The sequence below is a fragment of the Puntigrus tetrazona genome, chromosome 25 (assembly GCF_018831695.1).
Source record: "Puntigrus tetrazona isolate hp1 chromosome 25, ASM1883169v1, whole genome shotgun sequence".
NCBI classification, from domain to species: Eukaryota; Metazoa; Chordata; class Actinopteri; order Cypriniformes; family Cyprinidae; genus Puntigrus; species Puntigrus tetrazona.
Genome location: NC_056723.1, coordinates 16,596,144 through 16,701,094, shown reverse-complemented (window position 1 = coordinate 16,701,094; position 104,951 = coordinate 16,596,144). Strand labels below are relative to the sequence as shown.

The following is a 104,951-nucleotide window of genomic DNA, read 5'->3' as shown; positions in this document are numbered from 1 at the left end:
TTCTTTTTGTTTTTTATTTCTCGTAATAACCAAAAAAAATGTAAGTGTAAATGAATACAGAAAGCATCGAGCGCCCTCTTCAGGCGCCAAATCAAACTGCTACTGTTGATCTAAAAGTCCCCGAACACAAGACTGAGAGTTAAATGGCTAAGACTGCTCTCTCAAGGTCTTCTATAAGGGGAAGACGCTTGATTAATTGCATGAATAAATCATTAGCCCCCTATAGCTTGAGTAATAGCTCAGCTATCCTGGTAATTTGGCCTGTTTATCATCCTCACATTAATCTGTCTACATCAAACTGCAAGATTAAGCTAAATTAGCCAACAAGCTTAACCTAGACAGTTTAGTTTGAGGCCATATGCTGGGTTATGGCCGTCGCTGCATGTCGCCAGGGCTATCCAGTAATCTCCTCAGAGGGGCGGATTTAAGCGGGCTATTTTCTGCCAGCTCTTAGTGGGACACGCTGGCTTAAACCGAGTTTGTGGGCCATACAGACCTGGTTGGTGTCTGTACTGTAAGATAGTCAGTTGGGGCTTTAACTACTCTTTAAGATTAGATTAAGATAACAAACCTCAGCGATTTGCAAAGGCGTTTGTGAAGGTACTGAAGCCTCGTTTACGCAGGATCCTTTCGCACATTTTTATTCTTAAAAATAATATTGGCAGTTATCATGATTTTTTTTCAAAATTTATGCTGTATGAAATGTCAGTTGGATCTAGATTTAGGAAGTCATATTTTTTACCCTGAAAATCTGAATAATGAAACATGAAATATCACTTTATTTATTTAATGGAAAATGACTTTATATTTAATGTTTGACATATTTTTATGTATTTTATATTTCTATATCCATCTATATATATATATATATATATATATATATATATATATATATATATATATATATATATATATATATGTGTGTGTAAATATATATTGTTTTTAGATTAAGATTGTTTTTTGCAAAATAGCATGATTATTGAATTTATCAACTTCTCTACTGCAAAAAAATCTCTCATCTATCATATACTGTAAAATATATATATATATATATATATATTAACTTTTTATTTATTTTGTTAATTAGTCAGCTTTGTTTGAAGTGAAATGGGACCTGTTTTCACGAGGTTTGCCCTCCTTCTATCTAAATAGCTTACTAGTTTCTGAAAAACGTACCTTCAGCGTCCGACAGGAAGCAGGTAAGCAGGTGAGGACACACTTCCTCCAGCACGGAGCAGAAGGCGTTGAAAGCGCACGGGCCCTTCTGGGACAGCTGATCCAGGAAGAGCTCGGCTCGTTTCTTGTTGGAGTCTTGGCCCAGTATCTCCTTGTATTCCCCGAGAGAAAACACTTTATCGTACACCAGGTACGGCAGCACCTTGTTGACATCCAGTTCCTTCAAGATCATCTCCCTGTGCTGCTTCAGGACTTTAGCGACCCATTTCTTTCTCCTCCTGTTGACGGGCTTCCTTCCTTTAGTCCTCTGTCTCTTATTCTTCTTGATAAACCACTTCTTAGTACCACTTCCGAACATCTTCACACCGAGGATTCCCGCTAGGACGTCTTGAACGGTTCCATCGAAGAAAGGAAAGTGCATATTTTTCTTAACAACTAATACGTGACCATGTTCTGCCTGTATTTGTTTTGACACCCGAAGTGTCTGGGACAGCGGGACAATCTGGACAGAGATAAAGTACATGCTTGGTACTTACAGATGGTAATAGGATTAACTTTGTGTTAAACAGACTACGGTTAGGGGGATCTGTCTATTGCTAGAGTGGGATTCATAGCCTGTGTATTTGAAATCTGAGGGTTGAACACATCTTTGGTATGAATAAATAAATAAAAATGATTTAAATGATTGTTAATTGCATTACTCTGGATTTCAAATATGTAAAATAAAAATACATATATAATAAAATACAAAAACACACAGTAAAATTCATTTAATAGACACTTTAATTTTTCATTAATTCAAAAGCATAATTATTACATTTTCACATTTAGGCCTACTGTATATACACACTATCTAGTGTGACTGCAGACACTAGAGGGAAGCACATTTACAGTCTTAAATGTGTTTGTACTCTGCAAAGTTATTTTAGTATCACTGAGATCATTTTAGTGGTATTTATCACTATTTACCGTAACATATCAACTTTTTTTAGTGGTTACGTAAATGCATAATGCATTTAATCAAGTATTAATAAATACTTCTAGGAACTTTTAGGAATTTTAAATAACTAATATAGCTGTAGAAGTACAACTAATCCGGTTCTTTTCCAATCAGTGTCAATAAGCACTGTGAGCATTTGCTCCATATGATTGCATGCTAACTTTGTTTTTCTGTTCAAAGACGGTGAAAAAGGGCTTTTGTAATAATCAGGATCTATAATATCTGCATGTACAGAAACGGACCCCCAGACTCTTTTGAGGGATATTAAAATCTGACAGACAATCCAAAGTTCAACAGCAGGAAACGTACAGCAGGCTATCTACAGGTCACGAGGTAAACATTTTCCAAAATAGTTAAAAATAGCAAAACGCTAAAACCAGCGACCTGGTCTCCACCGTTAAACAACCTACAGTTCAGGTCACTGATTTTCCCAGAGCTTTCCAGCGTGAACACGGTTTGGCACCAGAGATCGATGTCATCCGTCCTGTTCCTGACAGCAGACACTTTAAACGTCTCGTACGGAGGAATCAGCACCTCGTCCTCGTCGGGAAACTTCGAATAATTCGCCACCTCGGCACCTTCACAAGTGTAGATCTCGAAACAAAACACCCCCCCGAACCCTTCCGCCACCGAACGATTAAGAGACGAAGACGCAAACGAGCCGAAACGCACCTCGGTGTTCAGAACCTGGCTATCGAATTCAACATCTGTACCACGGTAGGTCGACTTGCAACCTTTCTGCGTTCTCTTCAGACGCTGCAGCGCCTCGGTTAGCAAAAAGTGGAGCGAGTACCACGGGTACGTCATGTTTTTGTAGTTTTCTTTCTCTCTGCGAACGGCGCTATTGAAGTCACGGTACACTTCTTTGTCGGTGTACACGTAAATGGCGATCAAATGGTTCTTCGTTAAGCCGTCTTCCGGCACCGAAACATTGCTTTCAGCTTCTTGCCAAGCCGCTTTAAATTGAGCCGAGTTGTTGAGCTCCTTCTCTAGGTATTCTGTCATCACCAGGTGAGCCATTTCTTCTGTACAGCCGTCGTACTGGTCATCCACTGAATCCAGTGCCATGTTGAATGGATAGATGAGTCCTTCAGCAGCTGCTCTGCGATCCTGTTGGGAATCACGAAGATCATCAGTGTTCATATCTGCGATATTTATACGAAGGCGATGCTTACCTGTTCAAGAGCAGGTGAAATGAGAAGAAGAGCTTTAATGATCAACAGCATCTTTATATTTAGTCAAATCCTCAGGTACGCTAAAAAGATTTAATGTCGTGCAGGAGCTGAAAAACAAGAAACACAACAGGGTTTCGTAAAAAACCAAAACAAATCTACGACTCCGGCGGAAATCGGGCACAATAAAATGCTTCAACAACTTCAACGTTACATAATACAGTTTTACGCATCTCAGTATAAATCAAAAGAGATAAAGAAGAAGACTGGCAAAATAGAGTTGCTATGCATCTGAGATTTTGGGCTTTTCATAAATTGTTAGTATTATTATTTTAAATCTTTGAAAGAAAACCCCAAAGTGAACTTTTATAGCACTTTATCTATTTGTGTAACAACTGTATCTTTTTTTTTTTTTTTAAAGGGTCTGTTCAAATTTTTCTTTTGGATTTTATGCAACATTTTATTCTTAAAAAAATGGTGGGAATTATTTATTTGTTTCTGAACCTGCCTTCATCCAGTGTTCAAATATTAATGACACAAATGTAAGCATATTTAATGACTCATTCGCATATTTAAACGTAACACAAAAACTTGTATTACACACGTTTGCAACTGTTAATGTAATATCTATAACCTGATATTTGTACCCTATTCACCTGGGGTTTCCCGCCTTTATGCAGCAAATGAATCTGACACAGTCCCACAAGATGCAAAAAACATAAAAATGTTAATGAGATTGCCAACTCAACGTGTTCATTATTAAAACTTGATTATCTTATTTTCCTAAGATAAACACTAAAGGTATGTCCATAAAACATCACCTCACATTAGTATAAACACCATAACAATGCCGGCAGAAATGTAAATGATCCTAAAACACCAATAAAACAAAACAGACAGTCATTTTTTCCTTCTGAAGCATTGACTGATATTCTACTTACGTTTGGAACAACTTGTTTCTTGGACGTTTCTGCTGCTCTCAGTCCCAAAGTTCAAAAAGACCTTCTGCATAAACATATATTTTAACTCCTCATACTATTCTCATTTATTCTCCTCATATCCTCATTCATTCTTTTTTTCAAAGAGGACAATGAATGCGTTTGTGGAGTCTCACACGTTTTTTTCAGCACAACCTCCTCTTCCAGGACAATGACAACATTGAACACGCTGGAAAGCAATGTGAACAATTTGCATTTGCAATTTACTTGACGCCCCCCCGAGACTGTACCCTGTAAAATAGCATAAAATATCAACAGTGATACTCTTTATCTATAACATGAATAAAGTCAGTAGACTCAATATCCTAACCGCCCATGTTCTCATTATTTACTAACTAAAAAAATCCTACTTTTTAATTCCTCCTTCTTAATTTATGCAAATAAGGTTCTGTTACAACGGTTTCATATTTAATTCAATTTAGAGAATCCTATAAATAGTTTTTTCCACTTTTCTTAAAATAAAAACAATGTATATATCTTACAGGCTTAGTTGGGGCTTTTTTAAGCACTAAATCAAAAGCTATGATATCAAATGTGCAGATATATGCCAACATTTTCAGAAGTTCACGCCATCGCTTTATAGCATCTAGACTGTTAAACATTAAATATACAAAAATAGCAGCAATTAAGTGGTGCGATGTGATGCAGTTATGGGGATCTGTTGTTGTTATTTACACCACATTGATTACAGCGTGAAGTTATCCTTTGTTTTTTGTTTTTTTAGCACAAAAATTATGAACTGAAGAGTTGCTGTCACATCTGACCAGCAGATAGCAGCATCGCCCAACGAAAACGTTTCAGACCAGCGAAATAAGGAGACAGGTAAAAAAAAAGTGCAGCTTCATGAAGTTGTATTGATTGAATGACAGGCTTCAAATTTCCAGTTTGCAACATCAGAAAATCAGGATAGTTTTATCATTATTATTATTATTATTTTTATTTACTTTTTTAAAAAAAATCAAAATAAGAATCAAACTATTTTGATTTCTGCATGATTATACATCATTTCTGAATGAAAGAATAATGGCACACAATGTTTTAGTTAAGGAAAATGAATGCAGGGTATAATAGCCAGTGTTGGGTTATTCATTACATGAAACGTCATTACGTAATTTAATTACTAAATAAATGTAACTGTAATCTGTTACAGTTACTAAAACGAAATATGTATTCAAAAGTCAAGCGAATGAGTCGGTGCCCGAGATTTGATGCCAAATAAAGGCTGTTTAAATGTTATGTGATCTTTCCCAATGATTCTAGTACAGTGGTACTAGTGGTTTAAAATAATTAAAGTTATCAACGTTACTGACATTCAAAACGAACACACAACTGCTGTGTTAAAGAAACTCTGCGAACACCAACTCTTTCTTAAAACAGAAAAGTGCAGGTTTCATCTCCCCTCTGTTCAGTTCCTTGGATACGTCATCGATTCAAAGGGCGTGCAGACGGATGAAAAGAAAGTGGAAGCAATTACCTCCTGGCTAGAACAAACAATGGTAAAGAAACTCCAAAGATTTCTAGGGTTTGCTCATTTCTATTGTTCTTTCATAAATAATTTCAGCATTACCACCAGCCCTCTAACCTCCCAGTCCAGTGTTTTTGACCTTGTGGGATGATTAGTAGAAGATTTGTTTATTTTCTGTAATATTCTGAGATGCATTTGGATTCACGAAACATGACAGTATCCAACATCGGGGAAAAAAGCAAGCAAACACTGCTCATAGTTTTGAAATTTAAATCAATTTAATCACAAAAGGGCAAGAGAGAAACCTAAATCCCAAACAACTTAGTTCACTTTTAAAACAGCTTTAGAAAGAACAAACCTGTTCAGCATCTAACCTGAAACATTATATTGTAGGTGTGTAGTGGTTTGTACTATAAAGGCCTTTTAAGTACATTATTCAGTAATGGCAGCTGGCTTTTGGTGAGGGAAGGGGTCTGGATTAATTTTGTTCAGCTCCTCGATGACGGCATCATACTGTGCTTGCCATTCCTCTGGTGACAGTGAAGACGGGTTGATCTCCAAGAACTGATACGCGTCCTTAGTCTGCAAACTAAAGATGTTCTTGGCATACAGACAGCATTCACCAAATCTCTTCCATTGCTGAAAGAATTAAGGTCAAACGTGAATCGTAACACAGTCGAGCGATCGATGTGAAATGAACTCAGAATCTGAACGCTTGCTGTTACCTCTGTAGCTGAATCAATGGATGACAGAAAGATATCCTTCAGGTCAGGGTCCTCAATGAAGTCTTCATTAGCAACGCCACATCTTTAAGAGACTCCAGCAGTACCCCTACTGATTCCCAGAACTTCTGAAGCCGAATCAAAATGTCTTGAATTCGGGAAAGGCACATCTGGACCTCTTTCAGGTGGACAGGGTTGGGTATTGAACCTTCAGAAACAATATAAGGTAGAGATCACTCTGAGGCTTCTGTGTGTAAAGTGTGTCATTCTGTTATCTATAAAAAAGTATGTGAAAGACTCTTACCTTGTTCAATTTTCATGCTTGCCAACTTCAACTGCATATCAGTTAGTCTGACTTGGATGTCCCACTCCTTTTTTCTCAGTTCGGACTTCTCCAATTGGAATTGAGATAACTCTTCATTAAGAGCCTGCGCGTTTTGCAGTCACATCAGGTTAGTTACAGCATGATGAATGGATTTAACAATGGCTCCAACGAATGGTACAATGGCTGCCATGACACTCAGACCACTACTTATACTAGAAGTATCTTTGATATGTTTCTGCAGCTCTTGTTTTTTCCCTTCAATCTTTGCATCCCATTTCCGTAATGTTTTTCTTCAGTTCCTCCTCTATCTCTTTCACCACCTTATCCAGAGCCTCTATACTCTGAGACATTTGTTGTTGTTTTTTGTCTGTCTCATCCTTTTCAGTAATCACATCACTGGTGCATGAAGCCACACTGAGGTTCTGTTTCATATATCTGATGATGACAGATTTCAGATAAACCATCAGCTTAATCACAGTAAACTTTGGAGATTTGGTGATGTTCTGTTGCCAAACATTAAATGGGCTTTTGGCAGTGGCTATATTAACGGTAGCTCATATGTTAAATTCAAACAATCCTATTAGACATTAGACGTTACCTCTCTACCATCTGTTGCACTCTGTTAATAATGTCATTGATCCAAGCTCTTGCTTTTTCCAGGGACTTCACAGCCAAAACAATTTTATTCTGTTCAACGGCAACCTTCAGCGCAGGCAACAAAGTGGAAACCAGGTTTTGACTCGTGGCAGCGCACTTCAAAAAATCAAAGAGATAAGTTGTTAAAATCAGTCAAAAATAAAACAAAAATAAAAGCATCATAAAAAACAGCCAGGGGAAGCGAAATAACTGCAGTTAGTAGTGGTTTGGACATTTTTTTTGTTTGTAGTATTTGCGGAGAAATTTCTGAAAATTCAGGTTAGCTATTCCAGAAAAAAAACAATAAATGTTACATATGATCATAGAAAACAGTTCTAGTGCACTGTAATATTTCCCAGTATTACTGTACAAATAAATCACTTGTACATCCACAGTTCTAACTATGCATTCACGCCATATCGTAAATACTATTATTATGCGATACCAACTTGTATTTTATACAATACAATTATAGCTTGTGACCTGGGAGCTATGATTTTTACCACATATCCTCAAAAGTGAAGCCCCCCCCCAAAAACATCAAGCCTTCTCTATGTAATTTAACAAGCTAAATGTTAAAATTACACCCAAATACTTTCCTTCAAAGATGGTTTCCATCATTTGTGATGCTTATATCGAATAGGTTCGAAAAGGTTTGCTTTTACGTAGTTCTTTGATGCCGTACAAACGTCTTGAACATTTTTTGACTAGTTGATGTCTTAGTAGGGAAGATAGCCAGTCAATCATAGTCAGATACTCAATGGAAATAAGCACAATAATCAAGATATTTTGCTCAACTTACTTCATGATCATTAAAATAGTGCTCTTTGCATAAATATAAAGACGTCGAAGGTTTCTCTTGACAGTAAATAGATGCTAGTGCTATTCTGCATAATGATGCACAAACCTTACCTTGAGAAGAAGAGCCTCAGACGACCCAAAGAGAAGCTGGGTTTCGACGGCGCGCTCTCTGAGAGCCCTCTCCAACTTGGGGAAATTAGCCAAGCACAGGTAAGAGAGGTGGTAGAGCAAAGCGGTTCGCTGAGCAGACGGAAGAAGCTCCTGAACAAAGTCAGGGCTACTTGCCATCACGACTTCTGAGGAATTACAATTGTGTCAACTCTTAACATTATACACGAGAACGTACGATTTTATCATTGAAATTTTATCATTTTATCATTTTTGCTGAAACATTTACACACCTTTGCTGTCTGCCATTTTCCGTCTAAAGCAGTGACTCCGAAGTACCTAAAAACACTGAAAGACGAGAACAAAACACTTAACTGAGACAAGAATCATGACGTTTAGTGTGAATGGGAGAGGTAAGTACGATTTACCTGTAAGTGGAATAAACCTCTAAAGCAATGTAGCTGACAGGTTCAACACTGGGAACTTATCCTCTTTGCCGCCCCCGTGAAATCGATTGGCCAAGATACCGGACACATATTTGCAGATAACATTTTCCACGGAACGGGATTGTATTTTTCTTTAGAAGGAAGTGATTGAAGTGACCAGCCCTTGATGCAGTAAATGATTGCTCAGACAGACGTAAAGCAGCGAATTACTTCTTTTTTTTCGTTTTGTTTTTTACCGTTAAACTCAAAGACATTATAGTGTTAAACATTAGACATTAACAAATTTAAAGTGTTTGATATGTAGCAAGATGTATCTTTGTAAAACACTGCATACATGCATTTTGTCTGAAACTGCTAATCTGTTCAATCGTTCACTAACAGTGTTGGACTAGTTACTCAAAAAAGGTATATATGACTATTTGCTCACTTATTACTTTCTGACAACGGTAATTAGTTACACTAGACTTTTTTCCACATCCCACACAAATTGTAATCAGTGGCGATTAATAGTACCATTTAAGTAAAAATATTGTATCTCATTAATTTTCCTGTTGGCCTACTTTTAATAAAATTAAAAAGTAAAATACACAAACATTTCTGATTAAATAAAGCAGTAACTAATGTCCTAAAATCATGAGTGTATTTTGATTTAAAGGTCAGACGATATAGCCTATAAAAAAAAATTTTAAAAATCACAAACATGACACTTTGATGAAATAACTTTATGTACACTAATTTCTTTCATTAATGTGTAATATTTGTTTTAAAATAGTAATGGTTATCCCACTGGTGTCTGTGAGTTACCATGACAACCGAGCACATCAGCTACATTATACCAAAAAAGTTCAACAAATAACAGTATCTACAGTCTACTTTAAGTACTTTTGTTAATATTTATACGTCTGATTATGGTATTTTTCTTTATTCATCTGAAATGTCTGCTAAAAAGCATATCTGTTTATAATGATGCTGACCACCGAACATCTTTAATGCTTTCATTCATATTTCACTGTATATCCTTTATATTAATAATTTGATGTTCATATTTGTGTGTTTTTCTAAATTCAACTGAATTCATTTCTCGTCTGTATTCATCATGCACGACACGACATCTCTTAAAAAATCTTTATTACTTCCAGGTGAATTCTCCCTTTACATGAATTTATTACCGTCTGGAAGTGATAACCTTTTACACCTTTTACGCCTTCACTTTTTATGTTTTTCTCACATGATGCAGCACTGATCTTCTCGCTGCAGAGGAAGTGAATCAGTCAGATAACATTCCACTAAATGATATCCTAGACTGTGTGCACGACCGTCCTGGCTGATCCTGCGACCCTAGAACAGCATTGTCATTAACCAATCAGATTTGAAGAACCTGTTCAAGTGTAGGCTTGCAATCAGTGTCTGGTCATTCATCTGTCATTTCCTCTGATTTTAGGGATTGCTCATGCATGAGTAAGGCAAGGTTGAGGTGCATGTGATCTGGTCAAGATCAAAGTTTTGGATTAAAATGTTCCTGTGTCAACAGAATATGTATAAACGGTTTCGGTAAAGACAAATATAAGTATACTATATTTTACTTTGGGCTATATAAATGTCCAGTTGAAACAAATTAAAGTGAGACTGAAGCCCTCTCTCATTAAACGAGAATCCAAATTATTCCATATTCCTCGAATACTGGATATCGCATTTTCGGCCTATAAAACATCATTCATAACAGGCTACAGATTTTATTGACATTTACGCGTTTCAGTATTTTAATTAAGAGAGCCAAAAAACTACATTTAATAGTTTTTAATAATAATAATAATAATGTTATAGTGACAGAGGTGTGAATCAAAACAGTCCCTCTGACCTTAAGTCTCTTCGATCTATTGGGTCACCAAAATCTATTTTTAAATGCTTTTTGTACTAATACATAACATGCATTTTATCTCTACATTAATAATTATCTTGGGGGGGGGGATGTTTTTCCCCACTAGGTAAATTTATGATTATTCTTCAAAATCATATCATCCCCCCATTAATCACTCTCCTTATTAAAAATAATGAACTGGTCCTTATGTGACATCATTGAAAGGAAGTGACACCATATAACTCTTCTGAACAACATTATGAGCAGAAAAAGGCAACTTACCCCTTCTTTTAAACCTATAACTTTTACAGTTGTGATACTGTGATTCTCGAGCTTAATGACTCAACTCTGTTACATCAAATAAAGATTGAAAACTATTACTTGTGAAAATGATTTATGTAGTTTTAACAATATACATGATTTTTAACATACTGTACTCTCCTCTTATTTACTACATGTAGAGCAGGGGACATTTTTAGAAAAAAAATTAATTTAAAAAAATCAACCCTGTTACTTATTTGACCATAACAGGGTTGAGAGATTGTGCTTTTTTGTGTTCTGAAGTAATTTAAATGAATCAATATATTTGATCAAGAGTCTGTTAAATGTAGGAATATCCATGTTGTGTGTTTTGCCTAGATTTATTCCACTTCTAAGTGTTGAATAAATTCTACAAACAATTACCCTATAAAGACAACATGAAAGAAGTACGTTTAAAAAGTTAAGCAAATTATTGAGTGTGATGCTACAAGCTATTTTTGGTGTAGTTTCTCTCAAGCTCCGGCAAGGCTGGATGTGGAGCGTTGGAGACGATCAAGCCCGGCTCTGGTGGGCCACTCAAGCACATTCACAGAGTCGTACCGTAGTCACTCCTGTTATCTTGGCCGTGCGATCAGCGCTGTTATCCTGTTGAAAGACGAACCTCCTGCCCACTGTGAGGTCCTGAATCATCAATAACGCCATCTCGATATTTTAGTGAACTTTGAAATTGAGCTTTTCTTCTACTTTGAAGAGTCCCTGTCGCTGAAAAACAGCCCACGGCATGAGACTGCTGTCAGCTCACTTTAATTTTGAGATGTTACTTCGCAGGTGATGAGCAGAATCAGATAACACTGTCTCTCAGCTTCTTGGTCACCACTCTAACCAGGGACCTTCTCCATCAGTTGCTCAGTCTGGCAGGAGGCCAGCTCTAGGAAGAGTCCTGGTTGTTTCGGTCTTCTCCCATCAATGCTAACAGAGACCGCGTGCTTCTGTGAGCCTTCAATGCAGCAGAAATGTTTCCTTACCTACTTTCCGGTTTGTCTCTGACACGCACCCTTACCTGTGGGACCTTATATAGACCGCCGTGTGCCTTTCCAAGGTGGACTCCAATCAAGATGTAGAAACACCACAAGGATGATCAGGACACACCTGGATACATCCACTGCCTCCAGCGGAAATCCATGCGTAGTGTTTTGCATCACACTTGCTTCTGTGTTTATCCCCTGGAAGTTTAACTTGTTTCATCAAACTTTATATTTAGCCGCCAAAAGGAGGTGACAGAGTGCTGCCGCCGTTTATGTGTAATTTATGTTCTCGATAGGAGAATACAGGCTCAAACTACACGTTCAGTAGACGCAACTATAATGGTAACTTCATAAAAGCAAGAAGGCTCATCCAAACTGTGGTTCTCAGTTCATTAAAGAAGTGATAAAATGACAGAACAAAGCCGAACGGGCAAGCATACGATCTACGCGTGTATAAAATAAGCAGCAAAACAATAGACATAATGAACAGACGAGCGGAAAACAGACAGATCTACAAGCGAACAAAAGGATAGAATGAACAATAGATAGAAGTGATCAAGTGAGTTTAACAGAAAGAACATGCAAAGGAAGGAAGGACAGATCAATAATAAAACAAACAATAGATAAAATGATTAAAAATGATGGAACAAACTATAGTTGAAAGACAGAACAAATAAAGGCAAACTTACAGCAAAAAATGCTTTTCTAGACTAGATTTGCAGCCAAGATATCTCACCATTCTCAAACCAAGAAGGATCTTGTAGACAAGTCAAAAATATAATCTTGTTTTAGAAATAAGTCAAAATTGAGTGATTTCTTTTTTGCTTAAAGCAAGCTAAATAATCTGCCAACGGGTAAAACAATCTTGATTTCTGTTTGAAACGAGATTTTTTTAAGCTTGTTTCAAGTAAACACTACTTTAATTTTGGCTTGGGTTTTTTCTGAAAACAAAACTACAATTGTGTCTTGTCTCGAGCATCCTTCACGATTTAAGAATATTTTGATTTCTGTATCATTTAAAGTAAATCAGTAACTGGAGACGTTTAAGATCCCGGTTCAACCCAAACACGTGCGTCTTGCAGTAGGGAAAACGCTTTCGTTGATAAAGCGCATTACCTTTCACAGGCAAGTTCAACTCTGGCGTCTCCGTCGTTTGTGAGCATGTTAAAAAGATCATCTGTTTACCATCTTGACCGCAAAAGAACGTTTTCACTGTCGTTTTTTTAATTTATTACTTGCTAAAGTTAGAGAAAGCGTGCTCCCACGGCGCTGAGACGAACACAGGAAACGGCGGAACTAGCGCCCTCTCCCGGCGGGAGATAGTAGTAGCGTTAAAAACCGAAAGAAGCCTTTAACCTGACTGACTGTGATCGTCATTTAATGTGAGGACATTTTTGTGGCTAAATAACGAATTATGCAGTTATTATGCATTTTTTTTATTTTAAACTGGAGGGACTGAACACGGATGAGTTTGGGATCTGTCCGTTGTGGTTTACACCGCATCTGTTCGAGCTTCAAATGTTATTTTAGCACAAAAATGATGAACTGAAAATTAATTGCTGTCATATATATGACCAGCAGGTGGCGCCATCGTCCAATGAGAAAGTTATGTACAAACCTTAGTTGCACATATCAACAAAAATTGCTTCGATTGACGAAATTATATATATATATATATATATATATATATATATATATATATATATATATATATATATATATATATATATATATTTATAATGTATTATACATGGCCAAATAAAAGCATAATGGCACACAACAGTTTCGGTTCAAGGAATAACAAGGACAATAAACCCAATGTGATCAATGTAATGGTAGTCTACAGTAAAAATCCACCTTTTTCAGATTTAAATGCAAGCATCAGACCAACTGCAAAAATCACTAAACAGATATTAGGAGATAATATTATGCAAATGTGCTAACAAAATCATAACTGCAACCGCCCCAGACAGCACATGAACATCTAGGAGACGTCTATTATATATTACATCTGCAAGCCGTATTATTTAGGGTGTTTGCTTGTCTTCAATAAATCTATAGGAGTTCTCTTTTAGGTGTCAAATACACGTCTATTAGATGTCTACCATAACCTCAAGAACAGAAGAGGAAGAAGAAGAAGGATGATTTGGGTTTAGAGCTCAGCAAGTTAACATTTTGTGTGAAAAAAACACATTACAACGCATTTGATTGGCCATTGCTTTCAGCAGCGATGCCTGTGATTGGCTCCAACACTCGATGCTTGAAAAAGCTGGCAGGTTTGGACGGCTGATTATTTTCGAACAGGTTTCCCAACAAAAAACTCTCTTGCAATTGGTCATCAAATATCGAATCCCAAACCAAATAAAAGAAATATCATATTCACAAACTCGTCTGTATTGTTATAAAATTTGAATTCAAACAGGTTTCATAAAAAAATCAACAACACTGGTAAACATAACTCTCACAACGGCATCATAACTCTTACAATATCATGACATGCTGTTACTGTATTATTTCGATCCTCCCTTCATGCTGATAAAAATATATTCTCACATAACTTAATGGTATAAAAATAACACCTGAACGTGTTAACCCCGGACAGACTCAACGTTCAGCAGGCTGCTTGTCACACGTTACAAAAGTGGCATTACGTTACCATGATAATGAGTTTTTATAACACTGATTACAAGATTGCAATCACATGATCTGCACTGGACTGGAAGTGAATGAGCAAGATAATATTCCACTGGGTAATGTTCCCGGATGCGTACGTGACCGATCCAACCCTCACTTATCATTTACACACAATCTTAATCAAGGAGTTACATTAAAGTGTTTGATTCTCAGTAAATACGCCTCCTTTATTACAGCATGCTTCAGCTGCTCAACATTATATTATTGCCAATTTTAACAAAAATGAACTATTTACTCAAAAGTCCCGACTTATAACCAGTGCTTGAATAGATTGTTTAAATGTCTTGAAAATTAAACAAAAAAATTATATATATATATATATATATATATATATAGCAAGGATGAAGTGACAGTGAAGACATTTAAATTGTAAAAAAAAATTATATTTTGAAAAAATGCTGTTATTTTCAATAATTTCAATTTTATGTTCATGGGACAATAAAATAAGAGTTTGCGAAAACATCTGTAAAATAAAAATATTTGTATTCCAAAGATGAATGAAGGTATTATTATTGATTCGATCGCTTCCAAAAAAAAATACATGCGTGTGTGCTATGCATATTTATTATGTATATATAAATACACACGCATACCGTATATTTTTTTAGAAAATATTTACATGTATATATTTATATTCGTATCATTTGTTTTGCATATAAATATATTCAATTTATATGTGCGTTTATGCAAATATGACATGCTGCGTTCACGGCAGGTCTGAAAAAGACGTGGGGCTACTTCTGAAAAGGAAGTTGACATGAAGTTTATCATTCTCCTAACATTTGGGACCGATGGAATGAGTAATAGCTCAATCTAATATAAGCTTTATCTTTATCTTTTGTTTAAATTTCATATCTGTGGTAACAATGGTTGGTAACTCGTGCATTGCTGCACACTTCCTCTTCCACTAAACTGAGTTTTTTATGGAAATGATTCACAAATTTGTTTTAAGAATATGTCACGTTAATATATAATAAAACAGCAATATAACAGACAATTCAGGTTAACTGTGGGATTTTTCCAGTCATCTCAAGTAACCTGAATTTATTACAGTATTCAAAGCGTGGATTCTTGTTAAATCAGATCATAAAATTATAATCCAAAAACATTTAACGAAGAATAAACGACTAGATCATCCGGAGTCTGTTTGTGACTGTATTTTGGCAAATTAATAATTAAAAAAATATGCTACAAAACTAATTTTCAATCTTCAAATGCTAATAATTATTTAGAAATAATATCTTTAATCTGATAATATTTCTGCCAAGCCTGTCATATCTGAATAATTGTGAAAAGTCATTATACGGCTGTGAAAACAGTTAAAAATTTTATTCTTTAATCACACTTCTCAACCGTTTTCATCTGCAACGGAAAAAGATATTAATATATTAGGCTATTATCCTGATATTCCTTTTAATATGATATAATTCGCACATATATCAGAACAGTGTATTTATTGTAAACTAAAACAATAAAAAATATTTTTAGTGAATTAAAATGAGCCTGAAATAAATCAGCAAAAATCTAAATGTATTGTAAGCATGCTTTTACTGTATTATGATTGGTGAGCTGAAACATTATGAAATCTGGGGCAGTGATTCTGACCTGTTTATTACAGCACTTTATCGTTTGGAGAAGATAACGAAAGTGGCTTTTGAACGATACAAACACCTCGAAGCGGAGAAGGGAAAAACCACCAGAAAGTGAAACTGAAAAGGATAGTTGCGTTTCGGCCTTCTGCAAGCGGAAAAAGGGCTTGTTTAAATACAAACAAAACCAAAATTCAAACTTCATCGCGTCCAAAACAAAACAAAAAAGAATGTATGACAGAATATAAAGTTAAAAATACATTTGTTTTTCAATATAGTTGTATATTTAGTATTAGTGTGTATGCATGAAGCAGGAAATCACGTGTTTTTACGAAGGGTTGCCAGATCTTAACAGGAAATCGCGTTCACGTTCCAATTACCGCCGCGTTTATTGCATGGTACTGAGATAAGCAGTGGGTATCCAGCGTTGAAAGATGTTTTGATGGAAAACTATTATCATACTGACATGCAGCTGTTAAATTAATAAGAGGCATCATCAAAATAATCAAGTTCGATCAAAAAATCTGATGCTTTTAGTGACATAAACAAATGACAATTACAGAAGAAATGTAATAACACTTGTTTTATTCATCATTTGTTACATACAGTGTAGATCATTTAGTACTTCATACAGATCAAAGAGAGAAACACAGAAAAGTGTATAGGAACTAAAAACACACTAAAAATGATTCATTTAGAATAACTCTAAAAGCATTAATCGGTATCTTTGCACTAAAGTAACTCCTAATGTGTTTAGTTTTAATTTAGCACAAAATTTCATACAACCTCCACTTTAAAAGCTAATAACGGCAACTCGTGAATAATGGCGAATAACGACGATTCAGTGATTTGTTGTTAAGTGTTTCTAGAAATTCTCATAGTGGTGAACAAAATGTGCCTGGTCGCGTTTGTTCATTTGCTGGCAGGCCTTCTCAACGTTCTTGGTCAGACCGGGAGGACCACAGCTAAACACGCCGATCTTCTCCACCTTTAACAAAGAAAAGACCATTCACTGTCACAATGATCTAATTAAAATGACTTCGACTTAAATTTACTCCTTTCACAAGATGAATCACAGATATTTAGTAATACACGAAGACTGAAAAAAATGCAACAGTACATGCCCTACAACTGTAAAGATAGCTCTATCTAAAAGGGTAACGATAAAGGTAACTTGAACAATAATAACAACAAGAGATGCAGCAAAATTTCAGGTGTCGAAAATTAATTTAAAATCACGTCAAACCACGCAACGACAAGGACAGGTCGCACCTTATTATTATTCAATAAAATAATAATTACAAAGCCTTTTTACGTTTCGATTTTGGTTTTCAGCCTATGACATCCAGAATTTTCGTTTTCAGCCCAGAATTTTAAAATATAACTTTAACGACAACCATAAGTACAACAATAACTACAATGATAACCAAAACAAAAAAAAGATAAGTGATAAATATAAGGATAACTGTACTCATAAAGATACATTTAATAAGAAATATAACAATAACTACAATAATAACTATAATACTAAAGCGATTATTAAAAACGTAATCATTGTAGCTATTGTCCTTGTTGGAGTTTAACAGTAAAGCTCCAGTGGCTCCAATTATTGACTTCTGACCTCTGGATGAACTTCCTGTAGCGAACTGAGAAAAGCCAAAAAGGGTGGGCGGCCGAAGTGTGTGACGGAGCGCAAGCCGGTGAACAGACTCCTGTTCCACACCTTCTGAAAGTGCCGCTCGCAGACATACTTGGGAAAGAGAAAGAGATGTTTGTAGACCCGACCACAACTTCATATCAGTTGACCTGCTTTTAATTACGTCACAGTACTTCGGTGGAACTTACAGTAACCAAGAAACCAATAAAAAACTCATCACTCTCAAATAAACAATGGACTTACCAGCATGGTGGTGCGGAGATCGAATTTCTCGGCGAGCTGTGTGATGTAGATGTGCACAGACACCAGCTCCTGAGCGTCCATGTCCTCCACCTCCCTTATGATGTCAGACACCCACTCGAACTGACGCTGTGTCCGTGTCACCCACATGAAGTACACCTAGAGCCACCGTGTTAAGAGCCGTTAAAAACATAATCATTTATTGCAAGACAACGGAAACCGGCACGTTGTTGCGTACTTTTTTGCAGTGAAATTTGAACTTGACTGACGATTTGAACACCAGGTCTTTTAGGATGGAAGCGAAGGGTGTGACTCCGATCCCAGCACCCACCAACACTGACACCCCATAGTCTGTCCACTCCTGATGACCCTCCCCGAACGGCCCATCCAGATACAGCTGTGGAGATACAGCCATTAATATCAACATCTACCACATCAGGGGGTTCCCTGTACAGTATGGTCATCGGTAAATATCGGTTATCATAAATATCGGTTATCGGTGTCGTGAATGTAATATCGGTACATCTCATATATATTGGAATAATCTAATGCATTAAGGTTTATCTACATCTATATGAACCAAAGACAAACTGGGTATCCTTGCCTTTGGATATCCTCCAAACTCCTGGAGATTCTCAGGGGTGTAGGCCTCTCTCAGTTTGCTGGTCCAGGGTCCCACTGCACGGATATGAAGGCTGAGGGTCTCCTCATGCGGTGCGGAGGTCAGGGTGAAAGGATGGTACTCATCTGTGCCCAGCGCCAGGCATGCAATACGTACCCACTGTCCCGAGCGGTAGACAAAACCTTGCGGACGCTTAAACTGCAGGTAAGTTACACCTGGTAGTTCAAAGAAACAGGATCAGAGAATCAGGTCTGTTATCAGTGCTTGTTATCAGTGCTACTTCAGAAATTCTAGTTACCTTACATAACTTTGCCAGCACGTGTCAACTTTCATTTGAGTTTCAGTAGACTGTTAATTTTCACATTAGTTTCAGTTCACATGTACAAGCAAAGTTACTTATAGTCAGTGTAACTAACACACATTATGTAATCAGATTACTTTTTCTAAGTAATTACATTACTTTTAAATTTATAAGAAAATATCTGTTGCTTTTTCAAAAACTTATTCATTTCACTTTTAATGTGACAACATGTCAAAAACATAACACTTGGCGTTGTTGTTATTAATTATTTTTTAAAGTTTCCAAATATTAATAAAAAAACAATGTCATTTATTACAGTTTTCTATTAACAGTTTATTAAACAGGGCAACCTAGTGTGAGAGCACAATTCCAAGAAAATTAAGGTTTGCATGAAGTTTATATGGCTTGGCAAACGATAAGAAATCAAACAAAATGTGTTCTCCTGGCATTCAAAATAAATGAACATATGTAAAAAAAAAACACATTTTCTGTACAGTAATTGCAGGCATTTCCAGTGCAAAACAGTTTAAGTCATGTTTTTTTGGGGCATTAAATAATGGCGCAAATACCAGTGAAAATACGTGTTTTGTAATTTCAGTACTCTCCTCCCATAACTTTTGTGTCTGAATGGGAAACTTACAAATGCTAGTTGACATAGTTGCAAAGTTATAGCTAGTAGAATGTCTAAAGTGGACTAGAAATGAAATGAAATGAAGTGCTACACAACTGGTGATTTTAAACATATTGTCAAAATATTTAAAATCATGTTGTGTAAAACCAATAAAATGAGTCCTGAATTTGACTCAAGGTTTCCTGTTCTGAGATGCCGTATGATTTCACAGCCAGAGCAATTACAAAGCGCTATGTGCTCGGGCCCTTGGAGACTCTGAGATAAAAGAGCTTTGTGCTGGAACTGCTGAGTGTATTGGCTACCTGATGGCAGCAGCTCGACTTTCACCACTGGGATCTCCACCTTCTTCCGGTTGAGGCTGATGAGCTTGTCCAGGAGGAAGAGGAGGCCAGGGGGGATCAGGTAGATGTGGAAGCGGGGCTCCTGGAGGAGGGCGTAGCTGCCGTGGATCACAGTCTGCCAAATCGGATGAGAGAGAAAAAGAGTGTTCACAGTTCCTGTGTCAACTATATTTCAACTATTTTTCTTAGCACACAATACTGAAGATCTAACACTCTATTAAATCTCATAAATAGATAGGTGTTTTTTTCTTTACCAGGACATAGACGAGCACATATAGATGGTGTGTGATCCAGAATCCTCTAAAGCTGATACGTCTGAAATAGTGCGAGGCGAAGACGTACATAAAGGCGAAAATCAACAGCAAAAGAACCCCAGTGAGACCTGAAAGAAAAACAAAACCGTGTTACGATAAATAGACATCTAAAAAATAATGAGCTGTCTCTATAAATTTAATAGTGTATATTTGAAAACAACATTGAATGCGCAGCTATACCAGGAACTGTCTTGAAAAACCAGAAGGTCCATTTCATTGGAAGCTCAGACCTGAAAATCAACGACACACAGAATTTTGGGCACGGCTCCCAGTTTCCCAAAGATAAATATGTTCTAAGAATATTGAAAGATCCCTTTTCCATGCTAACATTCCAGAGAACATTCTATTTAATCAAACATTATTGGAACATTACTTTTGAATGTTCTCAGAACAACCTAAATCAGTAGTAATATTTAAAAAATGTAAACTAAAACCTTTATATCAATGAAGCTGAACATGAATTACCCATTGTTGGAGAACACTCTAGGAAACAGGCAGGAAAGAATGCTGAGGTCACTGATGCAGAAAATGTAAACGTTGACCAAATGACCCAAACTGTGAACAACTGGCACAAAAAAAAAAACATTAAATAAAAATAAAGAAAATATTATATGATCACATGTATTAAAGGGGTTATATGGTGTTGCTAAAAAGAACATTATTTTGTGTATTTGGTGTAATGCAACATGTTATTGCGGGTTTAAGTAATAGTGCATTGTGATTGGCCGAATACCTCAAGCATGGCGGAAATGTTACGGCGCTTACTATAACATGGTGTTGTGTCCCAGCGCTATGGCACAAAAACAATAAAATATGTTAAAGAATGTTGCATTCAGTAGGGACATAATTACAGATTTTAATGACTTAGTACTGTCTTTTTATGCATTGTAAACATTACCAAGTCTGTATTTTTAAACAGAGAAACGACAAATAACAAGCACTACCCTTCACTGCTGAAAACTTATGTTTAGTGAGTAAATAGTAGGTTATTTTAAGTACAAATACAAATAAGAAGACATAATTTATTAAAAATTGTGAGTCAGAAGCGGCAGACTGTCCTTGCAGAGGTAGAATTTCCTCACTTTATTGTCTGTGCCAGCCGCTCTGCAGGTTTTAGGAATCATTTCTCCGTAAATGCGCTGAACACACTCTAATATTAGAGCTGAACTGTTCTGGAACAGTTGCAAATACAACTTAACCACTGATTTATAGTTATGTCTTCTTTTGGAAGCACAAAGAAAGTAGTTCTCTGCAACATTAATTAACTAATTTTGACAGTGTTATAAAATATCTCTTTGGTTTTTAAATTTTAGTCTTTGTAACTGTAGCTTTGCAACAGCTTGTAACACTGAAATCGCATCATATGACGCCTTTAAGATAACTGACGTATGGTACATCACTTTGAGGAAATGTTACATTATCTAATGGAAGTTTGAACCTTGGTAATTAAATGCACGAATTGTGATTCACTTATGCTGTAAACTGCAAAAATATGTCGTGACACACAAAGAGTTAAATCCTAATTATAGTTATGTGACTTCTGCTGAATCATATCTGTGGTGAAATTCATTTGAAAGGGCACTTAAAGAAGTTTAAATATTAAATGATGCACGTAAAGGGAACTTTTCTCTTCTGACCTGAGAGGACCACAGCAGCTATAGCCATGTGACGGTGAAGGTCGATGGCCGCGTCGAATGGGATGTATCTGTTAAGAAAAGTCTCCCTGCACATGGTTATCAGGTTACGGCACACAGTGAGGAGCATGTAGGGAAACAGGAAAGAGATGGCGGCCGCAGAACCCCGAGACACGAGCACACCCACCATTGAGGACTCTGGGATGCCGCTGGCGTGGGCCTGTAAACCATAATCTACAAACATTGCTATTGGTTTGCAAACGTTAGTGTGCGGATCTCCAGTGGCACAAATTAGGAAAGGTTCAACACGATCAAAATAAATAATGTTAGGGCTTCAATATGTATAATTCAACATTCAGTGATATAAAAAGAGAGAATATAAAGGGAGACTTACAGTAGCATCTTTCCAGTGCTAGTCCAACTGTGATCCCGTACATGATGAGTATGCAAATGATATGCCTTCTGTAGTTTTCTATGAAGCGTTTGAACTGCTGGATCCATTGCTGCACTGGCTTTCTGTTGTAGAGTTCTCTCTGAGGCCTCACATACACCTTTGGGTTGCTTGCATCAATTCTAACAAGGAAAATGAATTGTATTAGGTTTGAAACAGCATGGATTGACAAATACAACACACCTTTATTGCTTAATCTTGGGTTGGGTTTCAAAACGCTACACTGTCGCTGTCCTTCAGAGTCTTTCAGTCCGCTCTGATTTAGGTGACTGTCACAATTTTTTTATGTATCTGTCTGCCTACCTACATTTATCTATCTAGTTAGTCTTCCTATCTACATAGATGTCTTATAACTACTGTAACTAATTGGATAGACAGCCAGATGGTTAATTTCAGGCAGATACATAACCAATTACACAAAGAGGTTGATAACTAAACCAGATAGAAAGACAAGCTAAAAATCTCTAAATATTTAGACAGTCAGACAACTGAAAAAATAAATAACTAGACAGAAAGACACTGAGTTATATAACTAATTAGATAAATTGACAGGAGGATAAATAACTACAACACAGAAAGACAGTTATATAACTAATTGACTACTAAATAAGTAAAAAGCTGACGGGTGACTAAAGAACTAGATAGAAAAACAGCTAACTAACAGCCAGAGAGAAACCATAATCTTTCTGCACTCATTATGTCTTCAGCACAAACTCCAGCATCGGCGAGGAGTGAAAGGAAGAGATCAGTCTGTGTCAGCTTCTCTGTAGTGCTGGATTTACTGTTTCTCATCTTGCTCTTGGAAATATCCCGTAGATCACAAACGGGGTTCGGGTCAGGTGTGTTGTCTGGCCGGTCAAGCACAGTAATATCATGGTTGGTGGAGCACTTGCAGCGGTCTGGTCACTGTGAGCAGGTGCTAAAGTCCTGCTGGAAGGACGTCAGTTTCTCCATAAAACTTGATGGCAGATGGAAGCATAAAGTGCTCCAAAATCAGCTGATAGACGGCTGCATTGACTTTGGACTTGATAAAACACAATGGACAAACACCAGAAGACTCTGACTTCAGAAACTTCACACTGGATTCAAGCATCTTGGGTTCTGTGCCTCTCCAGTCTTCCTCCTGATTTTATATCTTGATTTCCAAATAAAATGCAGTGATTTTGCTCCTAGGTAAGATGACGCCTGGTAGCTCTTTTCCTGAAGACTCTCGATGCACTGAATCCAGCTTCAGTCCACTCCGTGTGAAGCTCTCTGAGTGTCTGAATCAACTTTTCTTGACAGTACTGCAGTCATCCCTGTTGCTTGTGAACCTTTTCCTACTCTATTTCTATATTCCAGTCAATTTTGTATTTAATATGCTTTGATACAGCACTCTGTGAACAGCTGGCCCTTTCAGCAATGACCTTCTGTGATATACAACGTCTTAGTTATTAGTCTGCTTGCCTTTTTCGTTAGTTAACTACCTGCAATTGCATAGTAACATCCTCCCAAACGCCTACAGCTAAAAATTGTGGTGACTATTGTGCAGGTCATCTCCACTCACATTGTCTCCATAATATGTGAAAAATCAAGTTATTTCAGCTACTGGATTAGCCTGTAACTGAAGATTATGACTTTCAAAGCGAAACCTGACCAATATTACGTCACAGAATGGCATCACTTCCCACAAATACTGATTGCCACATTTCTTAATAGCCAACAGATGACGGGTTTCACAAAGGATTAAATCTAACACCTAGCTGAGCTCCTAATGACTATACACATGTCAGAACAAGTTACATAATGCAGCACATGCTCTAAAATTACCACGGCAGAGATATTATACGTTAACGTCTCACTTCTTGATCTGTCTTTGACGGTTCCTGGTCTTGCTCCCCTCAGGCCTTTGAGTAAGCTCTTCCACTGCTGAAGAACTACAAAGGAAATAAAAACTGTTATTACTGTGTACTTGTTTTGAATATGTTTCATGTTCAAATTTTCTTTACCTGTTTTTCTTAATGAAAGATACTCGCTGTTGTCTGGATAGTTTTTCTTACTAAGTACTTCCATGCCTGGCAATACACAACGAACAGTAAAATGCCTCTGTGTTGAACAAAGAAATATGACATATGGGCCGTAAGGAAAATGCATCTTAACCTTTAATATTGAGCTGAGCTGAATGGTCTCGCAGCAGAAAGTGAAAGTCCTCCCAGGAGAAGGAATCTTTGTTGTGAAGACCTGCTGTCTGAAGCATAGCTGCTATACCATCATCAGCCTGACTCTTAGATAAAGCACTTCCAGAGATATCAATAAAAGACCTGCAAAAGACAAAACCGACTAGAAGAAATCCTTCAGAGGACTTACTGACGTGTAAAACTATAATCTGAATCTCAAATTTCAGGTTATTTTCAAAAAATCTTTGCAAAAAAAACCACTTTTGTTCTCGACAAGACTCGAAAACAAACATCAGAACAGACCAGAGTAAGGAAGTGAACTTTTCCTTGGACAAGAAGCCATCTTCTTTGACGTCATGCATTGAAAACAGAAGCCTAGACTTGTCCTCGGGTGTACCTGGGTTTGAAATCCAAAAACAGCAAACACTGTAACACTCTTAGCAACACAGCGCAGTTAAACCATAACACTGTAAAACGGTAACATTCTAACATAACAACATTTTAATGCAGCGGAAGTGGAACATCCTAACAACACAGCAAGGTGATTTTGTAACATTACAATATTGTAATGTTGTAACATCATAGCACTATAACATTGAAAATCTGTCATGTAGCACTGTAACTTGTGTAACATTGTAACATCATAAACACTGTAAAATGTAAAACTGTAATATCGCTACATAGTATTGTGACATTGTAATGTTGTAACTGAAAAACTCTAAAAGTGTAACATCCTAATAATGTAACGAAGTAGCATTGTAATATTGTAAAACTGTAACATTCTAACACTAACATTAGCTTTGTTCGGACTGACTGCCAAAAGGGCATATCCAAATGGAATCTGATTTGAATAAATGACTGTGTCCACACAGTTTATTGCAACTGTTTTTATCTGATTTATGCGTTCAGAAGCACTCAGTTTTATGGAATGTTCGTTGGTTTCTATGGCAATGTTTTTGCTTTTGATTTCCAGGAATACAATTCAAATACAGTTATTTTTGGACTGTCAGTCTGAACAAGGCTATTGTAAAATTGTAACAATGTCAATTTGTAGTATAGTAATTTCCTAACATTGTAACACTGTAAACGCGTAAAATATCCTAATGACATAAAAAGGTAACTTTGTAGCATTGTAATACTGTTACATTGTAACATCACTAACAAGGTGACAACAAGGTAACTTTGTAGCATTGTAACATCGCATTTAACACTAACTTCGCAGTATTTGTAAATGATGATATTGTAACAAAATATAACGAAACAATGCACTACAAATCAAAAGATTTGAACAACCTCACCTGTCATGAAAATGACAATAACTTCGAGGAACTCCTGAAACGAAAGGTATCCGTTACATTCCTTGTCAGCCAGTGTGAACATGGACTCTACAAAGAGCGAGTCAGGCTTCAGACCAAGCACGCTGGCGAATTCAACTCGTGTGAGCTCACACTGTAAAGCTTCTCTGGTTCTTTTGCTCAGGTCTCCTGCATCACTTTTATCAATGTCCAAGACCTGCAATCAAAAAACACATGCTCCTTGACGTCTTAAACCTAGTAGCCACACAGTAAGAAGAGACAACAGGAACACTTACCTTTGAAAAAGCATGCTTGAAGAACGTCTCCACAATCTTTTCCCTCTGTGCTCTGGTCACTGCATCTCTGAGGATCTCTTTCTCACTCATTTCCTTCACAGTTAGACTCTGATTTCTGCCCCTCCAGCTCAGAGCGCAGGTGACCCAGGAACTCTGACCTCTGACCAACGTCCTCAAATAACAATACCTTTTGGACAGAAATCCAACATCTTAGTGAGCATTAGCTGAATGATGGCAACAGACTGCACTAGCAAATTCTTACCAGATCATATTCTTTGGGGATCTTCAAGAGTAGAGCACGATGCTGATGGTCATTGGATATTAACACATTGTGGTGGTCTTGATTGCCCAAACTGTGAGAACTGAGAAGAGACCCATTCTCATCAAAGGTCTGGAGCACTGTCTTCTCGTTGAAAGCAAGTGCGACTTGTCGGGGTGCTGTATTGTGCCCCAACCACTCTTTGGCTGAACAAAAAAGTAAAATGCAATGACAGAAGTGAAAAAAAGCCATCTTTTTTGGAATATCAGACCAATGTAAGGCACATGTGATATTACTTACCAACAGTTTCATGTGCAGGTTTCTTATCTGAGGTGGAACCTCTGAGCTTCTTTTGGAATCGTTTGTATCTGGCTGTCCGGACCCGAGCGACTAAACAAGCTACTATGTAGCTTACTGTCAAGAGATTGTATTTAGTCATTTTAATGAAAAAATGTTACATAATTATAGTTATATAGAAATGCTATTATTTATAATTAATGCTGTATAAAAATACTATTAATAAAAAAAAAAAACAATTTCATATTAGATATGTATGTGTGTGTGCATGTGTATAATATACAGCATAACATTCCAAATATTTTTAAACAGTGTAAAAAGTGTAAAAAATAATGGAAATACATAAATATTATCTAAAAATACTATTATGTGTTTATATGTCTGTGTACTATGTTTATTTATTACTATGTATATATAAATACACACATATTTTGAAATTATATACATACATACATATATATATATATATATATATATATATTATATATAACAATATTTAATATATAAACAAACATATTTTTCTTAAATATATGCATGCATGTGTTTGTCTTTATATATACATAATAAATATACACAGCACAGACACATTTTTTATATTAGAATTAAAAAAACAAAACTACTATTTAAAATGTTAACACATATTACTATTTTTAGAGTTCACACAAACATGTAATAGTTAATGCATTACTTAAACATTTAGAATTCTAGAGTAAATGTAGTTGTCTTTAAATATCATTTTTTACAGCACACACAAAACATTCTGAATGACACTGACCAACAGGAAACAGGAAAAGTACTAAAACCGTTACACCAAAACCAGCCTTGCTGCTGTTGTCAAAGTAACTCATAGAGGACGCCTTTGTACAGGGGTGAAGATCAGAGGATGTGATTGGCTGAGGCTGGGGACAGGGATCACCTGCGCAAAATAAATGTAAACACATGACGGCTTTATAGTACGATTTTGTCATGGAATATGTTGCATGTGGTTAGCTCATTACCGTTCACCCAGAAGAACACGTTCTTTTGAATGTCGCCCTCCTCTGCACTGGTGACGTCCAGAAGGACATCATGAAAGGTGGTGCTACGTATGGCTTGGATCTCCTCGTCAGTAAACAACCTGAGAGGAAAAAATATATTACAGTATTTATTGTGCTCATATGAACAAACTGATACGGACGTTTTTTTAAAAGGAGTAATAAACTGAGAAACCAAAAATCCTTTTGACGCATACGAGGTCATTGTACTTTAGACCCATTTCTGTTTAATACCCCCTCACCTACACTTTCACCTTATACCTTGAAACAGAGTGTCAAGAGGTAGTCCCCTAAGAAATGGGACATTATTACTATACCATGCCCTGCTTTACTAACACACACACACACACACACACACACACACACACACACACACACACACACACACTGAGATCGTGCAGCTCACACATCAAGGAGCAACTAAAAATGGCTGAAAGCATTCTGACAAAACAACAACGTTCGGAATGTGTAACTTTACGATGTAACAGTGATAAGCACCGCCTCCTCAGAAGAAGATCAACGCCTGCTTCTACATCGCTGCCTGTTTAGCTTCGCCCACTTATTCACGCATGTAGTATGTATTTTTCAAGAGAGACAAGCGCAACATGTTTACACAAAAACCAAATGATAAAGATGGCTCTAAAGACAGCAAGACCAGGTTGTGGAAAAGCGCCTTTTGCATTGCTTTCCTTTTAATCCCAACGTTAAGAAAGAGTGGATGAATCTATTTTTATGAAAATCCGGTCGCAGATTCGTTTATAAACAAGGCCCTATTCGACAAAACATTTTCAAAAGAAGCATTGCAGCTCTAAATTAGTATTTTAAGCGGACCTCACTAGTTCGTGACCCTTTAAGTAATCATTCAAAGAAAATGTCCCACCCATTTTGTTTGTTCTCAAACCAGAAGCGGTCAGCGTTCCTAATGCGTTCGAACTGGTCCAGGATGATGGTGGAAAACACTGGACCTGGCCCCTCTTGTGACTCTAGTAGGCCGCCCACGAACAGATCTAGTCTGGAGGTATCGTTCTCATATAACTCTGCCAGCTCCTTGAACAACTGAAAATCAATGAAAAGACTTTAGTGTTTGGGTAATGGGCGTTCTGGGTATTTGTTATTGAGGGATTCTTACTGATCAGGCCGTACCTGTGTATTATTCAGTTTAGGGTTGATCTCGTCCCAGCTGTTGACCGGTCGCATGTTAAGGCTCTCTCTGATCTGGTTGTAACTGGGCAGCCCAAAATCACGCCCCCTCTGGATGGTCAAAGCCACAGCATCAGAGCGTGAGAAGCGCATGGGCCCGTACATGAAGTCTAATGGAGAAGAGGAATAGAGAGGATGTGTGGTGACCAGTAGATCTTCGTATTGTCATTAAATATGGACAACAGAAAAAACGAACCTCTCAAGTCCTCCACAATGATGTTATCCTCTCGCTCAGCGATCTGAGAAGCCATGCCCATTATTAGCTCATCTACATCCTGACTGGACTCCAGGTTTGGATTCTAAAACACGATGATATAGACATGTAAATGTTTTTTTCATTTCTTATTATAATTGTATAACGGGTACGTATATATATATATATATATATATATATATATATATATATATATATGTGTGTGTGTGTGTGTGTATTTATATATGCAATGTATAAAGCCACCATGTTTAAATTTGTAATAATATTGTTGCAAACCAATCCTCGTTTATCATGACTCACATTTCGGTTCCAGAAGGTGTTGCATAAGCGCAGGCCATTGTTCACAGCACTTCTGTAGTGACACGTCCTGTTTCTGAATCCCCAACATCACAGTTCAGCACAATTTTAGATACATTTTGCCCAATAGATACAGTTTGTTCATTGTACAAATATGTATTCGTTTATTTAAAGGAATTGCTTTTACTTTTATTGGCCAGTCAAATTGCATTAAAACATTTCTATTTCAAATAAATGCTGTTCTCTCCATTCATCAAGCAATCCAGTGAGATGTATCGTGGTTTCCGCGAAAATATGAAGCAGCACAACTGATCTGAAAATTCAGCTTTACATGATAGAAATAAAATACATTTACATTACATTCAAATAAAACTGCTTTTTTATTTATTTATTTTTATTTTTACAATATTTTACAAGTTTTTGCTGTATTTTTTATGTAAAAAAAAATAGCCTTGGTGAGCACAAACGTCTTCCTACCAACCTTTAAACGGTCGTGCAAGTCTAAAATTATTGTATTTTAATATAATTAAATGTTACCACGATAGCAGCGCATTGCAATGATTTAAATGATCTTTTTCTTTCAACTGATGCCTTTTTACAAAAGTGGTTTGAGAAGCGTACCTTTTATATACACCGGGTGGTGCAAGAGTCAGTCCGAACCTCACCGCAGCGGCTTCGAACTCAGCAGAGATCCCAGGATCGACGTATTTCTGGTAACCTGCAGGAAGACGCTGCTGTGTGATCCAGCTCATAATATATAAATCCCATTATTAGCTCCTATTATTCACTAATCTCTGTGAACTGTACTGCCCTCAGCAGAAATGACACACTTGACATCCGTTAAGCTGTAATGACGTAGGTGCCAACGACATGCCGTCAGCTGCCAAGCAAGCTGCGTCTTACACAAACCATGAGAGAGATTTTAACAGACCACAGGTTAATCTCTAGCAGCCAAATTTTTTGGACTTGTGGCATACAGTTGACACTTTGCAACATCTACAGATGGCTGACCTTCAGACGGTCAGTGAACGGACTGTGGTCAGTAGGTGTGTCGTCTGAGACTTAGACAAACCACAGACTACTGCAGCATGCACACACACACACACACACACACACATCTCACCTGGATAGGAAGTCACTGGTGTTTCCAGATAGGCCGGCAGCCACTCATAGAACGCTATATTCTGACGAAAGATCGATGGTCAAGTCAGAAATAAGACTGATTTAAATATATTTAAACGGCAGCGTTGAAAGGAGATGTTAAGTGAAGGAAACTGCGTAACGCCTCTCTAAATTGGCACATGTTACATGAATGAGTCAGTAATAGAGGATCTGCTCTACCTGAAATGTGGCAATAACCCTCTTTCGAGCATTTTGGAAAAGCTCTTCGTCTGACCAAGAGGGGTGTTGCTTGTGCAGTTCGGAGGCCAGGTAATTGTGGTAACGAAACCAAATAATTCCCTCAGTGACTGTAAAGATGTTCTCATTGGCCCAGGCGTTCCCGAACTCTGAGGACACACAAGAGCAGCAGCTGAAAACCACAGCTTGCAACATTTCCACAAACACTTTGCGTGCGAAACCAGTACTAAACGCATACAAAGTGAAAAGTTACTCTGCATGGTGTCACGTCCTCTTGTACTTTATTCCTTTATTTCTTTGCTAGCTACGGAGCCTGCTACAAAAGGTTAATGTATATAGATGAAAGATTATTTATTAAAAAATACAGTCTATGTCGCATATGAGTGAAACAAAAGCTGTGGTTTATTTATAGTGTTTCACGTGCCATACCTCATATTGCTTTTATGCAATTTTTTTTACAGCAACATACCAGCCGCATGTTGTTATGGGTTTTAGCAGATACCTTACAAAAAAATTTACCACGATAACCGTAGTGACTGCTAAAATATGATAATTAGTTACAGTTGCAACTACCAATTCTGTATGCATATGCATATATATATATATATATATATATATATATATATATATATGTAATAACTTATTACAATTTATAATTTTAGAATTAATTTACTATATTTATTATTAATATTATTACTGTTTTTGTTATTTTTGGTATTATTATTATTATTATCATTGTTTAATTCATTACCTTATTAACTATTTTCTTTTGTATTTATGTGAATTTTTTAAACTCATGTGTTATTTATACATTCATCCATAAATAAATAAATAAACACAAAAACACTAAAGCTACTAATAGTGATGATGATGACAATAATAATTATAACAACAACTATTATTATTATAAATTTAAACTATTCGTTATAAACTATTTATTTATTTATGTCTATATATTTACTTAACACTAATAATACATGTTTAATGTACTTGTCCAAAACTAAATAAATGGACAAATGTTTAAAAGTAAAAATTGTTATACATTAAGAAATCCATTATTTATAAACAATCAAACGATGATATAAATTAATAAAAGTTTCTCAGTGTTTGCTGAAAGTTTTACATATAATTTAGAATCTAAATGAAAAATGATATATAAATGTATGATTGATAGCGGTTAAAATATTTGCAGTTACCACAGTACTTAAAAAAAAAATTGATGGATACCATGGTATAATTTTTTTAGGGATCTTGCAAGAATGCATGATCGCAAAATATTCCTACCAGACATGAATACCCTGATTATCCATGTGACTGCTGGTCATGTGATGATAAATGAATGAATGCACTGCAACTTAAAGCAGCCGCTCCGTATGTTACCGTAGAGCTCCTGCGTGCCGGCGCTGGTGCTGGGGTCCGGCGCGCTCCACATCAGGTAACCGCTGCTGCTGCGCCGGGGCATGTCCTGCGAGGAGCCTGACGCCAGCAGACCTCTGGAAAATGCCCTCAAGGCATCGCACCACGAGCCGGACGACCCATAGATGGAGCTGCCGTCTATCCACGCAGTCACGTGATTCACCTGAAATGAATTATGCGTAAATTAAAAACTCAGCAGATCTGTTCTAAATCACATACATTTTCTATATACACACCTGTGTGCGAGGATTATTGGGACTGTTGCCTGTGCTCGGATCCCACTCTGCTCTCTGGAACTGGAGCAGGACCGCTTGAGAAGAGTTAGAGCCAAAGACGGGATCTTCTTTAGGGACTTTAATATGCATGAACTCAGGTGGGCAACCAGGTCTTCGGGATTCTGAGATCTCAGACCACACGTGGTAACCTGATGCGGTAATAAAGAGCGTGAGGAATCAAACTCTCCCTTGATCCTTTACAAAAACATCAGGAAAACCTTCACTGATATCACTGAAGAGCTCTAAAAGGGTTAGTTGGAAACCAGTAAAACCTTCGTTCATCTTCGATTAAATCAAAGAGCTTTCTGACCCACCATAGATAGCAACACAACTGAAACGATTCAGCTACATTTTTTATCAAAAATATCTTAATTTGTGTCCTTAAGATGAAGGCAGGTTTTAGAACAACACGAGGGTGAGTAAATAATGACAGAATTGTCTTTTTGAGGTGAACTATCCATTTAATCACTTACCCCCATGTCATCCAAAGCACTGTAAAAGCTTTGTTTGTCTTCGGAGCACAATTTTAGATATTTTGGATAAATATAGTTTTGTGAGTGTCCCATTGACTTCCAAGTAATGAACACAGTCCAGTTCCAGAAAAGTATGAAAGGCATCGTTAAAATAGTCCATCGGCCATCGGTAGCTTAAAAGTAGTATACCAAGCAACGAGAATAGTTTATGTACACAAAGAAAATAAAAATAAAGGCTTCAGTCAATAATCGACTCCAAAATAGTGCTACGGTGACACAGAGAGACAGGGTTATTAATTTTGTGTTCCCTGATTTGTGTCTTTGACTCTCAAAATGATGGTAGCCACTGACTTCATCGGTGCCTCGGTTTTAGATATCTTTATAAAGCCATTTTTTCCTAAAAGTATCCATTTTCTTTTAAATACTGATATTAAAACCGCCAGTGGGTTGATTCGTTCAGAAACGAATCACTGTTCTGTTGCTCAGAGATGCAGAATAATGCTGTGGTTGTGCTTGGAATTAGTTTTTGTTCATCGAAAAAAACATTATTGTGTCTAAAACGTAAGTCTCTTAACTTATTGTTTGCTAAGCTGCTGTAAAAAAAATCACTCTTCACTCTCCGTGTCAAACTAGGCTATATGAAATGATATAAATATACACATTTTCTGCCCCCATTGTCTTGAAATTCAATTCAGCGAAGCGCTCAATCGAGTAAGTTGAGCTTGAGACAAACGAAATTCCAATCAAAAGGAAAAATAAAGCGAGTGAACACTCATTTCTCAATCATATTCATGAAATGAGTGCTATTCCAATCGACAGGCCATTTTGTGAATGAATCATTTTCATGACATTTCACTGAAATATCTGACTTTAGTCTTTGCTTATTTGCTCTTCAATGCAGTAACATGGAAATTTCCCCATTGTTGGACGAATAGAGGTTTATCTAATCTAATTTAATCTAATTTAAAAGGAAGAACGACTCCTTAACTAGACATCACTACTCCTCTCTTGTACCGCACTAAACAGTCTTAGGAGAATCAGGGTGGATTAATAAGTCTGACTCAACCCGTAAGATAATAATTCACTTAAAGACTAATTTTATAGTGCTTTTGCGTCCGGTTTGAAGCTTGAATGTTCCAGTCCCTACTCGTTGCAATTAAACAGAGTTACTAGCAATTTTGGGGGTTTTTATACACGAAAGAAAGAACTGCAGCAGCACGAGGAAAACGAATAAATAAAATATGCATTGGGTGAGCTATCCCTTTAAGATAAATTACACCCAGGATGCCTTTATTAAAAATGCGAAACTGCAATTAAAGGGCTGGCTCTTCAATCAACAGGTTGAGCCTTGTTTAAATGAAAGCGTCACTCACCGAAGGCCACAGAGAGAACGCTTCTGTTTCTGTAGGACAGGAGACCGGATTGGCCACTCATGGCTGTGTTGCTTATCCGGCGGGGGTTGGGCATGTGCGGTTCCTGTCGGGGCAGATAAACGCCATCTGCGTACTGCGCCGGAAAGAGACGGACCAGAGCTGCATCTGCAGGGAGGACACCCTGAAGTTTCTTCCCTTCATTTTATTTGCAAAAAGCCTAACAAAAAGTACGAACCCGCTCACCTGCAGCCCCCCGATCGTGATCTGCCAAATTATTGTACCATCCATCATACCTCTGAACTTCCCAGGAAATAGCAGCATCGGCACCTGTTTGGTTCGAGATCAAAGGGAGTTTTGCAACCCTCTATTAAATCTGACTCATCGTATAATGTTAGTTAACGACCTATTCGTTTATTTCATGCACATCCTTAAAAATATTTATCCAGAATTTAAAATGTGATCATAAAACGCCCCTCAAAAAATTCTAAACGAGAATAGTGAGGGTGTAAAATAAACGAGACGCCGTCACTTTTTATTGCAAAATAAGAGGAAAATATTTTTGAACAACCTTGAGTGAAGTACTGTACGGTTTATTAAAACACTTCAATCAATAATAACTCAGGTATTCAAAGTTTTTTGTATGCACAAAATACAGCCAATTAAAACAGCATTAAAATTTGAAAAAATTATTAAAATAATAGTATATCATTTCAAAATGTGATATATATATATATATATATATATATATATATATATATATATATATATATATATATAGAGAGAGAGAGAGAGAGAGAGAGAGAGAGAGAGAGAGAGAGAGAGAGAGTAGTGAGTAAAATAAACAAAGAATATTACAATAAGTTTTACAAGAAAACACTATTTTATTATTTTTATTTACAAATTTTACTAAACTCAATGTAAAGCTCCATTTATTTGTAAGTGAAAATGTTTTTTGCAGATAGATAGATAGATAGATAGATAGATAGATAGATAGATAGATAGATAGATAGATAGATAGATAGATAGATAGAAGATAGATATAGATAGATAGATAGATAGAAGATAGATAGATAGAAGATAGATAGATAGAAGATAGATAGATAGATAGATAGATAGATAGATAGATAGATAGATAGATAGAAAGAAGATAGATAGATAGATAGAAGATAGACAGATAGATAGATAGATAGATAGATAGATAGATAGATAGATAGATAGATAGATAGAAAGATAGATAGATAGATATCTACTCACCAATAGGTTGACAAAGAACAGACAGTGCAGTTAAAGTTCTCCAGAGTACCTCACATAAACCCATTCTTCCAAACCAACTAAACACCTCTTCAGTGAAGAGCCCTTCAGACTAAAGAAAACCGGCGTGTGCGCAAGCAGACACAACTTTCCCCTCAGACTGACAAATCAGGAACTTCAGAGCGAACATTAAAGGCAATTAAAACGAAAACGCAGTCACGCCTGTCTGCAGAGCGGCAGACCTCACCTGTCCGCGAATAGATCGGAAATAAAAGGAAGAGTCGGTGACGGAATGAGAGTCCGACCCACATCCACACCTGCCCGCTTCACACCGAGTTTATGTTGAAGGGCTGGTCATGAGCGGTTGACACCTTTCTTTGGGAATACCAATCAATGCAAATCAAAGCCGTTATTAGGAAGTGCCGTCCTTTAAAAGATGAGCGCCGAGAGGATCATCTTATTTTTCCGCGTTGCTTTGCGGCTCTCGTTGCGTCCACAGGTGAGTTGCGATGCGGGTCGGGATCGTCTATGAAGTAACATCCAGTTCTGTCGGTCTTTAAAGGGAGATCCGGTGTCCTTTGATTTGCGGTTATCAAAGTATCCTCATTCATGTTAACAATCACCTCGAGGTGCGCTTACCTGGACCGGTTACCCGAGTGGGGCGATTTGCATTATAACGGGCTGCTGTCTGACTGGCGCTGTGGACGCGTTTTAAGCAATTTTGTAGATTTTAAAGACGGGTCTGAAGTGAGAGGGGCGCGCCGAACCACGGGGTTTGTCTTTGTAACGGCAGAAACACACCGCCAAGGTCTGGAAAAGTACGCGTTGCTTTTTAAACGCGGGCTTTTGTTTTGTTTAAACCGCCAAAGTTAGGGCGCGAATTTCACTCGTCGCTAAACAGCCTGCGGGTTTCTCAAGCAACGGCGTTTCAGCAAAACGTAAAAAGTGGCAGCATCACGTCTCCGCAGACTTCTCTAAATCAGCTCGAGCGCGGGTTTCGCCGGACGCGCTCAAATAAGGGCCCTAAGATCTCGACCCCCCTCGGAGTCGCCGTATAATTCGCACGCTAGACTGTTATCTGCGATCTTCAGGTAACCGAGCCTCTGGCCAACACTGTCCTGCTTTCAGCTTTAGTTCTCGCCTGTGGAGGGAAGATGACTTTCTACGATGGCATTTACCCGTTCTACTCTCTACAAAGGAGCCCGTTCATCGTCGACATCAGCCTGCTGGTCGTGATTCTGGTTTTCTCGGTCCTGGCCGTCAGTTTCCTCTTCATTCTACCGGGAATACGGGGCAGATCGGTGAGTTGGAGCAGTTGGTCTAAAACGCTTTTCGCAGCTTTAAGAAGCAATGATCAATAAAGGATGAGAGATGGTCGAAGGTTAAGAGCTGTTAAAAGTTATATTATAAAATAAGTGCCAAGCTCTTAGAAACCTAATGGTTGTCCAAAATGGTTTCACGCAGCTTGGAAAACCTTAATGCCATTAAAAATGTCTTCAAATTATGGTCAAAAGGTGTTTCATGGTACCTTGAGTTGTCAAGCACAGTAGGCTATTTAAAGTTTGAATTTCTATTTTATTTCTGAGGGAAATAGATGTTTTTAAAAAAAATCTTAAGGCCTGTATAACAGCAACATTTAAGCATGTAAATTAAATATGTACATTTACAAATCCGGATATTTCTTTTTGTCAGTTTAGAGGCATTTTTGTGCCCTTTTTAATTTACAAACCTAGTGTGAGGTCTTTTCTCATCAGCTCTTCATATCAGTCAAAAATTTAGAAAAAAATGTGTGAAAAAAAACTGCGAGAGAGAAGCATATTAATATAAAATGTCCTCTTTTTCAGAGACTGTTTTGGATGTTCAGGATAATCGTTAGTTTATTTATTGGAGTTGTTTTAGTAGGTGAGTATTCCGAGTATTTATCTATGACTTCATTTGGAAATTTTAATTTGGCCGTCATTAGAAAAGTTTGAATATTTAACATCAATTAAAACATTCATGAATTGCATTGCATTAGACAACCAGTGCTGCTTGACCTTTTCTCCAATTTCACATTTTTAATGACATTTAACCGAGGTCAAGGTAATTACCAGAGAGTGTGTTTTATCAAATTTAATTGGTTTGGTTTAACATTGTTACGTCATGCAATAGCATTCATAAAAGTGTGAGTAAGAGTCTAAAAATGAAACAATAGAAATAAACATGCTTTTAAGTCCAGCGTGCCATTAAATAAGAGCTTCTGAAATACCCTACATTTTCATTGTGTGATTTTGTACTGTCTTTTGTCCACTCCAGTGTTGAATTTTACCGGAGATTGGGCCGAAGCCAGCGTGAAGGCCAACGCCACCTACAAATCCTTCAGTAACGCTGTGGTTTCTGCTGAGGTGGGACTTCATGTGGGGCTGTATGGCATAAACATTACACTCAAAGGTAAAGCATGCGATTCGTTAATATTTGTAGTCCACTTTTCAAGAAGATTATGACTCCAATTCAGGCTTCATAGGTTCTTTCGATAACCGTTCCAACAGGCGAGCCAGTATCGCAGATAAACGAGACCATTGACTACAACGAGATCTTCAGGTGGTCGAGCAGCGTGGACGAGCAGTATAGCGATGCGCTGGAGCGAGGTCTTCCCAACCCCATCCTTTACATCGCAGAGAAGTTCACTCGCAACAGCGCCTGTGGCCTCATCTACCAGTACAGATACTCAGGCCGCTTCGCCTCAGCCAATCTGTGGTAAACCAACACACAGACAGCACCAATGTCTTACTGCAGTGTAAAGAAACTCCGTCCTATTCAACAAATGCAAACAAGCTAAAGTACAGAATGGCTTTCTCCCACAGGACGGCTTTTTGCTGCTGGCTCGTGGCCAATATCCTCTTCTCAATGCCTGTCATCCTCTACGCCGGGTACATGATGATAGCCACGGCGGCTTTCATCTTCTTCTCCATGGCTTCCTTCTCAACCATATTCAGTGTGACCCCATGCGACTTCAGTATAGGGGCAGAGTCCTTAAGTGCAGACTACAGCCATTCCTTCTGGATCGCTTTGGCTACGGGTAAATGCTTCTTATGGGAAAGTGCAACACTCTCAAAAGTGTTTGACTCGGAAAACGTTTAAAATGCAATGTAGATACATATGTAATCTGGGGTGCCAATACTTTTGTCAAACCATAGGTAAACAGGTTTTTAAAGAACAATTGCTATTTTCAGTCTAAGGAACATTTTTGAGCAATAAATGAATGTTCTTTACTTGAATCTAGGTCTTTAACATCCATGGACGCTTTCAGTTCTTCATAGCGGGAAAAAAAAAGTTCATTCGATTACTGAAATGTTCTTTACACGAAGAAAAATGGTTCTTTTAAGAACTGTTCATGGCAGGGTTCTTTCGTTACCCTAAAGTAGATGGGTTTTTCTGTTGGATCCCATTAAAAACTCCATTTTGAGAGTTAGAATCAAAGTTCCAGAAAGTGGTTTTCACAGCGATGTCATAGAAACATTTTTAAAGTCCCCAAAGAACCTTTCAGCGATCAGTTCTTCAAAGAACCGCTTTGTAAAGATTCTAATCTGAAGAACTATAAAGAACCTTTTGTGCAGTGGTGGCGCAAAGGTTCTTCGTGGAACCATCAATGCCAATGAAGAATCTTTTTTGGCGATTATTTTCAGGTTTGTTGTGCGCTGTGATTGGTTCGGTGGTGGTGATATCGGACTGTCTGTTTCCTGCGAGGATGAGGGAGGTCTTCAGTGTGGGCGTGGACAACGAGGATGACCAATGCAGTACTGGTGAAGGCTACCTCAACTCAGGCTTTCTAGAGGGAGTGATCTATGACGACAGCACACAGACGTCTCAGCAGATCACCACGTTAACAGTACGGTTTTCAAATTTGCACGTTTAGAATAGAAAGAAGATTTGGTCATCATTTACTCACCGTTACGTTGCTCCAAACCCGCATGAGTTTGTCTTCCGTGGAACGCGAAAGGAAATGTTTTGATAAATCTCCGTGCTACTCTTTTTCAATTTAACAAAAGCATATTTGGTACATTATTTGTTTTCAGATTCACAGATTTTTTTCCCCCTCTTTCTGTCTATTTTTCAGAGACTTTGAGGAGCGGTTTGCTGTCATCCACAACTACTACTTGAAAACTTACAGACCCAATCTGTATATAAAATGGTTTCTGATACAACTGTTCTATACGATCTGCATATCCATATGTATATATGTACATAACAAAAAATAAAATACAAATTCTACAAGGTGTATCTTTTCATTGTCGTTTTTACAGTTCTTTTAAGTCCAATGAGATGACATTTGGCGATACCAAGATTTAATTCATATACCCATGAGCATGATTTTTACATCTAAAATATAGTCTGCATAGATTAATTTCTTCAGTTGTGTGATCTGAATATGGAAGTTCATTATTACTGTAAAATAATCAATATATAAGTCATTTGTACGCACACACATAGCCACACGTCACAAAAAAATCATTTTTCATTACTTTAAATATGAATTGAAAAAAATATATATATGAAAAAGTTTAGTGTTGAATAATTATATGAAAATTAAATTCTAAAATAAGTACAATTGTATAAACTATACAGACATTTAAATAAAAAGCGGAAAACAAAATATACAAATACAATTACTTCAGAATTAATATCTCAATGATGCTAAAAAAAAACGAATATATATATATATATATATGTGTATGTATATAATGCCTGAGATGCAGATGGGGAGATTCAGTCATGAGATAATATATATTCACTAAATAAAATCATGCATATAAACATTAATGCAGCTCAGGTTTTCTGATGAATATATTTTCAGTCTTCAGATCCAGCATGCTGAACTAGTCATCTACAGATGGTTCATTCACAGTGTACAGTACCCATTTATCACAGAGACACTGAAGACAGCCAGGAGAACTAAAATGCAGTCTATTCAGCAAATGTAACAGCTATCTTTGGATTTTAGCATGCTTTAGTCCATTTCTTAATCTTTGAGTTTGTGGAAAAAATGGAATCTATTAATAATGCCCTACTTTACTGATTGAGTGAACTTTAGTGCAGTCGCTCCGTACTTTAAAATAAAAGAGTACTTTGTTCGTTTAGAAACTCAAAAAGGCTTGAACCAAAGGCATCTAACATATATACAAACTAATGCATCTGGCGAGGAAGACTGTAGAAGACTATAAGACCATGGCAGACTATTAATTGCATTAATAAGCAAGTAACAGCACTCCTTTGATCAGGTAATTGTGTGATTGTATGTTTGTTCTCTTTACATGCAGTCTAAAGCAAGACAGAGCTCTTCCATATTTTTCTTCTTCTTTTTAGTTGCAGGAAAAGGTCCAGTTTTATGATTCCTTATATGTACATCGGAGTCTCTTGACCAGTTAACAACCTGAACATGACGGCGGGCATAGTTTTCATGTTAATCTATAAAAAAAGAAAAAGAAACACACGTCATTTTAATAATGTTCACGGCATTAATGCATGACATCATGAAAATAATTGAGTGCAAAAATGTGGAGAAGGATAATGTCTGGGTTTTTTTGACTCACGGTGAAAGACAGGGGTGTAAAGTACTAATTGTTCTTCATAACTGTTCATTACTTGCTTTAAGGAATTTGTACAGTACAGTACTGACGTACTGACAGTCGAAACTTGAAAACGTGTACTTTGACTCAATTGATGCACACACTGTCATTTTAAACAATTTCACAACACTGTCTAAATTTATAGACATTTGCTTCTCACACTTTTAATCTCCCTCAACAATTAAATGTATACAAAAATGATTTACAGTTTTCCACTAAAGATCTTGATAATCTATACATGCATGAATATATTTAAATATGTTGAAATATGTTTTTATATTACATATATTTATATATAATATAAAATATAGGAATATTAATATTTTCAATATATATATATATATATATATATTGAGAATATTAATATTCCAACTTTTTATATTATATATATATATATATATATATATATATATATATATATATATATATATATATATATATATATATATATATATGCATGCATTAATATATTTAAGGAAAAAATGTGTTTTATATTACATTTTATATTATATATATATATATATATACACAATAAAATGTAATGCATTTATATAGTATACATTAGTGCCAAACAATTAATTGCATACAAAACAAAAATAATGTTAATTTACATAAGATATGTAATAAATACGTTTTTACGCATCTTCTGTGACAGTGCTTCTACTTAAGTATAATGTCTCTGTACTTTTACACCCCTGCCGGAGGCTGACTATTAGTAATATTTCATCCAAAAGTGCTAGATATAATGGCGTACCTCTCCTACAGATACTGAAAGGGGCGTGGACGATTTTCTCATGCGCCATAGCGACCACACTCTGGCCGTTTATCTCAATTATTCTGTGTCCGACTCGCACACCGCCCCTCTCCGCAATACCTCCACGCATCAGACTACAGATCTGCAATTAAGCACCAGGATGACAACTTAAGGCTGAAACAAGTCATGAGACAACCAAAAAAAATCCCCATCAGCTGGTCAGAAACTGTAACGAAAGTCACGCGTGAGACGTCATTCTTCACTTACTATGCCGTTCTGAACGCTGAAACCCAGCTGGTACTGCAGGTCGGGTCTCTTTATGAGGACAGTAGTAACAGGCGGGCAACTCACTACACTTAGCTTGACCTGAACGTGGTTCTTCAGGCCCTGAAACACACGAGACATATGTAGAGAATGTTCTTAGCCGCTGGTGAGAACGTGTTCAGATGTGTCCAGACCTTGATGATGCCCTGGCAGGTGGCGAGCGGCAGGCCCACCAGGCTGGTGTCGTTGACGGCCATGATCTGATCGCCCACGTTGAGTTTGCCGGAGCGGGCGGCGGGGCCGTTGTTCAGCATACAGGCCAGGATGACGGTGGGCAGGATGGAGCCCCAGCCCGACTCCACCACCACTACGCCCAGCATCTCCCCCTTCTGCTTCTCCAGCTGAAGCTGAGCACAGAAATACGATACAAAAAGAGGAAGAATGCATTAATGGCTAAAAAGTCATTTCTGAAACGGAAAGGGGGCGACAGGTGTTAAGTGCTCATCTAAGTATGATTTTAATATCACAGTGGTGTTGCATGAAGCAGTTACATATGTATACGTTTTAATTGTGCATGTATTTAAAACTTAAATATATAGACAATTTAAATGTCTATATATTGTATGTGTGTGTGCATAAAAATATTAAACATGTATTGAATTTAATATATAGTTAATATATATAGTTATATATAATTAAAAAATAAAATAATATATATATATATTATATATATATATATATATATATATATACAGTAATATTTTGAATTAAATAAATAATAAAGCTCTATCATAAAGTGATACAATTATTAGAACAATGTATTTTCTTATATTTTATATATTAATATGACTCATTTAAAATGACTGATACAATTAGAAATAATATTAAAAATACACTTATGTACAATGTCAATATTTATTTAAAATTACGAAATATATGAACAATACATTAGGATAAATATATAAATGTTTACCATTTATACAGCTATACTATTAATGTATTTAGATGTTATTTTAAATTTTTCCATATATTAATAAAACAGTTGGCATAATTACAAAAAACAACAATTACATATAATAAATATAAACGTGATAATATTATTGCTATTTTACTATACGACTTATTATATTACCATATATTCACATATACTCATATCATTAATACAAAATAATTGAATGATATAAAATATACACACGTGCATATTATATAAATATAATAGATGAAATATTGTGTGTGTGTGTGTGTGTGTATAAACCCATACTGGTCAACCATTAGATAGGACAGTGTAAAGTCAAGGGAAAACATTAGAAAACACTGGGAGAATGGGATCTGGAAAAGAGAGGAGCGTCACAACACAAGCGTTTCCGGTCCCGTATTCACCTCTTTACAGTTTTCAGAGTTGGAGAAATGGATGAGGTCGTCATTATACATCTCCTGTGTGCTCAGGATCTCGCTGTAGTCTTTCTGGCTGAGGTCCTTGGGATTAATCCCATTGGCTCGGAGGAACTCTTGGTAGGCCATGCTGAACGCCTGACCGATGGACTGTGCGATGAGCTGGGCCTGTGAAGGAGGAGAGGGAGGTACTGAAGCACGGCGTGACGGCATCCAGCGAGCGAGAGAGTGCTTGACTCAAATCGAGAGGGCGGAAAAACGTCAAAACATGGAGTTACATCAGCGCGGCAAAGAAGAAATACAAATCTGACTAGATGTTGATCGGTTAGGAGCTGAAAAACCCACAAGGAATCATAGCCTGTGATTCACGCAGTTACGCTAGTCATTATTTGGGCTAATTTGATGATTTCAGCTTTGTTTATTATATACTGATGTGTAACATTTATCATTGGATGGGTTAAATATTTGCTTTTTAAAATAACGCTTTCTGCGGAATAAATAAATACTGATGGCAAAGATTTCTTATTGGATATTAAATTGTATATATATTTGTTTAGTCAGTTTTTGTCTAATTTGATAATGCTTTTAGTACAGAGTTTGTTTATTAAACATTCATATTAAATATTGTACTTTATTGTTTAATATTTTGTAATTATTTAGGCTGTATTATTTAAGTCGATCATTTCAGCTACCAATAAAAGTGTTTATTAAATATGAATGTTAACTACTGCTTACTGAACATTACATTTATACTTGCTATCAATATTTAATCTTATTTGAACATGCTTCCAGTTGAGCTTTTACTCAGTGTTAATATGAAATATTATCTATTATATATATTATATTTTTAATTACGAATTATTTAGGCTAATTATTGCTTTCAACTTCTGATAAGATTTTTTTATTAATTGTTAACATTTACATTTTCATCTACTGATAATTGTGTTTGTTGAATATCGCCCAGCACTACTTATTTAAATATTTTTCTGAAAGTAATGCAAGGACCAGTCTCACATCCTCTGACTCGAAGACGTAGCACATCATGCGGTACTGCTTGCGACTTTCCGTGCCGAGGCCTGAATCTGTGCAGTCGAGCGAGGACGAGTTAGACAGACGCCTGCGAGCCATCAGGACCACCACGTCCCCGATGTCTGCGATGTACGAGATGGTGCGGAGGGCATTGTCCATCATCGTCTCCTGCGAACGAGGATCGGCAAAAGTCTGTGAGTATCAATTCTGCAAATTGGAAAGTATTAAGACGGAAAGAGAGCAATGGAATCTGGAACTGGCACAGGCTGGATTCACGCTGGCATTCCCATTAGATGGCTGTGTATTTAATCAACTAGTATTCATATAACTACATATCTTAAATTACGTTTACCCACCTGCGTGTGTCGGCATTGAGCACCTTGATGGCCTTGGTTGAGATGAACAGGTCGATCTCTGTTAAACTCTGAGGTTCACCGTCTACAGACTGAAGAACATGGTTTCACAAGGTTACAGTGTCATCTAGTGGACTGACAATTAACTTCTGACACCTTTATATGTCTTAAGTAGCACAGGTATATCTGTAGTAGTGCTGTCAAATGATTAAGGTATGTTTATCATGTATATATAAATAATTACACATTCATGTATATATTTAAGAAAAATATATATATATATATATATATATATATATACACACATATATTTTGTAGCAATAGCCAAAAATACATTGTATGGGTCAAAATTATAGATATTTATTTTATGCTAAAAACCATCCGGATATTACGTAAAGTATTTCCTTCCACAAATATATGAAAACGTAATATTTGATTAGTAATAAGAATGGATACGAACTTCATTTGGAACTTCTACTTTTCTCAATATTTAGATTTTTTGACTTTCAAATTGTTGTATCTCAGCCAACTACTGTCCTGTATTCATACATCAGTGGAAAGCTTATTTATTTAGCTTTCAGTTGATGTATAAATCTCAATAAAAAGGTCCAGGGTCACATATATCCACAAAATATTAAACCATGAAGCACACTTCAAGTAACATTTACAAGAGCCTTAGCAAGGTAAAGTAAAGTACCTTAACACAGTCCACAGCTTCCTGCGCTTGCTTCATGCGTATGCTTTTCGACGGGTTTCTGTCGGAGAGCAGTTGGGTCGAGCCAAGGTAGTTCGCGGCAAAGATGATTCCATTGATGAGATCTTCTGGCTCACACGGACCAGGGACTGAAAACATACGAAAAAATCTTTATTAAACCTCAGAATGATTATAAAATTGTGGTGGCTGTGCATTAAAACTATATTATAACCTTAATTCAAGTGATAAGGGATTATGAAAACCCACTTGGGTAAAAAATTATTGACATTTAGAAACACTTGGAAACATTAGTTTTAGAACAGTAATTAAAATATAACCAGTTGCATTACTTGAAAGTCATTGATACGATCACACTACTTTTTTTGCATTTTAAATAGGTTTATTTCCAAAATAACCTTCCTAACACTGCTTATAAATCATCTGAAATTTGAGCAAATAGTCTAAACTTGACTCTAATATGAATACTATGCCAATCATCAACAAACAAACTTACTATCCACAAAGCTTGGGAAAGACGGATTTCTCTGGGCCTGCTGAAAAGCAAAACATTAGAGTTAAAGATTATGTTACAGGTTCCAGTTTGCCCCTTAGGAAGTGCTCTATTATTTTGGTTCCACATATATCTAGGTAACTTGCCGGTCTCTTTTGTCCACATGGTGGCCCTGTACTACTTTCCTCCGGACTACTCTGAGAAACCTGTAGAAACATTGAAACAATTATTAGCCCACATTTTGATAATAGATACAATCTGTATTTGACATAAGACACAATTGTTGTTGAAAACACAGGACTTCAACTAAAAAAATGAGTAGATGGAAGTGCTATTTTGTTCATAGCCAGTTATCTGTAGCAGTTACAATTTCATCTTTCAAGAGCCCAACAATTCAGTTTACATGTGGATGTACTGATGTTTATACATATAAGCTGCCTGGAACTAAAAGTTTAGGGCATCAGCTAACACTTGACAATAATTCAGGAATATACAACACTATTATACATTAATTCATCTAACACACATAGCTAGTTCACATTTCGAATTTGCCCAAATTATACCTGTATATACAAATCTGTCTATTGTAATATCCTTTATCGAAAAGTAGTATACTTTTAATTACATTTTAATTAGTAAAGTTTGAATATATTTCAAGTATTAAGTACTAAATATACTTGTAGTACACTTGTAAGTGTATTTCAGTACTCCTTGTGATTAAATTGACCCTCTTTCTAGTGTATATAGAGTAAATATACTTTTAAGTATACTTTAACAGTAATAAACCTTTAGTACACAACTAGTTTACAATTTAGCTTGTACTGAACTTAAGGGTATACTGATAGTAAAGCAATTAAATACTTAGAATTTTTAGTACAATATAGTCTCTGAAAACTACTAATTTAGTAGTTTTATACTAAAAGTATACTAGCAAGTTTTTTTGTAAACTTTGCATCATGTTTTAAGTATACTACTATATAATACTGTCCCTATTGAGGTATTCATTTGTATATGGTTTGTCGTATGAACATCTGAACATCAAATGAAAGAAAAGGGTATCTGCTTGTAAACAAAAAAATGTTACTTAGCTACATTAATTGGATTTTAAGTAATAAAGCTCATTCTGATTCTAAATTAATACAGTTAGCATTGGCATAATTAGCTTCAATTTTTAGAAAAAAATGGCTAAGGATTTGTATAAAAAGCAATGCTGTGTTGTTTCCCTACCCACTTTTTCCATTCTTTATTGATCCACTGTTCAGATGCTTAACACTAATCTAGCCTATTATTTAGAGGACAAATCTTCAAATCTGACTGGCCACCTGCTCAGGTGTTTCCTCGCTTGTGCCAGCATCCCTGCGATCCTACAGAGGACAGGCAGTTTGAAGAATAGATAGAAATCTTCAAATCTCATTGGAGATGCTTATCTGATGCTTGTCTAAAAGGAGCCAGAAGTCTGGCACAATGTTGTCAGGAGCCTCCAAACTAAGACAAGAACACGATGACATGCAGAGCAATCGCTCCTTTTTTTGTGTTACCTAGAATAAATGCTACCACACTAACAAGGATGCATTCATATGAATCCATTCATTGCCAAATAAAAGACTTATTTAAGTTAGTAAAGAATTCTGCACGGTTACCTGTTCCTGACTAGGACTCGTCTTCTCTGTTTCAACAGGTTTGGCCAAGTCTTTATGTAGCCGTTTGTCTAAGGACTGTACAGGTGTATTAACATGGGCTCTGGGTTGGCTGTTTCTCCTGTCTGATGATGTTGAAGAGGCCCTGGAATTGTCAGGAGCCCCTTTCCCATTATTTGTCTGATCAGGAGCACCTTTATTACTCCCTGAGTTGTTTTGAGCAATTTTGAGTTTGGTCTTGACTTCGTTCTCAATCTGCTCTTCCTCAAAATCCCCAATGCTCTTTCTCTCTCTACCACCCTTTGGCTTGTTACTACAAGCGGGATGGTCCTGCCCTCTGTTTTTGCTGTCTCCAAGACTTTTACTTTGTTCGTGTGAAAGTTTCCCATCTCCGTCCCTGTCGTCCTCTCTGGAGTATTTTAGCAAATGTCTTTTTTTCCAAATGCCTTTATCCTCTGGATCTGCGAATTTAGCTTTATTGCTGACCCTGCTACCATCCTCGTAAGCGGTGTCTCTTTTGTGTATTCTCTCTGACTGATGTCCTCTATATCTGAAACTTTGTCTCGGGTTTCCTCTACCTTCTCTGACCACAGAGACATCACAACCTTTTGGACAGTCCTTAGAACACTCTTCCCGAACCCTTTCTTTTCGATCCCTAGTAGGACAATTTGACCGTGGAGGGACATCCCTTGGGTTTTTAGTGATGTCCAGATTTCTTCTATAGTTACTAACTGCATCACTTTCTTGCCCCACTTTAGGACAATTTCTGCCATCTCTGGGACAATCGCCATCACCTTTATTTAGCATCTCATTGTTGTTCAACTCCGCTTCTTTTCCTTTGTAGTGAAAAAATCCAACATTGTCTTCTTCCTCACTGTCCTCTTCTTCTGCTTCTGCTTCTTCCTCGGTCTCCTCTTCATCCTCCTCATCCTCAGCCATGGGGGCTTGTACAAAGGTTGTTTCTGTTATAGGCTCTGGTCGCTTGTAGACGGTTGTTGTTGCGTCTTGCTGCAGAACCTTGTAAAAGCCTTCCGAGTTATCCCAAGCCTTCTCTGGTTTACAATCCTCCTGGATGTCTCGAGATGTGCCAGGACACTCAGCACTCTCTGCACCTTCATGGCAGTCCATTCCTTCCATGTAGCTTTCATCTTCAGGACAACAGTGGACATAGTAGGTCATCCTGTCTGCTTCTGTTTGCAGTTCCTCATCCTCCTCATAATCATGTTCCTCTTCTCCTACTTCTTCTTCTTCTTCCCCGGATACGACATTATCATACTCAGATAGTGAGTCCTCCTCCATGCTGTCCTGCTGAAGAGGGCTTTCGCCTTGGATGGAGTCGTCCCCAGACCCATCACTTAGACAGTACCTAGCTGGCACAGGAGAGGGTGGTTGGATTTCAAACTTTTCTTGCCCAAGTTCCTCAGGAATTGGATCAACTCCTTCTCCAGAGAGCTTTTCACTTCCAATAGGGGAAGTGCTAGAGGCTGACGGGTCGAGCTCTGAAGCAATAACTATGGTCCCCGGTCTTCTTCTGAGAGCCATGACTGGCTTCATCAGCCCCACAGAAGTGGGATTCTGTCAGTCCTGAAACAAAACATAGTGAGGAAATGATGGCAGAATTTTCATTTTTGGGTGAACTATTACCTTTAAGTTAAATTGAGGTAGCCAATTTGTCACTGATGTGATCAATTGAAATCAAAGATATACAACCATCTTTATCTACTCAAGATTTTTATCTACCATCAAAAGGAAGAAATGCATGTGGCGACATATATTTGGAACATTCCTAATATAATATCACTTAATTTACAGAATCAAAATCATAATGTATCTGGAAGTGGAAGACAAGTATTTTATTTTCAGAGTGCAATATCATTCATTTTGGCATCATTTTGAGAAAAAAATAGTCTATTGTCAATAGTGTAGTGACATTTGAAGCTCAACTCACACAGAGGTCACTTTCAAACCAAGCAGCTTTCTCTTGGTTATTGTAACCAACTTTAACCTATTGTGAAAATATTTTGTCCTCAAAGGGTATTCCTGATTGTACGGATTCTTATTGAAATTAGTGCATTTTGGTTGTGAATGGGCCTATTTGCTGAACTGCTGTAAGTCAAAGACTGCATCTTTACGCAGAAATCCGCCAAATAATCCTAAGGACAGGAACACATAAATGCAATGTAAAATACAATTCTACAGCCAGTAAATTTGACAGGTCCAAAAGTTAATTCTGGTCCCTTAGTGTATCATACTAAACAAATGTGCAACATATACCAATAATCAAGTAGAGATGAAGGAATTCTAAAGATGTATTCCTCCGATATTTCAGACAACATGCATTGAAATAAAGCGCGCTAGTATCCAAAAACTGATTAGACTGCATCAGTCTATATGCAATTTACATCTACACCTTGACTTAGTACCAGTTCCTGAGCTGTATTAAAACCTCTGAGGAAAACAACCTCATCCAAATCAAGCGCAGTACACCCCAGAATCAGGGAGACAGATCTGCACAATTCAGCAGGTGTATCAGCAGGAAACATGCTGATATTCTCCTGCACTACAGGGATTTCTCTCTATTGATGAGAGGCATCAGATTCCCAGTGGAAATAAGGACTCCTGCTTTTGATGGTGACTCACTTCATTTGTCCCCTTGTACACCACAAGCTTGCTTCAACCACAGATGGACCGATATTTTTAGTTTGATATCTTAATCTTTAAGTTTTGTATTTATTTCATGGAAAAAAAGCAGCATGAGGCTTGAAAACAAACTCCAAATACCTTCGTAGGCCACCGTATTTCCAAATATCTAAGCATGGAGATTCAGGGATAGAAGTATATTTTTCAACTGTTACAATCAATTTGCTAATCTATCGGCATTTAACATGGTTTATATAAAGTCGCAAAATAAACCGATTCTGATTCCTCATAAATTAGCCCACTCACACTTCAGAGAAACTGTGGAAATTGGCCCAGACCTTAAAAGAAAAAAACAGCAAGCCTAAGCTGAAATTGGTGTCCTGGTCGAAGCATGTAATCGAACACATTAGTATCGCTATTAGATCAGCAAGCAACTTCTAATTGGCCGATATACCGGTCTTCCTCAATGCTCCTTTATGCTCAGCGACTATCAATGAATTTGCAGAGGTTGTTTTTTTTTCCATTTGGTCTAGAGCTTTCTTATTCAGCAATGTAAAAATGTGCCTTTATTTCCTCTTACGTGAAGCTCATTTAATAAAATAGGTTTAAAATGAGCAATTTGGCATGCGCTGAAACTTAAATTACGTTCCTTGATGTGACTTGAACAGGGTTTCACACACATTTTGAACAGTGTATTTCTATACTTTTTTTCCCATGTCATTCAAAGTCATTCATGATAATGCAAGTCAATTAAATATTTAATAATTCTTAAAATATGTTCTTTTCGATGATTTCTTGGGATTTCCAGAACCTTTCCAGGATTTGAAAATCACAATGTCTCACACACACACACAGCAATAACTATTATTTTCAGGTTTTACAAGCTTTTTAACTCGTTCATAAAGACAAAATGTATACTGTCCTCAAACTGTGCATCAGTTTCACATCTCCATATTTTCTATCACTTTTTGCTTAGATGTACACTGTATAATTGGTTAAAATAAACTGATGCTTTAAAGAAGACTGATTAAAAAATTATAATACAAGAATTTGCTCACATCTAACAAAGCAAATGCCCCGGTAAAGGACAATCGCACAAACGCAGAATCTGTCAGACCTCAAGACCTGTAGAGAGATGCTGTCTCATCTAAATGTAAATGCTTTTGTCTGGACACTTCCATACTGAGAAAGAAAACACAATGAAAGCAGCTTATGCTAGTACAAGAACCGCAGCTTTGTTGGCCTTGGATGGTTTAAAACAAGCTGGCCTCTGAGTCTAACCTGTGTAACCCAAACCAAGTTCTCAAACATCCCTCTAAACCAGCCAATAGACCCCGAAAGCAGATTATGCTGCTTTTCAGCATGGCTGTATACACAATGCTAAAAGCATTTCCGACCGTGGACCACAAAACCAGTTACAAGCAGCATGGCTATATTTGTAGCACAATACATTGTGTGGCTAAAAATGATTGATTTTCCTTTAAAGTCATTCGATTGGTATTATGCAAAGATCATATGTTGCAAGAAGATACTTCCTATAGTAAATATATCAAAACCTAATAGTAATATCGTATGCATCGCTAAGAACTTGGACAGCTTTAAACGAGATTTCTCAATATTGAGTGATTTCAAGATTTTTTCAAAAGATGAATCTAGCATATTGCATATCCTAACAATCCCCACACCAAAGGAAGGCTTATTTATTCAGCTTAAGACACCCTTATAACAGGTTTTGTGGTTCGGGGTTACATTTGTAGGGCTATTGCCCCGCGTAACGGCCTCACGAACCATCCTTTCGACCCTGAAATATTTCTAAAAGTTTCTAAATGAGTGTCAGTTCAGCAGCAAACCTCGCTCCCCGCGGCTCGAGCGTCACAGCCCGTTCCTCCAGCGGTCTCGAGACTGAATGAACGTTACCGCAACATCCGTCGAACCACAAAACACCGCTCGCAATCCCGAAAATCTCGTTTCCTGCACATAGCATCACGGAAAGCGTTCAGCCGGGGTTAACGTGAAGACGCGTCGGCTTTTAAGCGTCTCCCGTGACGATGAAGCGGCGACGCACATTCGCTCACAACGACAATAACGTGCGGCGATTAGCACGATGTGTGTTTTTGTCTTTTTAGGGCAGTTAACGTTAAACCGACTACAACGGAGGCGGCTAACGCGTGCTTGAGCGCCGACGATAAACGAGCGGGTGCTTACCCGAGCCAGCCAAACAGATATCTGCCGTTGTGTTGCTCGGACATTTACGAAGCAAATGTTAGGGCTTGTCTTTGATGGAGCACAGATGCTGAGGAACGTGGATGTAGCCACACACACACATACACACCCTCAGCATCCCGGGACAGAGAGGCGCTTTATGGGTGTGTGTTTTTTTTAAAGAGACAGTCAAACATTAAAGAGCGCTAGTATTAGTCGATTGCATTATTCCACAGCTACTTCAAAAACATGCCATCGCTGCAACGTGAAATTCAACGTTTTATGTCAGCAAAAAAACAAACAAAAGGGAAATTGTCTTGATAAAAACAAAGAGTGACTATTAAAAAGGGAGCAATATGTGTATGCACTGCATATATACACTGCATACAGTATGTAGTATGCGAGACAGTAAAGTCACAAACCAACCTTATATACACTTATAGTGCGCTATTCGAAGGGGACAGCCAGTTGTCTGTAGTGGACATTGTGTGCACTCATCCCATCATTTACCTCAATGAGTGTGGCTAGAGGCTTGCCATGCGCCAGGCCGAATGATTTCCTGCGTCGCCGCAAAAGATGCCATCTTCTGGTGCACTTTGTTTCTGAATTCGCTCACTTGGTGCCATATAACTCATCCAGTGAACTACATAGCGGACTAATTTAAGGAACAGCGAAAGAAGTGGTAGTGTGTTGCCACATCTAGTCTGCTGCGATATAATGTAAAACCCTCAAACGAATGTGGGCTTATTAAAGGGTTAAACATAGGGATGTCATTAATCATTTACACCCATGTCCTTTCTAACAAGTTGAAGCTTTGTTCGTCCTTGAAACACAGTTTAAGATATTTTGGATGAAACCGTAAGCGTTAATTGTGACTGTTTCATAGACTGCCGAGTAAATTACACAGTCAAGGTCCAGGAAGACATCGTCAGGGTAGTACATCTGCTCTCATTGGCTCAATCTGTTTTTTTTGTGTCTTTATTCAACAATTCATCTCATCTGTGTCTCTTCACGTCATAGTAGCACCATTTCGGAGAATATCCACTGCAAGCAAACCGCGTAAGCTCTTCTTTGTTGGCTGCAACACGAGGATACAGTATTTTATGTGTATTTACGCTTTGATTTGAACGAAAACAGCACATCCTTAAATGTGCACATTCTTAAATTATGTTCAGAGGACGAACAAAGCTTTTAAGGGTTTGGAGAAACATGGTTGTAAGTGATTAATGGCAAAATTTTGATTTTGGGGTGTAGAAACCCTTTAAGGTAAACCCCAGTTTATTCAGTGCATGGGTATTTTTTTAACTGCTAGCCACTGAGTGTATGTTAGGCCAGGTTTTCACAACAAAACATACTCAGTTGCTACTCAAAACAAGCCCAATGATGTTTCGATTTGATTGGAAAAAGTCAGCCAAGTGCAGGATGAGTCATCAATATTTTGGCCTATTTTCTAGAAGACGTCAACTTCAAAAGCACATGTATGCTAAAAGCTAATTTTGTCAACGTTTACGAGTACAGTAACATATAGATGACCTCGAGCTCAACACGCGTGGTCTAAAAGCCACAAAAAGGTTTAAGAACGTTTAAAACCCTTTAAGAACGTTATTATTCATATTTATTCCCATATTTGAAGAGCGTGTGGCTGCGGGCTTTTATTTTGAAACGCCCGGAAGTCTCGGAGAGGCGCGTTCAGCTTCACGCGCTCGTTCCCCTCGGAGACTCCGACATCATGGCGGACGCTGATTCTTGGGGTGAGAATTTTATTGAACTTTTTATCATTCCCGTTATTTTTCCGCTCTGACCCTACGGATTTCCACGATCATGTTTTATGTCACCACGAACCACGGCTGTCATCGTGCAGTCTGTCTAAACGCGCTGTTGTTGTCCAGACGCTGATAGTTTCGAGCCCGAGGAGCCTATCAAAAAGGCGGCAGTTCATGACAAATGGGAGGGCGAGGACGAAGACGACGACGTGAAAGTTAGTAGCGAACGTTTTATTTGCCGTTGGCCGGTCAAAATGTGTGTTTATTCGTTTAGTAATTGACAGAGTCTCTCATCTTTTAAAGAAGTTGCATTCAGCTAACTCTAGCTAGCCGCTCTTGCTAACTCCAGAGTGTCAAAACAGCGTGGCGATGATGAGTTTTAGCGTATTATCCGTCCGCTTAACTTAGTTATTAGCGCAGGCGTGCACCCGCTGTCCTAAGTAAGGGAATTAAATCATAGCAATCATGCTAATTCCGTGCCAAAGCCGTGTCTTTAACACCTCTATAGCGCGTAGTTAGTGACTAATTTTACTGTAACTTGCTTGGCCTTTTTAAAGCGAAATATGACTGTCATCTGTTGCTCATCTGAACGTTATCTCACTGCTCCAAAGTATGGAGTCTCCGCAAGATTGACTTTCTAACAGGGACATTAATGATCTCCGGTTAATCTTCTACTTTTATGCTACCCATCATCGTGAAAAAGTTTTAATTCGGTTCTTCGCGTAGGATAACTGGGATGATGATGATGATGATGCCGACGAGGAAGAGGAGGAGGAAGAAAAGGAGGAGGAAAAAAAGTCAGGTACAGTGATGTGAATCGCATAAATTGGTAGTTGACAAACTGAAAGTTGAAACAGTTATTTTCTCCTTTTGTATATTGACTTGTTCTGTGTGCTGCAGATGCTTATAATATAGCCACCTTTTTCCTTACGTTTAAATGGGTGCCACCATTTGTAAATTCTATGGGTATCTCTTCCCGGTCCCATCCGCACCCAGCTATTTTTTAGCTGTTCAAAACAGCTTGATTTAAAAAAAAAATAGTGTTTGGGTTTGTTTTAAGGGCTTGTCTTAATTATGAACGCACTGTCTTCACATTGTGAGACTGCACGTTGTTATTCTCCTCACGCACAGACGTACTTCTGCGTTGAGGAAAAAGGTGGATAAGTGTAGGTTTTTTTCCATTGTTCACAGTTACCTGAGCTGAGGCTGTAAAAAGTACATGCATGATTACAGAATAAAATTTAAACTGCTTTAAAGTCTGTGCACGTGATTCACATTCTTGAACTGTGCTTTAAGTTGCAATGTTAAACTTTTTGGGGTTTAACGGTGGTTTTTGTTTTCATGCGCAGAGGCTAAACCTACAGAAAAGAAGAAACTCAGTGAGAAAATAAAAGAAAAGGAAAATTTACAAAGGAAAAAACAAGAGGAGCTCGTTAAACGAGTGAGTTCAGACATGGCGATAATGAATTTATCAATAACAATTTATGCTGAATGTTGTTAAATATTGTTTACATTGCGACGCTTTGAAAGCATCGTTTCCTCTATAGCATTTTATAACCGTCATATTTTTCTTTTCTTTTTGTATTACATACGTTCAAAAGATTGAGGTAAGTACAATTAAAAAAAATCAATAAAAAGGGAAATTAATACTGAAAAGATTTCATTTCAAATAAATGTTGTTCTTTTCAACTTTCTGTTGAAAATATTAAGCAGCACAACTGCTGAGTTTTCTTAAAGGGATACTCCACCCCAAAATAAAATTATCATTACTCGCTTGCCTTAATTTTGTTCCAAACCCCTTAGGAACACAATTAAAGATATTTTAGATGAAAACTGAGGCTTGTCCCATTGACTGCCGAATAACGAACACTGTCGAGCTCCAGAAAAGTATAAAAAGACATTGCCTGAATACGCAATCTGCCATCAGTGGTTCGTAACATTATGAGAATACTTTTATGGAAGTAAAATAAAAAATACTGACTTTATTAAACCGGCAATGTAACATCACATTAAAAAAAACAACATACTGATCCAAAACGTTTGTATGGTTGTGTATGTATATCTTATTTCATACCTTTAATAGTTCTATAAGTTTAAGCATAACTCTAATTCGTTGACTTAGTTACAGGATTCAGAAAACAGCACAGAACTCGCACCAGAAGACGAGCTGGCGGAAAAACTTAGAGTCAAAAAACTACAGGAGGATTCAGACTTAGAACTAGCAAAAGAAGCGTTTGGTAAGTGCTTTCTGTTCAGCCGTATCCATGTTTTGGCCCATTATAAGCCCAAATCGTTAACACGCGTTCTCGTTTGTAGGTGTAGTATCAAATAACGTTACAGGAATTGATGCGATGAGTCCCTCTACAAAAGATGACTTCACAGAGTTTGAGCGGTTGCTAAAGGAAAAGATTTCTTCCTATGAGAAGTCGATACACTATTCCAGCTTTTTAGAGACGCTGTTTAGGGACCTGTGTCTTTCATGTGAGTGCACTTCATTTTGTTCTTCTGTTCTTCGCCGTGTGATTTTTTTTTTTTTTTTTTTTTTTTTTACGCACAACTTTGACGTTCTGTATCTGTTTTGCAGTGGAAGTTGATGACATGAAGAAAATTAGCAACTCACTAACAGTGTTACTAAGTGAAAAGCAGAGGCAAGAAAAGGTACGAAATTCGTTTGTAGGCGTTGTTCACCACAGGATTAAAATAAGCGTTCATCCTTTGGGTATCTAAGATGTAAATGAGGTTTTTTTAGTAATATTACATCAACCGCAATAGATCCTCTGCAGTGAATGGGTGCCGTCGGAATGAGACCAAACAGCTGATAAAAACATCAACAATAATCCACACCAGTCCATCGGTTAACGTCTTGTGACGAGAAAAGCTGCACGTTTGTATGAAACGTCCATCATTCCTCTATTCACAATATTCCCTTTTAAAGAAATAGGCTCAGATCAAACACGGTTTACAAGCAGAAAACAGTCCAAAACGACTCTAAACACACATTCTGAACAACCGGGGATGAACTTCTTCTCTGGAGCTTTTCTAACCGATAGACTGTAGACGTGTGGGTTGTTGTGATGTTTCCTTCGCCGCAGAGGATCCACTGGCGAGCAATGCAAGACCGCGTTCCTCAAAGAGCTGCCTTTTGATGTAAAAAATTCTATTTTGCTCATTCTTACATGCCGTACCGTTTGTGTATTTTTCACTTGTTTTATTCTATTAATTGTTCAATAGGCAAACAAAGGTAAAAAGAAAAAGAAGGGAGTTGTACCAGGAGGAGGATTAAAAGCCACAATGAAAGATGATCTCGCAGACTACGGGGGGTTCGACGGCGGTTATGCACAAGACTACGAGGATTTCATGTGACCAAGGCTTAACCCTTTACTAGCTTTTGTTTGCTGATTGCTGGACCACACACACCTTAACAGCATGACCTTACCCCACAGTCAGGCCCACTACCAGAACCATGCTAGAAAACTCTGACGCCATCCCACGCAACGCACACTCTCCCCTCAAAGAGGCTTACGCAGAGAATCAGTTCACTGCCGTATCTTTCTCTGGTCTGTGAACTTAGGTCAGCGTCTGTCGGAACGAAGAACCCGACAAAACGGTCCTCCTCGCAAATGTGAATCTGCAAGTATCGATTAATCGTCACGGCCCGGGCGACCAAGAGTGTTATTGTTCGGTAACTGCTATTTCTTGGAAATAAATGACGTTCTATGCAAATTTCAGTCCGGATTGATCTGTCGTCGGATCCTTTAGGCCGTTTAACACAAGCCCAAGTGGTGGTCTGGTAGTCGCATGGTTTAACAGTCACGTCTCCAATCGGACCTTTCGTTTTCTTTTTTCTGTTCGTAGACGATAGTGAGCTCATTTGTTTAGGTAAGTAAATCTATAGCGTAGCGTACCAAATATAAGCGTAATGCTTCGAAAATAACGCCTTTGTGTTTGTAGCTCGTAATGCATTCCTTGAAGTCTGTGACCAAAAGTATCACTCTAAATGAACCGTCTGAGATGCATCGCAGCGTTATTTAGGATTACCTCAATTTTTGCAGAACGAAATATGCGAATATTCACAAATATAACTTGTGTTTTCAATGCAGCACGTTATGCAGTTACTCATTTGACCTCAATCATGCCAGCAACGAGTGAGCGTGATCTCACACACGGTCTGCTGATGTGTAAGGGACTGAACGTTGACGTAGGGTCGTTTCGGGTGGCGTTTGGCTTTCCATTTTCTCGACAACTTACAGTGATAGACATGCTTCAAAGAGACTTACGATCAGCAAAGCCGATGATAGGACTCTGCACTGTTTTATAAAGATCTAATTTAATAAAAGTTGCTTAAAATCCATTGTCTCTTGCTTTTTGTATTTCTTTTTATCTTAACATTTATTTATAATGAATTTTTCAGCTAAGTGAGAGAATGGGACGCTGTCAATCTGATTTAAAGCAACAGTTGACGGAAACCATTGACTTGTATAGTATTTTTTCCCATGCAATGGAACTAAATGGCTACCATTAACTTGAGGGTGAGGAAATTTTGGAGAAAAATTCCTCAATTTTGATTTTTATGTTGCAGATATTATTTTGGACAATGCATCCAGCTCTTATTTTTAAACTTAATCCCAGCAAGATTTTGTGGGATATTTTTTTTCATGATTTTTGTGGCCTAAAATCACAATGTTCTATGACTTGACTTAACAAAAAAAAAAATGTATACACGCATATATATATGCAACATTTTTTACTGTTTCTGCAGTTTTTACTGTTGTATGCCGTCTTAAACCCCGCCCACAATTGTCTGCAATCCCATATCTCAATCCAACAAACAAAACATAAGTAGAATTAAATAAAATCGTACCTTTTTCATTTTCCATTACCCTCAGATATACTTCACAATATGGAAGAAAAGCTACTTACGTCAAAATAAAAGTGTCCGACCACATTTCTTTCTTAAATGTAAAATTTATTAAATCCGGAAAAACAGTCTATGACATGGTTAAAAAATTTGAGAATCAAGAAATTACATTTAAATAGGTGTAATTTCACTTGTTTGCAATTATGTATTCCTGATAATATTACTAATAATTCACAATAAGCCTAGGGATTTGTATTAAGAAGATAGAGTAATATTTTGTTATACTTTTGTTGCATTAACCAGGAAAAAAACATTAAACATTGCATTTATGCAAAAAAATTTATCAACTAATATTTTATCTCCAGTAGACATTAAGGATAAAGCGGTCAAGGGTATGACCTTTGAGACTGTTTGAAGAACCGTTCTGTTCTCAAAACTACAAGCCAGGCTTAAAGCGTCATTTTATTGCGTACCAGCTTATGAAAAAGTCTCACAGATAACCTGCCAATGTCCTAATCTTGTCCTTGTTGCTCGTGGCCGATTATCTCGATCGCACACAATTGCACCCCCTGCTATTGGTCATGTGACCTGTGCACAAAGGGGCCAGTCTTCTTCGCTTGGTCCAACTTACTGGTTTTCAGACAAAAAGAAAACAATGGCGACCGTAAAGATAAGACTTGGGGATAATTAACAGCAAATCCAGACTCAACAAACGCAACGCTCCATCATCCATTGGTTGGGAAGAAGGGAGGAGGTTTGTTGGTGTGAAGTTGAATGATTACTTGGGAGCGCGAGTGGTTGTAAAATGTGGTCTCGGTCGGGAGGACCGTTACATAAAAGGCGACCCGTTTCAGAAAACGTGAAGTCCTACCATGAGTCCATGCGTCTTCTCGGTCTTGGTGATTCTGTGGCCAGTGATGGCTGTGGAGACGTCCACCTCAGAGGGCCAGCAGATCCTCCAAGCCTTGCACTGTCCGCCCTGCGAACGCATCCATTGCTCCCCTCGCCGGGCGCCGAAGCTCCAGTGTCAGGGTGGAATCACCACCGGGGTTTGTGGTTGCTGTCCAGCCTGTGCTAAACTGGCGGGAGAAGGATGCGGAGGCACCTGGGACTACCTGGGGAAGTGCGATGAAGGGCTGGTTTGCATTTACCCAGAAGAGACGGGTGAAAAAACAGAGGCACAACACAAGGGAACCTGCAAATCAGGTACCACTGAAGCTGGAGAGGTCATAGATGTTATTAAGGTTCTTCATTGATTTCTACGGTTCCACAAAGAATCGTTTAATTCTGCGAAATGTTCTTTATATTAGGTCAAGTTTTTTTATTAAACGTTCTACGCACTTATTTTTTGAACTGTTGGATAAAACTTAATAGGAACCAAAAATAATACTTCTACGGCATCGCTGTGAAAAGCCTGTTTTGGAATCTTAATTTTTAAGAATGTAAAGTCAATTCTCACGATCTGTAAAAAAACATGGAAATATCAGGGAGTCATTAAAATAATGTTTTCAAGGCAAAAACATGAAGATTGCTATAGTGACTTTATAAATGTAGTATTTAATTAAAAATGCTTTTTGGCTGTATTAGCCCCTTTCTTAGACTTTTCATTTTGTTTATATTTTTAAAAATGATAAACTTTTACTCATTAACGAGTGGACCAGTCTTTGAAACACGTTCATAAATAAGTGGGATCCCGGTGAATTATATAACAGCAAATACGATAAAACAAAAGGGGTTTTCAGTTCAACCGGAGAGCCACAACGAGGGGTCTGGAGAATAAAATATAAAATGTCAAATTAGAGAAAAATATAATAATAAATAATATATAATAAGAAAAGCATGTCTTTTTTTTTAAAAGCAAGACACGTACAAAAACAAATTAGCACTTAATATTTTGCTATACATGTAGAAAAAGTTTTATATTTTACTAACTTCTTTTATTTAAATTTTTATAATATAAAATTCTCACAAAATATAATCATTTATCATGCATGTTATATTACAGGAAGGGGTCCATTGCGTTCATCTTATTTGTCGGCTCATGTCATCCAGAAATCTCTTTTTGCAGAGCGTGCACCTGCTTATGGATTAACTTTACGTTTATGTTCACACTCTCGGAAAAAAACGGCACGATCAAGGTTAATCTAATTTATGTACTGTGAAAAGAGATACGGCAGTCAAGGATTCCTTTGATCTCTGAGCACTTTCCCATAAAGCAGAGCTCCGATTGTTCTTATCTCGACGGTGATGAAATCCGCAAGCTTTCCCTGAAGAACTGCATCCCTATTGTAACGGGATTCCATCAGTTTTATTGTCCGTTCTTTTCTTTGACCCGCGGAACATTATTTCGCAATGCATTTTATCATTTGTTGATTTGGGTCTCTCCGACCAGTGCTGGAGGTCCTCAAAGCCGACACGTGCAGTCCCGAGTGCACGCGGGAGTTCTGCAAGGCAAATCCCAACGAAATATGCTCGGCCAGGTAACTCCAGCTCGAGCTCTTGCTTTCGGGTCGATCTGTTGAGCGTCTGATGAACGTCCTGCTCTGGGCCGCAGGTCTGTATCGCTGGAGAAGCGTGAGTGTGGAGGTCACTGCCAGCACACGACCTGCTCCAGCTGCCTGGTTCTCACACCTCCAGCTTGTCCTCAGGCCTGTTCCCCAACAGACCACGTGTGTCTGCATCGCTTCGGCCGGTGTGTGCGAGAAAAACACCCGACCGTCTGCCACCAGAACCTGCAGGTGAACTTCACCCCTATTACCATAGCATTCGTTTGTCTTCAGAACACAAGTTAAGATATTTTTGATGAAATTGGAGAGCTGTCTGACCCTCCATGAAATCTGGCTCAATCGTCTTTTTTTTTTTTGAAGATAGGAAATACAAAAATAACAACTTGATTCAATAATTTGTCATTATTTTTGTTTTCTTTGCGCACAAAAAGTACTCCCATAGCTTCATAAAACTGCGACGTCTCATGGACTATTTAAACGATCTCCTTGCTGCATTTCTGGACCTTGATCATGGTAGCATCCTTGCTGTCAGACGTTCATCAAAAATATTTTTGAGGTGAACCATTTCCATATTGTATATAACGTGATAAATATATAAATATATTCAGAATTTATTTTTGAGAGTTTGAATGACTTTAGTTTTTATGTCGTATTTGTAGCTTTCTATTTTATTTTGCACGACTTCATTCATCTTTTTTTCTTTTTAAACGAGTGTTCCATATTTTTAGATTTACATTATTATATACATGATTAAATACTCATATTTAATTTAATAAAAATATTTTTGCATGCATATACATACAAATATATGCATGCATATTTACAAATTATTGTGTATATATAAAAGACACACACATGAATACACAAACGTTATGTTTATATATTAAATACATTTATATACAATATCGAAAATGTGTGTATAAATAGATGCATGTAAATACAAAAAAATGTATATACTGTATGTGTGTGTCTTTATATAATAAATCATTTCAATATTCTTTCAACAGAATAACTCTGAGGGATTCTTCGTGTGTTTGGCGCCTGCCTGTCCGACTGCAGCGAACTGATTCTACATTTTAAGAAGGATACAAATAATGTAATTAGTTATAAAATGTAGCATAAAAGGCAGCTATTTTTATTGACTTAAAAAAAAAAAAAAAAAGAATGCTTTGAAATTACTTGCATTATTGTTGTACAGCTTTTGTTATACAAGTTTCTATTAGTAAAACATGCTAAAACCATGTAAAAAACTGCATTTGCATGGCTACTAATAATATACTTGTCAGTTTCTTAAATGATGTATACTAATGTTTGTATGTGCAAATGTTAAATGAATAAAATCGCATTTTAGGAAACGTGTATATATAAAAATGGACTAATAAGGTCAGACCGACCCCTTCAGAAAAAGAGTGCCCACTGTAAACATGTTCTCGCTCCTGTCAGGCCTGTTACTGAATAACAATGTGTTTATGAGCGTGCAATTAGACGTCCATCCATGAGCCAGAACAAAGCCCTGATCCATAATAGATCAACCTGTCCACGATCCTTTTGATGTCTGTCTCACATGAAACTGCATAAAAGTTGATTCTGATAAACGTGTTGGCGTTCAACACCGTTCACGATATGCCTCCAAGCGTGCAACAAATAAATAAATAAACTCGTGTTTTTCTCAGCTATGCCAACAGTAAGTTAAATATATGCATAAATGCATTTAGCTTATTTCATGCATGAAAAGCAAGTCATTATATGGGCACCACTTTTAAACGTATGGAAGTATTAAAAAACGTTCATATGTTAAAAAAAAAGTCTACGGTTCACACAAATCGGTCTCCGCTTCTCAAGATGAAAAACACGCCGCTTTTGTTATCACTGCTGTTGTTTTTCGGACTGATAAAAACAATGGCCAGACAAAACGTTCGGCGCGCCAAGAGCCATAAACTACAACAGCAGCCAGTTTTCACTCTGCCCTTAAGAAACACATTGTAAAATTGTTGCATTTATTTATTTAAATAATTTCTCAATTCGGATTATTCAAGTTAGAGACATATATGCAATATCAAGACTAATTTCCGTTACAGTTTTAATGATACCGACCACCACAGCACGGGTCTTCTGCATAGTTGATTTCACCTATAGACACATTACGCTAGTCTAAAAACGTGTGACCTGGCCCCCAAAACTGAAAAATATCTAATATAAAAGCACACAGATCTCCCTACACGATTATATTTTTAATATAAGCAGCAATTCCGCCAATGTCTAAGTTGAAAAGGCAGGTAAAAACAGAGCTTCGTCTTCATCGTTTGGTAACTAACGTAGTGAAACCATCATTCAAAAAGTAAAAACAGGCTACATGCTAACATGTAACATTCTTGGTGCTCGGCTGCATCAGACGCACAGTGTTTACGCGAATCTATGAAATGATCTACTAAAATAAAGTGTAAAAACCAAGGAATGTCGCGTTGACTTGAAGAAAACCGTTCCTGAGTCTATTTTTTCCCTCTTTCGTGATAGTCTTTGTGAGTTGAAGGCACTTTGGACGCGAGCGTTTGCGTGATTTGTGTGCAGCGGTCGGGGGGTCACCGGAACATTCTGTGCCAGAACGACTGAAAAGCGGACGAGTTGAAGGCACCGATGAATATGAGGAGCAGGAGGTACAGGCCCATCATGATGGCAAAATGATGTCTGACGAGCCACGACGTCCCTCGAGCGTGACTGGAATCAGAACAGAACGCTAGTCGCTTTGTTTAAACAAATAGAAGAAAAAAAAACATCCCATCGAAGATTGAAGATGGGAGTTTGTTTCTTTATGTGGAGATGTGGAGAAATATAGCATTGCGTCAGTTGCTCGCCGACGGTTCCTCTGCAGTGAATGGGTGCCGTGAGAACGAGAGTCCAAACAGAGGCGTTTCTAGCCGAAGGCATGTCGGTTTTTCACTTCACAATATGTTCACTGATAGACTGCAGTGGTTCGTGGACTGTTGTGGATTATTGTGTGGTTTTTGCCAGCCGTTCGACTCTCATTCTGACGGCACCCATTCACTACAAAAGGTTCTGCAACTGGTGATGATAAATGTCTCTACATCTGTTTAAATAAACAACAAACTGAACTACATCTCAGACGGACTGAATAAATGTTGAGCTAAAGTTTTATTTTTCATCTATTTCTTTAGTGACAACCAAGTCTATCGAGATTCGAAAAAAAAAAGAAAAACAGAAACACAAAAGTATGTAACGCTATGCTATATTAGTCTATGCTATATAAATCATATGATGGCTTTGTGTGAGAAACAGATTATTAAGTTATCTTGTTATTCACTCAAAATCATTATTTTGTTTGTCAGATCTTTTCAGTGAATCGTTTGATACAGATCACATTAACAAGCTTTATGAATTCTCAATCACTTAATTTTGCTCTGTTCACCACATAAAGGTATAAAGCATAACAAAGCTTTTAGCCTCTTAACTATTGTAACTGTATGGGAAAGTGACTGGGACATTATGGAAAAGTGTCTCCGTTTGTGTTCAACAGAAAACATTTGTTTAGAGTGAACTATTTCTAATGCTAACTATCGACGTACTACACGTCAGCTGGGTGTATGAGTGTGTCGGTGTAACTCACCGTGATCGGTAGCGTCTCTGAGAATACACCAGCAGGTACTTCACTCTCAGAAGCTCGTTGTTGGTCACCACAAAGTATTTCTCGGGCACCTCACCTCCTTCACTGTTCCTGGCCCTCAGACGCTGGCGGTCAATGCTCTCGGAGTCTGAAATTTAAGATATCAGCTGTGATGCCATCTTATTAGAGGATATATATATATATATATATATATATATATATATATATATATATATATATATATATACTTCTTACCCCACACATCTCTATATACTACAAAATGCACTAGTATTCCGTTACAAACACAGACACATTATCAGTAGCGTTATTTCAACACAGGGACTTCTACATTGATCAATAATAAATAAATCAACAGCCTAAACACATGCACTACTTTTTTTTTTTAAAGCGGTAAACAAAAAGTGACAGTAAAAGCATTTATGACATTATGAAAGATATATTTTTAATTTAAAATGTTCGCTAAAATTTGCTATTTATTAAAAGCGTCTCAGCTTCCACGAAATTATAAAGTTGTTTAACAATAATAATAATATATATATATTTTTTTTTTAACAGACTGGAGTAATGACGCTGAAAATTCAGCTTTACGTCGCAAGATTAAATTAATTTTAAAATATATTAAAATAGAAAACGGTTCCTTTAAACTATAATAATATCAACCCCGATCTTACGATATACACAGAATCTTAGATCAAATAATTACAGCTCAGGAGAGCACGAGAAGCTTCTTTCAAAAACGTACCTTTCTTTTTCACCTGACACTTCACATCAGGATGATCGATGATTTCACACAAGGCAACGCAGCTGATCTGAGGCCCGAGAACGCTTTCCCTCCACCCGTTACCGTGAGGACTGTAAAGGATGGCCATGCTGAGGTCGCTGGTCAGGTATGTGCCCTCCCCAAACAGTGAGGTCTAAAAAAAACATCAACACGCAACCAAATATTACCGCTGAACCAGAATTTAGATTTTCAAGCACATGTAAGTATCAGTATCAGTATAATAATCCTGCGTGGAGAGCATCCAAAGCAGGTCTGAAAGAGCCCAGGCCGTCCTGACCTTATTGAGATGGCAGTGTAATCCGTTGTGTATGATGGAGTGGAAGTTCTCCAGTCTGCTGCCGTGGAATGCATAGATGAGCTCTCGTCCGGCCCGCGTCCGCTCGAACTTGGAGTTGAGCAAATCACAGTACTGCAGTTCAAAGAGGAAGTCTGGAGCCGGAGCCGAAACGCCCTCGCTCTGAGTCAGCTGGCTGAGTCTGGCAAACTGATGGAGGGAGATTTAAAGAGACGAATCGAAGCCAGCTGATCTTGAATAGGGTTTTGAGTAGGCTGTTTTTCCAACAACGCAATGAAATATCACACTGAAACTTATCAGCCTTATTAGTGAATCAGTCAAACGACTCCTGAGTCTTAAGTGAGCTACCAGTGTTGCCCAGTAATGACTCTTATGAACAGGTTCAGTTTATACAGTGTGAAGTACGAACTAACGACTCTTTTTAGTGAATCATTGCTGTGTGGATACATCCCTAAACACATTATTCCAATGAGACAGTTCTTTTAGTGAAACAACAAACAAAACTAATGACTCTTTAAGTTGTAATCATTTTCTTTAATTTAATTTTTTAAATAATCAAACTGATACAATCCAACCACTGTAGTCTAAAATCTCATTTTTATAGCTGGATCAGATACTCCATCCAATGATTCTTTTAAATCAGTTGTTTTTACTGAATCAAAACCACAAAGCATCACCACTATAGGCCAGACTCAAATCTCTTATGAACCGGATCTTTTTTGCGAATCAAAAACAGAGAGCGTAAACAGCAATGCTCTATCACTAAACAAATGATTCTTATGAGTCGGTCCTTTTCAGAAAATCGCAAACATACAGCGCTTTAAGCGTTGATGCATCCACAAATAAATGATTCCTTTGAGCTGTTTTTGTTTTAGTGAATCAAAAACACAGAGTGATGCCAAGTAGACCGAATGAATGGTTCTTTTTAGTGAATCACAAAAACAGAGAGCAAACACTGTTAATCTACACTGGAATAAATGATTCTTTTGAGCCTGTTCTTTTTTGTATAATCAAAGAGAGCGGTCCAAACTAAAGACTCTTATGAACAGTTTCTTTTTATTTATATATTTTTGTTCTTAAATCAGAAACACAGTCCATAATCAGTTGTCACAGAAAGAATTAATATTTTGAGCTGCTATTTTCAGTAAATAATAAACAGTGCTTGAGTTGATGCACCCAGAACAAACGACTCTCATGAACCGATTCTTTTCAGTGAATCACAATCATAGAGTGCTTCTTTTATTGAACAAATTCCTTTTCATAATTTGAAACTAGTCTCTTTTTAGTCTTGTTGTAATAAGCGGATTAATGAATTAATTATCTGAACAGACATTGAATAAAATTCTTTTTTCCTTTATGTAACCATTAAGAGGAATCTGAATTGGATTCATGTGCAAAATGCAGTTCGGCGGTACCTCCTCTTTCTGCAGGGTCTTCACGGCAAAACTCTTGGAGGACAGAACCCAGTGCACGAGAGCCAGATGATGATCTCCATCACCATGTCCCAGACGCACCAGATCTCTCACGTTCGGCAAAGTATCCACGTCCTTCAGCTGGGAGGAACACAGTGCAGCCGAGACTATAAAAAGTGCTTCCGTTGTTTCGAAAAGACCAACAAACAGGGAGAGTCTTACCAGCTCCTCGAAGTCCTTGAGCTCTCCTCGAAGGTAGCGGGGAGGGAAGGGCCTGAGCGCCGAATCTCGTTTGTAGCTCTGGACGGCGGCCGCGAAGAGGCTGCAGCGCAGATCCGCCGCTACTGGGTCTCGACGCAGACAGGAGCAAACCAGCTCTCTGACCGCAGCTGTCGGGAGAGGCGGCTGCATCCCAGCACTAAACACACCAGAACAGACAAGACATGAAAGGAAAAAGAAACAAAATATTAAGATTTTAGAAGTTTTTAGCATCATTACTCCAGCCACACGATCCGTCGGAAATCATTGCAATCGCTACTCAAAAACATTTATTAATATTACGTTTCGTTATGTTAAAAACAGCTGAGAACATTTTTTTTTAGGTTTCTTTCATGAATAGAAAATTCTGAAGAAATCGCATTCATGAGTGTCTTTATCGTCACCTTTGATCCATTTAAAGCATCCGTGTTGAATAACAATAAATAAAACGATGCCGACCCCAAGCTTTTTATTTCAGATAAACGATCTATTAATCAAGGAATCCTGAAAAAAAAAAAAAAAAAGTACTGGACTGCTTTAATAAAAGTAAAAAAAAAAAAAAGTTACAAATGTTTCTTTAACAGCAAATTATAATGATTTCTAATGGATCGTGTGACACTGAAGACTGGAATAACGGCTGAGAATTCAGCTTTGATCACAGAAACTAACTACATTAAAAAAAGTTCAATGTAAAAGTTTTACATAGTAAAAATATTGCAAAATATTACTGATTTTTGGACAAAATAAACGCAGGGTTGATGAGCAGAAGAGACTTCCTTTAAAACATTTAAAATCTTGTACATGAAATTAGTAGATTCATTATATTTTCCTTTTACACTTTTTACTCTATATACTCTATATAATTATAACACTTGTAGCTTATATCACAAAAATAGTAAAAATAATAATAATAATAATAAATAATAATAATATATATATATATATATATATATATATATATATTTTTTACAGTTTTACGTATTTAAAAATTCTAAATAATATATTCAATTTATATATTTTAATTCCTAAAATGGTAAGTTAAACTTGACGCATAAATCCAGCGAAGTACGTAAACTGATGCAAAACATTTAACAACTTGTTTTTAGAGAGGCTGATAAGTTTTACTGCGGGTTAGCCGCTAACAAAGTTAACCTCGGTCAGCGGAACCCAGCCCATTACATTAACCGACTAATCGTTATCTCTCAGACCAGGTCCTCGAATCTCTGACCGTTTTAACGAGACGGCTGGTCTAACAGCCGCCGAGCTCGTCGTCGCTGTGTTTGTTTACATGTGAAGCGCGCTAGCCGGTTAGCTCGGCTACCGTCCTACTCGACAAACTCCCTCGAGCTTCAGCACACACGCGACTCCAAAACAGAGCACGCGTTGCTCTGCTCGTACAATCTGAAGTATCAAACCTTTACCGTGCGTGCGTGCGTGCGTTTTACCTGACGCTCAGGCATCGGACAGCCACCGGAAGCGAGACGTGTCCGAGTGCCGCTGCGCACGCGCCAGATTCTACCGGAAGAGGGCGCCAAACGGATTAAAATAAAATCTCTGCACAGACTCAACTAAGCAAAAAAAAGAAACTGTTCCTGTGTCTGGCTGTCCTGGTAGCGTCGACCAGACGGCAACAGTTCGAAGATGGAGTGTGCTGGATGTGAGAGTGATTTTCTTAACCCTTTTGTTTAATCTGGATTGGTGCAGTTCTTGGAGAGTGGGGAGGGTTGTACCAATGGTTCTCTCAGAAGTCCTGACTGCCCTCTGTGGTCTTCTGAGGTCAGAGTTGGTAGCTGAGCTGAACCAGACGGTATGGAAGTGCAGAGGATGGATTGTATGATGGCCGAGTAGAACTGTTTCAGCAGCTCCTGTGGCAGGTTCAACTTCCTCAGCTGACGAAGGCAGTACAATCTCTGCTGGGCCTTTTTAACAGTCGATGTGAGTGTCCCACTTCAGGTCCTGGGAGATGGTGGTGCCCAGGAACCTGAATGACTCCACTGTTACCACAGTGCTGTCCATGATGGTGAGTGGGGGGAGTGCAGGGGGGTTCCTCCTGAAGTATCATCTCCACTGTCTTGAGCGTGTTGAGCTCCAAGTTGTTCAGACTGCACCATTCAGCCAGCTCTTTGACCTCCTGTCTGTAAGCAGACTCGTCACCGTCCTGTATGAGGCCGATGACTGTGGTGTCGTCTTTAGAGGTGCAGTCATTGGTGTAGAGGGAGAAGAGCAGCGGGGAGAGGACACGACCCTGAGGGGCTCCAGTGCTGGTTGTGCGGGTGCTGGATGAGAACTTTCCCAGCCTCACTAACTGCTGTCTGTCTGTCAGGAAGCTGCTGATCCACTGACAGACGGAGGTGGGCACCGAGAGCTTTGGGGCGGAGGAGGTTTGGGATGATGGTGTTGAAGGCCGAACTCCACAAACAGGATCCTCACATAAGTCCCTGGTCTGTCTAGGTGTTGCAGAACATAATGCAGTCCCATATTGACTGCATCGTCCACTGACCTGTTTGCTCTGTAGGCAAACTGCAGGGGGTCCAGTAAAGGTCCTGTAAAGTCCTTCAGACAACCCCAAACCAGTTTTTCAAATGATTTCATGACCACAGACGTTAGAGCCACGGGTCTGAAATCATTAAGTCCATTAATTTTGGGTTTCTTTGGGATGGGGATGATGGTGGAGCGTTTGAAGCATGAAGGCACTACACACAGCTCCAGTGATCTGTTAAAGATCTGAGTGAAGATGGGGGCCAGTTGGTCAGCACAAGTTTTCAGACAGACTGGAGCCACACCGTCTGGGCCTGGTGCCTTTCTTCTTTTGTTCTTCCTGAAGACCTGGCACACGTCATCTTCGCTGAGTTGAAGGGCAGGTGTGGGGGAGAGGGGGATTGCAGGAGGTGAGAATGGTTTCTTTTCAAACCTGCAGTAGAACTCTTTCAGGTCGTCTGCCAGTTGTTGATTTGCCACAGTGCTGGGGGACGGTGTCTTTCAGACCTTTCCACACAGAAGCTGTGTCACTAGAGGAGAACTGAGTGCGAAGCTTTTGAGAATAATTCCTCTTTATTCTCACAAAACTACAGCCTCTACCTATCTGCCTTTCTCTCTATCTGTCAAAAAGTGATACTTGATGTGAGGGGCGTTTTAGGTCAGTCGTTGAGTTACCGGAAGTGCCTGGGCGCTGTTCTCATTAACGTTACAGAGCACTTAATATCACTGCCAATGCCAGAGGAATCAATTATGTATGAACAAATCAGGTCAGTGTTTTGCTGAGGGATAGGATTCGGGAAAAAAAAAAGGCTGAAGATAACTGGCCCAGAATAATTACAAAGGAAAAATGAAGAATGCAATTACAGTTAGACGGGGATCAGGCTGTCTTATGTGTTATTATAAAGTAAAAACGAGTAAAAGGAAATAAAATAAAAAATTAAACGCTGTCATAAAAAAAATATGGTAAGTAATAACATTCAAGTATAAAAGGTAATGATTTTTTAAATATGGACAGAAATATAATATTGCATAGATATACAACTTACTGTACTGTCTGTATATATATATACTGTAATTTTAATTTTTATATATATTATATATATATATATATATATATATATATATATATACACACACACAAATTACTGTATGTAATATAATAATGTATAAAAGTGAAGCATGCATTAAATATATAAAAATAATATTTATATATAAATAATATTTAATTACTATTAAATTACTGTATAGGCTAATTAAATATTATTCTTATAATTATTTATTAATAATTGTTATTATTATATATGATTTATATAAGATATGATAATCTGCATAAAATGTGCTAAATGTATAACACATTATAAAATAAATACACACAAGTCGCTGCATCACTGTGCCATTTTATTTCTATACATACAGCTACAAATTACTGTAAGTCGTAAGCTTCTACTTCAAGCAAGAATGTTCCTGTATATGATCCCTGAGCAAAAATAATCGTTTCTAAAAGCAGCGTTCAGTGTTTTGCCAGCCTTCTCGTTTCTTCCTCCTAATTGTGCGTCTTGCCCGTGTGTTGTGAACGTGATCATTTAACTGTAAAATTACTGTAAACATTTTTTGTTAATGTATATACAGAGTGCAACACTTTTTGCAAGCAAATGTTTGTTTTTTCGGTTTTTGGGCCACTTCAAAAATTCAATTCAGAGTGTTAATTGCTTTCTTCATGCTATTCCATCTCTTTTACATTTTCCAGCCTGAGTGAAGCCTGAGTGAAAGTTGACATCGCCGCCAGGGTCTCGGTCACCATCCACTCTCTTTGTCTCCGGTCACCGTAGAGAGCGCGCGCGCGAGCGAAGCTAACGACGTGTCTTCGTCCATCTCGTTTCGTTCCTTCAAAACGCGTGCTTCAGGACCGCGGAGAGCGGCGGCTGGGCTTCGCGAGCGTGAAGCGGCGAAGTATCGCGAGTCCCGGGGCCTGATTTATTCAGCATCACGCGCGCTCACCCCTCGCGGAGCGGACGCTCGTCGACGCGCGTGCGTGTGTAGGAGTACCGTGACGCGATTGTTTTCGCTCCCGTACCCCCCGACATCGCCTCGCAAGATAGCGGATCTGGAGAACGTCCCCAGTCGCACCCGTCGCTGAATGGAAAGCGGTTTGTTGGATGCGAGCGGACGCGTACATCGGCAGCACAATCTTGGGTGAACGCGCGAGAAGGTAAGAGGGACGCTTTCCCCCGCGCTTTCTCGCGCTCGAGACAAGTGGTGTCTCTCGCGCGGGTGGAAAATCAGAACCGCACGCGATCTTAAACACAACGCCTCCCGTCCAGCTCCATCTTTTCCCTTGAAGGGCGCTCCGCTCGACCTCGATGCCGCGCTCAAAAGAGCTAAACGCTTTTGCTAAATATTCCTCTAATGCCGTTCGCTCTCTAGCGTTTTACATCGACGCCTCTCGTTCGGATGGATGGATTAAATCGTCGGGGGAACTAGAGCATCGTTTCGTATTTGTGCACCGTGCCCTTCACGTTGCAGCCGGGTTCGGCCAGATCCGACTAGCAGTCGTCGAGAGCAATCGCTAGCCTCGCTTGATGATAAACGCGACACGATAGATAACCGATAAACAGAGGTTATATAAACGGAGGTTGCTAGAAATAAGCGGTGTATGATAAACGATCCGTTACACTTTTGAGGTTGTGTCGGACAAATAATGTGTGATTTTTGTCACCAGGCCTCATAAACCCTTACTCCTTAAAAATCCTTCATGTTCTGAAATACTGTTATTTTTCTCAACAGCCCATGTCGCTATTTTCTTGTAGCACGGTGAACAAATTTTGGAAAATCTGCAGTGAATTCATACGTTGTGAAAATTGATCCGACTTCAATTTGGAGGCAAACGTCTTTTGGGCTTTTCTAGAAATAAGATTTGGATTTCTACCGTTTTTTTTTTTTGTTTGCGGTAAATATATTTCCGAAGCTGCGTTTTAAACACGTTACTGTATTTTCAGAACATCGACCGTCCTGAAAATAATTGAGCTTTCCAGATGTCATGATTGCAATGAATCCTGCAGCTTGTGTGCTGAGCTCCAGTTATTTCGTCGGTGTTAGTTAACCTGCTGTGTTATGAACGCTTTCTTTCATTCAGCATGTGAATAATGCGTGTCTTCGCAGGTTTTTCAATCTTAAAGTTTGACGTTGGTGACCTGGAAAATAATCTCCATGGCAGGTGAGCGCTTACGACTTTTGTTAACATGTTCAAGTCCCACAGCGCTCGCATGCATCGATGCCACGATGCATCCAAACAGCACCATGGTGTTTCTGTTAGTTTTCTTGGTGAGTTAAGTTTGACTTTTTCTTTTGACCCCGACAGAAAACAACTTCCCTCCTCTTCCACGGTTCATTCCCCTGAAACCATGTTTTTACCAAGACTTCAACGAGATCCCAGACCAGCGGCGTACAATGTGCAAACGGCTGTATTACCTATGGATACGTACGTTCATATTTCCGCATGCATTATATATCATTGCGGTATTATCCGTGCACATTGCAATAGATTGCAATCGTGTCTTTATTTGCCATTACGGCATCGCCTTTGTTTTCACTGTAAACGCAGACACAGGAAAACTTGTACAGACGGGTTTTGTATTTTGATCTGTCAGTCCACAAGTTAAAACGAGGGGTGTCGTGTTACACTTAGTGTTGTTGTATGTACTATGCCATAATGAGAACCGCAAGCGGCAGGTTTGCTTTTGACGTGTAGGATATTTACAAAATCCCTTTTCTGTTGGCTCTCGAATTGGGAACCATTTTGGTTCTGGGAGCTGAGAAAGTAAGTGCTTAGTCTCCAAAACATACTCTAGATTAGAGTTAGATTACTTAGCAATTAGGATTTAGTCACTGTGTGTCATACGTGTTCCTATTAATGCGATTATTTCAGTTTTCCTTGTGATGCGTTCATCTACATCAAATTATGAAACAAATGCAATTTGGATATACGTTGTAATGCAATTTTTAAATGAATCTAATACTTTCTAACTTGCAGTGAATAGTGCCACCCTAGCAGTGAACCTGATTGGCTGTCTAGCGTGGATGTGCGGAGGGGGCGGGGCGACCAATTTTGGGATGGCCATTCTGTGGCTGATACTCTTCACCCCGTGCTCATATGTGTGCTGGTTTAGGCCCATCTACAAGGCCTTCAAGTGAGTTTAATTAATGTTGTGGCTTTCAAGATGTTTTAAAACTGTCTTTAAGTTGTAATGTCATGTCATTGCGCACAACCCATAACTCTTTCCTTCACAGGACAGACAGTTCTTTCAACTTCATGGCCTTCTTTTTCGTCTTCATGGCACAAGTGGTGATTAGCATCATCCAGACTGTAGGAATCCCAGGATGGGGAGTATGGTAAGAACTGCTTGTTGTGTGCGGTATAAGGAATTAAACAATCGACAGACTGCGTGCTTTAGGAACGGCTGATAGATATTAATGTAGATTATATACAGATAGATATTAAGGTACTGGATGGATGGATAGATAGATAGATAAACAGATGATAGATGGATAGATAGATAGATGAGTGGACAGAGACAGACAGACAGATAGATACACAGAGAGATATAGATAGGCAGACAGATAGATGGATGAGTGGACATAGACAGACAGACAGATAGATAGATAGACATTAATGTAGATTATATATAGATAGATATTAATGTACAAGATGGATAGATAGATGGATGAGTGGATAGATAGATAGATAGATAGATAGATAGATAGATGGATAGATGGATGAGTGGACGGATAGATAGAGATATAGATAGGCAGACAGATAGATGGATGAGTGGACATAGACAGATAGATAGATGGATATTAATGTAGATTATGTATAGATAGATAGATGAGTGGACAGATAGATAGATAGATAGATAGATAGATAGATGGATGAGTGGACGAATAGACAGACAGAGATATAGATAGGCAGACAGACAGAGATAGATAAACAGATAGATAGATATAGATAGATGGATGAGTGGACAGATAGACAGACAGAGATATAGATAGGCAGACAGATATATAGATGAGTGGACAGAGACAGCTAGATAGACGGATAGACAGACAGAGATAGATAGATAGATAGATAGATAGATATTAATGTAGATTATATAGATAGACTATTATGATACGTTAAATAAACGACTGTTTGGTTTGTTCATTTCTAACCCAGAAGTGGTTTGTAAAACAAGCCCAGCAGTAGTGTGGACACATACAGCAAAGCTGGGTCAGTTCCAGTTGGAGTTACCCTATAGAAACTCAAGTGACTCATGTACTCTTTTGCGTCATGTAGTATTTTTAGCGCACATATATTATGGCCTGTTTAGGTTATGTTAGGATGTTACATTCTGTTCTAAATTTCATACAAGCTTTGCGTGTAGTTCACTTTCTAACTACCTTGTTAATGAGGAGAATACGTCTTCTTTATGTGTTTGTACTGCAGTGGCTGGCTGGCAACCATCACTTTTTTCAGCACTAATATCGGCTCTGCTGTTGTTATGCTGATTCCAACCATAATGTTCACTGCCGTGGCTGTTCTCTCGTTCATTGCCCTCACCAAGGTATACTCAGATCTCATGGTATTCCCTAAAATTCACGCAATTGCAGTTAACAATATTGAGGTTTTATTTTTGGATTAACAATTTTTCTCCAACTGGAAATTTAGATTTACAAAAAACAAAAATAAATCTTATTAATATCTGCAATTTATTGATTACTGGGTGCATGAACATAATTATTGTCTTACACATCCGCAATAACAGTTTTATTACTACTTTAGACAAATATTATAGAATCTTTTTATTTATCTGTTACTGGTTGTATGAAACTAATTATTGGCCATTTTTAATCTTTAGAAGAGTTTATTCTTTTACAAGATTATTTTATACCATTATTTTATCACCAAATATTTGCCATTTCCTTGCTATTTATTGCTTATTGGTTCTATGAAAATTATTACCGCCACAATTTAAATATCCCTGCATCTAATTTTATAGCTCTATCCTCTAAATGCAGACAGTTGTCTTATTTTTGCTCTGTTTTGAAGCATAAACGAAAGCAATGTGTAAATTAAATATATTCAAAGGTTTTTTTTTGGGTGGGTGATCTATAAAAAGGTCAACTTTTGAGCAAAGTGTTGTTCTGTGTCAGGTTCACAACTTCTACCGTGGCAGCGGGGGCAGCATGAGCAAGGCTCAGGAAGAATGGACCACCGGCGCTTGGAAGAACCCTCACGTCCAGCAGGCAGCACAGCAGGCAGCTATGGGGGCTGCGCAGGGGGCCATGCAGGGCCAGCAGTACTCGGCCGCCCCAACCTACAACTACGACGAGCCAATGTAGATCCTTTTCAGTCGCGATGGGGGGGAGGGGACAGAAACAGGGTATTTGGGAGGGAGTTCCGGAGGGATAAATGGTTGAAACGGGGGAAGGGAGAAAAGAAGGATACATCGGACCAATTGGAATTTAAACGAATTTCCACCAGTACGACAATACATACTTTTGCTTAAATCGTTTTAAAAGTGTGCGATAGGTTGAAGAGTTGCTTTTGGTATTTAGAAGCCCTCAGTAGGAAAGCGTCACTCTCGCCACGTGGTATTACGGCAGATTTAATTAACGGTTATGTAGTGTTTCTCCACTTATCGTATTTCAAACATGGCTGAACTGGAGCACCAGTAAGGAAACATTCCAAAGCTCACTACGTTTCTATAGTAACTAGAATCTCAGATTGGTCTGTGTGGTGTTTTCAGGCCAGTTCAGTGTTCTGTTTGGCTGTTTGTATTCAAGAACACATTTCCACTATTTAGCAAATGCAAGACGCATTTCCCCTCACGGTTTTATGACTAAACGTACGTTTATGCACAAAGAGAAGAAATGATCAGCTTAGGGAAGTACATTGACTGGTGTTTACTTGATTTTGCAGTTGAAAAAGTATAAACCCAGCCAACAGCAAATGTTTCGGAGAACTTTGGCGATGTTTTCTTCAAGTTATGAACAAACGTTCTAGTAACGCCTAATGTTTCTTCAAAGTTATCTGGTCTTTAATAATGTTCTCAAACGTCAGCTATGCTATTAATGCAGCATTCATGGAGCGTTTTCCTTCTAAATCGTTTTAGCCGGACATTTACGTTTTTTTAATATATTACTACTCGTTTTAGAACGTTTAGGGAACACATTGACGCAATGTTTGCAAAATGTTCCGTTAAAACTTGTGCATCTAAGAAAAAAAATTTAAACAAACGGTTAAAAACAATGTTTTCGTAACGTAACATGAACGTTAGCAAAACGTTCTTAGAACGTTTGTGTTGGCCGGGAAGTTTATAAACGTATTGTTTGTCTTGAGAGCTTTACATCAAGTGCAAATACAAAGAAAGTTTTCTTTTTCTGTGAAGGTGCAAGGAAAGCCATATGTTTACATTTGTTTTAGTTATGTATTTTCGTTGTGTTAAAGGAGGTTTTAGTGATTGCGGTTGTGTTTGTTAATACTGTTTTCTTTACCTCAGGATTTAATTGTCTCATTTTACAGCTGATGCACCGTAGCCGAGGTTTCGGCTAGCGGAAGGGACTGGACGAGATATTTGAACATGTACATGTTGTACGTTTGTACATTAGTTGATTTCTCACATATTTAATCTGCTCTTATATATATATTTCAATCCATTATGTTCTGAATCTGCGACGAAGGCTGGTGTTTTATCTCACAGAAATCGTTATTTTGCATATAATCTCAGACTGAATTTTAGAAATATCTGTAAAATATGGCTTCTGGGTGGTTTATTCCCCACTGGTCTAAACCGTACAACTAAAGCACATTATGAAGTAATATTGTCTCAAGTACAATATATATATATACACAGTATCATATTAATTATTGATTACTCTCATAGTGATGTATTGTAGTACTCTGCATTTTCCCAAAATGTTTGGCGATTTTTCTGAAAATATTTTTTTTAAATTATTATTATGCATCGACAAGCAATTTCTGTGTGAAATTCGAAACGACAGATATTTAGAGATTATTTAAACTCTTTCGGACTTGAAAATTGTGGATCTGTAATATACGGTAGAACACTTATTTAGATTAGTCTGAATCTACAGTCTGAGGAGCCGGTCACTGATGAACAAACAGATGGTTGACTGAGGAACTGGGTCATAGTTATATGAAAATAAAGTATGAAATAGATTAAAATAATAGTGTACAGTATATGTAATATGTCATCTTAGTGTCTCTATCAAGGCTTGTAAAATACTTTCAATCATTTCAAGAACTGTGAAACGCCCATGTGACACTACTCATGTATGTTTGGGGAGTTTTTCTGTGCTTTTTTTGTTTTGTTTGTTTCTGTACAGATCTTTCTGTTGATGTTTCGATAATGTGCGTATTTGGGTGTTTTGAGCGTAACAATCTGATGTTTAGTACACTACTGTGGGGGCTTGGTAAGACAGGACTTCCTGTGCAGAGCTTCGGCTGAGGTTTCGTCCCTGACTGACATCCGCGGTCCTCTCCCGTGCCCTCTAGTGGACGGGATGTATCAAACTTTACCCGTTCGTTTTCTGACGGTCGGTCGCCTAATAAGAAAACACTGACAGAAGCAATATCGATATCTGTCATGCATGATCTGATCACATTAACGAGTGTGAATGTTATATTTCAGCCGCACCAGCAAAAGCTAAGGTCACTGTCCTTTCCGAGACCCGCCATGTTTTTTGTGCCCTGATCTTCATGCCTAATGTATCCCAAGAGTAGACAAAGCCTTGTTCATACTGTAAAGTTCAGTGAGTGGAAAGATGCCAGTAGAGTAACACAAAACAGATAGTTGTCTTTGTATAGTGAGTTGTGTGTGGTGCTTGGTAAATCTGTGAATTGAACCAAACCTTGTGCCATGTGTACAAAGGCACTCTGTATGTGTGTAGATGTTAATTATTTTGTCACGTCTAAAGTGGAATGTATTGTTGACTTGGAGACAAGAACCGCAGTCCAGTACATTTTACAGGTTTTCTTTTTTTTTTTTTTTATCCACTTCTCTTTATTTTTTCTTGACTTGTAGGAGTCAAAACATTTAAATGATTTTGTACTAATATCAATTCAGCCATATTGTTTTCCCTCAGCTACTATGTTTAGTGTACCTTAATCTGTATTTAATTCAACGCCAACACTTTAACATGTTAGGTTTAACGAGAAAAGCGCTAATTAGAAATCAATCGGTCAATCAATCATGCAGACGTGAAGCTCAATGGTTGTGATTTCTGAAGGTGGTTGTTTTTGAAGTTTGAGATGAATTGTTTTTGGTTCATTTTGTATTACTTTTATATTATTTCGTCTCTCCCTGATGGATAATAAACATATAATGTTGCATTCCGTGTCTTGAGTTATTTTTTAGTTTAACTTTATGTATTAAAATGAAAAAATAAATAAATGGAAATAGTAAAACTAATGAATTTGATCAACTAGAATTAAATAAACTAAATATTACAATTATAATATTTTAAAAAAGCATAATATTATCTTTTATGTTATAATGATACTGAAATCACAATCGGTCCTATAATTACATTTTGTGCTTTACATTGCATATCCACCAGTAGATGGCACTGAATGCATGGGTAGATTGTATTTTGGACTCTGCTTCCTGAAAAAAAGCATACTATCATACTACAACGCTTACATATTTATAGTATATGGTATGTACACTCTGCATTATTTATTGTATATGTATACATATAAAATGATTGACTACATTTGCAAAAATTCAGACGTAATTCAGATACACATGAAGGAAAGCTTTGTAAGTGAGGGTTAGTATCTTCAAGACAACGTCAACATGAAGGAATGTCAACTGTCATTTATAACATCTGCATCTTGACTAAACCGACAAACTGAATTAAAAAAAATACAAAAAACCATATGTAATTATGAGACGCTACTATGCTACTCACTGAACTAAATATAACTGCAACATTAGCATACTACTATTTCAAAGACTTTTACAGAGGCAGCATATCTTCTTGAATGAAAGACCTTGTTATAACATTTCTCTGAAACACTGATGTTGCATCCAGTGAAAAGATTGTAAGAAATCAGGAACTGTGTTTTTGTTTCAGCCTTTTCAGAAAGCAATGCATTTAGCTTTGAGAAGAACTGCTGAAAAAAAATCTTGTGAGCTGCTTCATGGACAAGAATTCAGTTAGCGGTGAATGAAAACAAAACCATTTGCGTCGTCATTTTAGGGCATTGAAATAAGTTTCCTTCAACAGCTAGTGCTTAGCCCTAAATGCATGCAGAAATTGCCACACATGCAATTAGGATTGCATTAGCTTTCTGCAAATCTCAAAAGCTCAGCGTTTAGTCCTCAGTTTCAACTTTTAATAAAATAGAGCACTTCAAAACATTTAGTGCCTGTGAACATGCTGTCGTTCAAAGTGTCAAGCATCTAAACAACAAAGAATATTTTCTAAAGCAAATGTGAGTAGTGTTTGAACATGCTAATTGCGCATGCCACAATGCCATGGTAGTTGCAAAGGTGTCGCTATGTGGTTGCTAAGATCTTCTAAACGTTTGATTGCTTTTACTATGGTGTTGTGAGCATTTGAGTATTTCATGTGGTTGCTTTGTGGTTGCTAGGGTGTTCTAAGTGTTAAATTGCAATGATTTTCGGTTGCTAAGGTGTTATTGGCGTTACATTGCCTTGCTTTCAAGTTGCTACGGTGTTTTGAGCATTACATTACATTGTTTTGAAATCGCTAAGGTGTTCTGAATGTTACATTGCATCGCTTTGTGATTATTAGGGTGTTTGGAGTGTTACATTGAATTGCTTTGTGGTTGTTTTGGGTGTTTTGACTGTTTCAGTTGTGTTGCTTTGCGGTTGCTAGGGTGTTCTGAGCAAAACACTGCATCGTTTTGTACTAGGTTGTTCTGAGTATTTTATTGTGTTGCCTTGCGATTATTAAGGTGCTCTGACCATTACATTGCATTGCGCTGCGGTTGCTAGGATGTTTTGACTTGTGTTTCTTTGAGATTGCTATGGTGTATTGTTTTTTATTCTGTTGCTTTGCATTTGTTTTTTAATGCACTGCTTTCGAGTTGTTAGAGTGGTTGCCATGCACTGCTAGACTGTTTAGGTGGTTTCTTATTAACCTAAATATAATATACATCACCCTTAAGAAATGACTCGGATCTATCCTTTCAATTATTTTGGCCTGTTTTAGCATCTACAAGGCTAAAATTATCCAAATGCCCCAAAAGTAAAAGCACATCTTCCCCAGCATCATTCATGTTCGCAGCACAAATGGTCATTCTACTTTCCTCAATGCTTTCATCTCAAAATGTATCTGTTATTCCAGATGACTGTTCAGCACCATATGCCTGAATACACTTTTCAAACAACTGCTTGTTTTGTGCTAAACCCTGTTGTTTTCTCCCAGATAGTTCTCATCAGAGTTCCCACCAGAGACACCTAAGAAATAATGAGGGCCTTTGTTTGGGACAAGCCTCGCAGGATGTTTTGAAGAATCATTATAGAAAGGTAAATTAGAATTTCAAACTTGCTGACACAGTCCCCTGGTCGATTCGTGATTTGAAGCGAGCAACAGGAAAATGAATACTGGAGGCTGAAGCATCTCTTGCACATAATTATGGTTAGGGCGAGCAGTTTCCTGATGTACTTGCGTCTGTCTTCTATTCATTACTGATCTAAATGGGATAATCTGGTCCGCTTCTATTGCTGCAGAGCCGTCGCATTCACGATTCATGAGCCTGCACTGCAACACTGAATTGAATTAATTTGCTTCCCCAACTGAGGTGGCAAGTGGTTGAAAAGATCTGAGAGCGAGCTTGGAAGTATACATGAATTGGTATGTTTGTCGGAAGTAGGATGGAAGCGACAGGACAAGGGTGAGTGGGACTAAAGGGTAGTGTGTGTACGGTAGCAAGTATGAAAGAGGCGGGAAGAGTTATGGAAGAGAGATCACAGAGAACGAATGCGAGTGTTTGAGGGTGAGTGAATGAGGGAGAGAGAGAGGGAAGGGGGAGGTTTCCTAAGTGCTTGAGCATCAGTGACTGATAGAGGACAACATTGCAAGAGAGGTGTTGAGCATGCACCCATCTCTAGTGTTATCTGAGCGTGCTCAGATGTGGTAGGAGATACGCTGCACCGTACGAGGGCACAGTGGGAAAAGCCTGGCAACTCTGCGGAAGCTTTTTATAGACATATGGAGCAGCAGTAAGTCCAAACGGCATCAATTCTGGACCAAAGCCACAAAAGCCAAGAGAAGACAAGCTATACTGAAATTCTGGTGTGGGTTTGCTGAACTGGATGTCCGGAACACTCTATGTCTTGGGGTGATGGCTCTTCATAGTAATATCTGTCAGGATTGCCTCGGAGAGAAGCAATTTTTGGCTCGTCCTCCAAGGTGTCACATCGGATATTTTCTTTTTCTGCCAGCTGTATTGGCATTGTGACTTTTTCTTACAATTCTCAGTGCACCTTTGGGATACATATATTCTTCACATCAAATTTCTGATGGCTTCTACTCTGAAGGATTTCGCTTTATTGGAAAACAAACTGTATGGTATATGTTTTTGAAAAAGTGGAGTTGCAACAGAGGATGCATATGTAGATGTGGAAAACTGGTAAAAAGATTGACAGATGTCCCACATAAGCTGGTAGACTGGCTTTTGGTATGTCACAAACCTCTCAAAATAGAAGCTCAAAATGGTGTTTTATTTATTTATTTGCTGGCTGTCTTAAGAACAAAGCTTCTTTTATGCCAAAAATGATACCATTTGATTTAATTTTAACATCATACGGAAAAACATCAAAGCTTTGCTGAGAACTGTTTGTTTCAGTGCTGAAACGTTTCCAATTTTCTTGATGCCCTCTTTCTTTTTAAAAGTTTTCCTTTTGAATTTACTGAGAGATATTAGATGCTCCGGGACTGATTTCAAAGTTTCCCAACATCATCAAAAAAACTATGCTAAGATGTTTGAACCAGAGAATGGGTCTTTCATTCAGATAGGGCCAAACAACACTGTGGTGGGCTTCAGACATGAAGCCCAGTGTCCTGTCCCCTCCTGGCTGCTGCTGCTGCTGTCGTCCCCATGTGAAGGATGTTTCACAGCACAGCGCTAGGACCATCTGAACGGAGCCAGAGCCCTGACCGGAGAGCAGAGATCCGCAGGCACATTAAGATGGTCATGGAACAGCTGGAGGAAGTTCTTGCTGAGCTCAAGGACGTGGCAAAAGAGCTCCGGGAGGTAAAGCACACACTACAGGCCTGCTTTGAAGGTTTAAGGAATGATTTGTTAAAATGCACAAACTGATGGGGAGATTTAGTAAGTGAAAGGTTGTGGGCTTTAACCCAAAGATGACCAATGTTGCTTCTAGGCCAAAACACACATGCCAGTTTCTAGTAATTCTTATGAGCTTGCGGGTTCAGGTGTGTTCAATTAGGATTGCTAATCGCTGCAGGATAGTGGTCCTCCAAGAGCATAATTAAACATCGCTGTAAGTGCCGAGGTGGGAGTTGAACTTGGGTCACATGCACACATTGTTGTGTTCTGAAATTTGTAACAACCAAAAATCACACCCAAAGTTACCTCACACCCCCTTGATAACTCTATCACCCAATTGTGTATGGTTTTGTTACCAGTTACCAGTAACCCAGACAGTAACCCAGACATTATGCAATCTTGCAATGCCCTGATAAGCATTTGCCTTTATATTTGCATACTTTCAGAGTTTGTTACTAGCCTAAATGCAATTACTGGCCGACTACCTAAATATACAAAAACCAATAGACACACACGCAATTCAAAAACATGCACAAGGTCACAAACACATTCATGCCCCTGTGATACGTCCACCTAGGGGCTGTTGACTGGACAGCTTGTCACCCAAACAGCAACCAACAGATAGATTAACAAGGAGAAAGACTTGCAGGATGACACCCCCCCACATACAGTGCGACACCCCCATACAAGCAAGATGTCATCTGTGATGCCTAATTATCACCCGGCGAATCAGACAATGGGAGCGCAACTGATTTCCTCATATTCTCACCTGTCAACGTCGCATCTCTTTTGCGATTATCTCCCTTTGTGCTGGGCTACTGCTTTCAGCATTATGTGAGAGGACATCTCCTTAATTAATCTCTTTCCTCGGGTGGATATCTATCCGCCTCATTACTGTCACCGAGTCTATGAGTGTCCCAGACTGGCATTTGTCTCATCATCTCAGTCACAGCTCCGCTGGATTTGTCTCATTCGTCTCCTTGGCCAAGTTCAGGCATCACCGGTAGCTCTGCCGCTCTTGCCTGAGTTAACACCTCCATCTGTCATTCACACCTTGCAGCAGAGCCTTATTGTTACTACTGACATCTTGTTATGGTTATTAGTTTTGCCACACGCTCATCTGTCTTTCAGCTGTCTCTTATTCCATGGATAACAGCCAAACATTTGTCACGATTCTGAATTCTTTGCTGCCAAGTGTAACCATTACACTGCTCACTTACAAACCCCACGCACATAGCATTATGATGTCTAGTTCTTTTTGTCTTTGTGTAATTCAATAATTTGGCTAATTTGATTATGCTGACACCTACCAATAAAATGGGTATTTTAAGCTCCATTTAACACATTTTAATCATGTCTAAAATCAATTTTGTAGAATTCTACTGATTTCCCGCCAAAAAAAGCACCATATGGGCCTTCTTTATATTCTATGTGAAATAAGCTACATCAACAATTGAACCGTTTTAACCAGATTGGTTCATTATTTATACTGAATCATTATGACGAGTGCAAAAAAATGCTAATGTCCCACTAAAGCATATAGTAAGTTGAGCTAAGTTCGAACTTTATTTTATTAGAATGCATGGTTACTATTAAATGTATTAACACATTTTCCCCCATTCATAGTTAACTAGCTAAACCTTGAGCTCTTCTGGTAAACAGCATTCCTGAAGCTCAATCCGAGGAGCATGCTGTTAGCAAAACCAAGGCACCAGTAGCTAATATAACATATACCTTGAATGCCATGTAAGTCTCTTTGTATAAAAATATATATGTAGATATATATGATAATGCATATGGAGATTATTTTCAGAGAAAATATATGGGGAAGGCAGTGATGAAAAATGTATGAGGTTAGAATCTGTTTTTGAATCTAATGTTCTCTATCAGATGTTTTAAAGTCTCTAGGTAAAAATCAATCGGTTAAGAAGCCCAATGGTGTTGATGGGTCTTGTTTCTTACTGCTTTCAAATCAGGCTTCCTCTCACAAAAGTTTAAATTGGTCAAATGCTTGGTCTGACTCACACTCTGTTCCAAACACGCTCTGTTTAAAAGCCTTCTGGGAAGGTTTGGCAATTATCTGACTCTAAGACCTGGGGTTCTGCAGGTAAGATGACAAATCGGCTAAAAAAATGTTAAGGGTTGTAACTTTTAGAATGGCATTGGATTTGCTCCACCAGCTACTTAATTAGATTTAGATAGGAGATCCAAACAATCCTCCAAATCGAGTTTCTGGTCTCTTGTTTTGCATATAAAACAAAAATATTCAGTGAGTTGGTCGTCAATTGGCTAAAAACATTTTTTTATTAATTCTAAAAGTGGTAGAGATGATGGTATGGTTTAGCTCAAATATCATATTACAAACAATAACATAAATGTCATCTTTTTGACATGAACCGCACATCATAACAGAGTTTTCACTGTTTTGGAGCGACGTGTCAGTTATAAGGTGCATTTAAAAATGCAATATCTGCCCAGCAATTGTTGAATTAAGTTGCTATTTTTGTTTTCTTTGCGAACAAAACGTTTTCTGATGTCACAATGTCCTCACTACTTCATTACGTTACAATGTTCTGATCATGTTTCTGGCCCTGGAAACATTACAGTTGTCTATAAAAGGGCAAAGAGCTCTCAGATTACATTAAAAATATAGTTCACTTTGAAACTAAAATTTTAAGTTTATCAGTTTACCCCAAGGGCTAAGGTGTAGGTGTCTTTTTATCTTCATTAGATCCAATTTGAGATTTTTAAGCCAAACCATTGTAATCTGTCAGTCATATAATGGTTGGATATAGGGATTCTCTCTGAGAGGGAAAAAAAAATGCACAATGAAATCCAAATTAAACCATACCCCATCGTAACGATACATTGATGGCCTAAGAATCAAAACGAGTGGTTTTGGTAGAAAGCGAACAGCATTTATATTGTGTGTAGTGTTACCTTTGTTATGCCATTACATGCAACTGTTCACTTTCCAACACTGGTGCTGTATACATCATGCAGTTACCGAGCTACAGAAGCGCGTGTCACCCACCGCATGCATACAAGTGCACTAGCCACTTGTTATGAGCAGAGCCTCCTACAACAATCACGACGCTTTGGGATTTCTATAGGTCAGCATTTCTGCTTTGCAAGGTGTGCAAGGCTCCTCGAGTCAAACCTACCCTCACAAGGTAGCAATTGTTTCAGAGCCGGTCTCAATCGAGCAGCAGTCTGATCTCCTATCAGTTAGCGTGCGGTTGGCAGGAATGCATTAAACATGAACTCTCTGACAGCAGCACACAGGGCACAACCCCACGAGAGATGATCTAATACCTCCTCCAGACAGGAGCCTAGCAGTGGAGTCCCAAAAATGTAACCCTCTGATAACCACAGAGCGCTTATCATACTTGGCAGGGCTCGATACATAGCCTATTCGCAAATACAGTACGCGGCGTTTGTACGGTCCTCGCGTCAGCTTGTCATTGTTCGAGTATTGTGTGCGCTTTCGAGCAGCAGGTGCGTAGTGAATGGATATTCTGGCTGTTGAATGCCTGTCATTTGGGCTCTTCCCGTTTACATTTGACTGCTTATTACCGAACGGCTCGTCACTGAATAGCCAATCTGCTATATCACGAACGCACATCCTGCGACTGAATGCGATGATAAAGTTGGGCGGCAGCAAAGCCCTGAGCTCATCGAAATCAGAAGCAGCGAATTACAGAACAAGCTATCATTAATAACTCTGCTATTTCAAGCAGTGCTTTATCATCAAAATCCTGAGAAATCAAACATAACTGCGTCATAAATAACGTACTAAGCCGCTTAATATCGACAAGGGGCGACATAATGCCTTTGCAGTGCACTCATATGATTTCAATATCCCGCCATATATAGCCATTTATGCATGTTATAATCTGATTAAAATCTTCAGACAGACTTTATGATCCGGCAGGATCGCTACGCCTGTGCTTTGTTTTGTCTCTGTTTTGTGAGCATCAGCCTTGAGATCCTGCTCAGAAAAAGAGCTGGGTAAAGCGAGAGAAGGAATATTGATAAGCGTATGGTTGAGATCTTATGTAAGATGCAGTTACTAGCACAGCAGGAGGACAAATTCCCTTCAGCACAAACAGATATTAAATATTCCAATGCCAGTGGGTGAAATGGGGTGAGATGGAAAACATAAAGATGGGAAGGATAGATACAGATATATATCCTTATTACTCATTTATGGCTTAAGCTCAGGCACTTGTGTAGTATAAAACCACAGGCATTCTTCAGAAAATACTGTGGAAAATCTTGGTGTTCTCAACAACAGGGTGGCTAGTTCGCATGATGACATGGTGCAAATACATGTTTGAGCCCAATAGATTACTTTATCAGATTATCAAATTATGTCAATTCGGGTCGTACAAAACTAAATGAATGAGACGCAAATTGTGCAACTAATAAGCCAAAATGGTGGATTCCCATGCTTGGTTTTGGCTAAACATTTTTACATTTGTGAATAAATCACATCATATAAGAGACCCTTTTTTATGCTATCATAAAAGAAGTCTGCGTTTTCTTACATTTATTAAAGAGAGATCCCCCAAAAACTATTCTGCCATTATTTACTCAACTCATGTTGGTCCAAACACCACATATGAGCTGCTTACTTCTTGGGAAGAATTCAGTTTCAGGTCCCCATTGACTTACATAGTATATGTAACCAACAACTGTTCATTTTTTCAGTTAACTACCGCTTTAAAGTAGATACGGTATACTACCCCTTTAAAACATGTTGTTACATGACCAGTCCTGGGTAGTAACTAATTACATGTCATCTGGATTATCTAATCAGATTCACAAAATACTGCATTTGTAATTATAGTATACACCTTTGTATAGCGATTAATTTTATGATGTTGACATCAAAACATGAAACAAATTTACCTTCTCTTTGCTATATCAGTATGGTACATTTAAAACAAGTCTGATAAAAAAAGTTAATCAAAAGTAGTCTAATTATGTCACCATTAAGCTACTAACTACAGGTTAATTATGTTGCAAACTAGTTTTCATCATACAATCCTTACTCCGTAATGGATTACAATTTTTAAGTAAACTGTACGTGACTCATTTTTTGTTGATTTTAACTTAATCTAACCGAGACGTTTCTAGCTCCCAGCGTGCTTTGCATGGGACTAGAGTTAATATTGTAAGCAAGTGCATTTTTATATGTTTTTGCTCCAGAAGAAAAAGAAGAAACTTGTGAATACATGATGTTCTATTATAATGGGACTTATACTGGTATTTTGGGAGTTTATATTATGCTGGAGATTGTGCTGATGTGGCGTATTGCTACATACAATAAAGTCCTGTATTTAATATTGCTTTACTTAATGACACGTTACTGCTCATATGCATAGTAATCTACTTTTTCTTGTACATCTTGCCAAAACCATACAGATATAGTAATAGTATATTTAGCATGCTAGTTCTGTGTTAGCTGTTTTCTATTGCCAAACAAAACATTTGAGTTGAGCTTTTTCTGATAATACTGTATTAAAGTGCCCCTATTATGCCATTTCCAGTGTTTCTTTTTGTATACAGTGTGTAATGTAGCTGTATGTGATCTGCAGTTTTAAATAAAGTTATTGTCTCCAAAATAAAGAATCGACTCTGTACAGCCTAAACGAGTCGTTAGTAATTTTAATACACGTCACGGCGTGATATATTTGCATAATTCCCGCCTAATTCCCGGCCACGAACAACCTGACCCCGCCCACAAACACGTTGCTTACTGACGACTGCAGTACACAGTAGACCAATCACAACAGACTGGGCTATCTGACCAATCAGAGCAGAGTGAGCTCAAGGAAGGTTTATAGAGACTGAATCTTTGAACTGCTTCGAACGAATCGTTTGAGAATCACTGGAAAATGAGGTGATATTAAACATATTTTGAAAAAAAATACCTTAAATGCATGTAAACCTTTTGTAGGAGACTCCAAAAGCAATATTAGGAAGCTTTAAAATGGCATAATAGGGGCACTTTAAAGTAATAGAGTCGACCAGGTATAAAAATACACAAGAGTAAGTAAATAATGACTGAATTTTATTTTTCAGGGCAAACTACAAAAGCTTCAGAGATTTTCCCCGAGGGCTTTTTCCAGACATGCACTCAATTTTCTCTTTTTCTTCTCTTCAGGTTGTGGCACAAATCGACAAGTTAACATCAGATATCGACCTCGACTCAGACGATGACCTGACACTAGTGTGCTGCAGCGAGGACCGTGGTGACCTCTTGCAAAACGAGACATTATCCGACAACCACTTACTGCACAACCCTCTGCTAGACACGGTCCGAAAGCCAACCGCAGCCAAGAAACAAGAATTAGAGCTCTACCGCCGGAGCTGTGGAGACTTGCCTGCCCTCAATGGACCATTAAAGGCCTCAAACAGCCCTAAAGCCTCCTGGCTCTTTGGATCTGGAGGACGGCTCCATTACTACGACAAGACGCTCTATCACGCGTTGTGCTGCGACGATGACGACGACGACGAAGACAGAGGTGGAATGAGGTCGTCGAGGCTGTCGTCCACCGACTCTGTGTTTACATCTTCACCTCCGAGGTTCCTGACGCCCACGTGTAACCGTAAAAACTACTCCAGCCCGGACTCGAAGAAAAGAGCTCTCCGTAGCTGCAGTACACAAACTGTTTCCGACAAAAGCACACAAACTAACTTCCCATACATTCCAGCAAAGCAAAGAGCTTCAAGTGACTACAAGAACTGAAACTTTCTGCAAGTGTCCCAGAAACTTGGATAGTTAACCCAAAAGTGAAACATCCGTCATTAATTTTTCACCCTCATGCTGCTCTTTCCTTCTTCTGTGGAATGCAGAAGGTGAATTATTTCTCTCTCGATAAAATAGAAGCGAAAAAGAACAGGGTATGTGAAACTGCAAAATGACAAAAAAAAACAAGGTAAAAAAATAGTCCATATAGCTCATTAACTACATTTAACATATTCTGAATGTACTACTGGTCAAAAGTTAGGAATAATTAAGATTGTTTAATGTTTCTGAATGAAGTCTCTTCTGCTTACCAATGCTGTTAGAAAGAAAATATTATTACCATTTCAAATCAAATTTTCTATTTGAATATATTTCAATTCGAATGTAATTTATTTCTGAATTGTCACCACCATTGCTTCTAATATTCTGATTTGCTTCTCAGTCATTAGTTATCACCGATGCTCAATTAATAATAGTTTTTTTGGGAACATTTCTTAGGATTCTTTGATGAATCAAAAGTGCAACAGAACTGCATTTACATTTATTTGAAATAGAAATATGTTGTAAAAGTATTAATGTCTGTTATAAATTCTGTTACTTTTGAACAATCTAACGATAACTTTGTAAATGCAAATTAAGAGATTATTTGCAAAAACAGATACATTTCCATTTTTTTTTTTACATTTTCAAAAATCATGTTTTTTGAATTGTGTTGTCATGTTTTTATTGTGTTAGTAAGCTGTACTTCTCAGACCTAATCGAAATAACCCAACTGCAGTTTGATGGAGATTTATTAGAACACAAGGTTCTTTCTGTCTTCTTTAGTCTTAATGTATTTTTATCCCTGATGATAATAATATGTTTTATTTAAGCAGCAAATCGGCGTATAAGAATGATTTCTAAAGGATTATAAGACACTGAAGACTGGAGTAATAATGCAGAGAATTCAGCTTTCCATCACAGGATAAATGCCATTTAAACTTTTAATAATATAGAAAGTGATTTCAAATTCTAGCATTATGTAGTTATTTCAAACGTTTGAGCAGCGGCGTGTTTGTTAGATTTGAGATACAAAAGTTGATTGTTGTTCTCAAAAAGTCCTTGATGCATTCATAAAATAGTGAACTTTTCATTGCTTTTGTTGGGTCTTTTCGGTTTATTCAGTTCACTGAATGATTCGCTCTTAAAGTCACAGCTATTTTTAACAATACTTTCATGATGCTTTTGTGTGATTTCAGAATCTTAAATAATGTCAGAAGATCTCCTTTGTGTTCCACTGAAGGATGAAAGTCATGAGGGTGAATAAATGGGAAAAAAAAAATTTGGGTGGGGGGGTGAACCAATCGTTTAAATAAGTTTGAAATGACTTTGAATCATTCGCGTTTAAGAAATGTTTAGTTCAATACTTACGATAATACGATAATGATTTAACCATCGTGGAAAAACCTCAGTTCTCAAGGAGTTTCCAAAGAACAATTTAACCATCGTTTGGATTAATTATGAGGGATTATGCCAATGCTGAAACAATCGTGCATCTCGGCAGAACATTAACACCAGTCCAAAAGCCCCCCGAGGAGTGAGAATTGGTTTCGGTCACACCCACACTGTGCAGTAAATAGACATTTGTAAATTAAGCGAGGGGTACGCTTCCTAGAAGAATTACCAGAATATAAACAATGTGCTTTATATTAGGCAGTTATTTCTCACAAAAAAACAAGTTATGAATAAAACAATGAATACAACTTTCTGGCAGACGCTTCATTTCGAATCATCTTGCTCTCACCAGGACGTTAATTAGTGAAACTGTGTTTCCTGTGATATATGCACAGATTTACCATAGTAACCGTAGCTGTGACAATAAAACTGCTGCATTAGACATTGTCATGAGATGTGGCTCATATCTGACTTACTTCGTGAAAGTATCTGTACGCTTCTTTTTTTTCTAGAGGTCAAGTGAACATGGAGGAGAGCTCTTTTCAACTGGGCGAGGAAGAAACCGTTTACTATTTAAAGTAACTGCAAAACGACAAGCTAAAAACCATTAAATAACCCAAAAATAACATCCAGGCAACCACTGCTCACTCTTTCTTTAGAAACTATATAAATCTGGTTATGCTTTTACGTCTATAAATAACTCCTGACATTTTAAAAAGCTGAGGCTAAATAAATGATTTTTATTTAAATTAATTTTATTTTGGGGTTTACCGTCCCTTTAAGAAGTATTTAAAAAGAATGAAGTGCCCAGGAGTGTCTGCAATCATAAGTGCCGATGCTACAGAGGGTCAGACGGAGGAAATGAATTAAGAGGCAAGATTCACTGGCCGTAGTGTCAAACGAATTAGCCGCGCCGTGTCTGAACTTTGACATTGTGGGCTCATTCCTTCAAAAGACCTCACAAGGCCGTGCTCGGAGTTCATCTGTCAGCGTGAGTGAGGTAATTTAATTGGAGTCTAAATCATAAAGCTTTACCTCGGGCCCATTTCAACTGGAGATGGCTGTTATGCAATCATCTATAATAAAAAGCCAATCACTGAAACTGCCTTCAAGGGACACAGTGCAGTTCTTTTTATGGGTACCTTTTAATCCTCTATACAAGTAGAGACCAATTATAACTAAGGCAAACACGAGGTTGAAGATTCAAGTCTTAAAGGAATAGCGCACTCAAAAAACACTGTAAAAAATCTAAAAATATGCACACACATTTTATATATATATAGGATTCACATGGTAACATTGAAATGAACTTATTTTTATTAATTCTTATATTATTCTATACACATGAATTATTTACACCAGTGTTATTTTAGTATCGATAGTCTATTCTTGTATTAGGTATTGTAGTTTTAGAATAGATTTACTTATAAATAATTTTGTCAATTTATTTGTGCGCGCATTATATATAAGTAATAGATTTTATTGTTTATTTGTACATTTTTAGAGGGCTTATTCATTTTTTAAATTCCTAATATATACGATTTTAGCACTACAAACTAAAATAACACATTTTTTAGGTTTATCTACTAACAAGTCCTCTAGTTTACACCACTCAGTGTAATTTTTGAGTCAGATCCGACAGAAATAGCAACTGCACACCGTCACAATGCTGCATACTGCTTACAGAGTCTTCTCTTTTACACCAAAATACATTATTGCCAGCCTCCTGTTCATGCTGTTCTTGTCAGATTTCCTTCCACTAGGGGATCCTTTCTCCTGATACTGGATTATTGCAGTTGCTATTAAAATGGTTACACTAGTGATTATACGTGGTAGACTGTGGAAGCTGGTTCCGAGGCAAGACACAGCCTGTCTGCAATGTGATTCTGCGCCTGAGAAACAGTTTGAGCTGAGACCTGCTCTGTGAAAGAATATGGAGCTGTACTAGGACAGCCGTTTCTGAATACATGCTGATACCGTGTCAATATCTTTAGATATTGACCTTGCGCTGAGCTCAGTAGTTCCACTCTGTTGTGGAGGCTTAATAACAAAGTTGGCATGAAAACAAAATTCATCTGTTGTTAAACAAATGTATTCATTCATACGTGTTGCTTTTTTCATCAAAATGGCCCAAAATTTCATTTATATATATATATATATAAAATTGCGTTTATATTACTCTTACGCATAAAAGACATGATAATAAGCAAACAAATCTAATCTTAAATTATATATTTTTCGTCGAGATGGCCAATTAGTTTAGTTTGAGTAATGTCATTGTGTATTTTCATTTCAGTTTTACGTCAGTAGTGCCGCTATCATGCAAAAACATCACAACATCATTAGCTAGCAACATAAGATTTAAACATGCCACTGTGAAGACAAAAAACATTTCAGATATAATCTAAATGATGAGAAAAATGCCATAATTATGAGATAAGCATTCAGAATTGTGAGAAGAAAAGGGTAGAAACTCAGTTTCAAGAAAAAAGTCTCAACCCACCTTTAGTTACTGTTGCTATCTTTGACAAACAGTGCCGCTCTTACACTACACATGTTCTCACGCAGTGAAAAATACATCAAAGAGCAATGAAGAAACTGACAACACACCGACAGAGAAGAGCAGAGCGGGTTACTTCTGGAATAAAACAAGGTCTCAGGACTCTCTCTTTTAAATTGAGTCTTTTTTTAAAGAAATTCAAACAATAAAAGACTGTTTTGTGGCTCTTAATGCGTCGTGACAGATCACTGCATTGCCTCACTTCAAGCGTACATCAATAAAGCGTAATTGTCGTCACAATGTACAACTGTACACTGGACAAGATGCCGATAGCAGGAGCAGCACATAATATCCGTGTAATAGCCTGTCAGTCAAGCTCCCCGCGAATGGTCAATTGCGAGACATAAACTCACGTTTGAAAAAAGTCAGGACTGTGAGATATTAACAAAATTGCAAGAAAACAGTCTGAATTGTTAGATATAAATCGAAACTGCGAGAAACTCAAAATTCAAGTCTGATCTCACTATTGTGAGGAAAAAGTCACAACGCTTTTTTTTTATTATATTTGTTGCGTAGCAGAGACTAGCTTTCGTAGTTTGTTTAGTACAAGAACTTGAGCTATCCAACGTAAACGCACCACGAAGCCAAATTGGTCAAATAGAAACTTTCCTTCCTCTTTCCTATTAAGGTTGTGTTAATAGTGATTATTGTGGCATCATTGGGCAAAGCCCTCACGATATTAAGCTTGCTTATGAGGATAATGATGCATTAGTTGTATCCCAGTCACTAATCTTTTCATGCACATGGGGCCAAACTGGGACAAAAGTTTTAATGGGGTCGCTTGTAATCAAACCCATTAGCTTCTCCCTCATTCACTGAGTTTCCTGATTGACACATAATGTTCATTTATTCCATATATAACGATCCCTTAATGCAGGTTTCGAGGCTCTTCAGAATGCTTATATTCAATTCTCATCAGACCTCTGCAGACAAGGTCTTGAGCCTAATTAATCAAATTAAAGAATCCATTCCTCAGCCTCTCCATTAATCAAGCTGTTCTGTGTGATGTGAATGTAAAGTGACCTTACTGGAAGAGACTCCATCAAGCATCACGTCGCAAACACGCTGCCCGATACGCTCACGGCCTCTCTCACACTTTCCTTACAGTGAGTGCTGCGGCTGAGAAAAGGGCTCGTTTCAAGGATGCCAACATTCAAGCTTCAGAACAAGATCAAAGGCTCTTTCAAAAAATGTTAAAACATTGAAATAGTAATCATTTCAATTAATTAATTTCAAATCAGAACATATTAAAATAAAAAAAAGGTCAAAAATGTAAATTATAATATATACAAAATATAATTTAATCTATGTAATTATATTAAGATGTATGTGTGTGTGTGTGTGTATAATTTCTGGTCAATTTCCTTTTTTTTTTCCTGAGACATTTTGAAAAAAATAAATAAGAAGATACCATTTATAAAAAATAACTGACAACTCCATTAAGTTGTAGAATATGCAAGAGCAACTTTTAAGTTATAATATAATTTTGTCTGATTTTATAATCCATTCTTAGAAAATGATGATCTAGCTTTTTGCAAAGTATATATATATATATTAACGTCATTTTGCATACTTTTTTTTCTACATCTATACAGATCGTATTTATTTTATTTGAGTTTTAGTTTAATGTTTTATATTAGAGAAATACTGCTTTGGAAACTATAGATGAAATAAAAATGTTAATTGAATTTTTTGTTGTGTTTTTTATGTCTTTATATGTCATATTAGTTTGTGTGTGCGCGCGCAGTGTTATCCACACTGTAAAAAAGTTGAGAAAACTTCAAAAGTTTAAGGCAACCAGCTTCAGGCCTTTTGATTTTTTGAGTTTTCTCCACTTCTTGTATTCAGTTTTTTTATTCAACCAAAAGAACACTCTTTCGAGACTGGTTGCCTTGCAGTTTTCTCAACTTTTTCAGTGTACAAATCGAACAAATTCTGTATAAATAGCACACATAATCTATGAGCGTCTCAATTTTTATAAGGTAAAATGAGTTGTGTGCATAATATCATTATTTTGGAGTAAAATGTCAAATATTGTCCCATCCTGCTACAAAGGGGACGTCTGATTTCCACTTCAAACTGACCAGAGTCGGAGTGGACACTGTGGTAGTTTGCAAGCAGCCACAGTTCCTCTAATCTACACCGCACAGTTTCAGACTTGTCTTGATCTTTAGACAAGCCCAAAGTGATGTCCCTTTGTAGCTGCGCCATGTTCCACCGGCTCTGGCTGAACAGGGCGTCTCTTCGCAGGGTGTGAAATGTCTGGACGCTTGCTCGATCCCTGTCATAACTGGTGTGTCCTGATTCCCTCAGGCGCTGTCAGGCGTGCTGCTCCGAGTGGAGGAGCTCGGTGAAGACTGGCGCTCTCTGAGAAGCGTATCCAGCTAAGAGACCATCTGTCACTGCGAATAACTGCGTGACAGCACAAATACAGTCCTACCTCGCTAAAACCTCGCCTAGCACTGAGAACTGATGGATACGAGAGGTTTGAAATGAAAGAACTGATCTAAACAAAGCATAGGGGAAAGGAATCAGCGAATATAAAGACAACAATCACAGATTTAAGATTAATGCTGAATCTTGAAAGACTAAATTTGAGTGATAAGCAAGGCGTATTATGTTGTTTCTGTCTGAAACTGCTCATTTAGCATTATTTATTAGCCTGTAGGTGAACCTGTGCTATGGTGTAGTGACTGAATCACCGAAACGATTGAATGAAATTATTATTATGGCGATTTGTGTGTTAAAAAGAACATTTTTTTTTAGTTTCATTGGCCATAATCCCATTTGAAGATCCAGTCTTGTCTGATAACTGAACATACTGGAGTCTGTTTTTGGATGAGTTAGGAACAGATTTCTTGAACCCCTCCCGAACAACTTGTGGTGGTGTTTGATCATTTTTAAAAGGTCTTCTAACCCCAAGACTCAACTATTTTCTGCAATTCTCCAGCTGTGGTCCTTGGAGGGTTTAGCCACTCAAAACTGTCTCCCGAACATTAGGACGATAAAAACCATGTCCTCTTCCAGTTTTCATAATCACCGTGGAGTGCTCCAAATTGTGAATATGAATGGGAATATACTTCAGAGATATTTCACTTAGAAGAATTTCCAGGGGTGCCAATAATTGTGCCCAACGTGTATTTCAGAAAAAACATTTATTTCATATAGATATTTACCCCCAGTCTAAATTCTTATACAATAAATGGTTCGATTTTCTATGATTTTTTTCAATTAAAAGCATTAAAGATTCATTTTCAGTCTTCGTTGATAATTGACCATATTTGCCAATATTTAATTTATATCTCAGTATTAGCTGTACAAAAAAAGTGCAGTAGTGGCCTAATTAATTAATTTTGATGCATGTTTGTTTGTCATTTTAGAAATGAAATTAGTTTTTTAAACTATAGCTTTTATTTGTTTATTTTTCAGCCTTAGTTATTTAATAGGCCTACATCAGGTTCTCTAAAACACACTTATTTTGAACATTTCTATTGCTTCTGCCTTTCACGGCTACACTGCCCTCTCGGTTCACACGCGAGAACTACATTCTGTCAACACGCCGGGAAAACTACAATTCCCAGATCCGACATCTTTCCTGCGTGACGTCATGGCGCGCGGATGAAAACAGCCGCACGATTCTTGTTTATTTCAAAGACGGATAGCGTTTGCGGGGTCTCTAGGTTTATTCGCCGTTTCTTTGCGCCGATCACCTCCAGTCCGCGCGGCTCGATGGCGCTCGCCGACTGGCGCCTGTCCCTGAAGCTGCTGGATCAGCCTTCTCTCCCCAAGTCCGTGCTGCAGTTTCCCGAGACTGAGCCCGGAGACGTCCCTCCCGGAGAGTATCGGGTCTCCACGCTCAAGCAGCTGGTGTCAGCTCAGATCCCCGATGCCATACCAGATCCCGAGCTCATAGGTAACACATAACGTGAAGAATATGGCTCACTATCATCCTGTTGTTAACGCTGTCATCTCTGGTCTGATTAAAAACACTGGAGCTTTTATTTACAGTGCCGTAATCTGAAATCAAATTAAAATCATTTATAGCTGTTCAGGTCACTAAATAACGGTTTTTAGCCTTAAGCATATTTTCATGTAGCATAGTGCTTTCTTATTACATTATTATTATTTTTTTATATTAGCATATATTATTATTTTACTAGTGCTTATTAGTTTTTTTTTACGATTTTACTAAATGACTAATTTTTTGTAGTAATATGCATGCTGTGTAATATCAATGTAATAAGCAACTAATAGGTGTTACTAAGTCTATCAGACTATTTCTCCCCTCGATGGGGTGGAAATCTCATTTGCTTAAAAAAAAAGTTTCTATAATATATACTATAATACTTAATAATAATAATAATAATAAACTTTGACTTTTAAAAACCTTAACATTGCCTCTTTTTTTAATGAAATCTAAAGAGGCTTCAAAACAGTTTCATGTTTCCAAAAGGAAAAAAAAAATAATAAAAAGTAGTAATAAATTCTGCAAATAACCCCTAGAGGAATCTTGGTTAAGATACAGTCTTCCTGTATCTGCAGAATTAGTGTACTGTGGCAGAAAGCTAAAGGATGACTTGACTCTGGAGTCCTACGGGATTCAGTCGGGATCCACGGTGCACATCCTGAGAAAGTCATGGCCAGAGCCCGAGATCCATCCCGGTGAGTCGCCTCCGCCGTCTTCACGCTTATATCTTCAAGAGAAGAGCACGCCACGAACACAGCCCATAATTCATTCCCGTGTTCTCCTCTAGAGCCGGTGGACAAGGCTGCGGCTGCCAGGGAGTTTCGGGTCCTGCAGGCCGCTCTTCACACCAGCACTGCATACAGAGACTCGGTAGGTGGACCGGGGCGGCGTGCCCATTCGGGAGGGTTTCTCGGACGCATGTTTGAGCAGCTGTTCGCTCGTTCCAGGTGTTCAAGATGCTGAACAACAAGGAGTCCCTGGACCAGATCATCGTGGCGACCCCCGGGCTGAGCAGCGATCCGGTGGCTCTGGGTACGGTATGAGTCCAGGCTGAGCGACCGTGAGGCGAGGCGTGATGGACACTTACTCCTGTTTATTGACTCTATTTTCAGGGGTTCTTCAGGACAAAGACCTCTTTATACAATTCACAGACCCAAACATGCTGGACACGTGAGTGAGCATCATCACATACATACAACTCATCTAAAATACATGTAGTTATTATTACATTATTATTAGTACTAATTATAGGAAAAATAAGCAACAAACAACAATAACAAACAGTGCTATATGTAATAACAACAGCAACAACAATTAAACTGTAATTTAATCATAAAATGTATATTAAACTGATAAATATGAATATTATTATTATTGCCAAAGCTACCAAGAAAAAACTAATCTGTAATGTAATTAACTAATCAATATTAATATAATAATTAGCAGTTAATAATAAGCAATCAATAATAATAATCATCATCATTATAATAAATCAGTAATATTAAATGTAAAATAATAATAATAATAATACCACATCTATAATAATAAATCAGTAACATTAGTAGAAAGTGATGTTATTAACTAATAATACACTGATAATAATTGTTGTAATATAATAATCAAATATGTAATATATAGTAATAAATCCGTAATCTCAATAATTAATATTATAATAAAAATACATATTAGTTATACTACTACTATTAGTGTCACGGTGTGGTTCAGGAAGGAGCGCTCGACAAGAATACAACTTTCAATAGTGTTAATCTTCCACAAAAGAGTAAATAAACGTCCAGGCAGACTATAAACACACACATTAAAAGACGAGAACGGACGAGCAGAACTGAAACAAACTGGAACTTATAAACACACAGGAAATTACTAAATTAACAAGACACGCCTGAATACAATGAGACAGAAAGTAGGTCACACAGAACACATGGGACAAGAAAAAGAGTCCAAATATGTGACAATTAGTAATACTACTGATAATAATAATAATAATAATTAAAAAATCAGCAGTGTTATTTAGAATTAATAAAAACATTTAAACTAATATAAATACAATAATAATTTTTAGAGATAATCAAATATATAATAAATGTTATTGATCAGTATTTAATCAGCAGTTAATTAATCAGTATTATAATAATAAAAATAATAATAATAATAAATATAATTACTATGACAGCTTTTAATAATACAAGTAATAAATCAGTGATAATTTAGGTATAATAATATTATTAATATATGAATAATAATTATAACAATAGTAATTATTATTATGTCATTATTAATTAACCAGTGTTGAAATAAAATAAAAAAATATATAAAAAATTCACAATTTAATTTTTAAATTCATATTTAGGTAGCGTCTATATTTGACTTATTTCACTATTTTTTGAAACCACTTTCCATTTTGGCTGAGGAAACATTGCAGAACGGTTGTGAACACCATATCGTGTTGACTTCCTGTTAACTCCGAGGTTTAACCGCCTCGTTTGAATCCCGTGGCGCACTTTGGGTTAAAGTGACCGACACCCTGAGCTTGCCTGTCTCACCAGATTGGCCAATTCCCACCCGGCTCTGGTAAACGCCATCATTCTGGTGCTGCACTCGGTGGCTGGCAGCGTGCCGCCCCAGCAGAGCGCCAGCTCCTCCAGAAACGTGTCTTCCAGCTCCTACAGCGACATGCCAGGCGAGTGTCCATTTAAACGCAATTTAAGTGAAAAATCGCCCGCCGTTTGCATAATGTGACAGGTCATTCTGGTGATCCATTGTAGTTTTCATGCATAAACTTTCTTCAACCTACAGGAGGTTTCCTCTTTGAAGGCATGTCTGATGACGAGGAGGACTTCCAGTCGGTTTGTGATGATTTACCGTTCTTCATTAGGAACAGTGCATTATCAGTATTGGATCCTAAGCCAGTTTATCATCTGTAGGGGACTCGCGGAGGGCCGTCCACTCTTGCTAGTGGTTTGGCCGGCATGAGGCCAGCTTCTCTGGGTTATAACGGCGCCGTGGGCCCCAGACCCATCACTCAAAGCGAGCTGGCCACCGCTCTGGCCCTCGCCAGCACCCCTGAGAGCAGCGCTGTTACACCAACCACAGGAAACCAGGTACAGCACGCTTCAGCAGAGTACAATGTCCATTACTGTGTCCGCGGTAAGATACGATCTCTACCGTCATATCCAGCGATGCGATATTTGCCTATATGATTTTATATACATATTTAAACAGCCATCTACATTTTAATTAACTCACAAATGCAACCAAAATATGTAACATGAATATTACATTTTCTCATCCTGTACCTCAATTGGGACATTCGCAAAAAAAAGGCCAACACTTTTTTTTTTTTTTTTTTTTTCAAACAATAAAAAAAAAAAAAAAAAAGTAAACAATTACAAAAACAATTCTGGATGCTACTATGGGCTCGGTGCTAAAAATATTTTTTTATAGATAAATAAATACAATGCAAACAAAGACACAGGTTCAATAAACAGTGCTTTTTATGTTTTTAAGCCGTCTAAAATAATTTTTCAAGTACACTACAGAAATGTAATGCAAAATAACTGCATAGTCTTCACTGAATAAATTAAATATAGACGAATCATGTTGATGTTACAAAGGTGTTTTAGTAAGGTGAGGGAGCACTTTTTTGACAGCATTAGATGAATTATTAGTTTGCTCTCACTTTAAGAACGAAAGCACGGATTTAATACATGTGCCTTTTCTTTCTCAACTGTTTACATTAACACATTTACCTAACAGACTGTGTTTACTAGGATATTTGCCAAAACGCACATTTTAATTTCATTTGCATTTATTCATCCATGCACAAAAAAAGTGGAGAAGAGCTCAATTTAGTATTTACACAGCTAATATTAGCAAGCAGTGTTGTTTGGGTATTTTAAAAGAAGATTTCTTCTTTAAAAGAAGAAATGCATTACAGTATTGCGTTACTCGCAACTAAGGATGTAAGTGCGCTATCTAGCTACCTTTTTTGGAAAATAATGTATCGCGTTACTTTTGCATAAAATTTTTTCAAGTGGGCTGGTCTTATTTAATTTATAAAATGATAAAACAAAACAAAATGACAATGTAAAGGCCCCTTTAACATCAAAATAGAAAAGTAATGCCTTCCTTTACTAGTTATTTGACTAATCTACTTCATTTAATGCATTACCCCAAACACTGTTCGCCAATACCTTTATGAGTGCAGGAAACTGCCATATGGTTTGGTGCCGTTTTAAAAGACTATGGCCAGTAAAAACAATGAGTCATTGGTAGGTGTGGCAAAATGTATAAAAACTATATTTGGTCACATCATTGTTCGTCATTCAGATATTTCAGTCATCAAACATTCAGTGAATCCTTAATTTTAGTTTTTAGTGTTTTATTTTTTATTTATTTAAAGCAGTATAAAACACATCAAAGCGATCCCAGTTCACAGAGGTCTGCGAAAACGGCGAAAACGACAAAAAATGCCGTATTATTCGTGCCAGGCCAGTAGGTGGCGATGTCACCTTGTAAAAAAACAACAACAACAAAAAACCCACTGCGCACGTATCCATGCACACAGCAAGTGCGACTTTTCCACAAATGTGTGTTTATGTAGTTTACAACATTTCGAAGGAAGTTTGTAACCGGTCTGTTTTGGGCCGCCGTTGCTTTCCATAGTAGGAAAAATTTTTTTTAAATACTATGGAAGTTAATGGTGACCCAAAACAGCCCGGTTACAAACTTCCTTCGAAATGTTTTCCCCTTTGTGTTCGGCACAACAATGCGTCTAATATAACAATTTAAAACCCGAATGCGTCTGCGACAGGGTCCCTCTTCAGGAGTGTCCCCGATCCCTGCAGGCACTCCTATCACCAACGACCTGTTTAACCAGGCGCTGCAGCAGGCCCTGCAGGTGTCCAGCATGTCCAGCTTACACGTGAGTGACGCTTACACCAGATTCATCTCCGTCAGGGTCCATCGCCCCACCCTTCAAATAGAGACGTCGCAGCAAAAAAAATGCATGCGTCCCGTTCCTTTTCGCATGCAGTGAAATCCGATGAGTGTACGGGTCTTCTTTGTGCTGATTGGGGAGCGGCTCTGTTTGATTGCGTGCAGAATCAGTGGCAGTCTCAGCTCCAGCAGCTGCGGGACATGGGCATCCGCGACGAGGAGCTCATCCTGAGAGCCCTGCAGGCCACCGGCGGAGACATCCAAGCCGCCCTGGAGCTCATATTCGCCGGAGGCGCACCGTGAAGCATTCTCCGATGTTGAACCATATTACGACGTTACTGATTTACCACTACATATTCAATATTTTAACTACCTATTTGAAAGGGCGGTTTATTTTTAACTCACGTTTACATTAGTACATCGAAAGCGGCGCTATCAGCTGTTTGAAGAGTAGGCCTAGTTTATACAATACATCACGTCTGCTGTGTTAATAAAAAGTGTTCGGCTACATAATTATTGAAAGCTAAATTTTAGCTGAAGTTGGGTGTTCAGACAATCGTTGTTATGTTATGTTTTTTGGGCCATTAATTAAAATCTTCCATAAATCCTCCCCAGAAGGTTTGGTGCTCTGTAGTCGTGTGCAATGATGAAACTTGGCATTAAATGCAATGGAGTATGTTCTGTGATGCGTGTTAATGATTCATCCTCCTTTCAGCCTCCTAAATCACTAAATATCAATACAAAAACGCGCTCTTTTATTAAAATGCGTGCATTGCATGTATATTTTTTATATTCTCGTGGAGGCAAACGCCGATGGTTCGCATTTTCTTTCGTGAGCGGCCAGAATAATCAATCCAAGTTTTGTGATCATACATTACTTTTCACAAACCGCAGCCACAATTATAACAGAAGCCAGAGTAATAGTACCTCTGTAAGCCTACAAGAGTGAATAATAATAGGTAAACAAACGATTCCCTCAAAACGAGACCACAGCATTCCCAGTTTCTCCACGCACCTGATTGTTTGTTGTAAAGTCAGTCGAGTTTTACGGCAGGAAATCCTGTCACTTTGGTCAAACTACCCATTCGAGCCTTTTATTATCCGTTTCAATAACCCGTTACGTTTTTTATGGGTTTGTTTATCTATGAACTTCGGGCCCAAATAAGGAGCCGTCTCCGTGAACCGCCGTCCTATAGGACAACGACCAGCCTAAACGTTTT

The 104,951-nt window shown here is 37.8% G+C and overlaps 11 protein-coding genes and 1 pseudogene across 18 annotated transcripts in view; 7 read left to right on the top strand and 5 right to left on the bottom strand.

Annotated features, from left to right (window-relative positions):
* Positions 1-2,409: 2,409 nt before the first annotated feature.
* On the bottom strand, positions 2,410-3,402 carry LOC122331150 (ecto-ADP-ribosyltransferase 5-like). Its single transcript, XM_043228636.1, has 2 exons — positions 3,352-3,402; positions 2,410-3,286 (listed from the first exon to the last, which is right to left on the bottom strand). Exons 1-2 carry the CDS (start codon positions 3,400-3,402, stop codon positions 2,492-2,494), a joined length of 846 nt encoding a protein of 281 aa, XP_043084571.1. The 3' UTR covers positions 2,410-2,491.
* Positions 3,403-6,111: 2,709 nt separating this feature from the next.
* LOC122331318 lies at positions 6,112-8,732 on the bottom strand (annotated as a pseudogene).
* Positions 8,733-17,053: 8,321 nt separating this feature from the next.
* duox (dual oxidase) lies at positions 17,054-35,935 on the bottom strand. Its single transcript, XM_043227544.1, is given in 35 exon segments — positions 17,054-17,264; positions 17,898-18,026; positions 18,177-18,332; positions 18,412-18,570; positions 18,778-19,010; positions 20,030-20,183; positions 20,323-20,450; positions 20,563-20,612; positions 20,848-20,947; positions 22,020-22,250; positions 22,411-22,589; positions 24,309-24,401; positions 24,456-24,501; positions 24,504-24,521; positions 24,607-24,767; positions 24,927-25,020; positions 25,922-26,135; positions 26,215-26,334; positions 26,336-26,401; positions 26,477-26,679; positions 26,774-26,887; positions 27,546-27,686; positions 27,769-27,887; positions 28,685-28,860; positions 28,948-29,114; positions 29,201-29,303; positions 29,519-29,591; positions 30,137-30,233; positions 30,639-30,699; positions 30,857-31,023; positions 32,255-32,453; positions 32,527-32,714; positions 34,412-34,576; positions 34,655-34,738; positions 35,666-35,935. Coding segments are annotated over 35 exon segments (4,575 nt in total). The 5' UTR covers positions 35,730-35,935; the 3' UTR covers positions 17,054-17,141.
* An 854-nt stretch (positions 35,936-36,789) lies between these two features.
* Positions 36,790-40,351, top strand: duox2 (dual oxidase 2). Of its 2 annotated transcripts, XM_043227613.1 has the most exons (7): positions 36,804-36,963; positions 37,507-37,564; positions 37,958-38,092; positions 38,191-38,398; positions 38,506-38,720; positions 39,328-39,530; positions 39,759-40,351. In XM_043227613.1, the coding sequence occupies exons 1-7, from the start codon at positions 36,817-36,819 to the stop codon at positions 39,765-39,767; spliced, it is 975 nt and encodes a 324-aa protein (XP_043083548.1). In that variant the 5' UTR covers positions 36,804-36,816; the 3' UTR covers positions 39,768-40,351. The 2 variants fall into 2 exon arrangements, with proteins under 2 accessions (XP_043083549.1, XP_043083548.1); XM_043227614.1 differs by lacking the exon at positions 39,759-40,351 and having other exon boundaries at positions 36,790-36,963; positions 39,328-39,709.
* Positions 40,352-40,468: 117 nt separating this feature from the next.
* apba2a (amyloid beta (A4) precursor protein-binding, family A, member 2a) lies at positions 40,469-52,895 on the bottom strand. Its single transcript, XM_043227618.1, is given in 13 exon segments — positions 40,469-41,107; positions 42,023-42,043; positions 42,045-42,164; positions 42,290-42,409; positions 42,481-42,693; positions 43,667-43,846; positions 44,693-44,875; positions 45,060-45,152; positions 45,758-45,903; positions 46,269-46,308; positions 46,412-46,471; positions 47,906-49,486; positions 52,748-52,895. Coding segments are annotated over 12 exon segments (2,799 nt in total). The 5' UTR covers positions 49,457-49,486; positions 52,748-52,895; the 3' UTR covers positions 40,469-41,035.
* A 1,483-nt stretch (positions 52,896-54,378) lies between these two features.
* Positions 54,379-58,858, top strand: eif3ja (eukaryotic translation initiation factor 3, subunit Ja). Of its 2 annotated transcripts, XM_043227615.1 has the most exons (9): positions 54,379-54,495; positions 54,634-54,722; positions 55,234-55,309; positions 55,857-55,948; positions 56,109-56,114; positions 56,630-56,744; positions 56,824-56,988; positions 57,092-57,165; positions 57,739-58,858. In XM_043227615.1, exons 1-9 carry the CDS (start codon positions 54,474-54,476, stop codon positions 57,868-57,870), a joined length of 771 nt encoding a protein of 256 aa, XP_043083550.1. In that variant the 5' UTR covers positions 54,379-54,473; the 3' UTR covers positions 57,871-58,858. The 2 variants fall into 2 exon arrangements, with proteins under 2 accessions (XP_043083550.1, XP_043083551.1); XM_043227616.1 differs by lacking the exon at positions 56,109-56,114.
* A 389-nt stretch (positions 58,859-59,247) lies between these two features.
* Positions 59,248-63,704, top strand: si:ch73-330k17.3 (IGFBP domain-containing protein). Its single transcript, XM_043227617.1, has 4 exons — positions 59,248-60,571; positions 61,758-61,845; positions 61,920-62,103; positions 62,880-63,704. Exons 1-4 carry the CDS (start codon positions 60,238-60,240, stop codon positions 62,937-62,939), a joined length of 666 nt encoding a protein of 221 aa, XP_043083552.1. The 5' UTR covers positions 59,248-60,237; the 3' UTR covers positions 62,940-63,704.
* Positions 63,705-63,858: 154 nt separating this feature from the next.
* parp16 (poly (ADP-ribose) polymerase family, member 16) lies at positions 63,859-69,837 on the bottom strand. 3 transcript variants are annotated; one of them, XM_043227610.1, is made up of 7 exons: positions 69,704-69,837; positions 68,223-68,418; positions 68,004-68,141; positions 66,571-66,777; positions 66,255-66,426; positions 65,495-65,639; positions 63,859-64,587 (listed from the first exon to the last, which is right to left on the bottom strand). In XM_043227610.1, exons 2-7 carry the CDS (start codon positions 68,409-68,411, stop codon positions 64,452-64,454), a joined length of 987 nt encoding a protein of 328 aa, XP_043083545.1. In that variant the 5' UTR covers positions 68,412-68,418; positions 69,704-69,837; the 3' UTR covers positions 63,859-64,451. The 3 variants fall into 3 exon arrangements, with proteins under 3 accessions (XP_043083545.1, XP_043083546.1, XP_043083547.1); XM_043227611.1 differs by having other exon boundaries at positions 69,680-69,721; XM_043227612.1 differs by lacking the exon at positions 69,704-69,837 and adding an exon at positions 69,487-69,622.
* Positions 69,838-72,611: 2,774 nt separating this feature from the next.
* scamp5a (secretory carrier membrane protein 5a) lies at positions 72,612-80,124 on the top strand. The gene is made up of 7 exons (XM_043228694.1): positions 72,612-72,945; positions 73,896-73,950; positions 74,095-74,214; positions 74,767-74,923; positions 75,024-75,125; positions 76,216-76,333; positions 76,923-80,124. The coding sequence occupies exons 2-7, from the start codon at positions 73,944-73,946 to the stop codon at positions 77,109-77,111; spliced, it is 693 nt and encodes a 230-aa protein (XP_043084629.1). The 5' UTR covers positions 72,612-72,945; positions 73,896-73,943; the 3' UTR covers positions 77,112-80,124.
* Positions 80,125-82,772: 2,648 nt separating this feature from the next.
* Positions 82,773-93,354, top strand: LOC122330377 (inhibitory synaptic factor 1). Its single transcript, XM_043227319.1, has 2 exons — positions 82,773-84,021; positions 90,230-93,354. The coding sequence occupies exons 1-2, from the start codon at positions 83,875-83,877 to the stop codon at positions 90,812-90,814; spliced, it is 732 nt and encodes a 243-aa protein (XP_043083254.1). The 5' UTR covers positions 82,773-83,874; the 3' UTR covers positions 90,815-93,354.
* A 5,044-nt stretch (positions 93,355-98,398) lies between these two features.
* Positions 98,399-104,407, top strand: ubl7a (ubiquitin-like 7a (bone marrow stromal cell-derived)). 2 transcript variants are annotated; one of them, XM_043228386.1, is made up of 10 exons: positions 98,401-98,721; positions 99,351-99,470; positions 99,563-99,645; positions 99,723-99,807; positions 99,888-99,945; positions 101,340-101,473; positions 101,590-101,639; positions 101,718-101,894; positions 103,607-103,717; positions 103,897-104,407. In XM_043228386.1, the coding sequence occupies exons 1-10, from the start codon at positions 98,427-98,429 to the stop codon at positions 104,032-104,034; spliced, it is 1,251 nt and encodes a 416-aa protein (XP_043084321.1). In that variant the 5' UTR covers positions 98,401-98,426; the 3' UTR covers positions 104,035-104,407. The 2 variants fall into 2 exon arrangements, with proteins under 2 accessions (XP_043084322.1, XP_043084321.1); XM_043228387.1 differs by lacking the exon at positions 103,607-103,717 and having other exon boundaries at positions 98,399-98,721.
* A 137-nt stretch (positions 104,408-104,544) lies between these two features.
* Positions 104,545-104,951, top strand: part of acot19 (acyl-CoA thioesterase 19) — an 8,105-nt gene continuing 7,698 nt past the window's right edge. For all 3 annotated transcript variants that reach the window (XM_043228385.1, XM_043228382.1, XM_043228384.1), the window contains exon 1: positions 104,545-104,951. This exon is cut by the window's right edge and continues 243 nt beyond it. The gene's annotated coding sequence lies outside the window, so the exon portion shown is untranslated.

Bases quoted from the DNA above. Each gene is read 5' to 3' on its own strand.
- ubl7a (XM_043228386.1), top strand. From the start codon at position 98,427: ATGAAAACAGCCGCACGATTCTTGTTTATTTCAAAGACGGATAGCGTT. The intron at 99,471-99,562 runs GTGAGTCGCCTC...GTTCTCCTCTAG, and splicing joins AGAGCCCGAGATCCATCCCG to AGCCGGTGGACAAGGCTGCG. The intron at 101,895-103,606 runs GTACAGCACGCT...CGTCTGCGACAG, and splicing joins CACCAACCACAGGAAACCAG to GGTCCCTCTTCAGGAGTGTC.
- LOC122331150 (XM_043228636.1), bottom strand. From the start codon at position 3,402: ATGCTGTTGATCATTAAAGCTCTTCTTCTCATTTCACCTGCTCTTGAA. The intron at 3,287-3,351 runs GTAAGCATCGCC...GATTCCCAACAG, and splicing joins TTTCACCTGCTCTTGAACAG to GATCGCAGAGCAGCTGCTGA.
- scamp5a (XM_043228694.1), top strand. The intron at 74,924-75,023 runs GTGAGTTTAATT...TTTCCTTCACAG, and splicing joins CCCATCTACAAGGCCTTCAA to GACAGACAGTTCTTTCAACT. The intron at 76,334-76,922 runs GTATACTCAGAT...GTTCTGTGTCAG, and splicing joins CGTTCATTGCCCTCACCAAG to GTTCACAACTTCTACCGTGG.
- si:ch73-330k17.3 (XM_043227617.1), top strand. From the start codon at position 60,238: ATGAGTCCATGCGTCTTCTCGGTCTTGGTGATTCTGTGGCCAGTGATG. The intron at 60,572-61,757 runs GTACCACTGAAG...CTCTCCGACCAG, and splicing joins CAAGGGAACCTGCAAATCAG to TGCTGGAGGTCCTCAAAGCC. The intron at 61,846-61,919 runs GTAACTCCAGCT...TCTGGGCCGCAG, and splicing joins AACGAAATATGCTCGGCCAG to GTCTGTATCGCTGGAGAAGC.
- LOC122330377 (XM_043227319.1), top strand. From the start codon at position 83,875: ATGTTTCACAGCACAGCGCTAGGACCATCTGAACGGAGCCAGAGCCCT. The intron at 84,022-90,229 runs GTAAAGCACACA...TCTTCTCTTCAG, and splicing joins TGGCAAAAGAGCTCCGGGAG to GTTGTGGCACAAATCGACAA.
- parp16 (XM_043227610.1), bottom strand. From the start codon at position 68,411: ATGCAGCCGCCTCTCCCGACAGCTGCGGTCAGAGAGCTGGTTTGCTCC. The intron at 66,778-68,003 runs GTACCGCCGAAC...TCCCTCCATCAG, and splicing joins AGACCCTGCAGAAAGAGGAG to TTTGCCAGACTCAGCCAGCT. The intron at 64,588-65,494 runs GTGAGTTACACC...TTCTGATTCCAG, and splicing joins CAGAGACGCTACCGATCACG to TCACGCTCGAGGGACGTCGT.
- duox2 (XM_043227614.1), top strand. From the start codon at position 36,817: ATGACTTTCTACGATGGCATTTACCCGTTCTACTCTCTACAAAGGAGC. The intron at 36,964-37,506 runs GTGAGTTGGAGC...CCTCTTTTTCAG, and splicing joins CGGGAATACGGGGCAGATCG to AGACTGTTTTGGATGTTCAG. The intron at 37,565-37,957 runs GTGAGTATTCCG...TGTCCACTCCAG, and splicing joins TATTGGAGTTGTTTTAGTAG to TGTTGAATTTTACCGGAGAT.
- eif3ja (XM_043227615.1), top strand. From the start codon at position 54,474: ATGGCGGACGCTGATTCTTGGG. The intron at 56,989-57,091 runs GTGAGTGCACTT...TCTGTTTTGCAG, and splicing joins TAGGGACCTGTGTCTTTCAT to TGGAAGTTGATGACATGAAG. The intron at 57,166-57,738 runs GTACGAAATTCG...ATTGTTCAATAG, and splicing joins AAAAGCAGAGGCAAGAAAAG to GCAAACAAAGGTAAAAAGAA.